Raw genomic sequence first — 144,179 nt, 5'->3', positions numbered from 1 at the left:
CTAAGATTACGATATATTGAGGAAGCAACGGGTAAATAGTCAGCAAATCTCATCAACAAACTACACCATCCAGAATCCTTTCTCGGAGGAAACGCCGTCTGAGCTAGAAATGGCAAGACAAGAATTCGAACGAGAAAAGCCCAAGATGTCTCAGGACCTTAGTGCCCTTCAAGAAGAAAACTATCAACTGAAGATTGAAGTTCAGGTTGAAAGGTCCAGGACTGAAAAAGTACAAAGAGAAGCCGAGATTGTGAGAAACGACTTAAGGGACCTTCATTTGGAAAATAATAAATTAAGAAACACTATAAAGAATAGCGGGTTGGGCAAGTCGACAGCAGAATGGAAGGAAGAAATTAGCAATATCAAGGGAGGAATGAAGTTTTGGAAGGGAAAAGCAAAGAAAGAGGAGGAAAAGGCTGCGCGCGCTGTGATAGAATTAAGAAGGAAGAACGCCGAGTATGAAATAGTGACTGCAAAATTGGCGAGTAGTCAGTCTGAACATCAAGAATTAAAAAGGAAAACACGAGATCTAGAAAATATGCTGCAATCTCGTCAACAACAATTAGATAACCTCTTGAAGGCTCTAGAAGAAAAGAGTGAGCAGTATGATAGGGACATTCACGCGTATGAAGGAACTCTCAAAGAAAAAGAAATACAACTTGACTTCTTGATCAATGAAATTCGTAAAGCGGCTATGCAAGTTGTTCAATTATCAGTTGAAGCCGAAGTTCTCAGTTGCCAATTCCCTCCGAGCCAAAGATCGAGCATATCAGAGTTTTTAGAGCAAGTGAAGAAACAAGGCAATGTGGCTAGGAAATTTGTGTAACTGTTGGAAAAATGAGAACTTTGTGTAATAGACTATGTTGATAAATGAAATGCCTAAATATGGGGCTATCTTGAAATCAACACCAATTTCTTGCATTTCATTCATAACTGACATTCATTTGACATTCATGCATTCATTCATGCATCAATTCATTCATTGCATATCCCATACTTGTTCGCTGAGGTTAAAACGTACAATTCGCAGTTGCAAGACTTCAAGACTGGAACCACGTCATCCGTATAAAACGCGCCGACAAGCTAGAGTAATGGAGAATGAATTCAATGAGAGAATTGAAAGGATGGAAAGGGCTCAAAAGGAATTACAAGAGCAACTGGCCAAATCGCAACAAGAGACGAGAGACCTAATGGTGAGATCTCGAGAGGAATCTCTCGAGCAAAGAGATCAGATGGCTAAAATGATGGAGATGATGACAACTTTGGTCAAAGGAAAAATGCAGAACCCCGATGTTATGGAACCTCAATCAAGAATTCACCATGATCAGGATCAACTCTATCCCCCGGGATTCACTCCACCGCCCGCATATACAATACAAAGAGGGTATACTCAAGAGGAACCCACTGGCTTGGAACATCGACTTAGGCCACCTGCTCCACCCACTAATTTGGGGCAAGGAATGTTAGCGTCGAACCCAGGGGCTAGTCCTGCTAATCCACTAGTTCCAGATCTGGATGACCCAGCAGAGGTAGCCAAGTTGAAATTGGATAACCATGACGCAAAATATAGGAGTCTAGAGGAAAGACTCAAAGCAATAGAAGGTATTGAAGTCTTCTCCGCACTAGGTGCCAAGGAACTCAGTTTGGTACCTGATCTAATTTTGCCTCCGAAGTTCAAAGTGCCTGATTTTGAGAAGTGTGATGGGACAAGGTGCCCAAAAGCACATCTCATTATGTTCTGTCGAAAAATGACCAATTATGTGAACGAGGATAAACTACTCATACATTGCTTTCAAGATAGTCTAACAGGGTCAGCTCTTCGGTGGTACAATCAACTTAGTAGAGAAAAGATTCGATCTTGGAAGGACTTGGCGTCAGCATTTTGCGAGCAGTACAAGCATGTATCGGATATGGCGCCAGACCGTATGACCTTGCAAATGATGGAGAAAAAGCCATCAGAGACTTTTAGACAGTATGCGCAGAGATGGAGAGACGTCTCAGCTCAAGTGGAACCCCCATTAACAAAAACGGAGATAACCATTCTTTTTATCAATACTTTAAAGGCGTCGTTTTATGACAAATTAGTGGGAAGTGCCACGAAAGAGTTTGCAGATATTGTAATATCTGGTGAACTCATAGAGAATGCCGTCAAGAGCGGTAGAATGGAAGGATCAGAAGGCTCAAGAAAAGCAGCACCCTTAAGGAAGAAAGAGCCAGAAGCCCACATGGTGGGAACTGGGAGTCGTTACATTCTCAATTCGTATCCTAACCAACCCCGACCTCGAAATTATCCACCCTCGAATTTCTATTATCCCTTTCAAACCCCTTACTACCAAGCACCACATCCGTCCTGCCCCGTATACGCCACGAACAACCAAAGACCCGTCACTACTTTCCCACAAAACACGGTACCCGCCCAAAGCCAACCCAGAAACGAACCAAGACCATGGAAGCATAATCCCGAGAGACCGCAATTTACCCCCATCCCTGTGTCGTATGGGGAATTGTACCCAAAAATTTTAGAAAAACAACTAATTTCTCCCCATTACATGGCACCCCTTAAACCTCCATACCCAAAGTGGTACGATCCAAACACTAGTTGTGCATACCACGCAGGGAACCAAGGGCACTCTACTGAGAACTGTCTCGCTTTCAAAAGGAGAGTTCAAGGACTCATTGACGCGGGTATCCTACGATTCGATAGTGCTAGTAACGCTACGGGGAACCCGTTCCCTAACCATACCGAAGGGAATGTGAGCACAGTGGGGAAAGAGGATGAATGGAAGGTCAGAAGATGTGTATCAGAAATAAGGACGCCTCTGCAGAAAATCTGGGAGGTATTGGTTAAGAAAGGATTGCTCTGTCACTCTGATAGAATTTTTGGAGAAGACGGTCAAAGTTTTTACAATTTTCATGGGATTGTTGGACATGGCATTCAGTCATGTGAGGACTTTAAAAGGTTACTTCACGACCGGATGGATAATAAGGAGATCAAGGTCCTTAACAAGAGTGAAGATGCCAACGAAAGAGAAGTATGCGTCTCTGATAGCCAATCATCAGGGCCCCCTTATAGTGCTGAGCGACCGTACGCGATGAGAGAGCCATTGAAACCACAGATGGTAATTGAAGTACCATCTCCTTTCCCGTATAAGGACAACAAAACAGTACCGTGGAGATATGATGTTAATATCGTTACACCGGTAGTTGAAAAGTCCAAAGCCATAACTGAAGATGTTGGGGAGGTAGGTCATTTTACTCGAAGTGGACGATGCTATTCTAAAAAAGTTGAACCGATAAAGAAAAGTAGCGACTCGAAGCAAAAAGAGAAAGCAGTGATTCACGAGGTCGAAGTCGAGCAAGAAATTCCACCCGTGCAAGAAACTAAAAAGCCTGTGAATGAGGAAGAAGCTCAAGAATTCTTGAAATTTATTAAGCACAACGAATATAGTGTGGTGGAACAATTGAGCAAGCAGCCAGCACGAATCTCAGTTCTATCTCTACTGTTAAATTCAGAGCCACACCGGAACGCTTTATTGAAGGTGTTAAATCAAGCTTACGTGGCCAACAACATATCTGTCGAAAAGCTTGATAGGTGGGTAAACAATCTGAATACGGACAACTTCATCTCTTTTAGTGATGATGAGATACCGCTAAATGGTAGAGGTTCGGTAAAAGCGCTACATATCACGACCCACTGCAAGGGCTACATAATACCGAACGTACTTATCGATAATGGGTCAGCGTTAAATGTTATGCCATTGGCTACGCTTTTCAGAGTACCGATGGATTTGTCCTACTTAAAACCCTGTCATTCCATGGTAAGGGCATTCGACGGGACGAAGCGCGAAGTCATGGGAAAGATCGAAATCCCTTTGGAAGTGGGCCCCTACATCTATGAGGTCGAATTCCAAGTCATGGACATTACACCCTCTTATAACTGCCTTTTGGGAAGACCTTGGATTCATTCTGCTGGAGCAGTCCCATCATCCCTCCATCAAAAGGTGAAATTCATCATGGATGGCTGTTTGGTCACAGTCGAGGGTGAAGAAGACATCGTCGCATCTATCTCTGCTGATGCGCCATACCTGGAAGTAAGCAAGGACGCAGTGAAATGTTCCTTTCGATCCCTTGAATTCATCAATGCCACTTTCGTCGCTGAGGGAAATAGAATTCTGATGCCAAAACTGTCGAGAAATACCAGAATGATTGTCAAGTTGACCGTAGGAAGGGGAGCTCGTGCGAGAAGAGGTTTAGGGAGACATCTGCAAAGAATAAGGAGGGCTTTAAAGCCAGTGCACCATAAGGCCCGATACGGTTTGGGGTTCCAGCCTGACATGCGCCAAAGAAGAAGACAGTGGAAGAAAGATCAAGAGAGAAGAATTGCAAGAACTTTGGGCCGAGAACCAGAATGGGAACCAATAGAGTACCCTCCTTTGTCAAAAACATTTACATCTGCGGGAATGATGTACCCTGGACAAGATGATCCACGAAACATGCTGGGATTAATTGAAAGAGATTTTCAGAATGTCAGTATAAATGTCATTGACAAAGAATCTGGTGCAAGTAAAGATGTCTCGAGGATACGCCCTTGCCCTCCTGGTTTCAAGTTGAACAATTGGATTGCTGAGGAGCTTCTTGTAGTTTATAAGCCTTCAGAGTAATGCTAAACATCAACCTTCTATTGTGTCCTTAGATATAATGGAATTCTTTTGTAGGAGCTTGCATTCGCTCTTTATCATTTAAGTGAATATCAATGAAGATGCATTTTGTCACGATTTTTCGCATTATCACTAATTTCATAATCATTTTCTCATTTCATAGCCTATCCTTACATTTGCCTCATTGCCATGACATAACATTTTGTTTGTTATTTCCAATACTTGGATGTCCCCCGATAGCTTCCTTTTCCATTCAACTTTCAGGTGCTCTGATATTGACGACATGAATAAGCCCGTTACGAATCTTGAAATTGATTTTGAGAAGGCTGTTTGCTTAGGAGAATTTGAAGCCGAAGAAAATGCTGAAGATTATGTCACGTCTCCTGAATTGTTAAGAATGGTGGAACAAGAGGATAAACAGGTTCTGCCTCATGAAGAATCTGTGGAAACAATAAATTTGGGCACTGAAGAGAGGAAACAAGAAGTGAAGATTGGGACTTCTATTTCAGAAAGTACCAGGCATAGTTTGATCACTTTACTCCGCGAATACAAAGATGTTTTCGCGTGGTCATACCAGGACATGCAAGGGCTAGATGAAGATTTAGTGGTCCATAAACTCCCATTAAAGCCAGAATGCAAGCCCATCCAGCAAAAATTAAGACGGATGAGGCCCGAAATACTATTGAAAATAAAAGAGGAAGTCAAGAAGCAATTTGACACTGGCTTCCTACAAGCCTCCAAATATCCAGAATGGGTGGCTAACATAGTCCCGGTACCAAAGAAAGATGGAAAAGTACGAATGTGCGTGGATTACCGTGACCTGAATCGAGCAAGCCCAAAAGATAATTTTCCCTTGCCACATATTGACACGTTGGTGGACAACACAGCAAAACATTCATTGTTTTCTTTCATGGATGGATTCTCGGGGTATAATCAGATCAAGATGGCCCCTGAGGATATGGAGAAAACTACCTTCATAACAATATGGGGAACGTTCTGCTACAAGGTGATGCCATTCGGGTTAAAGAATGCTGGGGCAACATATCAAAGGGCTATGGTGACATTATTCCATGACATGATGCATAAGGAAATAGAGGTCTACGTCGATGATATGATTGCTAAATCTCGAGGAGAAGAAGAGCATGTAATGAACCTCAAGAAGTTGTTCGAAAGGCTGAGAAAGTTTCAGCTAAAGCTTAATCCAGCCAAATGTACATTCGGGGCTACCTCGAGAAAGTTGTTAGGCTTCATTGTCAGTGAAAGAGGTATCGAAGTTGATCTAGATAAAATAAAAGCCATCCAAGAATTACCTCCCCCGCGCACACAAAAGGAAGTCAGGGGATTTTTAGGGAGGTTGAATTACATTGCTCGATTCATTGCTCAATTTACCAACCAATGCGACCCAATTTTTCGACTCCTTCGAAAACATAACCCGGGAGAATGGAACGAGGAGTGCCAAGTGGCCTTCGATAAGATAAAACGGTATCTGTCTAATCCTCCTGTGCTAGTACCACCGACCCCTGGAAAACCCTTAATTTTGTACCTGACCGTGTTTGAAAACTCAATGGGTTGCGTACTGGGGCAACATGATGAGTCAGGGAGAAAAGAAAAGGCGATCTACTACCTCAGCAAAAAGTTCACTGAATATGAGGCAAAATATTCGTCCGTTGAGAAATATTGTTGCGCTCTGGTTTGGGTAGCTCGGAGACTCAGACAATATATGTTGTATCACACGACATGGCTAATTTCAAAGCTGGACCCAATAAAATACATGATAGAATCACCGGCACTATCAGGAAGAATGGCACGATGGCAGCTCCTCCTTTCGGAATATGACATTGCTTATGTAAGTTAGAAGTCAATAAAAGGGAGCGCAATAGCTGACTTCTTAGCAACTCGAACGACGGAGGAATATGAGCCTTTAAGATTCGATTTCCCAGACGAAGACTTAATGTGCATCACAAAAATAGAATCCGAGTCATCAAAAGAGAAGTAATGGAAGATGTGCTTTGATGGTGCGTCAAATGCTTTAGGGCATGGAATTGGAGCAATCCTGGTATCACCAGACGGGAATCATTATCCGTTCACTGCAAGACTGAACTTCTTCTGTACCAATAATATCGCAGAATATGAGGCCTGTATCATGGGGCTTCGTGCAGCTATCGAACGAAACATCGAGATCTTGGAGGTGTACGGGGACTCAGCCTTAGTGATTTACCAAATCTGTGGAGAATGGGAAGTGAGGGACTCAAAATTGATTAAGTACATCGATTTAGTGGCTGGATTGATCAAGGAATTCAAAGAAATAAGTTTTCATTACTTCCCACGAGAAGAGAACCAACTGGCTGATGCCCTAGCCACTTTGGCTTCAATGTTCAAAGCAAGTAGAGAAGCAGAAATAATGCCCCTTAAAATGAGCATATACGAGGTCCCTGCACACTATTGTAGCATTGAGAAAGAAGTAGACGGACGGCTTTGGTTCCATGATATCTTAGAATATATCAAGAATCAAAGGTATCCCGAACAAGCGAATGAGAACGATAAAAGAACAATTAGAAGAATGGCAGCGGGATTTGTTCTTGATGGGGATATCCTGTATAAAAGAGGAAATGATCAGATGCTTTTGAGATGTGTGGATGATGTTGAAGCCAGAAAAATACTTGAAGAGGTCCATGAGGGAGTTTGCGGAACGCATGCCAATGGTTTCAATATGGCCAGAAAGATCATGAGACTCGGTTATTATTGGCTGACAATGGAAAATGACTGCATCAATTTTGCCAGAAAATGCCACAAATGTCAAATCTACGGCGATAAAATTCATGTAGCCCCTTCACCCCTTCATGTCATGACTTCTCCGTGGCCTTTTTCTATGCGGGGCATGGATGTCATAGGGCCAATTTCTCCAAAAGCTTCAAATGGACATCGATTCATTTTTGTGGTTATCGATTACTTCACAAAATGGATTGAAGCCGCTTCGTTTGTCAATGTGACGAAGACTGCAATGTGCAAGTTTTTGAAAAAGGAAATCATTTGCCGATATGGTTTGCCTGAAAGAATCATCTCAGATAATGCCACGAATCTGAACAATAAGATGATGAAAGAAGTGTGCGAGCAGTTCCAAATAAAGTATCATAATTCCTCACCCTATCGCCCAAAGATGAACGGGGCTGTTGAAGCAGCTAACAAGAACATTAAGAGGATCATTGGGAAAATGACTGAGACATATAAAGATTGGTACGAGAAACTTCCATTTGCTTTGTTTGCATATCGCACATCTGTGCGAACATCTACGGTAGCAACTCCTTTCTCTCTAGTCTATGGAATGGAAGCTGTGCTACCTATCGAGGTTGAGATCCCCTCTCTGCGAGTATTGATGGAATCAAAGTTAGAAGAAGCAGAATGGGTTCGAGCTCGATATGATCAATTGAACCTCATTGAAGAAAAACGTCTAAGGGCAATTTGTCATGGGCAAATGTACCAAAAGAGAATGATCGCAGCCCATGACAAGAAGGTAAGACCAAGAGAGTTCCATGAAGGAGAACTCGTTCTAAGAAATATTCTCCCAATACAAAAAGACCTGCGAGGAAAATGGGCACCAAATTGGGAAGGACCATACGTTGTAAAAAAAGGCATTCTCAGGAGGAGCTTTAATCCTTACCGAGATAGATGGGAAGGAGTTACCGAATCCGGTGAATTCAGATGTGGTGAACAAATATTATGCTTAAGATGAAAACCCGAAAAGGGCATCTTAAAAAAAAAGGATCAGGGCGAAAACCCGAAAAGGGCGTCTTGATTAGTACAAAAAGATTAAGATGAAAACCCGAGAGGGCGTCCTAATGAAACAAACCTGGCGGTCGAACGATAGGTCAAGTAGTAAGACTACAGTATTTGAAGCACTTCTGAAAGCTCGAAATTTTCTACGCAAGAAGCCATGCTCGAAAAGATTATTGATTGAGGAACGTGGAAGAGTTCATGTGTTGAATATCTAGAGTATTTGTATCCGTTGAATACGACCTTTTCTTTCTTTTTGACATTTCTACTCTCATTGGTTAACTTTCTTTGTTTGCCACATTTGAAATAAAGGAATATGAGATATCCTTTTTGTCCCTACCTGACCATTTTCATGCATCTAATTATGTATTTATTTAATGATAAATAGTGAAATGACATACTCTAAACAAAAGAAATGTCAAGCATTACCCGGATAAGAATTTGATAAGTGCAAGATCTTCAAAACAAGAACAAAGTTTAACTAAGGGCAAAAGGGTGATATCTGAGAAACGTCGATTACTCGTAAAGCTCGAAAACAGGTATGAGGCCTGAAGAGAAGGTCGAGAATCAAAGCGATGAACGCAGATCCTCAACAATCATGGCGAAAATGACATACGACCAATATGCTTAAGGAGCACTGCATAATCATGTAGGCATAAAGGCATTTAAGACAAACATGTGCATATCATGATGACATCATGCATGGCATATACAGGTAATCCAGTAAAGCAAGAAATCTTGAATGAGAGTCGCACTGAATCAAAGGAAAAGATACCCGAGTTCTACCAAAGGACTGGTTTTGGTATTTTGATGTTTAATATTCATGCTTTCCAAGGAAAATCAACTCATATTGCGAGAGATGAGTTGAGCCTCAAGACACGTTGAGGTATTTTTAATTTTTTTTTCAAAATCAACTCATATTGCGAGAAGTGAGTTGAGCCTCGGGGCACGTCGAGGTATTTTTAGTTTATGTTTTAAATTGACTCATATTGCGAGAGGTGAGTTAAGCCTTTTAATTTTTGTTTTTCAAAATCAACTCATATTGCTAGAGGTGAGTTGAGCCTCAGGACACGCTGGGGTAATTTCAATTTCTGTTGTTAAAAAAAATCAACTCATATTGCGAGAAATGAGTTGAGCCTCAGGACACGATGAGGTAATTTCAATTTCTGTTTGTCAAGAATCAACTCATATTGAGAGGTGGGTTGAACCTTTTAATTTCTACTTTTTCAAAATCAGCTCATATTGCAAGAGGTGAGTTGAGCCTCGGGGCACGCTGAGGTATTTTCAATTTTTGTGTTTTAATTTCAACTCATATTGCGAGAGGTGAGTTGAGCCTCAGGACACACGCCGAGGTATTTTCAATTAAGCCTTTTGATTTCTGTTTTTCAAAAAAAATCAACTCGTATTGCGAGAGGTGAGTTGAGCCTCAGGTCACACCGAGGTATTTTCCATTTCTGTTTTCATTATTATGTTTTTGAAAAAATCAACTCATATTGCGAGAGGTGAGTTGAGCTTCAGATTACACACTGTGGTATTTTTTTCAATTCATATTGCGAGAGGTGAGTTGAGCCTCAGGACACGATGAGGTAATTTCAATTTCTGTTTGTCAAGAATCAACTCATATTGAGAGGTGGGTTGAACCTTTTAATTTCTACTTTTTCAAAATCAGCTCATATTGCAAGAGGTGAGTTGAGCCTCGGGGCACGCTGAGGTATTTTCAATTTTTGTGTTTTAATTTCAACTCATATTGCGAGAGGTGAGTTGAGCCTCAGGACACACGCCGAGGTATTTACAATTTCTACTCTTCAAAATCTGTTTTTCAAAAAAATCAACTCATATTGCGAGAAGTGAGTTGAGCCTCGGGGCACACTGAGGTATTTTCGACTTTTGTGTTATCAACTCATATTGCGAGAGGTGAGTTAAGCCTTTTAATTTTTGTTTTTCAAAATCAACTCATATCGCTAGAGGTGAGTTGAGCCTCGGGGCACGCTGAGGTATTTTCAATTTTTGTGTTTTAATTTCAACTCATATTGCGAGAGGTGAGTTGAGCCTCGGGTCACATGCCGAGGTATTTTCAAAATCTGTTTGGCAAATTTTGTTTTCAAAAATCAACTCATATTGCCAGAGGTGGGTTGAACCTTTTAATTTCTACTTTTCAAAATCAACTCATATTGCGAGAGGTGAGTTGAGCTTCAGAACACGCTGAGGTAATTTCAATTTCTGTTGTCAAAAAAATCAACTCATATTGCGAAAAGTGAGTTGAGCCTTTGTTCACATGCTGAGATATTTTCAGTTTTTGTTTTTAATGTCTGTTTTTAAAGAGTCAATTCATATTGCGAGAAATGAGTTGAACTCAGGATCACATTTCGAGTAAGAATAAAGATTGAAGCTGATGAAAGACACCAGACTTGGTCTCCCTGAAGCTGCAGTGGAGCCGGTCAAAAGTTGCAAGTCTTGTCTCCCTGAGGTCGCAGTGGAACTGATCGAGGATATCAAATCTTGTCTCGCTAGAGTTACAGAAGAGAAGATCACGAATCTCATCTCAATGAAGTGATAAAAGAGCAGATTGAAGCTTAGATCTTATCTTTATGAAGCTACATGGAAGCAGATCAAAGCCACAAATCACATATCTTTGAAGTCACATTGGAGTAGATTTAAACTACAAGGCATATATCAGAAGATGCAGTGGACTGGAAGAAGATTATCTGAACTAGAAGAGCACCAATGAAGTCAAGACCCAGCAAGACCAGGCAAAATTGGCCTTTCTTTGTGTCTTTGCTCTATTCTCGTTACACGACAATGAGCAAAGAGGGGCAGCTGTACAGGCCAATTTTGGGCCACCCCAAAACCCAACTAACCTACCCTAACCTAAACAGCCCAATACCCATTAAGCCTAACTAATACATCAGCCAACTCAATTTCAAACCCCATTAAATCACTAACCCATTAAACCCCAAAACCCAACTAACCCACCCCAAAACCCAATAACTAAACCTACTCAAAACCCATACCCATCTCATCCTAAACAAGCCCAAACCAATACCAAATCCCTAGCCCAAGACCAGAATCGGGAAACCCTAGTCCCACTTGGCCTCTGACTCAGCAGCTGCCACTGATCGAGTCTCCCACTCAGCCCCCACACGAGCTACCAAACCACTTCCTCCTCTGCCCGAGACCAGGCACTGCCCATACTGTCTGACACTCCCATCACTTGCACCTCCACACCTGCGAATAAACAAAGGAAGACAGGAAAGGAACAGAGAAACATGCAAAGCAAAAGCAAAACAAGCAGAAAGTAGTGGAAGTAACATGTAATCGGCTATAAAGCCGAAAGAGAATGAATGTAATAAAGGGGGGCTGGCCTTTCTTTCTCTTTGTTGGCAGTTTTAAAAATCAAAAAACAAGAAAGATCATCAAAAAGTCCAGAATCAAAATAGCAGTCCATTAATCGTTTGAATTCAATAGCAACGTTCAAAGCATACAAGTCAATCGAATACCAAAATCAAAGAATCGGAAGCTAAGAAAAAAACTAAAGGTTATTTCTTTCTCCATTATTATTTCATTTTCGCTATAAAATCCATTTTAGTGCATATATACATATAAAAGTATAAAAATATAAAAAATAAAAAAAGAAATCAAATTTTTTACCTTTCCGGCCACCGCGGCGCCAGCGCCGGCGAGCTTCCGGTGACCCCCCTGGCCGGAGCTCTCCCCTTTCCCCCCTTCTCCTCTCTTCCTTCTCTCATCTCCTTTTTTTCCTTTCAGCTGCACAAATGAAAAAAAAAAGCAAAATTTTTAACTTATATAGGGGACCAAAACGGTGCGTTTTGGTCCCCCCAAGTAAATAAAACGACGTCGTTTTGGAAGCGGGTCGGGTCGACCCGACCCGCACCAGGGAGGATCCGCGTGTTTTTCTTTGGAAGGGCTAATTGCACTTCTAGCCCTTCCACTTTTCTGGGAGTTTACAATCAAGGTTTTTTTTTTAAATTGGCCCCATAACTTCGATTTTATTTTAATTTTAGTCTTTTTTCTTACCTTTTCTCATTTTTAATGATATTGTATTTATAATTACCTATTACTTTATTCTTATTTTATTTTTATATCATTATATTTTATCCACTTTTTATATTATTATTATATTATTTTTATTACTATGGTTTATCTTTACTTATATATACATATATATTTTTATGTACATATAGCCTTTATATAGTTTTTTGATTACTTCATTTTAATATTATCGTTATCTTATTTTATTTTTATAATGTTTGTGTTTATGTTATTATATATGCATACGTTATATGTGTGTTTAAGGCCATGCATTTTATAATTATGTTATGTATATAGTTTGCATATTGCCCCATATATATTTTTTAAAATTATCTTTTATGCTATTATAGATATATTTCTGGTACCATTATTATATATATTTATGTACATACTTATGTAATATGTGAACAGTTTTTTATTATATATTATATTATTATGATCGTCTCTAATACATATTACGTATATTTTATATATTACGTAGGTATTTTAATGTTAATAATATATACTTATACCATTTCATGTACATATTCTTATATTGTTGGTTATATTTTTTATACGGATTATTTCGTGTATGTATATGATTTTATTTAATTGTTAGTTTTGTATACTAAATTCCTACGTATATTTCTCATGTTATTTTATATATGTATTTTCGTTGTATATGTATGTATTATATAAATGTTTTAATCTTATGTGTTTTGCACATATGTTATGTATATAAGATTTTAACACTATATTTTATATATTATTATATATATTTTAATCTTATTTGTCATATTTTTCTTTTACACTATTATATACATGTTTCTAATATTATATTGTATATTCCTAATACTATTGTTTATATATCTATATATATATGTGTGTATGTATTTGTGTAGTGTACAAAATAGTTTTATTATTATTCTTATCATTTCTAAGGTATGCATATACTATATATGTTCTATGTATGTTGTATGGATTTTTAATATCGCTAAATATATATGTCATCTTACACACGCATTCTTAATATTATTATTATGTGTATACATTCATTATTTTAATTTCGTGTCCAATTCTATTATTACATTATACCTTCATCTTTTCTAATATTATTGTCACCTCGATTATTTGTTTCAATATATCCCTAGCTCTTTCATTTATTGATTTTTATTTCATATTATTTTACTTTGCATTATTTCGAAAATCGTATTCTTGTTTTGCTAATTAATTTCAATAATCAATGCAACATATCGATTTAACATTAAGTCATCGAGTTCATCGCTACGTTGGGTGAACGTCAATTGACTCGTGTTAAAGCGATATACCCTTCTCAAAAACCGGAATAAACTAAAATTTCTCGTTTTTTTTCGGATCATAACTAAACTTTACATTGAATTCGCATTTTTGAAAATTAAGACAACATGTGTTTATGAGATACCAATTTTTGGGCGTCGCGAGGGTGCTAATACCTTCCTCGCGCGTAACCGACTCCCAAACCCTAATTTTCCTCTGGCTTTTAACGTAGACCTAAATTCAGCCTTCTTTTTGTTTTAAAAAATTGAATCTAATAGGTGTCCGATCACACCTAGGAAAAGGATCGGTGGCGACTCCCTCTTTATTTTAAAATCAAACTTCAGTTTTCAAACTTTTTCACTAGATTGCCAAAATTAGCGACCCCAAACTAAAATTTTTACATCGCTACAGAGTTCAAACAGAGTTGGAGCGCCTTATCAAAATGGACCATGTTTGATGCATAATCACCTAACAAATGGAACGTGATCATCTTGGGTTTGAACCCTAGCAAGTGATCATCAGGTTGTGCATTGCGCTCGATCCAACAAGATGCTTTAGCTCTGTGTAGGAGACAAAATCTTAACTTGATTCGAGAAAATACTTATCCATTGAGAGGTCAATCTATTTCAGATGGACAATACTTCGAATACTTCTTTGAAAGAAGTCAGCCACCCTTTACGAAAATTACTAATTTAAGTATATTACCTAATGAAAAAAAGTTTAACTTGAGGATCAATTTTCCAATTCAGCCAAAAAAGAATCTCAAAACATGAATGAAGTGTTACTCGTGTTCTCATTAGAGGAACCGGTTCTAAAAGGAGGAACCTGCGATGAACCACCCTCTGCAACGAACTGTTCAGACCCATGTTCCATGTCCAGTCTAGGATTATTCCCCCCAAGTCTTGAAAACATGTACGCCTGGTTTTGATGTTGCGTTAATTGAAGCTGCTGTTGTTGTTGATATTGTAGCTGAAATCCGGCCGGAGGAACTGTAAGAGAACCGGGGTTAATAGCATTCGGTTGACGTATACCGAACCCGAAATCCGGTCCACCAAGGTGAACCGAGTCCGATGCAAAGCGTACTGCGCTCGGACCGCCGGTGAACTGTTGAACCATGGCTCGGAAATTCGTCGGGTCGGTGTTAAGCAAAGTCGTAGGGGTTCGCCTTGAAGCCCTTGATCGTTTCCGAGCTGGTTTCCCAACTCGGCCTTCAGGACTCAAATGACCACCGCTTGAAGTGGCTGTCACGGTGGTAACGACGGTGGCGTCGTAGCCTTGCTCGTCGAATGATTCTTGTTCTTGGTTGGAAAGATTTTGGTGGTAAAAATGAGACCAATCAGTGGGACTTGACATGGGGCAAAAAATAATGAGGAAATGGGTTTTTTTTTTGTGGGTGTGGGGTGGTTGAGAGAAGTGAAGGGGAAGAAGAGAGGGTGATATTTATGGTATTTATGGTGGTTTACACGGCGGTCAAAGGCGGAATATTAGGAAAAATCGTGGCCATTAAATTTATTGAGTTAGATACTTGAAAGCAACAGCATGTGGGGTATGGCGGAAAATGAAAAAGGGTGTTTGGCGGATTTGCGTGGGATTTGGAAGGAAGACATATATATGTGAAAGGTGTTGGAAAGTAATTTCGAGTTAGATTCGAAAAAAAACTGGATCTTAATTTTGTAATTCCCAAGCTTTTCATTCTTAATATATATTTTGATAAATTACATTCAAGATTACTAAATTATTAATAACTTTACATTTTAGTTACTCAACTTTAAAAAATTACAAAATCGTCATTGAACTATTTTAAAGTATTCATTTGAGTCGATAGGCTGATAAAATTGTTGTTGTATAGTATTCTCTATTCACACTATTTACACTAATTGAAAGCACTCTTTCCTCTTCTCTTTTTATAGTTTTTTTTATGAAATAACTTTTAATGGTACGAGTCTGTGAATCAAATCTAAATAATATTCTTCTCTAAGCTTCAACACTGATTATCAGATCAACTTGAATCTAAGATATGTTGTTGCATTTGTCAATGGGTATTAATATACTGTACCGATTAATCGTCGTTTGGAGCTCGTTACCTGCACTTTTTTAAAAAAACTTAACAGCCCAATAATTAGAATAAAAACTAATATAACAGTATCTAATATAAAATTAAAACTGTAAACCAAGATCTTTCATGTCAAATCATTAAGAATAAATAAATAATAAAACTAGATGCGGAAACGTACCTAAATCCATGAATTTCTTTAAGTTTTACCAAATCTGGGGATTTGACATTCCAAATTAGCACACAAGAAATTCAGAGAATATCTGCTCTCTCTTTCCTAATAATAGGATACTAGAAAAGATATCTTGTGTATAATTTAGGGACCATAACCCTAATATTTATAACATTGGCATATTAGTTCTAATCAAATTCTAATTAGCCCATCATTAATTAGAATTTGATTAGAATTCAATTACCAGAGTATCTACACATATTTGACCCATACTTTATTTAATAGTTAAAGCCCAATAAAATTTTAACCAAATTAGATCACTTTTAATTTGGGCTAACCTATCACGATAGTAAATAATAACATATAATGACCCTTATTATATATGTGATGTCCATATTTTCCAACAGTCTCCCACTTGGACCACATATATATACTAATTACTCTATAATTACATGTCATTATATAACCTTATGAGCTCAAAATTTTAATATCATATCCAAAAGGTATTCCAAACAATCTCGTCCATTAATTATGTTAACATAGAACCAAGGCGACTTTCGTTACATATATCGTAACTAAATCCATCCATGATTACATATATTAACACAACCAAATGACATAGATCAAGTATGAAAATTACATGCAATATGAAAATTACATGCAATATGATCTAAACATGTCTATTTCCAACTGGTCCTCCTTAGTGAGATCAAGCTTTACCAAAATCAGAGTGTGAATAAACCAAATAAACTTTATTTCTGCAGAAAATAAACTTAATATCTTTAAACTGAAATAACTGCAAATGTGTCTATAACATAAAAGCATTTAAAAATACAAACTCCCACTAAAACCAAATATCATTTAAAAGACATTACACCCATATGAGCAGTGCGCTCTTATAAAACCTTAGGTGTAGTTCCTTAATAAGCAGATCCGCAATCATGGAGTTCGTCCTAATATGCTTTATAAGCACCTAACCACTCTTAACTTTTACTTTAACAACCAGGAACTTAAAGTCTATGTGTTTTTACTTTGATGTGCTCCTGTTGCTATTGGAATAAAAGATTGCAATTTGTTTTCACAATAGACCTTTAACTGATTAGACCTCCGATATGTGAGCATGTAATCTTTTGTTCTCTGAAAATACATTATAACCCTCTTGGATACTATCCAATGGTCCAAACTAGGGTTGCTTAAAATATCTACCTAACATCCCAATAGTGTACACAATATTCCAATGTATACAAACCTGAACAAATATTAGACTTTCTACAACTAGAATGTAAAAAATCTAATGCATTTTTTTTGTAATCTCAAAATCATTCATAGGGCATTGATTGAGGCTATACTTATTATTGACAAGAAGTATGTCATTAACATATAAAACCAAATATAGAACCTTACTCCCACTAAACTTATGACATATACGATTATCAACAAAATTTATCTCTAAATTGAATGAGATAATCATTTGGTAAAATTTGTAATTATTGACGAGAAGTTTGCTTAAGCCCATAGATGAAGTTCTTTGCAAATCATTAACTTTGCATTATTAGACACAAAGCTTTCTAATTGTACCATATAAATGTATGATCAATGTTACCATTGAGAAACCATTAACTTAATATTCAACCATTTCTCCAGTGGGCCTTTTTAATGACATTCATTCTTGATGTTGTTGAGTTTGTTCTTCTGGATTCACTTTTTAATCAAGATAGGTATGAGAACCTAAACATCGTCAAAAGTGATAGTAGGAACTGAGTTGTAATCTAATTCCTCCTCAAAAACAATGTCTCTAACCTTATTTCTCCCTCCAAACTCAACATCCTCAAAATGTTGCAATTCTCGTCTCAAAAATATTCCTAATTGTTGGATCATAAAACTCATAACCCATAGATTACTCAAAATTTCCTTGACCATTATACTTTATAGACATTAAAGAAGTCAAAAGCGATGTCATATTAACCTTATTGTTTTTGGCGAATCGTTTCTCAATTTCATCAAGAAAACCTTGGCCTAAGTAATCTCTTCAGATCCTGTGCCCCTAAAGGCTTTTGGAATATTGTGCTTCATAATAATTGCATAATAATTAGACTTGTGCAATTTGAACGATCCCACCTCTCAAAATCCCCTTTAACATAGGGGTGCTTTCTGTAGTGAGAGGTGCGAGTAGTTTTTCCCTTAGTGCAAGGTCTATATTCATACAACCAAACACTATAAGTAAGTGCATTTTCCATTCATTGAAATTAGTCTTATTAAGCATGGGTATAGAATTTATATTAGCAGATATTGTGGCAGTAGAAGATGAATTAGCTGGATATAGAACAAAAATAAATAAAAATAAGCCCAAATCAATATTCATAAGTAAACAATAAATTCAAGATAATGGCTAATCCCATCTCAAGATACCAAACACAACATTAATATCAAGTTTTTGGACAGAAATATTAACAGTAAGCGGTACTCTTGTTATAGCAATCAAACATTGACAATAAATTATGTCAAACAATTAATTAATCTTTGGACTAACTTATTACTCACATAAAATACTTTATAATTATCGCACATTTATCACCACAGATGTCGTTGAAATTCTACCAAATAGTAACTTACCTTTAGGTCAATTAATTAACACATGAATCACAAAAACATATAATCATCTGGATATTTCAAATAAAGTAATCTACACGAAACAGGTCACTTTGGGCAGTATTTTGTTTCAACTAATCTATTTAAAATATTAGACATCCTTAATTAAAACCCAAAGCCAAAATTTGAATTTATTTGTTTCGAAATATTTCTTTTAATTTCATCTTTCAATCAAATTAAAAGATACTAGTATATATATGTATATATAATTATTCCAAAACAACATAGTGTGATGCTGGCAAATATACTAATAGTTGAATAAATCATAAACCATAAACAACTTCACATAAGACTTAAATTTTAAACCAAAATAATTTGAATAAAGGTAAACCTCATCTTAAGATATCAGACACTCCGTTAATATTTCATCTTTGGACAAAATATTAACTTGTAAGTGATATCTTGGTGTAGTAATCAAACATTGACAATAAGAACATGTCGAACAATAAATCTTCCTTTGGGCTGATTTATTACTTACATGTAAAATCGAAAAATCATCACATGTTTATAACCATAGTTGCACATGTAATATTATTAACTTTTATTTGGGCCGATCAATATCAACATAACTTAAGTTACATACACACAAACTTTTATATTTTAAAACAAAATAATTTATACAAAAAAATCACTTTGGTCACTTATTGCTTCAATTAAGTTATTTTAAAATATATATAAATATACCAATATTCAAATTTAAAATTTCCCCAATAGTCAAATGTCAAAACTATTTTTTTATTGCTTTATAGACTCCGAAATAACTCAAAATGAGGTTGTCTTGATAATGCAATAAAAAACCAAAAACCTTAAATTTTTGTCTTTTTCTTTTATTTTTTTTTTGTTCCAAAACCATATATATCAAAACCAAACAAAAATAATGTAATGGTTCAAAACTAAATAATTAACAAGCACATGTATTCATAATTTTGGCATGGATAAAAACACCAAAGAAATTCACGCAAATACATGTATTCATAATCAAATAGAAAAATTTATCCTGAATTTACCATGTAAATCCAAAGTTATATTTATGATTAAACAGATATTCACATGAATACTTTAAAAATATTTTCAAGCCAGTAAATCTGAAAAAAATAAAATCATAATAATTGGCATATCCCACAATTCATACAATAAACCATATCATCATAATTTAACCAAATATTTGGAACCATAAAATGCCAAAACCTAATATTGTAGAACTAAACTTAAAACTAAATATATATGTATTTATATCTTGGCAGCATAGATAATTGCAATTCATCGACTAATATTAATAACTTAAAAATAAGCAATTATGTCAAGAAAAGGAATCAAAATAGGCGACACAATTGGTAAATTTCAACAGCAAATATGATGCAAAACATTAAACATTAAAAATTAACTTATTTTGCACGAAAGCGCTCATAAAATTAAATATATAACCATAAAAAAATTAAATTCAATGATATCCATCAAAACTTAATTTCACCAATTAAACTATAAAAGATATCTTACTGAATAATGGTTATAAACATCTATTCACACAAACTATAATTATGCACTAATCCTCAAAATAATTGATATGCATATAATATATATGCACACAATTATAATAATATAAAAATAATATTGGCTTGCCTTATATATTTTATGTAAACTTAAATTTATATTCACGACTAAAGACATTATAATAAAACTTCTTTATACACACAAATACTTAAAAAAATCTATAACCACTAAATATAAAAAGAGTCCCAAATTACATAAAAATCTTTATATGCGCAATTACTTATGAAAATTCATAGCTACCATATTTTTTTAAAAAAATCCCAAATATTTTAATTTTAATTGGGTTCTATAAAGACTAAAACTTATATAAAATAATTATAGCGGAAACAAAAGTAATCATTCGTATATATGAATTAAATTCAATGGTAAATATAATTCATCATGAATAAAGATAAAAAATAATAATTTCATATATATTCAACCACAAACAGAAAATTTAAAACAAATAATGTGAGAAAAAAAAATTTGCCAACATTTATTTATTCGATTATCAAGTGAATTAACTCTCAAAACAAATTATACAACCCAACTGGAATTCTTTAATTGTAAAAAGTAGTAAGTCTGTAATTTTAATTTAATAATGACTTTAACTAAAACTTATAAAATAATTGTGTGAAAAGAAGATAAAGAAATCTCACAAATCAATTTTTATCAATTGATTATAAATAAATAAATAAACATTCATCTTTCGAATAGCATATGCAAATATTAAACTAAATTATATTTAGAAAACTTTAAAACTTTATTTAAAGAATCAAAGCCTAAAAATTTATCAAGAATCTCAAAGATAATATATAATTAAAATATCAAATCCATAAAAATAGTATATAAAATTAGAATTTTAAATAGTATCTAATATAAAATTAGAACAGTAAATCAGGATCTATCATGTCAAATTATCAAAAATAAATAAATAACAGAACTAGATGCAGAAGCATACCTGAATCCATAAATTTCTTTAAGTTTTATCGGATCTGGGGATTTGATCTTCCAAATTAGCACACAAGAAATTTAGAGAATATCTGCTCTCCTTTCCTAATGATGGGATACTAGAAAAGATATCTTGTGTATAATTTAGAGACCATAACTCTAATATTAATAACCTTGGCATATTAGTTCTAATCAAATTCTAATTAGCCCATCATTAATTAGAATTTGATTAGAATTCAATTACTAAAGTATCTACACATATTTGACCCATACTTTATTTAGTAATTAAAGCCCAATAAAATTTTAACCAAATTAGATTACTTTTAATTTGGGCTAACCTATAATGATAGTAAATAATAACATGTAATTACCCTTATTATATATGTAATGTCCATATTTTCCAACAGTTCAATCAAGTTTGAGATGAGTATCGAATTTTGAAATTCCAAGTCTAGCTCAAGCTCGAGCTATTAGTATTCAAGCTCAACTTGGCTCACTTACACCCCTAATACATAAATGGTTTATGGCTAGTTTGGCATTGTGGTTATGGCTGAAAAGTTGCTGTAAAAAATTACAGTGAAAAATTAAAATAATCATTTTAAACATGTTGTTAGAAACTAAAAGAATAATTTTATTTAGTGACATTTAAATAATTTAATATATATTTATACCTAAAATATACATTTTTTAAATAGTATAAATAATTATTATAAATTATTTGTAAAATTAATGATGCATAAAATATTTTAAAATTTTAAATATAATAATTATCATTTAAGCAAATTAATGTAATGATATTTATAAATAATTTAATATAATAATACATAAAATATAAAATTAAACTAAATCGACCACTTTAAACCCTTTATTAGATTCATTTATAAGTGATTTTCTGTCTTTTAAAAATATATATTTAAACTTTTTAATTAACCCAAAAATAAATGAAAATAATATGACAATATATAATTTTCAACTATACTTTTTTTTTACTTCAGTACCCGAATTTAGTAATTAGGTTTATTTTGGTTTCTAAACTTAGATCTCATCAAGATTTGAAGATGTGACAAGTGTTCTTAGAACATGATTGAATTGGTTAGTTGGATTAAAAATTGATCAATGTATTGATCCAAACAAAAGAGTTGAATTGATTGAATCGGAAACTGCTCGAAACCGGTAAAAATTAAAAACTAGGACATAAACCAGTAGTTGAACAGGCTGAACCAGTTTAATATTTTTAAATTTTTTATAAATTTATATTATTTATTTAACTATTATTTTTCTAGCAATTGAACCAATCAAACATATTAAATCTGAAATTAATAGTTTGATCAATTCAATCACTAGTCCAATTATTAGAATATTGTATACAACATTTAAATATTATACCATGTGACATAATCTTAGAGTGTCACATTATCAAATTTTTATATTTTCAAATCTAGCGACTAAGATAATTTTAGTTGTGAAATTTAAATACCAAATCTAAGTGAAGGGGCTAAAATTAAATCATCCCTTGATTTAAAGAAACATGCTAATGGCTTGTTTTGTAGTTGGTGGACGTTGATGACTTTAAAGTCATTCAAAGATTCCTTTTATTATGAGGAAACTCTCTACCACCTTCTCGGTTTTTTAAATAACAATATTAATTGGAAAAAAACTAAAAAAATAGAAAATATACATGATTTTATTAATTTGAGAAAAAAATTATATTCATAGTTTATATTATCATATATTAAGAGCATATTATATTAAAAAAAAGGCATATGTGAATATTTTAAAATTACTTGTGAAATAAAAATATATTTCATCTGTATACCAAATACTTACTCATTTAATAATAGTAGAAATAAATCAAAACTCACGAGTTTAAATTATCTTACCAAAACTAAATAAGATTCACGATGTAGCATCAAAATCTCTTTCTCTCTCTCTATATATATAATTGAGGGAGAATAATGGAATTGTTTATTATCAAATCTAAGCTCTCATGTCTATAACATAATATTATTGCTATTGGGTAAAGAGGTTTTTGGCCAAAATCTATATATTTGTAAACTTTATCGAATTTGAATTGCATAATATAAAATTAGATTATGTCACATGGATCGTTTTAAATATTTTATATAACTATGAAAACATATATAAATATCCTCGTGTTGTTCGTTAAGAAGGGTATTTTAGACTTTTTTCAATTAATATTTGATTGACTTACGATGTCAATTCAACCAAAAGCTTTATATTTAATTCAATTATAACACATCTACGATGTGGGTGAACAAGAATGTAACAAATTATGCTTTAGTTAAAATGATAATATTGATATTTTAAAAGTCATACTGTCTTAAATTTAAAACAAATCATTAATGCATGTTTCAAGTTTTTGTATAAAAAGAAAAAACCCGTAAACACAATCTCATTAATAGTTTTTTTAACCTTATAAAAGGAATCGAGTTTTTGGTAATTTTACAACTGTATTGAAATTTGATTGATAAGTAATATCAACTCAATTGAAAACTTAAACAATAGTATAAGGTTAATATATGCTCAAACTCAGGGTTGTAGCTAGGGGGGGCTGGCATGGGCTCCAGCCCTCCCTAAAATGTAAAATTATATTTTTGGCCCTTTAAATTTTTTAAAAATTTTAAATTAGTAAAGGTAAAATTTCATTTTGGCCCCTCTAAAATTATAAAAATTTGATTTAATCCTTTACAAATTATAAAGATATAAACTATAGAAAATTAAAATTTCATCCGCCCCTAAAAAAATTTTCTGACTTCGCCCCTACTCAAACTCCTTGTATTCTTTGCATATTTGAAATTTAATCCCTCTATTTTTATTTTCAGGGATTCATTCTTTTACTTTTCAATTTCAAAATTCAAGTCTAATTATTAACTCTATTTTTTTTATTAAATTAGCTGATATGACATTTTGATAAAAAAAAAGGAGAATACATTTAATAGGCATGTAATTGAAAAGATTGTGTTATAATAACTTGAATTTAGTATAAAAATTTTACGGCATTAACAATTGGATTTATATTTCTAAATTTAAAAAATAGATAAATTAATTTTTTGAAATAAAAAGAAAAAAATAAAATAAAATTTTAAATGTATGAGGAAGACATAGATGGTATAAACTATTACAGACAATGAAGTACTAAGAACAGAATTAAAACATCTTTAATTCCCAAATTTATCTTCGTTTCTTATCATTTTGAGGTTACAAATTTGGACAAGTTTTTATACACTTCTTAATGTCTAAGATTGGTCCACCCTTCCAAATATTTTAATTTATGTATTCTAATCTATTTGGATTTATCTTTTTTATAAGGGATAATATAGTTTTTGGTCATTGAATTTAGTAATTAGGTCCACTTTGACACTTAAGTTTTTTTTTGTTCACTTTAAAACTATCTTTGTCTGTGAACTTGGATTCCACCAATATTTAATGATGTAATCAGTATTCTTTGAACATAACTAGATTAGTTGGTCGGACTAGTATATTAGTCCAAATGAAGGAGTTGAATCAATTGAATATGAAACTGTTTAAAATCGGTAAAAATAAAAAATTGAGACAAAAAACAGTAATTGAATTGGTTTAATAATTTCTTTTAATTTTTATGAATTTGTAATTATTTATTTCATTATTGTTGGTCTAGTAATTGAACCAAACAAACCGATTAAATTAGAAACTAGTGATCTCACCAGTTAACTATTGGTCCGATTATTAGGACAATGTATATGACATTGTAATATTGTACCACATTAATATTTGAAAATTCATAATTTTTTAATTTTTAAATGATGTGGCGCAATTTTAAAGTGTCACATCATTAAATTTTTATAATTTTTAAGTCCAGTTTCAAAAACTAAATGAATTTATAGTTACTAAGGTTGGAGACAAAATATTATACCATCCCTAAATATAATTATATTAATTGAAAATCACAAAAACAGTACATTTAAATTATTATAAACAAAATTAATCGATATATATTATTCTAAATAAGATCTGCCTGTGATGAATTTTTTTTTTTAATATTTTCTTATCACATGATGAAAATTAAATCAAAATAAATCTAAACATAGATGGGATTATTTTTTTCATCAATCAAAATTTTAGATAATTAATTAGTTTAAGGATTAAAAATACAAAAGAATAATCAATATATCATTGTTTACCACGTTTTCAATTTCTTTTTCCTCTCCAACTTGCGATGATTGTGGGCATTAATTTTACTTTTATCAATTCTGTAATCTTGTTAGGTATATTGAAATACTAGGTTTTCGTACGGAAGAAAAGTTCATTTTATTATATGAAAAAAAAGTAAATTATATTCAAGGTCACTAAACTATTAGTAATATTTTTTTTAGTCACTCAACTTTAAAAGATTAGAAATAGTTATTGAATTATTTAAAGGTTTTCATTTAAGTTATTAAATTATTGGAAAGTTTTTATTTAAGTTACTAGGTTATTAAGTTTTTTTTTAAAGTCCAACTAGCGAACTCCAAGCGATGATTCAACAATTGGTATGGTAGATTAGTGCCCATCGACAAGTAGAAGAACATACTTTAGATTTAAGTCGATTTGACGGTTAATGTTGAAGATAAAAAATGAAAACTGTTTAGATTTTGGTTTGTAAATTCATAACATTCAGAGTTGTTTTATGAAAAAATTGAACTGTAGACAAGAAAGAGAATGAGAGTTTTCGATTGGTGTAAGCAGTAGCCCCGTAAAATATAAAATTGTTATTTAAGCCTTTAAATTTTTTTAAAAAAATTTGAATTAGTAAAGGTAAAATTATAATTTGGCTCCCTAAAATTATAAAAAATTTGATTAAATTCTTTAAAAATTATAAAAATATAGACTATAAAAAATTAAAATTTCATTCGGCCCCCCTAAAAAATTGTTCTTACTATGCCCTGAATAGAAAAGACTATATAACAACGATTTTAATAGTTCAATAACTTAAATGAAAACTTTCAAATAGTTCAATGACTATTTTATAACTTTTCTAAAGTTCAAAGACTAAAACATATACTTACTAATAATTTAACAATATTTACGTTTTAAGAACTTTAATTAATATTTAATAATAAAAAATACATTTTAATCCCATTTTTAAAGTTAAAAAAATTCACCACCAATTTACCTAATGAATGACGTCACTAAGGGCAAATATTATGAAAGCCTTTACGTCATCTAATTTAATTTCCTCTTAAAAAATGGGTTTTTGGTTTGAAAAAACTGAGCTTAAGAAAAGAAGCTAATCATGTAATTAAAGAATATAATAAAAAATTATTAGCAAAGATGGTAATTATTAATGAACCTAACCTTGTTTTGACTGCCATCATTTTAAAGAAGATAATAAAAAATATTAGCAACCAAGGGGCTAATTTTTAGGGTGGGTTTAGATAAGCGGTGCGTTTACCTATGGTTAGTGTAAAAATAGCGGTGGCGATGAAATTAGATACTGTAACAATACTATAGCGTGAGACAAAAAGTAACTTAAACACACTGCAGCGCACCGCACCCCACCGCCCATTCAAACCAACTATTATTCTTTTTAATAAGTAGTTAGGCAGTAAAAATATTATGAAAGTTTTTATATTAGGAGTTAGACTGAATTTTGTTTCAAGTATTCAAAAAATAGGTAAAGTAATCTTTATACATTATATCAAAGAGCAAAACGGTTCTTTGTGTTAAAAAATTCATCAAATTTTACTATTAAAAACTGACAAAATAATTAAACAGTGATACATGGTATGCTACATATACCTCGTGTTGATGTACAAGGACCAATTTTTAACAGTAGAAGTGGGTGAAGACTGTTTGATATAACAAATAATGACTAATTTGCTTATTTTTTAATAGAGAGAGCAAAATGTAATTTAACTAATAGTATATGGGTCTCTATTATAATTTGACCATAATTAAACTTGTATAAATTCAATCATATTATTTTCTGTGAAAAAAAAATCCAACTAAAGGCTAATTTAAAATTATCGTTAAAAAATATTTTTGAAAAGTGTTGAGCAGAAAGTGATTTCGAGGAGCTTGATTTACAAAATTTTTATGTGCTTAGTATTATTGTAAAAAAATTATTGTGAAAATTTAAAATTTTCATTTTAAAGATGATCTTACAAAGTAAAAAAATAAATTAATTTAAATAATAATTAATTTATTAATATTACAATATATAAAATATAAAATTTAAATAATTAATATAAATTATTTTTAAATTTTAATTTGAATATATAAATTATATTTTAAATATTAAGGCTACAATAAATATAACTCTAGTAAATTAATAAAATTTTCATAAGCGATGGAATAATTAACTCAATTGCAATGTATCCTGATTTTTCTGTGTTATTATTATTGTTATCGTTATTATCATTATTTCCACGATACTTTATTTTTATTTTGGTATTAATAAATAGGGTAAACTGTACCTATAATCATTTTTGTTTACTTTAAGTTACATTTTAATCACTTATGTTTGAAATATTACGTTTTAGTCATTTATGTTATTGTGTTGTAATATTTTGGTCATTGAACCGTTAATTGTTGTTAACGGTAAGTTAACGTGGCACGTTAAATCATCATTTCGAACAAAAATTTTAAGTTAAATTATACAATCGATCCTCATTTTTTTTGAGCAATTTAATTTTTTTCTTTTTCATGTTCTTTAAACTTTCCTTTTCTTTTTTCTTTTCATTCTCTTATGTTTCTCCCCCTATTTTCCTGCCTTCTTCATTTCTTTTAACATATCAATAAGTTGAATAGGCAGTGAAGAAAGAAGTAGGAAGTCGAAAGTCATCATTGCCTATAATCAAAACTCGTAAACCCATACATGGTTCTTTTTTCACTACCAATCCAACTTCTTGATATGTTAAAAGAAATGAAGAAAATAGGAAAACAAATGGGAAGCAGAAGAGAGTAGAAAATAAAGAAAAAAATAAGAAGAAAAGTTAAAAGAACTTAAAAAGAAAAAAAATTAAATTTAACCTAAAATTTCTGTTTGAAATGATAATTTACAGTCAGCTTACGTTACATTGTTAACAAAAATTAACAGCTCAATGACAAAAATGTTACAACATGATAACATAAGTGACTAAAACGTAACATTTCAAACATAAGTGACTAAAATGTAACTTGAGGTAAACAAAAGTGACCATTGAATATAGTTTACCCTAATAAATATTTAACTTATATTACAAAACATATGTAATAAAACAATTTATGATAATTTATTAATATTATTACTATAAAAAATTAAATTTTAAATGCATTTTAATTAATTAATATAAATTATTTATAAATTTTAATTTAAATATATAAATAATATTTATAATTTATAATAAATATAAATAGGGGACAAATTTATAATTTGAGACTCAAATTGAATTTCAAAACTCTAAAAACTATAATTCTTTAAATTTTTTTATTTGAATTAAAATCTCAATTCAAAAACACGATTTTGTTAGAAAAGCCATTCACCATTATTGTTAGCTTAAAATCGTAATTTAGAGTCGATTAAGTCTTAAATCGGTTGAGTCTTAAATCGGTTGGTATTAGTATTATTGTCAATATAGGAGGACGTAGGTTCGAGCATATTGAAACACGTTTAAGAGTGGAATGAGTTATGAATAAGGGTGAGCAAAACTCGATTCAATTTGAAAAAATTGAAAAGAATTTCAAATTTTGAGTTAATTGAATGGAGTTATTTGAGTTATTTAAATTATTCGAGTCAACTTGAATAACTCGATTCGAGTTTCAAGTTCAAGTTGAATTGAATTTCACAATTCGAATAATTTGAATAATAGATTGGTGTAAATACCCTTTTGGTTCCTTGTCAACTTTTGATAATAAGTAAGTTGGTCTATTTTTCAACAAAAAATACAAAAAATAAAAATCAAAATAATTTTCAAAAATCAATATATTTTAAAAAAATTCAAATTTTATATTTTAAAAAAATTATAAAAAATATATAAAAAGTTAAATTTTAAAAAAATTCTAAAATAATAATTTTGGGAACCTAATTAATTATTCAAATTTATCATACTCAATTATCTTATTATTATTATTATTATTTTGCTTTGAATTTTTTTTCAAATTTATGTGCTCTAACATGAAACTAGTCATACTGTGTCAATATTTTTATTTAACACGTTTAATTTTTTAAATTTAACTCTAGATATTTCACTTCATTCGACTCGACTCGAATTTCATTTCACTGACTCGATTTGAAAAAATTTCAAATTGAATTAGGATGATAAAGTAAGACTCGTGAACTTGATTAACTGAAATTTTTTTTACTCAATTTAATTAAACATTTACTCCTAATTATAAGTAGTTTTAAACATTATATCGAATCAGAAACTTTGACATAAGCTTTTAAAACTCAATATAAAATGAAGTTCAAGTAGTGGAAGATGAAACCTTGGACATGGTCCACTTTAACTTGGTACATGAATTGGTGAGTTGTATTAATTAAATTTGTTTGATTGGACTTTATTTTTGGTTGGATTTTAATTGGATTTAACAAACATTAATATTGGGTTTGGGCCATTCTAAATAAATATTATTTAGTTAAGGAAAAAACAAAAATTGTTCTATTCTAATATTTAGTTAAAAAGTGTAGATTATAATATTGGTATTTGTTGATGATGTGCACTTGAACAATTAATATTATCTGTAAGTGATACTTTTTAGGAATTTTTTTTTAAATTTTTAAACATCAAATAGTATAACTAAATGCATGTCATATAATATTTTATTTTTCATAATAAGAGGCCTGAAATGACCATTTAGTATTTAATAAGATAGGTTTCTACTTTATTTTCCAAACAATTTAATTTAATATAAATTCTCATTCATACATTTTAAGCAGGATATTAAACTTAAATTAATAGTTTTTTCTTATATTTATTTTATATTTATTTTTATTAAAAATTTAATTTAAGTAAGTTTTAATTCAAATCTTTTGGCTTCATCTCTGCACAAAACAACCTCAATTAGGAAAATATTTAAAATTTAAATAAATATTATTATAAAAGTGTTTTTATCTTTCAATATATTTATATAAATTTTATAAAAAAATTAACCCATAATAAATCTTAAAAAAAAAAAGCTTACACACATGGAGTAATCTTTATTATATTTACATTTACATATTCAAATTGGTATGTGATATTTACATTTATCTCATTTCTTTCTTTTTGGTGAAAAGAATAATCAATACAATATTAGATTAAATTACTAAAACTTAATGAATTCTCTGCAAACAACTGCAGACCTTCATTCTTGTTAAAAGTTAATTTAGTGATGTAATCAACTTTTGTATTCTTTTCTCGCAGAATATGTAATATTTTCTTTAGATCTATTTTCGATAATATTATTTGTCAAATTCGTCTAATAAGTGCAGAATTAAAAAACTTTGAGAAAGTTACCTGAACGGCTTGAATAACCTCCATGCTATCTGTTCGAATCGACTCTTTGTCTCAACTTCAGTTATGAAGAACCGTCAAATCATCTAGGATATCTCATGACTCAACATTAAAAACAAAACAAAGTATCAATCTCCTATTAAACCCAATTCCTCAACATTTATCCCATTTTCAACACTTGTTAAATAACATTAGTTCAAATTCTACTTCTTTTAAATAAAAATAAAAATTTGAAATAATGAAATATCAATATTAATACAATTAACACAAAAATTATAATGAATCAAGTAGCAATGTATGAACAAAAATATAAGCCAACAATAGCAAATATTAGTTGACTAGTCTAAACTTATTCTTTTTATTATTGATAATCATGGAAGGGACAGTTTGGTCTAAATGCATGCTTTATTTATATATTTTATTATTATTTTTGTGAATTAAAGGAATTTTGGTATATTCTTCTTTAGTACTTAATTAATGTATAATAATTATTAGGTGACCCAAATTTTAATTCTATATATATATAAGTTTAACAGCCTAAATTGATTTTATTTGGTGTGCTAATAAAATAACTTCTTTTGTGAAAGACTTTGTCATAGGCTAGGTTGTCACTTCTGTTTTATACATTTTCTTTAAATTACCAAATACAGAATATTATTAAATTTGTTAGTGGTACTTAAATTATATCCAATTTTTAAATCAGTTCTTTTTAATTGAATTTTAAAAGTATTGATATTGTATTAATTAATTTCTTAAAGTATTGGTATTGTATTAATTAATTTCTTTCATCAATTTAACATTAGTCTTATTTAGATTTAGCATAAAAGATATTTAAAAAACATGTTAATAAAATTTTTAAATACGTGTATACTTATTATACGGATAGTTTGGATTTAATTTATTTAAAAAATAAATCAGGCAATGACATTAAAGATTATAAGGGCATTCTTTTTGTATTTTTTAATACGTGTGATTCAAGATATATATATATATGATAGTTACGAATATGTTTTAAATATATTACATGCCAAAATCTGAGCTAACATTTAACATTCAAACCGATAAGTAGAATGATAAAATAATTTGATTAATGTAATAATGAAATTTTAAGAATTCAATTAAAATATTTTGAAATGTGAAGAGTATTTTAGAATTTAAACTATGGCAATTAACCTATAATATAATATAATATATATAAAGCAAAACTATATTTTCAATTAACAGAAAATTATATATTTCTTCAAAAAGGAGAGATAAATTTATATAAATGTAAGAATCAGTAAATACAATTATAATAAAAAATTAATTGGTACTGACCGGATTGATTGAATTAATTTCTTTTTAAATTTTTAATTAAACTTAATAAATTGTTTGTATCAATCAAATAAAAAATTGATGATGTAATTTTTTTTAAATATATATTTTTAATTTTGATTTAACCAATTCAAACAATCTAATTCTGAAAATAATTTCATAAATTACATATGATTTAATATATATAATTTCTATCTGAAAATGGAATATTTTTTAATTTTATTAAAATGGGGAAAAGTTAAGAAAAAAATTGATTTCGGTTTTATTACCCAAGTCTGCAGATTTTCTCTCCCCTTTCTTTTTGTATCAACGATTTTCTCTTTTGTCAATTTCTGCTTTTTTTTTATAAATTTTATTTTTCCAACAGTTTTTCACATTCTCTACTTTTTCTTCACTCTTGTTCTATCTCATGACCCTTTCTCCCTAAATGTTTTCCCTCTTATGGCTTTCATCTGATTTTCACATACTAACTTTGACTTCCCACTGCTAACACATTACTAACATTAATTTTATTTTTCTGGGTTTTTAATTTGGTGTTTGGGTTTCAAAGAGGGAAACCCATTTCTTTCTCTTTGCTTCTTCCAAAGCCTTTTTTTTAATGGGAGTTTGTCACTAGGTTATTTGTTTTTTGTAGTTAGGGTTTTCGGTTTTCTGGGTAGGTGTTAATTTTGCAGGGTATTTATGATGAGGAAGCATGGATGGCAATTACCTGCTCATACCTTTCAGGTAATGGGTCTTTTTTTTTTCGCTTTTTGATGCAAAAATATGCTTAAAATTTCTATTTGATCCATGTTTGCTCATTGGGTTTTTAGTTCTTAGCTGTTTGCTGCTGAATTTCATGTGGGTTGCTCTCGATTTAATTATTTTCATCCTATTTAGTGATGAAATTTAGTGTTGAAATATGCTTTTTTAAGTGTAATTATTGTTTCTTGCATGTTGAATTAGCATTGACTTTCTTCAACCTGATGGGTTAGCATAGCTCTTTGTACTGTGTAGTACTGTAATTTTGAACTAATAGACTGAGGAGGGTTCGATTTTTATGAATTCAAAGTCCATGTTTTTGTAGTTCAGTACGGTTCATTCAGTTTTAGTAATGTTCTAGTTATTAATTGTATGGATGAGGAAAGAATAAAACTATTCTCATTATTATTCAAACTGAAAATTCTGGATTCTACAGTTCTTGAATTAGAGGATAATGCTTAAGAAAAAGTAGAAGAAATGTTTCCTTTTTTTCTTCATACCTGAGAAGCCATCTGCATTGTTGAGTTCTGTTGCTAGCTAGAGTTGATTTTCGAAGAATATCCTCATGAAGAGTTGATCTGGTCGAGGGTAAAAAAAGGTTCGGTTTATTAGGAACATTAGTTTTTAAAGCTGGTTTTGGAACGACTAAAATGTGGTTGGGCCACCAAATGGTTCCAAACTTTTTCTTGCTTCTCGAAATCTGTCTCCATATAGGTAGAACTGCAATGGAGGCTCTTGTACTAGGAGTCAGATTGCATTTTTGCCCTCTCTACACAAAAAATGGGTAAATTAGTTCTTCTATGTTTGATCAAAGAGCAAATTGATCCTTCTATTAAAAGTTTCATCTATTTCTATTGTCAAAAATTGGTCCATGTAAGTCAGCATGAGGCACACGTTGCATGCCACGTGTCACTGTTTGGTTATTTTGTCAGCTATGCTAGTTTTTAACTGTACAAATGGATGAAAATTTTTAACAGAACAAACCAATTTGCCTTTTGATCTAACGTATGGTGACAAATTTGCCCATTTTTTGAGTCGAGGCAAAATGCAATCTGACTCCTAGTACAGGGGCCTCCATGGTACTTTACCTCTCTATATGTTAAATTGGTGAAGGGGGGCCATCTCTGAATTACGCATACTTCAATTTATGGAGTAAGAAACTTTAGGAGGGGAAGCTGTATACAGCACCTTGAGAATGACTGTTGGGGTATCTCCATTTTGAAAAGTTCTACATGTCTTGGTGGTTTATTGTGAACGTCATCTCTAAGCCTAATCTGAGAGGATAAGAATAAGGTTCAATCCATGTTTGATTCTCAAACTAATCCTACTTTCTGTCAGTTACTTTCAACTTTCACAACATGTTTATTAAACAAGTATCTGAGTTGGGTACACTTCAATAGTTTTATCCAATCACACTGATCAGAGTAAGAAGAAGACAAATTAAGGCACATGTTTGGTAAAACAAGTGTCACTATCCTAGAGGTTCAGAGGTAAACATGTTTTTTAGGTTTAAAATAGATAAATCTTGGAGGGAGGCTTCATTGGTATATAAAAAAAAAATCCCTTGGGGGTATTGAACTATTTGTCTGATTCTAATCCATAGGTCTGACCAGTACGGTACTCAATGATTAACAGTCTTCTAGGATGAAGTCATTCATTGGGTTTTGAGATGATCTTCATGCTTTAACTTCTTTAAAAATTCAAATCTATATGTATTAAATAATCTATGTCTTTTCATGTGTGTGTGTGATAACCTTTGTATTGCAATCACATGCAAATGGCACCTATAAATAACTCTTTCTGATTACTTTCATATAATTATATTTGCTTGAAGTTGATAACCTCTTTTTTTCTTGATAGGTTGTTGCAATTACTGTGTTCTGCTTGTTAGTGGTTGCATTTTATGCTTTCTTCGCTCCTTTCGTTGGAGGGCGCATTTGGGAATATGTTCTGGTTGGAAATTACTCACTGGTGGTATGTGAATTTCATTTGTTATATTTATATTAGGGCTACAAAAAATCCTTTATTTCTTATTTTTTTGCATGAAAGACCTATGCAGATTTCAATTTAGAAAACCTTTAATGCCTCTGCTTCCATGCTAAGATCTAAGTACAAATAATTTTTGGCAACAATAATTTTTGCTTTCAATCTGCATAAAGTAAACTACAACGGTAAAAGTACCATACAGGCCCCTGTAATAGGAATCAGATTGCATTTGCCCCCTCTACTAAAAAAATAAGCAAATTAGTCCTTGTACGTTAGATCAAAGAGCAAATCAATCCTTTCAATTAAAATTTTCATCCAGTTCTACTGTTAAAAACTGGTGTGACTGATGGAATAACAAGACAGTTACACATGGCACGTATCGTGTACCTCATGTTGATGTACAAAGACTAGTTTTTAACAGTGGAAATGGATGAAAATTTTAATAGAATGACCAATTTGCTCTCTGCTTTTAACATATGAGGACTAATTTGCTCATTTTTTGAGTAAAGGGAGCAAAATGCAATCCGACTCCTAGTACAAGGGCCTCCATGGTACTTTTACCAATCCACAACCATAACCATTGAGTCTTATGTCACTGCCATTGTTCTTTTGATTGCAATGCAGGCACTCCTAGTTTTTATACTTTATGTTCGATGTACTGCAATTAACCCTGCTGATCCTGGTATCATGTCAAAGTTTATTGGTGGATCAAACAAATTTGAAAAGCATGGGTTATCAGTGAAGGATTTACCTAGAAAATACGATGAGTTTGGCAGTGGACTGCATTCATCGCCATCAACAGTTTCTAGAAGTTCCAGGGCAGCACCGAACTCAAGTATGAAAGGTTCGGTGGGAGATCCTGGAACAATAGACGCTCCGACAGAGTATACAAGCAGGAAATCTTGTTGCATTGGAGGAATCTTTTGTGCTTTATTTGTCCATGAAGATTGTCGCAAGCAGGAAGCGGCTGCTGAGCAAGGCAGTGAAGACGCTTTGTATTGTACGTTGTGCAAGGCTGAGGTATTCTGGAACCTATTTGGCTACCCTTTTTATTATGTTATATCAGCTTTAATTTTCATCATTTTTAGTAATTTTATGTCCATGGTGTCCTTAACATTTCCTGCAATAAATTTGGAAACTTGCTTTTATTATCTTTGTTCTAATGCAATTACGAGGGTAGGGTAACATGCTTGATAAAATTATTGAGTCAGAATTAATGTTCCCGAGATCAAATAAAGGGAAAAATACACTACTTTTTCATTAGCATGTTCATAGTTTTTTTTGTCATAACTATTTTGAGTTTCCATCTCCAACACTTCAAGCTGCCTCAGTCATTTTCATGATAGATGATGTATACCTTGTCCGGCCTGCATCACCTCTAGTCCGCTATTTTTCTACTATGTTTTCTTCACTACTCCCTGGATTTTCATATGACATGCTTAGCACCAATCTTATCATCCCTTGCAAGTCCATGTGACTACTGGCTATGACTTATGTTTGCATCTGTCAATGCTACTGCCAGATGTGGTCTAAGGCAACAGTGAAAGTAATGCAGATTGAAGAAAATTGAACAACGTTAACCGAATATATGGATTCCAATAATTAAAACCAATGAAATTGTATGGGATCACTTGAATGTTATATACAAACATTTTGCTGATCAGGATTTGAAAGGTTGGCAGTACCTTAATATGGCGTATGGCTTTCTTTCTCACTTCTGAATGATCTCCACAATGCAGGTGCGCAAGTTTAGTAAACATTGTAGAAGCTGTGATAAATGTGTTGATGGTTTTGATCATCACTGCCGGGTAACTATTTTCATCTTGTTTCGTGTTCTTTAGTCATAATTGTTTGTGGAATATGCTGTTTATTTGTATGTGGAAATTAATCTCCATCTCATATGTGGCTGCAGTGGTTAAACAATTGTGTAGGACACAAAAATTATGTTACATTCATCTCTCTTATGGCCGTCAGTATTGTTTGGGTATGTTTTCTAGTTGGTTGTTTGTTATATAAAAATTGTACTTCCCAATTCATGATGATGCTTCTCTCCCTCAATCCCACCTCCCCTCTAAATCGTTCAGTTAGTTATGGAAGCCGGTGTCGGTATTGCTGTCCTGGTTCGTTGCTTTGTTAACAAGAAGGGCATGGAGACTGAGATTATTGATAGGCTTGGAAATGGTTTTTCTCGGGCTCCATTTGCAACAGTAGTGGTACATTCCCTTACTAAATGCTTTGAAGATGATGTGTAATTTGTGTTTTTGTAATTTTTGGATCCATTTCCAAAACTAACTGGATCCAAAAATTTTGTAGGCCGTATGTACTGCAGTTTCTGTCCTGGCTTGTGTACCTCTGGGTGAACTTTTCTTCTTCCACATTATTCTAATTAGAAAGGTTAGTTTCCTAGAAATGAAGCATTATTGTTCTTTTATGGTGAGCTAGTTTCTAGCTATAAGATGATGAAATTTGAAGATATTCACATTTATAGCTAGAATTGCTGTAATTTTGAGTTTTGTACATTTTGGTAACCAGATATACTGAATAAGGTAAATAGAGTTGTCATATGAGCAAGCACTAAGGCAATTTTTGTGGCAACCCTTTTGACATTTACATGGAATCAGGGCATTACAACCTATGAATATGTTGTGGCAATGAGAGCGATGAGTGAAGCGCCTGCTGGAGCATCCGTGGATGAGGAGCTGCCCAATGTGGTGTACTCTCCGTCTGGATCAGCTACAACCGGCATGAGTGGTGGAAGTTCGCTTGGCCTACAGTACAAGGGGGCATGGTGTACCCCTCCTAGAGTTTTTGTGGATTATCAGGTAATTAATCCTGCATGTTGCCTTTTGAATCTATGTTCTCCAGTTGATGCGTATTTTTTTAGTATAAAACAGGGTAAAAGTATTATGAAGGCCCTTGTACTAGGAGTGGGATTGTATTTTACCCTCTCCACTTAAAAAATGAGCAAAGTCGCTCCTGTACCTTAGATCAAATAGTAAATCGATCCTCCTATTAAAAATTTCATCCATTTCTACTGTTATAAACTGGCCCTTGTACGTTAGCATGAGGTACATGTGGCACATTGCGTGTTACTGTTTGGTTATTCTTTCAGTCATGCCAGTTTTTAACAGTAAAAATGGATGAAAATATTAACAAAAAGGATCTAATGTACATGGACTAAATTACTCATTTTTTTAGTAAAGGGGGCTAAATGCAATATGACACCTAGTACAAGGGTCTCTACGATATTTTTACCCATAAAATTGATGATTTTGTTTTTTGAGAATATAAAACTAATGATTTTAAACCTCTGTTGGACGTGGATACATCAGGATGAAGTTGTGCCTCATTTGGAGCCTGGAATGCTTCCTTCGACTGTTGACCCGGATGCAGCTGGTTTTGCAGAAAGAGAAAATAAGGGGCCTAAAAGGCCGGTTCGTATTAGTGCGTGGAAGCTGGCAAAGTTAGATTCTACTGATGCTATGAGAGCAGCAGCCAGAGCAAGAGCATCCTCATCTGTTCTACGGCCTGTTGATAATCGTCGTATGGGAGATCCTGAACATAGTTCCAGTGGCAACATGAGCATTAGAAGTAGTGTTAGCACAGATACGGGTTTAAATAAAGAGGTAAAGCATGACCAGCGATTATCGCCACTAGGAAACTCTTTTCCTCCGAGTCAAGGTAGCCGTGATGAGTACGAGACAGGAACTCAAAGCATAAGTAGCTTCAGCAGTCCAAGCCATATTCACGAGTCGGTCTCACTTAGCCCATTACCTCAAACTCAAGGTGGTCGTTTTAATATAGCTACCTCAGCTCCTGCCATTCCAGATCGTACCTTTATGTCTAATCCTTCATTTCCTGTTATCAACAATCCCATCAGACCTGGTCCGTCAGTTCCTGATGATAGGGTAATGCATAGGGGTGCAACCGTTGATCCATTGTTGCTTTCTGCTCCTGCTGCTTCTCTTCTTAGAGACGTCAAAAGGACTTCAGTTGTATGGGATCAAGACGCTGGTAGGTACGTATCAGTCCCCGTTTCTGCAACTGATGCTCGGAATAGATCGTCTATACAAACGGGTTTGCCAAATTCTAGTGGTGAAACTAGCATGCAGGGTAGAAGGGTTGGTTTTCCGCAGCAGGAGTTGTCTTTGCAAGCAAGGGGTCCAGCACAACAGGTAGAGAAGCTACTGTATACAGGAGACTCTATTTTCTTTGGCGGCCCACTTTCGAGTGTTCCTGTTAGGGATAGTTTGAGAAACGATAAGGGTTCTGGTTTGAGGGAAGCTCAAGAAAGAGTAGGTCTGAACTTGCCTCGAGAATCTAGATTCAAAAGGGACTCGGTCTCGAACCAACTTCCTGTATTTGTCCCTGGAGGCTTTGAAAACAATTCTGCTGCATCTGTTTCTGGTTTTAAGTAGATTTCAGTCCAACTACTAACGAAGTTTCTGCACATTTTTCCCCTTGAATCAAAGGGTAACAGAGATCGAAAAAGCCTCTCGTCTGAGATGCTTGTACACTGGAACCTTGCAATTTTGATATGTTGCTGACTAGATTATTGCATGGTTCAAGTTGTCTCTTCCCAAATGATCCGAAAAAGCTCGAGATTGTTTATTTCCAGTTGTTGGATTTTTGTATCGTCACTTGTAAGATAATTTTCAAGATTTATGGTTGATGGTTAGAAACATTTGTTGACATTACTGCTATTTATGATCATGCTTCAATCACAAGAAACAACATTGTCAATGGCAGCTCTCAAATTATACCCCCATGAAAGCATATTTTTCAAGGGAAACACATTGGGATTTTGTAATTTTTGTAATCAGTTGGGACCATTTGTGCAAAATCAAAAGATACAACTCATCTATTATCCTTCAAAATTTTTGCAACAAAGCAATTTTGTGTCCTGAACCTATCTGTACATAAGAACCAAAGTTAGAGATAAAAAATTGGATAACAATGGTAGGAGCCTGTAAAAATCTGGAAACTTCCCCCAAAAAATTAAATGATTACTCAATGGGGAGGAAAGGAATTTCAACCATTGCCTGATTTAATCTCTCAAAAGTTCATCACAGTCGAGCTGAGGTTGAGCAAAGGCTCCAATGCACTCGGAGCAAATTTTCGAGCAAAGAGATAACATACCGATGTTAGCTCATCGTTATACGAACAAAGCGTTCCGTTATTCCTTATGGATTGTATAAAACCTTCTGTGACATTAACTCCCTCATATTTTGCTGGATGAGGGCCTCCCATTGACCAATCGACCCAGGTTATGGTCCGATTTGCATTCAATGATCCGTGGAACATGTTCAGGTAAGTTGGAATGTAATGCTCATCAGGATAGCATGCAGGCTTACAATACTTCTTGAAAAGGTTGTAGTACTTGGCGTCTGAGACAATGTATGTTGCAACTGAACGTTGCATCTCGAACCATTGGGATCCTTTTCGCCATTGATAGAGCTTAATGTGAGGAAGCATCTTACGGTTGTACCGACCACGACCATAGCGGGTTGGATCATCGTATGATTCAACGAAACTGTAGGTAGAACCAATGAGATACTTGTAGACAGTTGGGAAGTTATAGACTGGGATGCAGCTCTCGGAAAGAAGAATAAATCGCTCGTTTGAGAAGTCGAGCAGTGCATTGGCTAGTAACCGCCTCTCTGCATCGGCAAGTAGAAAGGACCCCCATTCCACACGCTAAACAAAAGAAAATCGGCACATCAAATAAATAAATAGTTATATCCCTTTGATCAACCAAAAACATTACTTCCTAACAATAATACGGCAGCAAAAACAGTTGTTCAAGAAAAAAAACAGAGGCAGTTGAATAGAAACAAGTGGCCTAAGAAGATAACAAATACATGGTTAGAAAGCAATCATGTCATATGGTCATATGTCAGTGCAGGTAAGAACAGATAGTTATACCTTCCTTGACCTAGGAATAAAAAGTTACATTAGGATGATGGGTAAAAGTATCAAGGAGCCTTTGTACTAGGAGTTCGATAGCATTGTACCCTTTTACTAAAATATGAGCAAGTTAATCCATGTACATTAGATTAAAGAGTAAACTGCCATTTTTGCTGTTAAAAATTGGTATGGCTAACAGAATAACCAAACAGTTACAAGCAGCATACCTCATTTTGACAAATAGGGATTGATTAATAATAGAAATGGATGAAATTTTTAACAGGAGGACCAGTTAGCTTTTTTATTTAACGCACAAGTACTAATTAGCCCTTTTTTAAGGGGGCAAAATAAAATCCGACTCCAATACAAGGGCCTCTATGATACTTTTGCCCGATGTGATGCTACATGCTTTAACCAGTGGAATAAATACACTATGTTCATGTTTACATTGAGTTTTACTCCTTTGTTTCCCATCACCATGGCAGAAGAAATTAAGAAAGGGCATAAGCTTTGGCAATGAGAGGATGGAATAGGGATGAGATGAGAAAAAAAAAGAAAGAAGGGAAGAAAAGGAGAGTGAAGATTGACCAAAAAACATGAAAGGCCATGAAACACCAAGAAAATTAAGAATTAACGAAAATCGGCCAATTCAATTCGATAAGGTAGTCTCAAATGCCCAACATGGGAGGCCCTATGTCACCTTATATACAATTAGAAGAGGCTATTAAGTTCATCCCCTATATTATGTTTTGAAAGAATAAAAAGGATTTTTCTTGTTTCATGACAAAGGTTTAAAGATTTTGATAGACCTTACTAGGAAGTTTGAACATGACAGATCATGAAATATTTACAACAAACTCCAAAGGGATAAAAGTATCATGGAGACCCATGTATTAAGAGTCAAATTGCATTTTGCCCTCTTTACTTAAAAAATAGCTAAATCAATCCTTGTAAGTGAGATCAAAGAGAAAATGGGTTCTTTCAATTAAAAATTTCATTCATTTCTATTGTTAAAAATTGATATGGCTGACAAAATAACCAGACTGTTGCATTTGGCATATCACGTATACCTTACGCTGACATATAAGAACTAGTTTTTAACAGTAAAACTAGATGTAATTTTTAACAGAAAGACTAGCTTGCTCTTTGACCTTACGTACAGGAACTAATTTGCCCATTTTTTGAGTAGAAGGGGCAATATGCAATCTGACTCTCAATACAAGGGCCTCCATGGTACTTTTACCACTCCAAAGCATATTTCCGCATCCAAACTCTTAAACTAGCTCTAGAGGTTTATATTTGCAATAAACAAACAGGTTCAAGTACATCTGAAAATAAAATGGAAGTAAAACTTTTAAATTTTTTTACTTTGAAGATGTAGGAAAGGAATAACACTTGTGTATTTTAATAGTTTCTATAGAATAAAAAAAACGTTATGGAATATGTAGATAGCTTTATAATCCTTACAACATCTTCAGTCTTTATTATGCATGGCATTTAACCATTGTTTAAATCTCAACAACTCCCTAAAAAGCATCAAAATTCCATCTAAAATCCCAAGGAACACCTCTTACCAACAACAATAATTGAATCTCCTAGCCCCTCATGGTTCTCTAACAATATTGAGTTGCCTCTACCATGTAAATAGCATAATATTCCAAGTTTATTGGTGAAAGGAAGGAACACTCAACTTTGGGTATCAATTCATTGGTTTTTTTGTATGACCAAGGTAGCTTTTATGTCCATTTTACAGTCTAAGAAGACTAATCCTTTTAAGGTTCGTGATTATCCCTCACAATAATATCATTTCCCCTATCTCCATCAGTTTCCCTAAGTTTCAATGAAGAATAATTCATTAGGTCTTTTTATGACAAAGGTACCCTTCATGTAAGTTCTACGCTTCATGAAAACTAATTCTTTCAGAATTCTTGACTATCTTCCCAACAATGTAAGCTGCCTAAGTTTCCCTAAGTTCCAGTTAAGACTAATTCATTGGTCCTTCGATATTTAACAAAAAGACAATTTCCCTAAGTTTCAATCAAGCACACGGCTAGAGTTCTTCAATGTTTACCAACAAAACTCAAGAATCCATCAATCAAAACCATGATGCAGTAAAATGAACATAAAAATGAACTAGGGATGAAAATGAAAACTTTGAAAAAGTACCTGACTAGGGATCTGTCTTCCATAGAAAGGAGAGCTAGTAGAGACATTAAGGTAATAATCAGGACGTGTATGTAGATAAATAGAGAAAAAAATTTCATGGTCTTTAAAGAACCTCTCCCATAATGGCATGAAAGGCAAAGGACCTCTAGTAAGGAACATGAAAGCCACCTTTGGTACCCTTGGAAATGGGTATTCTTTTTTATAAGGCATCATTGAAGCTCTCCACAACAACTCACCATCTGATAATTTATGTGTTAAATTCATTGGATGAATAAAAGCATCCATTGAAAGGTAATCAATCTCTGGGCATGGGGCTTGAGTTTGATTGCAGTTGGCTTTGTTGCTCGATACTTGAAATGAAGTGACCGTCGAAGTTGAAAAAAGTTGTGCTTGAGAAGAGAAATAAGTATTTATATGAGCACTGGTGGCTAATCCGATGATGATTCCAGCGACGAAGACAACCAAAAATGACAGAACTTGAACTAGTTTAAGCAAACCAGTGTACTTCTCAGCATCTTCTTTATCTCCTCTACCTCTCGCCATGGTTTTCGATTTTTCACACAGGAATTTTCACAAACAGATTGGATCCCCCCAACTTTTTTTTTTCTTCAACCACCCAAATCAAAATTTTCAGAAAAAAAAAAAGAGATCACGACCAATTCGATAAAAACCCAAATACAATCACAAGCAAACAATGAATCAAATCAACTTAGATCCAAAAGCACATCATTTTCAACATGAAAAAAAATTTCAAAATTCTTGAAAAGGATGATTCCTTGTTAAGACCAGTAAAGAGGGAGATGAAAACGATGGTTTTCCTTTCTTTTTTTTCGCTTCTGATTTTGATTTTCTGGTGTTGATTGAAAGTAATTTGGGCTATTAATTAGCCCAAATCCAATTAAAATATATTAATTTTCATTATCGACAATGCCGTATAATTTTCATTAAGTTTGAAAGGGAAAGACTATGAGATTGACGAGTAAAAGGCCAAACAGAACATTGTTGTATGAACATTAAGTGGTCGTGTCCACTAATGTCCATAAAACATCGTTAATGGATTTGTCCTGGTCGATCAGCCCAAGAATCCCAGGAAAATAGTTTCCGAAAATGAAGGAACATCATTTTCTGTCATGGGATTCGATTTAGAAATTAAATTCGTGAAAGAAAATGAGATTCCCAGCATGATGTTTGTATCGGTTCGAATCGACCCGTTTAACTGAAAATTGGTCGAACAATTAGTCTGAAGAATAATATTAAATTGATTTAATTAAAAATTAATACAGACAGGTTGATCGAGTTAAAAAATTAATTAAATTATTTTTTTATATTTAATTTTTTAATTATTTTTAATTGAATTAATCAAATCAACGAATTGATGATTTGATTAATTCGACCATTGATCTTTATCTTAAAAACATTCATCTCATCACATTTAATTTAATTAATTCGTAGAAGAAATTTGATAATTTAAATTTTCATTAAAAAAACTTTTTTTTATCTTATTTGATTTATTAGAGGCGTTATTCATGTCCTAATTTCGTAAAAAAAAATGTTCTACTTTCTTAAATATATCATTTTCAGCTCATTTCTTTAAAATTAATGATGTTAAATAATAATATGTGACATGTCATATTTTTATTGGTAAATTTTTATTTTTGAGTAAATTAAGACAAAAATGATAGTTTAAATACCAAAGCGGAATAAAAAAACAGTAGGGTAAACTACACTTTAAGGTCACAAAATTGTAAATTTCTGTCTTGGTCGGTCAAATTCAAAAAGTTACGAAACAGTCATTAAATTATTTGATAATTTTTATTTAAGTCATTAAACTATTCAAAATTTTTTATTTAAATCACTGGTAGCACAAAATATAGAAAAAAAAATAAAAATTTCGTCAAATACAAATATCACATTAAAAAAAGTGTCAAAGTTAAGTATCAAATGATATATTAAACTTAAATATTATGAATATATTATAGATAAAAAAATTCAATTAAACTTCTGAGTCAAATTAAATATTAAAAAATTTAAACTCAATTAATTTGACAGCTCAAATTGTCTGAGTTCAAGTTAAATTTAACAATAATCAAATTAATTTTTTTTTCAAATCTAACTCAAATATTATTTCATTTGCCCTAACCACAACTTTTTTCCTTTAAATTGCTTGCTATGATATATAGCATTTAAGTGGGCTCTTTTTAATACCAGCCCATCCAATAAAAGGCTTAAACAAGGGGCTTTGGTACATAAATTTGTTTAATATATTACACATTAAATCGAACTTTTACATGAATTAATGTAGTAATTGCAAATTTATGAAATTTTACATTTTTTTCTACAGAATAAATTATTGTATTAAACTCTGATTTAAATTTTTAAAGGTAGAAATGAAAAAAAATAATAACAAAATAATTAGTTTGTTCTTTAATTTAATGTATAAGGACTAATTTATCATTTTTTTAAATAAAGGGAACAAAATGTAATTTGACTCTAGTCATCGAAGCCCTGAGAGTTGGATTGCATTTTACCCCTTTACTCAAAAAATAAAAAAAAAATTAGTTTCAACATGTTAGATCAAAGAGTAAATTGATCATTATATTAAAACTTTCATCAATTTTTATTGTTAAAAACTAAATTATATACATTAGTATGAGGTACACATGACACATCACTTGTTGCTGTCAAATTATTTCATCAATTTTTAACAATACAAATAAATATTTTTTATAAAAATTAATTTCCTTTATAATTTAACATATATATATTAATCTCGATATATTCTAAAATAATTCGATAATACTTTTACCTTTGATAACAAACTATACCGTCCTGTTCTTATCTCTACCGAACACATGAAATCACCCCCCAATCAATACATTATTGACATCAATGGCACATTTATGACCCTCTCTCTCTATAGGTACTTGCACTACAAAGAAGTTGACGTGACATGACTTTGAGTCTAAGCAAATGCCTATTTTATGGGTCAATTTTTTAGCCTATTTTGTTCACCCCACTAAGCAATTACCAATGAGAAAAGGTGGGGAAAAAGGAAGAAAATAAGTTAGAGGTCCAAAATGAAACTCGCTCGTTGTATTCAATACATTGCAAACTTAATTACTAAAATAATTGTGGATAATTGAACGGTTAAATTTTAATTTAATTGATATTTTTATTACTATAATAATTTAAAAAATATAAATTTAAATAAGTTTTTTTTTATTTTAGTAATTTAAAAGATCATAAATAGTAATAAAATTTGTCTAAAAAAAACTATTGGGTGAAATGCTGGGTTATAATAATATCAATATCCCCATTAATATTCTATAATAACCCATCTATTGCTTTGGTTGCACATCCTCATCATGAAGTTGATAGATATAAGCAATTTGAGGATTTTTATTGGTAAGCTTGTCCTCATTAACATTTAATTTTAGAATTTTATTTTATTTTATTTTCATGACCAATATGTCACATTAGTAGCTGTGGGATCAATTGATCTAAAAAAATTTAAATAAAAAAATAAAAATTTATAAAAATTAACCTTTCTTTCTATTAAAACTTAAAAAATCTCTATTTTTTTATTTTATTCATTACATTTATTACACATTGTCTATAGAACTTTACAAAATAGGTGATGGAGCTTTTAGGCTCTATAGATTAATGTCTAAAAAATTAATATTGTAATTTTGTTTGTGATATATTAAGATTTCTATGTAATATTAAGTTTTTGTTGATTGAATGAATTTTATATATTTATTTGATATATGATTGTTAATGTATTGATTAGGTAATAAAATTTAGAAGTTGGTTAATGTAATTTAGGCGGACTGGCACCACCAACACATTTAAAATGGAAAATTTTGCATTTAAACCCTTAAAAATTTTTAAAATTTTAAATTAGTAAAGGTGAATTTCACTTTAATCCCCTAAAAATGATAAAATTTTGATTTAATCTTTTAAAAATTATAAAAATATATGCTATTCAAATGGTGAAATTATATTTTTATTATCGTAAAAATTACAATTTAATTTCAGCCTTGTAAAAAAAATTTATAACTTTGTCCCTAAATATAAATACTATGTTCGTGTTTATTTTATACTTAAAATATTACATTCTTATGACATTAAAATATTTACATTATTTTCATTTTTGTGAATTTTATATGTTAGACTCCTGAAATTTTTATGTGTTTAAAGTTAGATTTATCAACTTACTAAATTAATATAACTTAATTATATATATATTTGTACATTCACTTTGTTTATATTATACATTAATTTATCAATGATTAATATATGAAGGGTTAACATCATGCACTAATTTATATGATATTTATAGACATTTTAATTTTTTAAAAATTTGACCTATAATATTTTTTTTTGACTTCACATAAATACAAAAAAACATACTAAATTTGATTAACATGAGTTATTAATTCATGAAATCTTGTATAAACATATATATTATTTTAATCATCACATATTAAAATATTTGAATATAGAGTAAATATATAATTGGTAAAAATACTATAGAGGTCCTTGTATTAAAAGTAATATTTCATTTTACCTTATCTTTAGTAAAAAGAATTTGACAAATTATCTAATGTATATTAGATTAAAGAGCAAATTGATCATTCTGTTAAAAATTAACCCCTGTCCACTAGAATGAGCTATACATGGCATGCTACATGTAGCTATTTGATTATTCGTCGGCCACGCCAAATTTTAACAATAGAAATGGATAAAAATTTTAACAGAAATGACTAGCTTATTTTTTTATCTAACATGCAATGACTAATTTGACTATTTCTTTAGTAAAGGGAGAAAAATCCAATCTGACTCCTAACACAGGGGCCTCTATGATACTTTTACCTATACAATTTGTTGTATGAGTTTGATTTTAACATTTAAATTGGTACATGAGTTTTTTTGTCCCAAATTGATACTTGAATTTGGAGTCAATGTTTAATCTAGTATACTGATCAATAGAAAACATATGACTCAATGAATATTTGGCACGTGTATTCTAATAAAAAAAACATAAGTATGATTGAGATAAAAAATTCAAGCTAAAAAAAATTTAAATATCAAATTAAATATTAAAGCCAAACTCAAATACTAAATAATATAATAACCCTAAAAATACAAATTATCGAAAATTAACCTTGTGGTCGGCCAATTTTGGGGAGTGGGTGGTTTGGAAAATTTCCAAGTCATTTAAAATTGAGTTGGCATTCGGCCGGCCATGACTTAGTCAAAAGTCAAACTATTTTGGCCCTCAATTGCAATTTGCAAATACAATTAAATAGCACAAATCTTTACTTTAATTCCTCTCATTTTAATTTTTAACCCCCTTGTTTTTCACTCTACTGAGTCAAAGTAAAATTCTTCATATAATTATTATTGTAAGAAAATTATAACTATAATCAAATATTATATTTTATTAAGAAATCATGAATCAAATCATATAGGCAACCAAATCAAATATATAATGGAATAAATTCAATATAAAATAATAATTTTGTCTCTCATCACATGATACATTTATTATAATAATTTCAAATAAATCCGATCTAGTATGACGGATTTGCTATTTGTCCAAAATATGAGAAAGATTGAATAAAAGTATGATGTTTGAAAAATGAGTTTAGACAGAAAAATTAAGTCTGTTTCAGAAATAGGTCAGACTTCAACATTCAATGATCATGCTCGTCCCAGCTCATTTTATACTTTTATAATACATTTTTATTTATTCTATATATTATGTAATTTACATCACATAAAATTAAATATATAATAATACAATACAATATAAACATTAAAAAACATGTTAAAATCTTAAATTTTAATAAAAGAAAAATCATCTAAAATATTAAATATCAAATAATACGGGTAGCTTAAAACGCACTTGGATTAGACATTTACAAATATAGGTAAATTTAAGCAAAACTTTGAGCTCATATTTCGAGTCGAGTCTGGAAAAACATAAAGTGCACTAATACCATATATAGGCACAACCTGAATTCAATCCAACCTAACCCACATGCACCTCTAAAGAGATGATAAATATTGTTTATGCCTTTAAGGACCGTTAAACCATTTATTAAATGATTTTATAAATAATTTAATTGTATATTTGATGTCTTAATTTAAATTATATAATAATTTTATAAATATTTTGAAATTTAATTCTAGAGTAATTGGTAGGAGTTGAAAGTCTGATTCATATATTTAATGAAAAAAAGTTTCTAAAAAATTGTATAATTAGAAGTCAAGATGTAAAGTGAACAAGTTGTATTGTCACACTTTAATAAATAATTCCAGCTGATAATTCAATGTATGGAATTCAAAAGCTGCCTACATTTGACTCTTAGGTTTGGTTTTTTCAACTATTATTTTTCTTCCTTTTTGGGTGCTAAAATAATTAGTCACTCTTTTTTTCAAAAATATTTGAGAAAAAAACTTCTAAAATATTAATTATTCTAAAAAATATAATTTACTTTACTGCCTTTTATAGATAAATTAATAGAAATTTTATTATTACTAAAAATTTGTGCTTCTAGTGTGTGAAAGAGAAGCATAGAATTAAAATTGGTAAAGTATTTAGAGGTTGTATGAATAAAAAAATTAATAAATTAGTTACTGTAGGTTAGATTAAAAAGTAAATTGATTATTTTTGTTAAAAAAATTATTTATTTATATTGTTAAAAATTAGTGTGATTGACAGAATAACTAAATAGTGACACGTGGCATACGATATGTATCTCATGCTGACATACAAGGACCAATTGTTAATAGTAAAAATGGATGAAATTTTTAATAGAATGATTAATTTGCTCTTTGATCTACGTATAAGGACTAATTTACCTATTTTTTTAATAAATAGATCAAAATGCAATCTAACTTCTAATATAAGAACTTTCATAATACTTTTACCGAAAAATAAGACATATATGATACCGTTTTGTTATTATTTCAAATTAATTTTTATTAAAATTTCATATTGAAATTTAATTACTTATCCTAATGAGTCATTGTGGCCCATCTTTATTTATATTATTAATTTTGATAATCATTAATATATAAAGCTGGGTAGGACAAATTTATAACTCAAAGATGACTCATATGACAAATTGCCGATGCTAAAGTCGGTGATTTGGTCCATTATTGCCAACTTAATAATAATTTTTAGATTAATTGTTCAATTTGATTAAATAAATTAATAAAAAAATTTATAAGAATAAATTTAAAAATTCGATTTAACTATCCAATTCAATTAATCTGTGTTGATTCATGAATCAACTAGTTTAATGTTTTTCTTTAAATTAATTCTTGATCTAATCAGTTTAACCGATCGATCCAGTTTAGTTTAAACATTTTTGCTTAAATCTCACCAAATAACAGTGTAAGAAAATATGAATAAAGAATAATATTGGAAACTTATTCTTGGTCGAGTTTTTTTTAATTAATATTATTTTTGTTGTAACAAATTAAAAGAAATAAGTTAAAATATGGTTAAATGTATAATTTCAGTGTAAAAGTAGGGAAGTGGTGCCTATAAAATATTGAAACAAGTTTGTTAAAAAGCTAAAATCATTTTTATTAAGATACATCTTTTATAAATGTTTCACCTCAAGATTTTTTTTTTAGGTCAAGTTTTAATTTTTTCATCAAGGATTGCAGACGGTTTTAAATTTTAATTATTTTCAATTGAGTGATACAAATTCATTTTTAAATAGAATGGATTGAAGAGGAAATTTTGAAAACTTAGGAAAATTTTTACTTTGTTTTTGGACACTTTGCTATTGTGTAGCTATGTTGGACTGATGGAGTAAAATTAAATTTAAAGTTGAGTCAAATTGCATCACTAATGAGAGGTAAAAGAAAACTTTCTAAATGTTATTTTTTCATTTCACGTGACTCAAACTTGAGACCTTACCTAAGAGGCATCAAGTATTTTATCGCTTTACCCAACATGCAAGATTTATTCAAAGGTTAGGCTAAATGTTCGAAATTTGGGTAGATTTGAACCAAAATATTAAATCTGAAAAAAAGATTTAGGTAAAAATATAAGCCTAAGGGTCAAATTCAAGCTAGACCTGATTATGGGCCGAGCCACCCGCCAAGCTCAAACACTTGCCTAAAAAGTGGGTGGATTTAAGCAAAAATATAAGCTCGAAAAATAGGCTTGGACAAAAAATAAGGCTTGTTTTCTACATAGGCCGAGCCTCGGGTAGGATTTTTTGGCTCGGCTAGGCTCTGATCAACCTAAACTTTCTTTTACTACTGCTTTGTTGTCATTTCGCTATTATATTGTTATTATTTTATTGTTTTTATTTGTAACTATTGTTTTATTGTTAATTTTACTATTAGTTTAGAGGTGTTTGCTTTGCTAGGTTGCAATTATCTTAGTGTTATTAATTATAAAGATTTTTTTAAAAATGTATTTTCAATTCATTAGGAAACATTTATTTTAATATTTTTAGTGCATTTGATGTATTATATTTTTTAATTTGTTTTTATACAAAAATAATCTAAAAAAATTTAATACGGGCAAGTCAGGTCGGACTTGAGTTTAATATTTTTAATTGGGGCCAGGGTTGGGCATAATTTTAGACCCATTATTCAAATCGACCCAAATCCGACTCGACTCATGATGAAGTCTAGTTCAAGCTCTTGACCATGTTTCAAGTTTATGGTATGTTATTTTATTTCATTTTATTTAATATATCATGTAATTCATACCATATAAAAGTCAAATGGTAATATAATTTTTGCTTTTGAACTTGACAACTAGATTCATTTTGGTCATTGAATTTAGATTTCGTCAAAATTTGATGATGTGACTAATGTTCTTAGAATATGACTAGATTGGTCAGTCAGACCAATTAGATTAAGAATCGACCATTATACTGGTTTGAACAAAAGAGTTGATTCATTTGAATAAAAAATTGTTCAAAATTGAAAACTTGGACAAAAATAAGTAGTTGAATAGGTTGAACCGATTTAATAGTTTTTTATTTTTATTTTTATGAATTTTTAATTATTTCTTTAATTATTTTTTGTCTAACAGTTGAACCGATCAAACTGATTGAATCGAGAACCAGTGGTCTCATCAGTTCAACTATCAGTCTAATTATCAAAACACAGTATGTGACACTCTAAGATTGCACTACATCATCACTTGAACATTTATATACATCTTTTTAATTTTTAAGTGATAATATAGTACAATATCAGAATGTTACGTTGCCGAACTTTTATAATTTTCAAATTTAGGGATTAAAATGAAACTAGTTGTTAAGTTCGGAGTGAATAAAAAATATAAGTACCAAAATGAATCTAGTTACAAGTCAAGGGCCAAATATTATATTATCCCAAAAGTGTTATAAATTGAATTAAGAAACATTGAAGCCGATCTAGGGATCGAAAAAGAAATTTTTTTTTTGAATATATTTTTTTGGGGGTATAAATTTAAAATAAATAATAAACAAAAAGGGGAAATGTCTTTATCATCCAATGAAAGAAAGAGTCAGTCATTCACCTTCGGTTACCCAAATAAAACATAGAAGGGCGGTTTGGTCGGTCATCAATGGCCGCCAAGTTGAGACAAAAAAGAAACACATCCCTTTTCTATGTTGTTCAATGACCAATCAAACCTTCTTTATGTCTTAAACCTCCTCAACACCACTCCTTTTTTTTTTTTCTAAATTCATGAGTTATAATATATTATCATTTTTTAAATTTTACATAAAAGATGTTATAATCAATAAGTAAAAAATATTATAATTTTTTGGGTTTTCAATTTAGATTCATAAAAAAATTAATAAGCCCTTGATAGGGGAAGCTAAATTTTTTTTTACAGCTAGAGATGAATTATAAATTTTAAATGTTAAAGTGTAAATTTATTATTATACTGATTTGTAATTTTTAAAGTTTTGAAGGGGCTACAAGGCCATCGCCTGCCCCTTGTCTACACTCCTGGACCTCAATCATGTTAGCAAAAGATACGATCCAAATCAAATATAGTTCGATTATTTATCAAATTTCGTTCTATAATGTTTGATTTGTTTATAATTAATTGTGTATTGGATTTTATTACACTTGTGATGATGTGAGTGAAAGAAAAATAAAAAAATATTTTTTTTTGAAAAATTTTTAATGATGAATATAAGTGGAGTGGTAATGAATTTATATTTTAATATTATTTAGTATTTGTTCAATCGTTGAATTTATAATATATAATCTTTTATGAAAGATAAAATTGTCATAATAATAATAATTATAATTTAAAATAAAAGTATTTCTGTGATCTCATAATTGAGTTGGCACAACTCAACCCAAATTTAATTTAAATAATAAAAAAATATTTTTAAGTTTACATTTAATTATAAAATATAAATAAAAATATCTTTTTTAATTTTTTAACAGAATGGACTTATTGGGTGGGTAAGCTTGCCCTTTTTTGGAACTAGGCTTGGGTCCTGACTCGATCCATGCACAACTCTACTGGCAACCCGACTTAAAATAGAAAAATATCAGTTTGATCCCTTTAAATTTTATAAAAATATAAGTTACTAAAAGTCAAATTACACTTTACTCCCTCAATATGATAAAATTTTAATTTAATATTTTAAAAATTATAAAGATATAAGCTAATACAATGATGAAATTGCATTTAAATTTTCATAAAAATACATAACTCAAATTCCTCCCCAAAAATAATTTTCGACTTCACCCTAGTTGAAAGGATTGCAATGTGATTTTTTCTAGCAAGTAAAATCACTAATACAAGTAATAAATAATACACGTTCAAATAACTACAATTATAATTAAGCATTATAAAACGCAACGGATTAAAAAATGAAATATCTTTCGAGTTGGAATAAATCTAAAGAGAGCCCAGGTGCGTAGATAAAAGGGTAGACAGTGGACTTGGCCCCTAAAAATATTCACGAATAATTAAGAGAAATAAATAAATAAATATTTTTTTGAACATAATAAATAAATATTTTTTTAAAGTTGTGAATGATTAACTTAACATTTAATATCAAATTATTTATCATCTCATTTGTGATTTAATCGAGTAAATTAGATCTTTTTTATTTACTTTCATACGAGTGTAGTATCACGATTTTTAATTTTTTATATAATTTTTAGAATTACCCATAGTCTCTTCGAACCATTAAATAAGAAAATAATGCATTTCAGCGCACTTGAACTTACGTCCTTTTACACTGACAATAATACCTATACCAACTACGCTTAGACTCATTCCACAATAAATTGGATGTTCTTAACACAAAAGAAAGTACAAACTAATAAATAATGAATTAATAATGGTGATATTTTTATTGGATTTTTTGAGATTTACTAGCACCACATTAGCTAATGGTATTATGTGCTGTGGTTCTCACCTTAAATGCACTAACATTATTTGCTTAATTCCAAGGTAATTAGATTTTTGTTAACAACTACAAAATCTAAAAAAAAATCAAGATAGTTATAATTATATCTTTTAAACTAATATTATATCTAAAAAATCAAGGTAATCATATTATTTTATCAAGATATAACATTATTCTGTTTTGTGATTGGATAATTATAATATGATAAAATAAATAATAGTTTAAAAGAAAATTTTAATAATTTAGAAAATAATTATAACATACTAAAGAAAAAAAAGTTAAATAAATTGGTTATATTTTATTTATTAGGAAAAAACCGTTTTTTAAGAAACAATACAAATAATACATGTTCAAACAATTCGCACTAGAATTTATCATTAAAAAATAAAACTGGGCTTGTAATCAAAATACTCGAACCTATCAATTAATATAGAGTGATTAAACTCGATGGTTGAATTGAATTATTTTAAATATTTTTTTGAATTTTTTAATAAATTATTTAATCAAACTGAATGAATTATTGAATTAACGAATCGGTGGTTTGACGAATTCGATCATCGGTTCGGTTCTAAAAACTTTAAACCAGAAAAAATTTAAATAAAAATTCTATGACATCAAATTATGTAAAAAATATTTAATTGAAAAAAATCAATATGGTATGAAAAGTAATTAAGAAGAAATCTATGGGCGATATATTATGTAAACGGCAGCGTTCCGACCCAGGTATTGTGGCATTGGCTGTTAAAAGTGTGGCCCACGTACGCTCTCACTTTATATACCAAAGATTCTCGCAAAATTTTCATCGAACGCCATCATTCTTCACCTTCTTTTTATTTCAGAAAAATAATTTCAAATTTTTTCAAAAAAAGAATTCGCCGTTTTTAGCAAATCGAAATTGAAGAATCACAGCAAAGCAAAGCAAATAAGGTAATTTTCTCAACAGGCAAGAAGATCAAATCTCTTTTTTAATCCTTCTTGCATATATATATATATCGATGCAGTATTACTTGTTACTGAATTTTTTGAATTTTGTGTTGTGGCTATGGAATTTATATGCGTTTCGAACTTTTTAGGTAGGTATTTTGGTTGATGATTTTTTTTCTATCAAAATAGCGACTGTTTTTAATCCTTCTTGTATGTATATATATATCGATATAGTATCACTTGTTATTGAGTTTTTTTGCTTTCGAATTTGGTGTTGTGGCTACGGAATTTATTTGCGTTTTGAACTCTTTTGATCGGTATTTGGTTGATTTTATTTTCTATTTACTTGCTGGATTCGAGAAAGTGGAAAGAAAATATCGAAATAGCGACTGTTTTTAATCCTGCTTGCATGTATATATATCTATATAGTATCACTTCTTACCGAGGTTTTTGAATTTTGTGTTGTGGCTATGGATTTTATCTGTGTTTTGAACTTTTTAGATCGGTATTTAGTTGATGATTTTATTTTCTCTCCACTGGATTTGAGAAAGTGGAAAGAAAAGATCGAAATAGTGACTGTTTTCATAGTTTCTTTTTGACTGTTAATTTTTTATCTTCACAAGATGATCGTCGTTGATCATTATCGCCGATTGCATCTATTTTGATCACTGTTTTTGTTTGCTGCTGTAATTTAATTAAATGAAATCTACAAATCGATGTTTAGTATAGTATTTTTATGTAAAATTATACACTGTTTTTTAGCTCCTTTTTTTCAGTGTGGCTTTGTTAGGTTAAAAGTCTTTTAGATCTCAAGGTATCTGTAACGTATAGAATTCCTCTTAGTTGTCCAATTTTTCTTTTTAATTTTTAATAAAAAATTAATAATATTAAAACTCCACTTATAAACAACTCCTTGTGTTGGTTGGTTGGTAGAAGATAAAAAAAACCCAAAAAGAAATAAAAGAAAGTCATTACTCTTTTAAAAATACATCTAATATTATTTTATTATATAATTTGATATTTTATATATTTTAAATTAGTTTGCTATTAGTTTAAAACTTAATCAAAGATATTGTAATTATACACTATAACGAAAATATCCTTAAACAGCATATCTTTCATAGAATAAAAAAAAATATGCAGAATAATATTCAAAGCTAAACCTTTATAGTTTTTAAGGTACTTCACTATTTATCGAAAACTTTATTTGTTATTTATATTTTTTTTATAAATATATTTATCATTAAATTCTGTTTTATCATAATTTAATTTTTAAAATATTAATGTTAAAATTTGAAACTTTACGAGCTTAGGTTATCATTAGTGATAATTAAGATTTACTAATTATCATCCAAAAATTGGAAAGGAGGCAATAGGCTGAATGATGAGAGAGGTTTTCCTAGAATTACAATTTTTTCTGTCTCGCCTTTATATAAAAAATATTTATTTTTCTAATTAAGGTAAAATTTTAGAAAATCTATTATTGATGTAAAATTTGATTTTATTGAGAAGTGGGAATTTAGATGGGGTCCCACAAAGTTATTTCATCTCACATGATTGGTACAATGAAAACAAAATCATCTGTCTATGCGTTGGAAAGTTACAAATGAATACAATAAAACAAAAATAAAAACGATTATTAGAAGACAAAGAGAAAGAAAAAAACCATTTTTACGTTAATTTTAGCCAGCTAGGATCTCGGGCCATTCAAATTCTTAATTGTCCTTTTAATCCATTTATATTTAGAAAAAAAAAATTTAATTGCTGATATTATTTTTCGAAGATTGAAATCCACCTTGCTAAAACTACAAACGACATGCATTTTATCTTTCAGCATGTAATTCACATAAAATGTCATGACTTAATTTGAATAACTGCTCTCTTAATTTTTTAGCCATTTGGTATTTGGTATTTGAGTTTGATATTTTCTTTACAATATAGTATTTTATTTATTTCAATATGTTATCTATATTTGGAAAATAAATACATTTTAGTACCTACAAGTAATAGCATTAATTTTTTAGTGTTTAATTTGGGTTTAGATGGTTGATTTGATGAAAGTTAATTGCTAATATTATTAGGTTTAAATTTTAATAATTTTGTTAATAAAATAAATCTAGTGTTAAATTTAAATTTGTTTATTTTTGTATTTAATTTGTCAAATGATTGATTTTTTCGGGTTTTAAGGTTGGTTTGATTAAAGTTAATTACTAATACTATTAATTAATTTATAATTAACCCTAAAATCTAAATTAAATACTAAATAGTTAATACGGTAATTTTTAATTACCAAAATGTATAAAATTTACCAAATTTCATTGGAACAAAAATTGTCAAAGCCAGATACTAAATACTGTATTTAGTTAATTTTCTTATGTCAATCACACATAAACACATTAAAATTTTAAACATGAATGAAATCCATATATCGCACTTGTGAGCTAATTCATGTTATTTGTGTTTATACAAGTCATGTTTATCACATTGTTTTATTGTTTATTAAACCAGACGTTAGTAACTTAACATCAGAGGGTACATATTTCCTAGAATAGAAGAATAGATTCTGAGAGTTTTATTTGTTTTCTCTTTCTTATGGGTAATGGGACTATTAGAACTATATTTGCTTCTAATATGATTTTATTCAAATTAACATGTCAATGAAACTCCGTCATTTCTAGATGATTAGATATATATTTTTTCAATTCTGAATTGTGAACTCCAATGATCACAGCGAACATGGAAGGAGACAACCTAGTAAGTAGTGAAATCCCAGTGACGAAAGCTGTTGAGGACACTGAAATTGTTGCCGATGCGGTTAAGGTATTTGCATATCTCTACTTTCTGCAATTTTTATCAGTTTTATCTATTGAATACCGTTTAATTGAAAGCAATTCAGTCACTGTATTACACTCTTGAGTGTTTGAGGTTCACAATTAGTTTATAATAATGGTGAAAAATTACAGGCCTCGAATGGAGACTTGCCGCTAGTAGAAAAGGAAGAAACCACCCTGGATGGAGAATTCATTAAAGTAGAGAAGGAAGCAGTAGAGATGAAAGATGGTTCTAATCCGGCTAATCCTGCTTCTAACCAAGACAATGAATCGACCATCGAAAGAAGCTTGAGCAATCCTGGTAGAGAACTACTTGAAGCTCAAGAAAAGACGAAAGAACTCGAGCTTGAATTGGAAAGAGTGGTTGGAGCGTTAAAGCTTTCTGAATCAGAAAACTGCAAATTGAAGGATGAAGTTGTGCTTGCTAAGGAGAAGTTGGATGAAGTGGGGAAAAAGTATGAAGAACTCGATCTCGATCATAAGAAATTGCAAGAACAGATCATTGAAGCTGAGCAGAGATACAGTTTACAGTTAAGCAATTTGCAAGAGGCTTTGCAAGCTCAAGAGACGAAACAGAAGGAACTCACTGAAGTAAAAGTAGCATTTGATGGTCTCAATATTGAGATCGAAAACTCGAGAAAGAGGATGCAAGAGTTGGAGCAAGATCTGCAGAGTTCCATTGAAGAGGCTCGGAAGTTTGAAGAACTGCACAAACAAAGTGGTTCACATGCTGAGTCTGAGACACAGAGGGCTTTGGAGTTTGAGAAATTGCTTGAAACTGCGAAACTTAGTGCAAAAGAAATGGAAGATCAGATGGCTTCATTGCGGGAAGAAGTCAAGGGACTCTACGAGAAAGTTGCTGAAAACCAGAAAGTCGAGGCAGCACTTCAAAGCACAACAGCTGAACTTTCTGCTGCTCAAGAGGAGTTGGCGCTTTCGAAATCACTAGTATCAGACTTGGAACAAAGACTTAGCTCAAAGGAAGCTCTTATAAATGAGCTGACTGAAGAGTTGGAACAGAAAAAAGCTTCAGAATCCAAGGCAATGGAAGATATCTCAATTCTTGAAATTACTTTTGCTGCAACTAAAGAAGATCTTCAAGCTAAGGTTTCCGAGTTGGAAGATATCAAGTTGAAACTGGAAGAGGAAGTTAAAGCAAGGGAATTGGTTGAAGCCACACTGAAGGATCAAGAAGTCAGTGTTTCGATTGCACAAGAAGAATTAAGTAAAGTTCTAAATGAAAAAGAAGCTTTGGAAACAGCCATTGCAGATCTTAACAGTAATGCAGCCTTGTCGAAGGAGTTGTGCAACGAACTTGAAGAAAAATTGAAGCTTTCAGATGAGAATTTCAGTAAAACCAATTCTCTATTGTCCCAGGCTTTGTCTAATAATGAAGAGCTTGAACAGAAACTGAAATCTCTTGAAGAGCTACATAATGAATCCGGAGCTGCTGCAGCAACTGCTACTCAAAAGAATCTTGAACTGGAGGATATACTTCAGGCTTCAAATGAACCTGCAGAAGATGCAAAATCGAAACTGAGGGAGCTTGAGGCACGTTTTATAGCAGCCGAGCAAAGGAATGTGGAGCTTGAACAACACTTGAATTTGGTAGAGTTAAAAGGCTTTGAATCCGAGAAAGAACTGAAGGAATCTTCAGAGAAAATATCTGAACTTACCAACAAGTTGGGGGAGGCCATCGAAGAAAAGAATCACCTGAACAATCAAATGCAGGAATATCAGGAGAAGATAAATCAGCTCGAATCAGCTCTAAATCAGTCAACAACACAGAACTTGGAGCTCGCGGAAGAGTTGAAGGTTGCTTTAGAGAGAAGTGCTCACCATGAGGACAGAGCTAATATGAGTCATCAACGCAGCCTTGAACTAGAGGATCTGTTCCAGACATCTCATTCCAAATTAGAGGGTGCTGACAAAAAGGTCAACGAGTTGGAGTTGCTACTTGAAGCAGAGAAGTACAGGATTCAGGAACTCGAGGAACAGTTAAGCAATTTAGAAAAGAAATGTGGAGATGCAGAAGGCGAGTCTGTTAAGTACTCTGATAAGGTATCTGAAATCGCTTCTGAACTTGAGGCATTCCAAGCTAGAACATCGAGCCTTGAAATTGCACTACAAATGGCCAATGAGAAGGAAAAGGAATTGACAGAGTGCTTAAATTTGGCAACAGATGAGAAGAAAAAGCTAGAAGAGACATTGCAAAGCTCCAATGAAAAGCTTGCTGAAGCCGAAAATCTGGTGGAAATCTTGAGAAATGATTTAAATCTGACACAACAGAAACGGGAAAGCATTGAGAATGATCTTACGGCTGTTGGTTTGAGAGAAAGTGAGGTTACGGAAAAGCTCAAATCTGCTGAAGAGCAACTAGAGGAACACGTAAGAGTATTAGAGGAAGCTAAGGCAAGAAACTCGGAGCTTGAGTCATTGCATGAAACTTTAACAAGGGATTCAGAGCTTAAACTGCAAGAAATAATGGAAAATTTCACCAGCAAGGATTCTGAAACAAAATCCCTGTTCGAGAAATTGAAAACATTTGAAGATCAGATAAAGGTGTATGAAGAACAAGTTGCTCAAGCAGCTGGACAGTCTGCGTCTTTAAAAGAAGAATTGGATCAGAGCCTACTGAAGCTGGCTTCTTTAGAACGCACAAATGAACAACTCAAGAGCGAGATATCGGAGTTCAAAAATAAAGCTCTTCAGTCTTCCTCAGAGAATGAACTTTTAGTTCAGACAAACATTCAGTTGAAGGGCAGAATTGATGAGCTTCAAGAATTGCTTAATTCAGCTCTTTCTGAGAAGGAATCAACTGCTCAAGAGATTGCTTCTCATATGAGCACGATTAAAGAATTATCTGACCAGCATACAAAGGCCTCAGAACTTCGAGCAGAAGCCGAATCACGAATTGTGGAAGCAGAAGCTCAATTACACGAAGCTATTGAGAAATACTCGAAGAAAGAATCAGAATCCAACGATCTGATTGAAAAGTTGAATGCGCTTGAAGTCCAAATTAAAACATACGAAGAACAAGCTCATGAAGCATCCACAATTGCTGTATCTCGACAAGTAGAGGTTGAAGAGACTCTTTCCAAATTAAAGCAGCTTGAAAGCTTTGTCGAGGAACTGCAAACCAAGTCGGCACACTTTGAAAAGGAGAGTGGAGGACTTGCTGAGGCAAATTTTAAGCTTACTCAGGAACTAGCCGAATACGAGTCAAAACTCGGTGATTTGGAAGGCAAATTGACCGCATCCTTGACCGAGAAGGATGAAACAGCTGAACAACTTCACATTTCGAAGAAAGCTATCGAAGATTTAACACAGAAGATTACTTCTGAAGGGCAGAGTTTACAATCTCAGGTTTGTTGAAAATTAGTATAATGGTTTTTTCTATTTCGAGTTCGATCTATAAAATTGGTTTCTTATTCTTTTTAATGTTACAGATTTCTTCACTAATGGAGGAGAATAATTTGCTCAACGAAACACATCAGAACACAAAGAAAGAACTTCAATCTGTAATATCACAGCTTGAAGAACAATTGAAAAACGTAAAAGAAAATGAAGAATCTCTAAAATCAGAGATTAACAATCTCAAGGCCAAGATTACGGAGAGTTCCTTACTGCAAACTCGTATCAAAGAACTTGAAGAACAGTTGGTGACAGTTGAAGCTCAATTGAAAGAAGAGGTGCACTATAGTCTGTTAATAAAGAAGGATACCGACCGTTGACATGTTTTCTAATAATTCGGTTTCTTGCTCATAGGTTGAAAGTGTTAAGACAGCCGCCTCTGTAAGAGAAGCTGAATTAACTTCAAAATTAGAGGATCATGCACAAAAGTTTAGTGATAGAGATGTTATCAATGAACAAGTGGTTCAACTTCAACGAGATTTACAACTTGCTCAAACAATGATCGCTCAACAGGTTAGACATTTATTAAAAAGAATAGACATTTTTTTTCGATCATTTTGCCGTATGATGAATTGATGATAACACCAAGTTCCGACACCAACTTTTGTCAAACAGAAGGATGCAGATTCTCAGAAAGAGATGGATCGAGAAGCAACTTTAAAATATTCCATCGAAGAGCTCGAAGCCAAAAACAAAGAATCATTACACCTCAAGAAACAAGTCAAAGAGTTGGAAGATAAATTGCAAGAAGCTGAAGCTAAAATGAAGGTCAGTTCATATTCAAGATCATTTTCGCTACATTTTCTTGAGAAAGTTTTAAGTTGCTTACAGCCAAATCATGTGTTGCAGGTTGCGAGCAGTGCAGCTGAATCGAAGGATAGTGTAGAGGTGAATTCCAGAGATATTGACGGATTAACATTTTCAACACCAACAAAACGAAGGAGTAAGAAAAAGTCGGAAGCCGCTTCCGTACAAGTTGCTTCCTCTTCTTCATCAGCTACCCATACTGAGGCTTCTCCTTTGACGAACTTAAAGTTCGTTCTCGGAGTAGCCCTTGTGTCAGCGATCATTGGTGTTATTCTTGGAAAGCGTTATTAGTTTAGGGTTTTTTCCCCTTCCTTTTTGTGTTTGATTTTACTACATTGCTGATTTTTGTTTTCTTTGCATTTTCCTTCTTTAAGTTATGAAGCAGAATAGAAAAGCTTTATTGCTCGGGTTTTGAGGTTCGGTTGGGGAACTTGTTTTCATTCTTTCCCTTGCCCGCTTTGTCAGAAACAGTCAGTTTTATGCATATCGATATTTAAGTTTGTATTCTGTAAAATTGAATCGGATTGATCATGTTTCTGGTTTATATCTCCTATCAAAACTCTATAAACCGTAACTATGTCGGCTCTTCATTTTCCCTAAAGTATCCGAAACCTATGTCCATCTCATGGACAGAGGTATGCAGTATGATTCTCCAAATATAGGGAAAGAAGTAAAAAACATCAAACACTCACCTCTCGAGTCTGACTAAGATCAAAACCTATCATTTTCTCAGGGAAGAAACTTACGAAGCATTCTTAAAGAAACTTCATGTAACCGATCAACAATCCTTAAATGCAAATTAAAGCTATAATTGCAACCGGAAGCAAGAAATTTTAGCCCGGGCTTAGTACAACATTCTGGTTGGTTAATATTCAAATCCCTAATTTTCGCAGCGCCTCTGAAAGGAAAAATTGACCCAACCTAAACAAATTGCACAAACGACTATTCTCATGTGAAGTTCGTATTAAGACTTCGAAACTTGCTTAATAATTATTGCAACAGGTAACCATTCGAAGGAGCAACCGTAAATTACAACCACATTTTTCTACAAAGAGCTATCTCTGACACTGTACAGCTTTGCTCCTCGGTCCGTATGCAAAAACGGAAAACTAGACTTTAAAGCAGTAGCTTCAACTTTACGGGAGAAAATTTTCCTAAATCCATACTATTTATTCCGATTTCCGAGCACTCGAGCAAAATTTTCCTTTTTCTCAATTTCTCCTCAACTAGCTATGACATAATTGGCAACAACCACTAATTCTTCTATGGAAAAAGCATTTTAACTACGAAGTTCACGTGACGGAGGAAATAATAATCAGCGATCTAAAGTAGGTGAGAATTGAACCGGTTTTGATGCACCATAGCATTGTCTTCATATCTCCTCCTTGACCCCCTTCAATCCATTGAAAATATCTAAATCCATAAACCCTGCACATGGACCACGTGTATGAGTTTACTTCATCCCCGAAAACTTCTATATACTAGGAAATATAACACAGAAAACTATACTTACTTGTACTCAAGAAGTCTTCGGCTTCATCACCTGGGGGTGTTAAAGTTGTTCTGTTACCAACAGGGGATCAAGTGACTTCCAATCTGAACTCTCATGATTGTCGGAATCATTATCCAATCTTCAGAATCTGCTTAAAAAGAACCCTGCAAAAGAAATTAGTGGAAACTCAAAATTTTATCACGACCCTGTTACTGTGAACTTCCTAAAGATTAAAGTCAGGTTTGGTGTTTTGACTTACATTTGTCTCAGATATAAGTTGTATTGAACAAAGACGAGATCGCTAAGCCTTCGACGCTCGAGAAAATTTCTTGTATTGTGTATTTCTTCGATGGAGATCTTGTTTGGTTTATACCCAATTGAACTGCAAGTTTGACTGAGAATGCGGATGGCCAAACGTTGCAAATTCGGGCAACCTCCACCGTATATAGACCACCATTCACCTAATAATATGATGAATATGACAGACAATGCGATAAGATCACCGTTGCAACTTAGATACGTATCTCTCTCCTACACTTTTAATCATCAATTCCGAAGTAAAAAATATATAATAATTCGAAAAACGGCAGATTAGTTTTCTTATAAAGCATATCGTAAATCTATGAAAATCATACTGTAACTTTCTTCAGGATGAAAAGATAACAGATGAAAACTAAGGAGTAGTTCCTAAAGTTCGTTAAAAGTATCATGGAGGCCCCTGTACTAGAAGTCAAATTGCATTTTGCCCCTTTTACAAAGAAAAGGAGGGCAAATTAGTCCATGAACGTTAAATTAAAGAGTAAATCAGGCCTTTTTGTTAAAAATTCATCCATTTGTACTGTTAACAGTAGAAATAGATGGAATTTTAACAGAACGACCAGTTTGCTCTTTGATCTAATATACAGAGACTAATTTGCCAAATTTTTTAGTAGAGGAGGCAAAATACAATCCAACTCCTAGTACAGGGGTCTCCATGGTACATTTACCCCTAAAGTTCTAAATAAGCACGAAATAGCAATATGGAAGTTCCGATCTATGTAAGGATACTTACCGGGAAGTAAATTATCTCGGGCTCTGACTGCCATTGGCCTTCCTAGATCTCCCATAGCATTCTTGTATAAATTTATTTCTCTAACAACTTGGTCCTGGATGTTCGTATCAGGAACTAACCTCTCTATGCTATCAAATACGGCTGATAGGATATCATTGTGTATATGTTCCTTGGTATTGTAGAAAAATTTTGGGTTAAGGAAGAAACCCGCAGCGTAAAGAGGGAGATGCCGTTGTTGTTCCCATCTGTTATCTATAATATTCCAATAGACCATATAATCATCTTGCTTGACAAGTTCTTTCTTAATCGTTTCTTTTGCTCTGTAAATCCCGGCATAAACATATCCCATTGCGGATCTTTTCTTGCTACCAACTATTTCTAGGACTCGTAAGAGGGGATACGTTATATGAGCAATCAACACACATGAATTCCAAAACGACCTATTGTTAACAATATCCGACATTGCTTGACCCCCGGGTTCCTTTGCATACGGACACTCGAGCCAATCCTGAGAATTAACCATAGCTTGTAAATTTAGCTTGAGATCAGCCATTCTTCTCAACGTTGAAAAGTTCGTAGCAAAACAAGTAAGTGCCGGTTCCACAATGTCATTCCCAGAAGTAAATTTTCTCATCGTATTCAAAACCGAACTCTGATTGTAGATGAATTTTGTCAGAGATTTAGCTTGTTCGATTGTTTCGTTTATCCACTCGAGGTTACTGAAATCTTGAAGCATCAAATCGACACAATGTGCTAAACAAGGAGCCCAATAAAGAGAAGGAAATGACTCCATCAACCTTTTCCCGGTAAAAAGGTATGGCTCTTCACAATTAGTGATTACTTGCACAACATTCTCAGATCCTACTTCTTCAATCACCTGTTTAAGCAATTCAAACAAATAATCCGCGGAATAAATAGCATGTGATGCATCCACGGATTTCATAAACACAGTTGCTTGAGGACAATAAACCAAAAAACTTAACAAAACTCTCCCGTTTTTCGTTCTACATTGCTCAACTATAATCGAACACCCTGTCTTCCCCCACATTGCTTTATTCCTATCGATATCATCCTTTACTTCCTCAATTACATTCTTCAATATCCATCCCCGAAGATCATGACAAGACGGCGGTACAACCCCAGATCCTCCAGAAGCAATAGCATCAATCATTGGTTGGAAACAAACCGAGTTCACCGCATCCAAATTAACCCCAATATCATACAAGAATCTCCCTATGGCCATATGAATTGGATTCTCTCCCCCATTTGGAACCAATGCAAGATCGGTTTTCAGACAAGGACGGTTACTTTCAATCAAATTCCGATCCCGACCCCGACCTCGTTTCCTACCTCTACCAACTTTACTAACCACATTAGAATCACCTTCCAAAGTGTTCAAAACCGAAATCGGTTTAATCCCAAAGTTCATATCATCATGAGAACCCAAATTTTCGACCTCACCACCGATATTCAGATTACTACTACTACTACCACAAGCTAGTAATTTCGGAATCAATTTTTGTTTCTTATCTTGTTTAACTAAAATCCCATTCAAACTTTCTTGCATAATGGACCTAACCCCTTGAGGAACTTGTTCACAAATTGGTCCCTGACCTTTTCGACCTGCTAAATGTTCTTTAAACCTATGAATCCCACCCCCTTTAAACAATTTCCCACAATACATACATTTAATTTGTATTCTTTCACCATTTTTAAACACTTCACAATGGTTCCAAGCAGGATCTTGTTTTTGCCTTGTAATTGATATAGGAACCAAATTCAACTCCATTCAAAAAAACCCTTTTTACAGCATTAAGAAAACATATACCCTTCACTCAAAACAGTAAAATTTAGCTGAAATTATAAGAACTTACTTGATTCTTTCTCTGGGTTTTTGGTGGTTCATCTGATTATATGAACCAATTGAACCGGTTGTTTGAACCCAAATTAGTTTTGAAGGGGTTTGAGGTTGAGGTTTCAATGGAAGATTTTAACAGCTTTGTTTGTTCCGAAAGGGATTTTTATTTTTTGGATTAACAAAAAAAGATTAAAGCTTTTTTGGGTATAATTGGATTAGATGTTAATGGCGATTGGTCGGAGTCAGACCGGGTAATTTGGTCTGGCCATCGCCAACGCCAACAAAGAAAACTTTTTTTTTTTAAATTGGGAAAATAAGGTTTTATTTTTTTAAATTAAGGAAATAAGTTAAAATGGAAGTTTTATTTTCTTTTTTCTATCAATTATTACTTAAATTGTGTTTAATTATAAATACTTTTAAAAAATATTTTACCTAGTATATTTAAAAAGAGGGTAAACTGCTCTCAAGGTCACCAAACTATTTAATAAATTAACATTTTGGTCATTCAACTTTAAAAAGCTACAAAATGATCATTAAACTATTTAAAAGTTTCCATTTAAGTCAGTAAACTATTCAAATAAAGAAAATAGGATAGGACTAAATTGAAACGCGCTGCAAAAGTAGAAGGACCGATTGCGCAAATATCCCCTCAAGAGAAAACACGCGAATCCTAAGGGCAGATCGGGTCGAGGCGCAGGTCGACCAAAAACGATATCGTTTTGATGCTTGAGGAAACTGGCCAAAAGAGGGTCGTTTTGGCACCCTATAAAAGCCCATAATCCCTCAAAAAATTCATTCCAACCTCATTCCAAAAAAAAAAAAACCTCTTCTCTCTCAAAAATTCCCAAGCCGACCATCGAGCGCCGCCGTAGCTCCATCGCGGCCACCAACTGTCAGCGATGGCGACCGCGACCGTCGTCCACAGTGGTCGGAGTTCACCGAAAAAGGCCATTTTGACCATTTTCCTCCCTCGTCCCTGGTTTGAGACGAAAACGCCCAAAAGGCCAAAAAATCAAAGGAAACCCCTCGATTTCGCTTTCTCCGATTGCAACAAAGGTAAAATTTTCTTATTTCGAAAATATATGAATATATATTTGCTATATTGAAAACAAATGTGCAATATGACAATATACCTTAGAGAACTAAAAAAGTTTACTTTCAATATGTTGTTTTGATTTCTTTGTGTGTTTCTCTCTACTATTATATTCAAAATAACTATCCAAAAAAAATACATAGAGTTTTCTGTGGCTTTATAGCTGATTTCAATACAATATTTCATATTTTTGGTATTGTTTACAGTCTTTTCTACCGTTGATTTTGTAGGTAGCGGTTGGGCAGTGGAGGAGTGGTGGTGACAAAGGCCAGGGACTAAGGGCGACACTAGGGTTTTAAGGTTTTGGGCCTTTTAGGGGTTTTATTTTTATTTTTAGGCCGTTTGGACCTTGTAATTTGGACTTTTATTTGTTTTATTATTTTTTGTTTTTGGTTTTTGGTTGTCTAATTTGAGCTTAGGCAAATTTGGCCTGCTACAATCATGATCAATGTTTGCTAAGATTATGGTTGAGACTTCTGTAGAGATTAAAATTTGTTTCCCAAAATTATTCTGGTATTTAAGATTGAATGCGTAGAATATGAGATATTATGTAATGTTGTGATAAGGAAAATAAATATGCGTTACTCTTTTTCCTTTAACCGATGTTTTGTCTCACTGAGTTTTTATCTTAGTAAAAATAGACATCAAATGAGGAGTTTTATAAATATTTTATCATTAAATGAATGACCATCAAAATCAATATAAATTTGATATATATTGAGACTCTAATATTTGTTAAAAGTAGAATTTTATTTTATTTATTCCTTTTTTATGTCTATACATGTAAATTTTGGACATTGAAGTTCATTTCCTTCTTCAATTTTTCTTTCTTTTATTATTATGACAACATTATAACCCCATTTGTGAAAATTTTTATTTTTCAATTAGTATATAGAATAATTATCAATAATAACAATAATAAAATGAGATGAAAAATAAAGCCAGTTAAAATTTCCAATACATTCATAATAACAACAATAATTTATTTTATTCTTTCTTTTTACGTTTTCCTTCATAGTTTTTAACTCTTTTTTTTTTTTTTTTACACATGATGTATTATCATGCGAAGAACTTCAACACCTCTTCAATAAGATTTCAATTTTGAAACTTAGGTAAAAAAGTTAATGTGGTGTAAAAGTCTAATACTGATTATAATTTTCACATAAAAGTCTTAGATTAAGAGAAGAAAATGTATTACATAATAATTTAAGTAAAAATATTATGAAAATTTTATATTAATAATTATATTTTATTTTATTTCTTTTATTTAAAAAAATAAATTAATTTTTATGCACTAATTCAAATAATAAATTAATCATTTCGACTGCCCTAGACTCTGGACTGGCAACTACCCGTAGTCGCATCCTCCTCCCATTTCCGACGACCCAACCTCTATCTTCACCCCATTTACGTCCGCCTTCTCCCCCTCCTCCATTTTACACCAAATATTTCTCTTACTTGTTCAGCCATTGGTACATTGTTTTCACAGCCCGTGTCGATTCGATTTCTCAAACCAACAATGGCATGTTCTCTCGAGGCGTTGGTGACTAATTTTATCTTCACTTAGTTTCATGAGACTACATGAGTTTCGTGGAAAGAACCGTAATCATAATGCAGCTCACTAACAAATCAATTAACAATTAAAATATATATACAAACATTAAAACTAACTTCTAACATTATATTATTTAATTCTCCATCTTCCATAGATCTATGAAACAAAAAACTTGAAATCAATAAAACACTCAGAAAATTATATGAATTTGCAACAGAAACGAGAAAAATCAATAAGAAACCCAGAAAATATCTCATTGCACAACAGACTCAAAATTCAAATCCAAAATGTTAAAGAAACTACATAAAAAGCTTTAACACCATTAGAATAAATCATTCAAAACCTAAGTTTAGTAAAGAACCACCTGTTCTTCCCCGTCTTGAACCTCTCCTGAAACCTCTCTTTAGTGGCCTTACAAGCCGCCACTTTCTTGTCCTTGGTCTGGAGAGCATCGGCGGTGACCACGTCTTTCAAATCCACGTCGAGGGTGTAGCGCGTGGGCATCAGGTGCTGGTAATTCACTAGCTTGACGAAGCATTTCACACGCGATTTCTTCGCCGTTTTCTTGGCCGAGTCCTTGCGGATGACTTTGCTCGGGTACTTCTTTGTCCCGGCGACCAAACAATGGCCGTAAGGGCGGTCGCGTGTGCCTTCGTCGAAGGATCTAACGATCACGGCTTTGCGGCCGGCGTATCGGCCTTGGAGGACGATCACGGCCTTGTTCGGTTTTAGAAACTTCACCATTGCGACGACAGCGGCGGCAATGGATGTGATTGTCGAAAATGATAAACTTGAAATTGAAGTGTATATATAATAGTACGAGTGACTGAAAACCCTAGCGCTTTATTGATGAATATTAGTGGGTTTCTTTTATGAATAAATTTGGGCCTTATTTGGATTTTGGACCTTTGCCCAAAATTTTAAAGCTAAATTACTATTTAGGTCTTAACCTAATAACTCCAAAATTGGGGCGTAAACTGTTTTTTTAGTAGCATACCTATTTATGAATGTGAAATAATAATAATAATAAATCTTTAAAGGGAGATTGTATCTTACCTGTTTTACTTCAAAAATAATACATTAATTCTTGTATGTTGGATAAAAGAATAAATTAATTTTTTTATTAAAAATTTCATCTATTCTTATAGTTAAAAATCCGAATATAGCTGACAGAATGACTACGCGTAACTTAATGTTAATATTAAAAAATTTATTTTTTAATAATAAAAATGGAGGTAATTTTTAACAGAATGATCATTTTATTTTTTGATCTAATGTTCAAAAGTTAATTTATTCACTTTTAAGTAAAGGGAGTAAAATGTAATAGGCCTACTTCTTGTTATGATACATTTACTTCTTTTTTTACATATTGTTGTATCTCTAAAGAAACAATCGATAAAAGAACCATTGACCCGTAAAATTCCATACTTGGAAGTAGGGAAAATAACATGTGTTAGACCGGTGTCATCTCCATAAGAAGAAAATGTGTTGCATGTAAGAGTTTAAATGAACGATGCTTAAGCAAACAAAGCTTTTTTCATGTTTGTTTGTGTATTTTTTTTAAATTATTTATGTTTGATATGTGTTCGTTAAAAATTTCAATATCATGTTTTAAATTCGGTTTGTTTATTATTTAATATGTTTAAACTCAATTTATTTAACATTTGCAAACATGCTAAACATACATGTTCATAATCAATAAAAAAATAGCTATTTTCATAAAAAAAAATATTATCTTTAAATAAACAAATCTATAAACGATAGAAATTTATATTTTTTGAAAACTAGTTGGAATGTATTCTTATTAATTAATACGTTTTTGGTTCACACGACTTGCTAGTGTTTGTAACTAATTAGATAGGTGATTTTAGTTTATTATTAAAAATCTTAAGTTTTTATTGAATAATGGGAAGTTTCAAATTTCAAGATTTGTTTAAAATATTTAATAACTTGATTTATAATAATGAGGTTCATTTTTTATTTGTTATTTTATGTATCTCTTTATTATTTGCCAGCGCAGGTGTTAAATCTTACACAATTTCCTCTTCATGTATGGTTACTTGATGACATAGAGAGACCCACTCTTATTTTAACTCTTATAAATGTTGTCACTATGGTAGCTGGGAGAATTTTTCTTGTAGCCCACCTTCTCCTTCTTTTTATAGTTACATATACATTATGAATCTTATATCTTTGATAGATATAATAACATACCCCTTGCTCAAAAAGATGTTAAGAGGGTTTAGCCTATTCTACAATTATTCCAACTTAATTATATAATATTAATTCTAGATATGAGATCTTATCGAACCATTTTATTTTATTTCATTACTTATACTTATTTAAAAATATTATTAATTTTAGCAAAGGGAATCGAACCGATTACACTTTTATTCAAACGCATTCATTTAATAAATAAATCATGAATATTAGATAGAGATATTAATATATTATGTATCACTAGTAATGGATAAGATTATATGATTTTGATTCTAATTAAAAATAAATAAATTTAAAAAAAAACATTCTATAATATTTTTAATTCCATTTTAATCGATTTTTTAAATAATTTTAATATATGATCAAATCACATTTACTCTTATTGATATAAGAGTTAGAACTAAACATAGTCCTCCTTAATTCACGCACTCAAATTCACGTCTCCTTGTATTGAAGGCAATATTCATACCAATCAAATTGCCAATTGGTATTTTAAATACTACATTAAAAAAAGCACACTAAATTTTTTTTAATATTTTAGATAGACACAAAAAATGTTTTATTGGATTCTATGCCTTCAATTATATGATAATGGAAGATACTTCCGGAAATAAATATAGACGTGGAAAACAATAATGCTTAATTGAAAAGAAGTGTGACAAAACAACCACCATAGAAAAAATAATGATACAATAATATAAATTTATTCAAAACATAAATACATGGGTAGATTAACCTAAAAAAGTCATCATCGTCCCCAGTTATACAATCAAATCTGAATCTGTAAAAATCAATAAAAAGAAACCCATAATTTCTATAAAACAATGGAAACTAATATATGAACTCCAATGGAAAGAACAAAAATAAAAGCTTCAAAAGCATGCATCCAGAAGGCAACAACAGCAAAGGGCAGCACAACTGCAATTCAAACGATTCAATTTCATCAGTATATATATAAATATATAAAAGAAAAAGAAGATTTCATTGTGTATATATGTATGTATGTATGTATGTATAGGTATTAGGTAGTACTTACCATCCTTTCCAGAATCCATCACCTCTGGACTTGGTTTCGACAGCAGCCGGATTTTGCTGACTGTACTCGTCTTTGCTCATCGGGTAACCGGCCGGCGGTGCAGTCACGTAGGGTCCTGGCGCCGTGGAGGGTGGTGGTGGTGGGTATGCAGCTGTTTGATCATTAAACAAGTACTAAACCACATTAATATTTCTGGGTTTTTCATGTAAGCTATATAAGAAAGGAAAGATTGAAGAAGAGAACCGACCTGCTGATGATTGATTGAAGTGTTGCTGGTTGTGATTCATGGCTGGAAATTTAAGCTGAAACAAGGAGACTTATATATTATGTTCCGAAAGGAAGGAGATGATTGAGTAAAGTGTAAAAGAATGAATGATGAAGATGAAGATGAAGGGGTTTGATGGATATATATAGAGAGAGAAAGGGGAATAGGGAATGGCGGTTTCTTAGAAACCCAACTTTCCTATCTCTTTCTGAATACCGGTTGGCGGCCTGCACCGCGTGGCAGGTGGAGCCTAAGACCTGGATATATACATATATAAAATAATAATTCTATTTTTTAAAATGTAAACTCTTTATTTATTAAATTATAAAATTCAAGTATAATTGTAACACTATTTAATTTATTTTATCAAATTCAAGTTTATTAAGAGCTAGTTTAGTATTTTCTTTTTGAAAAATATTGTAGAAAAGTAATTTGTAGAAGTGCTGTATTTAGTATTATTGGTAAAAAGTATTTTTGAGAAATAAAATGTTCATTTTAAACATGCCATTATTAATAACAAATATGTATTTAAATAATATTTAAATTAATTAATATTATAATATTTTAGTAAGAATATAAAAATAATTTATTATAACTTATTGTTAATGTTTTAATATATGAAATATAAATTTTAAATATTTTTATACAATAAATATCAATTATTTATAAAATTTAGTTAGAATATATAAATTATATTTTAAATAATTAAATATTAACGCACTTATATTATTTAAAAATATTTTTATTTTTAATTAATAATTTTAACACATTTATAATTAAGCACCAAGAAAAAAAATAGAAAGTACCATATTATTAAAGATGTGAAAAAGTAATTAAGCTTTAGTAGAGGAAAAATTAAAAACTAGAAAAGTAATTAACTTTTCTTTTTTTGCTTTTGAAAAGCCAGAAGTTTCAGCAAAAAATGACTTATTTAATGTAATTTTTCTTGAAAAAGTGTTTCTTTTTAAGCATTTAAATGAAATCTTATTATTATTTTAAAATGTTAGGTTTCAAGTAAATACAAAATTAAGCAACATCAAATCGGATTTATTAATATATTATTTACGAAATATCAAACTCTTTGTCACTTAATCGGATAAAATATTATTTACGAATATATTAATATATTATATTTAAAAAAATTAATTTATTATTAGAGTAAACATATCAATAATATGGTTTTGACATATAATATATTATATTATATTTTTAATTAATTTTATGTATATATAATTATTCAAAATTAATGGAGTAGGAAAATATTAAGTCATGTTCTTGAAAATTTCAAAGTTTTATATATATTTTTTCTACGCATTAATTAATTTAGTGGACTCGACAAAAAGAAAAAATAAAGTGGTGACATGCTATCTCCGCGTATGAGACCTAACTTTGCTGTCGTGTTGCTTCCAGTCATTTTTTTTTATTAACTAAATATCTTTGTAATTTTATATTTTAATTTTGTTTTTTAAAATATTAATATTTTAATTATTTTTTTCCCACCGAGGAGTAACAATTTTTTGGATAAATATATTAACTTAAAAGAGGAACGTCCGTAAAATGCTTTTTTTTGGTAAAAAAAAATTCAGTCCCTGAACTTGATATATTTCTCTCTTTGATCCTTTAACTTTTGTTTTTTTGTCTACATACTGGGACTAATGTAGATGAAGATTTAGTTTATGGACCAAAATGAAAAAAATACTAAAGTTAAGGACTAAATATTGTTTTATTTTATTTTATTTGTATAACGCGTGACGGAAAGGGAAAGGAGAATGAGGAAAAGAATCAGTTGGTCAAAGATACGTGTCCAACCCGTTCATATGTTCAATATATATATTAAAACTTCACATCTATATTATCCTCACGCATATTACTTACTTCATTAGGAAATTTTTAATATTTATGTTTTGTGAGATATATATGTAATATATCATATATAAAGTTCCATACCTATCTGTTCTTAGAATTTTTGGGCACGTGTACTTGCTCAACAGAGAGACGTCTGAGGATAGAATATACGTATATATAAAGAAATATTTATTTATTTATATTATTAGGGTAAATTATGGTAATTGAACTTAACAACTTTTAAAATCAAAATAATAATAATTTAAGCCCTCACATAGTGTAATTTAAAGTTTTGTTTTTGTAATATTAAAGATTAATTTAAAAAAATTATTATATTGGATTTTTAAGAATCTCTATTTTTTATGTATGCACAATCCAATTTTCCTGATAATTTCTGTTTAGTTTTTTTAAAATAAATGGGTCACCAAAAAAAAAAGTAAAATTGTTGAGAGATAATTTTTTTATAATTGAGACTAAATTAACATAGCGTAAAAAAGTTAAAAAGTTAAAATTGTTATTATAGAAGCTAATAGCATAAAAATGTTAAAAGTTAAAAGTTGTTATTATGGAAGCTAATAGGTACGTGAAAGAAATCAAATTCCAAAATAAACAAATAAGCGGCAGCAGAATCAAAGGAACATTTTCAGTATATTTAAACAACAAATTTTCAACTATTACAAGATTCTGTTTTGCTCAAAGAAGAAGCCCTTTGCTCCCTCAGTTCCCAACAAATAGAATTTTAAAAAGATTGCATCACCATTCATCATACATCAATCTCCTTCACAAACTAACATAATGAAATGAAACAGTATATATTATATATATAAACATAAAACTAAAAAAAAAAAGAAAAAGAAGCTTCCAATTCCATTTCCAAGATCCTGTACATATTCTTCTTCTAAACCCCACTAAAGCTTTCCCAACTTTGGCATTTTAAATGTTTCAATCAACATAGCAACCATTATAATAATCATAAAAAAGCTTCAACTTTTCATTCATTCACTCACCACCAATTCCCCCCTTTGCCATTGCCATTCTTGGATTCTCCCTCCTTGAAATTCCTTCTTCTTTTTAAGAAAATGATAAAAAAATTTAAAAAAAGGGGTGTCATTTAAACAAGAACCCAAAGTGTAAAAGACCTCTAAAACCTTTTTTTCTTTTAGGTTAGCCCATTACTGATTCGGAGTTTATTTGGCTATTACTTCCGGCAGGCGAGTTGGATCCGTTATCCGGGACAGAACGTTGTGAGAAGTCCATTAAAAGCTTTCTTTGAACTTCATTGGTGTGAGGGAGACTAGCACGTAAGAGCTCGCAAGGCATTTCACGTCTTATAGCTTCTGAACCAATTACTTCTGTGGTTGGTAGAGACTGGTTGTGCATCGATTGTATTATCGACTCGTATTTGGTGACGCAGTATTTGGTGAGGAGAGTGAAGAATTCATCAAACGATGCTCTCCAGAATGCGTAATGAGGCATTGGGAAATTTCCGGATGGATGAGTTAAGACTTGAGTGGCTCTTTCGAGAACGGATTTTAGAATAACTGAAGCACCATCACCAGCAGGGCTTCCGAGGGGCCTGAACGGTGGTTGTTCTGAAGAACAAACAACAGCAACAAGGCAAGCACTAAGTGAACGGATATCCATGTTGTTGATAGATAGGGAAACGGTCTTTGCAAGGTCGGTAGTTGTTTCAGCTGCTTCGGGATCGGAAGAAAGACCGCCAAACAAGAATCTCAAGTGACGGAAAATGGCCATGCATACTATTCGAATAAGCTCACTTCCAGGGATGAGAAGTTTAAGGTACCTGGTGATAAGTTTACAACCCTTTGGAAGAGACACGATCCTTAGGAACACAATGTCATCTTTGGGAGAACAGGTAACCGCATGTCCGCCTTTGCTAAGAGGATCAACGAGCTGAAGCGATTGTGCTAGACTTTCAAGCAGGATCTGCCGCCTCCGTCTAAGTTGAGCTCCACCGTCTTGGGGCTGACTAGATTGTAAGAGCCTGTCAATATCATCAACATCGAAAAGAAGGCCTAGAGAATCTTCAATGGTGATCCTAGCTGCAAGCATCGGTTCCTGTTCTAGAGGCTTCTCGGTTTTCTGTTCAGAACCTCCATCAACTAATGGAGGATCAATTTCAAGCAAAGGACGAGGTTTACGAATGGTAGGGATGGGGACTTTCCCAAGTGCATCAACATGAACATGCAAATGCTGCTCTCCACTACTGTTACGAGATCGAGAATGTGATTCTTTCAAGTGAGACGGGCAAAAAAGATGTTTAGCCCTGGATCCCGATGATCTTTTGGCAAGACAGGCTTGGTGGTAATAATCATCTACGTAAGGATCGTTACTGTGCGTCGCAGCATGTTGCATCTTAAGAATACTCTCTATTTCTTCAGCGGTCATATGCTTGGATCGGAATTGTACCAACCCACTCTCGTTTTTCTGGCTACTGGTATCAGAACTTTGCTGAGAAAACCGCATGCTCTGCCTGTTTCTTGATGATTTTGTCCGTTGTTCCCTATGATCAGCCGTTCCAAGCATCATTTTATGCGAAGAAGGATGAGGATTATACAGCTGAGATTGTAACGCAGTCAAATGTGCCAAAGATGGTTGAATCGAATGGTGCAGCCTGTGTTGTTGCGGTGACATTAACTGTGGGGATATCAAGCCATTTTGATGAGGTATTTGATGTTGCAACATATGATGCAAAAGACCAGCATGATCTCCATGTAATAAACCGGAATTGTTAACCCAATGATTTTGCGATCTGCTACTAAAAGATAGGCCTGGAGATGTTAACTGAGACATATTACCACCGTAATGCAACCCATGAGATAAACCAGCCAAACGGAGACTAGAGTTAGTCAATGGAGAGAAGGGGGACTGAGATCCACTGGTAAGAGCTGGGATTTTTAGGTGAGGAGGTAAAGACTGCTCACATCTGTTACCAGGAGGTGGGAAAGATGTGAAGGTTGATTTAGATCCAACGATCGGCTCACTAGAAAAGTGATGTGGCTGTGGTTGCTGCTGGGGATATGTGGAAGTTCTATACAAAGGTTTTGGTTCCAGGACAGGAGGAGCTGTAGAAAGATGTGGTTGCGAGGACCATCCCTTGCCTTCTTGAACATCTTCTACATCGAACACATGCTGATCCATCCAATTTAGGTAGTCTCCATCTTGAGACCAATCAGCAGCAGATGAACCTGGAAGAATTTGTTCACAACTGTAACATAAGCTACTAAAAAGTATAAAGAAGCACCATTGAAAGAAAAATCCTACAAATTCATTACTCAACTAAAGATGAGAACTTTATGTTGAAAAAAAAAGGAACTTGAATAAGAATACCAAACTCAAGTTGATCTTTTAGTTTAACAGCCTTCACATAGAAAGATAAAGAATTGTTTGTGCGTGTGTATATAAACATATAGATATAGTGTGTATATAATAACAAACATTCACTTAATTCACCATGAAACTGTGTCTGGATAACAAGAATATAAGTCAGTTGGTTAACGTACCTGGCAGGTCCCTATATTATAGGGACAAACTATACCATTAAAAAGAATCTAATAGGTCCAAACTGTAACAGAGTTAACATTTACTGTATAAAAAAATTTAGAAAATTTTTTTTTCAAATGCAGTTCAATTCCAAACAAAGGATTTCATTTACAAAACCATAAAGACTTAAAAATATTAACTCTGTCAAACAGTAAATGTTAATTCTATTCCAATTTGACCTTATTTGATTCTTTTTAATAGTACAGGGACTAAATTGATCCATTTAATAGTAAAAAGACTAATTTGATTAAATCCCTACAATAAAGGACCTATCAAGTACATTCACTGTCAGTTTATCTATAGATGGGGTAAGTACAAAATTTCAATTTAGTTCATGTTACTAAGTTATGATGGTGAGGAATGCTTGTTCTGGGGATTTTCAAGCAGAAAAATGGAACGAAATTATTACCCTGTTCATTCATTAGTAGCAATACAAAATTATAACTACAATATGTGGCATACAATAAGGCTTAGTTCTACTCACTTTCCCTTGAAAAAGATCCCGATCGATCACCAATAACTCCTGGATTTCTTGGTCCAGCAACAACCCTATTCAACTGTAGAAGGAAGAGAAATACATTAAAATGCTACGAACATGAAGGGCAATGGTAAAAGTATCATGAAATTCCCTATATTAAGAGTCAGATTGTATTTTGCCCCCTGTACTCAAAATTTGAGCAAATTAGTCCACGTAAGTTAGATCAAAGAGCAAACAGGACTTTTCTGTTAAAAAATTTCATCTATTTCTGCTGTTAAAAACTGATCTAGTTGATGGAATAACCAGACTGTTACCAGTGGTGTGCTACATGAGACCAGTTTTAACAGTAAAAATGGATGGGATTTTTAATAGAAGGACCGTTTGCTATTTGATCTAATGTGCGGGGACCAATTTGCCCTTTTTTTGAATGAAGGGGGCAAAATCCAATCCAACTCCTAGTAAAAGGGCCTTCATGGTACTTTTACCAAAGCACAATACACGAATAAAAACAAAAAATTGTAGCAAGAGAACAAAAGAAAGTAAACAAATATGTGAGTATGGAGAATTATGAAATTTCATGAATGCTAAGTTAGATGGATTGAGGGACTGACCTTTGCAAAAGTACTAGCCAGATCATCCATGTCAGACAATGATCCTAAACCCACAACCTGAAAATGAATAACAGGAAAATTAGAACTGAAAATAGTCATATTTCACAATCCAGAAATATCGAAAGTCGAAACAAGATTTGAGTTTAATAGATGACGGACTATTGCAAATAATGAAATCAATATGCATAAGCGCAGAAATTAATGGCATAAATTTCTTCAAAACATGAACAAAATGAAACAGAAAGATAATATTAACTGCTTCATCATCCAAAACAATATATATATATAAAGCTTTAGTTTATGAGCACATCTTTCTTTCTTCGGATATCTCTTGTTAAAAATTAAAGGAACTATTTCTTTTATCACATAGTACCCTTAATTTTGAATTCCAACATAAAGTAATGTGTATATGAAGTTGTATTCGTCGAAAATAGATATCAAGAGTAGGATCTTTTCATGCATGTTAACATCCTCAGAATGATAACACCTTTACAAAAGGGGAACTTCAAATGGATAGAATATTGTCAAAAGTACTATGGAGGCCCCTGTACTAGGGATCTAATTGCATTTTGCCCCCTCTACAAAAAAACAAAAAAAAGGGCAAATTAATCCTTTTATGTTAGTTCAAAGAGCAAATTGGTCCTGTTGAAAATTTCATCCATTTCTACTATTAAAAACTGGTCCTTGTACGTCAGCATAAAATTTGTCCATTTTTTATACTACAAATGGATAAATTTTTTAACAAAAACGACTAATATGCTCCTTAAACTAATATATAGAGACTAATTTGACCCTTTTTTTGAGTAGACGGAACAAAATGTAATCTGACTTCTAGTATAGGGGCCTCCATGATACTTTTACCATAGAATATCAATTCACCTCCAAACCAAAAAAAACCTCCATTCGAGCAAAAGTATTTGGAACATAAGCCAATTGCGAAAGTGTAAACTGTCTTACAACATTACATAAGTACACTAATCAAACTTCTTATTAAACTTTGTAAACTTCAAATTCGAAAATAACCAGGGAATAGAACACAATTAAAGTTCAAAATGTGTTCAACAACATAGACTAAAACACAAGAGATAAGTACAAAATTGAAGGCCAACCAACTCGACGAAGATGTTTAAGGCCTAATCAAACTCCAATGTAAATAACAATTTAAGGTCATAACATAGGACTTTTCATATCATGGAATGAAAAAGTAGCAGCATCTAGAAAGCAATGCGGAAGTAACAGTAAATATGCCATAGAGGCCCCTTTAAAAGGAATTAGATTGCATTTTGCCCCTTATTCAAAAAAATGATAGGTTAGATATAAAAACAATTTGATCTTTTTGTTAAAAATTCCATCCATTTTTACTGTTAAAACTGGTCTCTGTACGATGTACATGTGGCAATTATATCTAGTTATTCTGTCAGACATGCAAAGGACTAAACTGCTAGAAAGACTAATTTGCTCGCTTTTTGAGTAGGGGGCAAAATGCAATCTGACTGGAGGGCTGCACAATGTGTAACCAAAGGAATAAAATCTCACCTCTCCTCTATCAAACAAATGGTACTCATCATCTTCAGTGGATGCAAACACAGGAGAATCCTCTTCAGCATCTTCTAAACCCCCCAAGTCCACTTCTTCCACAGCATTTTGACCAAAAAATTCGTACTGGGATGCATCAAAAAGAGCATTATCTGCAAAAAATAAAACCATAAAAGAATAGCGATTAAACAATATAAGCCGATGAATTGATACAATACATCTCAACAAACCATCAAATAAACAAAACCCTACAATTAAACTAAAAAAACCGAAATTTTTGATTTTTTTTTAAAGAAAGGTAAATCAGTAATCTAGCAAAGACAGTAAAGCTATAACGTTTGGTAGCTGAGAAACAAAAAAGTATAGATCCAAACTTTTCATGGAAATTAATTTTCTTTCGCATCATAAAAACAAAAACAAAATTGAAAAAAATAAAAAAAAAAAACTGAGGAAGCTTGAGAGAAGCTGCTGGGAAGTTTACCATCGGATCTCTCCATATTTACATAAAAAAAAACTAAAAAAGAAAACCCTAAATACAGCAGCAGCAGCAACAGAAGAAGAAGAAGAAATATGAAATTTTATAATTTGGGGGAATTTTTGTTTTGAATTAAGATGGAGACATGAAGGGGGAGAGTGGCAAGTGATGTAAATAAAGGAGGATTAAGAGGGTTTTTTTTTATTTAAGGAAGGGAAAATAGAAGGAAAAAAATGAAGAAAAGAAAGAAAGAAAAATCTCTCTCAGTCTCTGAGAGAGAGACGGAGGAGATGAAAGAGAAAAACTGGAAATTAATAAAAAGGAGGGTTTGGTTTCTTCTTTCTTTTTTTCTTTTGGTTTTTGGTTTCCTTTATTAAAACAAATATTAAATAAAAATTTATAGTATTTTTTTGGCTAATTATATTTATAATTTATATGTTTATATAAATCATAATAAATAAATAATATTATATGTATTTAGCCAATAAGGTCTAAGAGATCTTTTTAATATTTACTAATATACTCATAAATAAGAAATATATAAACAAATACAATGTAAAATCAAATTGGTACTATTTATAATAGATGAAGAGTTGAAAAGAATTGGGTAAAATTTGTCCATGGTATTCATACACATATTGAGACCCAATGACCCATAAAATAAATCATGCTAGATTGTTTCGAGATTTATTTCAACTTAAATCTCACTACGTGTAAACTCTTTTAAGTTACTACGGTCTAGTTTTAGATATATTTTGGTATTTGGTGGTGCTTAGTGTTATCAAAACTGGACTAAAACAATGATTAAACCAATTAGATCAAGTATTAATCGGTATATGGTTCGAACAAAAGAATTTAATTGTCTTTTAAGTGAATCGCTTGAAACTGATAAAAAAATTGAACAAACATGTTGGTTGAAACCAATAAATTAGTTTTATTAAAAATTTTAATGACTTTTAACATTTTATGATTTTTTTAATCCAATCGATTTAACTATTCATCTTATTTTTAAAATGATGCTTGATAATATTTAATTTTAATTATAGTGAATTTGAATGTATATTATTTATAATTATAATTTTACTTATAAATATACATTGTATATTTAAAATATTAATGCATGTATATCGTATTTATATAATTTTTATGTTAATATTCATGTTTTTATAATTCTTTCAAATCTATAAAATATTAATAGTGTTTTTATTTAATTTTAATTCTAAAATTTAGATATTTTAAAATTTTAAAAAATAAAGAATTAAAATAATTGGTAGCTTGAGTGAGATGAATTGCGTTTTGTGTTTTCGTACACTGATTGACACGTGTTGACACTGAGAAAATGACTGATTCAGATTGCTACATTCAACAAACAAACAAAATAAATATATACGAAAACAAAATAAATTACAAAAAAGAAAAGTTATATTCTTTTTCTCTTTTGTCTCTCTTCACTAGTTTTTTTTTAATTATTACAGAGAATATTCTAAATTATTAAAATATAGAATTTTAATTGAAAAAAATTGGATGTAAGGAATACATATTGGAATTTCAAGATGTTTAAGATTTATATTTTAATAAAAGAAAATTAAATTGAATAAATGATGCTTTTGCAACAAATTTTTTATTATTATTATAAAAAATCAGTAAATTTAAATTGTTTTTTATACATTAGAAAACGTTAGGCATGGACCAAATTTAATTTTTAATGAAATTTATTATTGTACTTATATCATAGGGGTACGTAAAAAGAAAAGAAAAGAAATTTTATTTGGGTTTAAACAAATATCGTAAACTTGTTTATAAAGTAACTATAAAGTCAAAACATGCCTAATCTAATTGATTACCAAATGGCTTATCTTTATGTTTAAGTTTCATTACATTTGCTGCCAAAAATTTAAAAAGTGTTAATTACATCATTTTCCTTTTCATTATTTTAACACAAATTTTAGATTTTATTTAGACGAAAAAAATTAATTCAAAGATTAAAAATCTAATAACATTAATATTACATAATTTCATTAAAAATTTTAAAACATTCTTTTTAATAATATAAACATGAAAGCTACCGCATCATTATCGTTAAAATTAATAATCCAATCAATTCATTATGCCTTTTATTTATGCTAAAAATACCCGTAAACCCTACACACAATTTTTCATAATTAGTTAGCAATAAAAGGAGAATTTTAGTAACAATATCCGAAAATTACTTTCAAAATTATTATGTATAATAATTTAACTTTCATTTTAATGTTTGAAAATGATAAAGAGCTCTTTTATTATTACAAATGATAAAATTAACTAATGTGACAACAACATTAAAGTAACAATGAAGATAAGTAGACATTCAAGACTTTCGTCTTTATCCTATCATCCAAATATTAATAAAATATTGAGACCAAATTGACTTATCATCAAATTAATTACTCTGATAACTAAAACATCTTATTGGTTTATTTAACTTTCTTATCAAAGATTTCCATCTTCACTTTTCCCACCTTTCATGCCAAACTAGTACTAGCAAACTACTTGAGTTCGACTTGAAAGAGACTTGAACTCGATTTAGTAATTATTCAGCTAAACTTTAGCTTGTGCTATCGATTCTGCCAAATTTAAACTTAGTAATACTTGACTCGAACAACTCACAAGCTTTATTGAGCTTTTCATTTTTAATATTATTAAATTACATTATTGCCCTTAATATATATTATTAACCTTAAGCTTAATTATAGAGCCGAGCTCAAGCTTGAATATGAAAATTGATAAACAAGCTTAATCAAGCTCGAGCTCGAGTAATTCAATTATACCTCCTACCAAGCTCAAACATAAAAGTAGATATTCAATCGAGCTCGAACCAAGTATCGAACTTCAAATTTTGAGTTCAGCTTGAGCTTTAACTTGCCAATATTCAAGCTCAGGTCGGCTTAGTTACACCCCTAGGACTTGGTATACACATCTATTTAAGCTAAGTTATCCATACTCCTAGGTGAATATCAAATATACCAATATGTCATCAATCGAACCATGAGTAGAGTTAATAAAAGATTTGTTATCAAGTCTTCAGGTCAAACTAGTCCTGGGTTCAATCCCTACCTCTACCTCTTCCCCTTATCAAATATATATTTACACAAACAACACTGTATCTCCAACAAATGTATATTCGAACTTTTTAAAGTTTTCCGAATCATACACGTCCAAATAAATGTAAGATGAAAACTTGGGTTAACATCAACTCTTAAGTTGTAAGGAAACAAAATTTTGGTTCAAAACAGAATATGCTGATTGCATAAATCTATATAATTAATCAAAGAACTGATTATGTTTTGTAATAATCCAAACTAACAAGAAAATCTCAGGGGAAATTAAGTCTTATATATAAAAAATATCCAAATGAGGAATAAAACCTGAGAGTATGTTTAAGAGAGGAATGCATATCATCTTCTTGCAAGCTATGTCGTAGTTGTTCTTTTCTTTCGCATTGTCCAGAATGCAGCATGGTAATGGTTCTGCAAAGAGTATCATAATCAGGAAGTTAAAATTTTAGGACACAACATTTAACTGTACAAATAGCATTATCTGTGATGGCGGCTAAGCGCAACAATTGGGTATGATGTTTTTTGGTGTCTTTGATTGATGTTATAATGAACAGGCTAATGACATGTAAGAATAGGCAAATGGGCATGGATGAACTATTTGATTAGCAAAACCAAGGTAACATGGTTCTTGATGTCTTTGATTGACATATATAATCAACCGGCGAAGTACATGCGAATCATGGGCAAACAGACAGTGATGAACAGTTTGATTATGAACATAATATGGAATCACCAAAGGAAGAAGAGCACCATTTCCATTTAGATATAATAAGATAGAATGTGACACCTGGAATGAGAATTAGTGGAGAAGGTTAAAACACTTACTTGCATCATGGATCGAGGATTTGTAGTATACGTTGTTTCAATGGTCTGTTCTTTCTGCAGTCATGAATATGACGGTATGATTGAATACATGGCTTGGCCAAAAATTAAAGGGAAAAAAAATTATGGGACATATAAGAACAAAAAGGGTGTACAAAATATTACCTCTAACTCGAATCCGTAGTGAAAAGCAATCTTCTTTACATCTTCCAAACTCAACTCAATTGACATATCCTAAAGTGCAGATAAAGGGAGAAAAAGGTAAGGGAGGGAGATAGAATAGTAAGGGGCACAGTAGCAAAAACTGGACATCTGTCTTTACAAGCTAATTGAGCTTGACTCGGGAAAACACGAACTCCACTTAAGTTGAGCTTGATTTCTCAAGGGAGCCAAGCTGAGCTTGATTTCTCAAGGGAGCCAAGTTTGAGTATCCTAATTCATGGCTTAAGTTGCCTAACTCCTAACTTGAGTTGCTCGTGAGCCTAATCGAGTTTTTTATTTATTATTTTAATACATCTTTTTATTATTTTTATTTAGTTAAGAAAATTTTCAATTTGAGCTCATATTCATGCAAAAATAATCAAGTTTGAGACCGAGCATGAGAATCAAGCTCTTTTTTCACTAGGTAAACAAACCTATTGAACAAGCTCAAGTAGTTTGGTTTTTATCTGAAATCGAGCCTTTTTGAGTCAAGCTTGAGACCGAGCTTCTTACTGCTTAGGCTTCACTCAATTGCACCCCTTAGATGAGTGGAGCAAAACATTAAGATCAGCCAATAAAATTGCTTTGGCATAGAAGTGCTCAGAATACAACTTACGTCTTCCTGCCCGTACATGTCTGCAAAGTGATACAATAGAGGTCCGAAGTTTATCCAAACCTGCCATCCAACCAATTGTTTAATCATTACACCAACTCAAAGAAATGTTAAAGGCAAAATGAATAAATCAGTGTTAAGGGTAACTCACACCACCCTCCTTCAAAATTCTTGATATGATTTCAATGTACTCAATGATGTTGTGCGCCGTGTCAATAAAGAAACAAGTCACAACAGCATCCCAGACTCCTGTAGACAGCATACATACGCTCCATAAGGTTTTACAATCCGATATACATATGCGGTACAGCTAATATGCACATAAGTACATCCATATATATGTATGTGCCAACAACTTAAAAACTGCACTCCTATTGTGGAATGTAGCCAACCCACAAGAACCTCCCCCATTGAAGGATTAGTGCCATTATTGGATAAGTAACAACAAGAAGATAGATTGCAAACCTAAAGGGTCATTTTCAGCCACAAAGCGGCTGGTACTCTGCTACCATTTCAATCAGTTTTAAGGAAAGTAGTCCTACCACACCTAGGCCTTAAAGGTATGTGTTCTACTTTATATGTACTACTATTCTAGTTAGTGTAATTAATAAATAAGGAGCATATGGTATAACATTCATAGTCAATAGACAAAAATTACAATATACATGGAATAAGAAGCGCCAGTAACTTTACCAATCTGGCTGGAATCGTTATAGACTTCAACAAAATCCCCACCACACATAGAAAATCCTTCAGTAATCCCTGCACTGCCAGCAACCAGAAAAGCCAATGGCAACTTAGCAATGAAATTCACATAAATATTATGAAACAAAGAACCTCAATGGAATTGACATAAGTTTTATAAGCAGAAAGACAAAGATTTGTCCATTAAGTTTTTCGTAGGCTGATAGGTTCTAAACAATAAACTAAGCCTTTGATATTCATAGACTCTATTATATAAGATCATTACCACTGGGAGTTTCATAAAGAAAAAAAAACTAAAAAAAAATTAATAATGGACCATCAAGGCAAAATGCTTCTCCTAAGCTCTGGAGTTGACTTGGAAGGTATATTGCAAGGAACAGGTTCAAGAAAAGTAAATTACATAAAACTGTAAAGCATTTATAGGGAAACCACAGAAGTAAACAATGGCTTAATACCTCGCTGGATGAATATCTGGTATTGAAACAGGACGATGTTGATCATTGTCTGAAAGTGAATTGCAATTGCTGTGGATCCAAGGATATATTGTCCATTGTCCAGTTGTTTCAGTACTGGAAATGAAATAGAACAAATAAATTTTATGGCTCTTGGGATTTGGGAAAAGGAATAGGATAGACTTAGCAGAACACGCATCTTTACAAAGGGATTCTAGTTTGCATAAATGTACTAGAGGTAAAGTTCTTACTGATTAAGAATAAAACTTGAACATATCATCATGTAGTACGAAAATTCATTTCCTTGACTTATGAAACCTGTTACATGAGATGAGAAATCTCAAAAGAACAATGATAGCCTCCGTCAAGTCAAAGAAGTAACGGTTTGACATAAAATACATACCAAGGCATGAAATCTCTAGGGCTAGCCGCCCAAGTCCAGCACCAGGAACTAAACATGCAGGAGGGCTGCACAACAAAATATATGGTTTTACTACAATAGTAAAACAAAACAGTTACATACCACAACATAACAAAATACAGTTACAAAAAATATGGTTTTCTTATCAGTCATATTAAGATTCGTATACAAGCAGGAAGCTCAAGGTCTATCTGGATTCTAATCCCAAAATTACCGCAATATGAGTGGTTTGCTACTCTTGAAAAAAATGCATTTTCTAACCAAATTGAAAAATAATGCTATCATCCCAATCATTAGACAAGTGAAAAGAAAATTCAGTATATATAAGGACAAAGTCCAAAGTAACACATTAAAGATCCGTACCTCTCTTTGGAGCGATTAGGAAATTGGGCATCAAGTTCTTCAAGAATGGGCTTATAGCACTGATTTCGTTCTTTTTCTCCCTGCAATAAAGTAATAGTTCCACGTTTATCAAAAGAACTTCTACAAGTTTTTCCTGAAACCATCCATGGTGACTCGAAACTTGAGAACCATTTAAAATAAAATATAAAAAAGTAATACCTCTGCTGCCCAGTCTCTTACAATATTTCTTATTATGCAACGCACCTGAAGAAATAAAAGAAATAAACATGAATTACAACACTTTTTTTTTGCAAGTTTAAACAATGAAACATATTTCATGCTAAAAATTCCAAACCAAAATTCTAACTAAGACAGCAAAAAGTAAATTAGGACAAGTCTATATTATTATAAGACCTTCGTGCAATACTTAAAGAGATAAAACTAATGGATATACTTAGGACTAACAATTTAATTCAACACTAACACTTAACAGCAAGAGCATGAACACCAACAAACCTTATCAACATCAACCAATGGAACATTTAACTGCAATGATGGATCCAGCCAGTCATGTGGAGATGAAAATGCCTGAATTTAAAAACAGATAGGCAGAGATAATTAGAAAAGAACGGCAAACAGAAAATAGATTGAATATCACGCTTCAAAAAATTAGACAATGATGACAAAAGTGCACAGATAACTTGCTTCAGAATCTGCCAATACAAGAATGAAAGGAAAAAGCGTTTTAAAAAAGAAAAAAAAAACTTTTCATAAGACTCTTCAATGAGGGGCCCCATGCAGCCCTAATCATTTCTAATATACCCAGCCTCAAGATGTCTGCAAATAGTAGTTAAGAAATTCTATTAACTTCTCTCTAGAAAGGGAAACTTCCTATCAATGATCTCCAAAGTTGTGTCTGTATAAACACTTGTATGCATCACATGAATGCATTTTGATCAAACAGACAGCAACTATTCCAAACAAGAACCAGAGTTTACACACACATCTTACAACACAAGATCAAATAAGAAGAAAAAGGAGGGGAAGGGATGAGGGACACAGATAGAAAAACATAAAGTTCCCTACTCCTAAATATCATAGAAATATGTAACTATAAGAATTAGGGAAAGCAATTATTTTTCTCTTGGTTTGGGGTAATGGGGAAACCACTCTTTGAATGGGAAATTATTAACCCAGAAGTTGAGCCAAATGCTTGGTTGCAGAAAGAAATCATGATAGATCAGAAGATGCAACACCTAATTAACTAAGAACTTGTTGAATCTTTAAGCACCTTTTTACAAATAGAAGAACTAAATTTTCATGTAGCCAACATCCAACATCTCATTTGTCTTGGCGAAAGATAAAAACAGCATGTAAAGAATAAAATGTATTACATTCCCATTAGAATCAGCGACATCGTTGCTGCAACATTCAGCTATCTCATTGTTATTTTCCACTTCTCCAGCACCGCTTCCAAAGATAGGCTCATGTTGCTGTTCGCTTTTCACCTCCTGCAGCTATCTACAAAAGTCAAATTTCTAAATGAAAAGAAATAAATCAAGAACCAATCAAATGGTGGAGTTTTGATATTTATTATACAAATTAAATATATTTCACAAAAAACTGGTGAGTGGGCACCTCTGTTGTTGGATTGCTCATTATGTTGCTTTTTTCCTGAGGACAAGCTTCAGCATGGTTAGAACAACACATTCTTCCGCTGGTTGATGCAGACTGACAAGAGGAAGCATTTCTCTCCTCAGAATGGCAATGCCCATGTTCAAAGTTTTCTAGGTGTGGATCCTTGCAACCATCCACATCCTGGCTCATATCTAAAGGAGGTTCAAATGCCTGTCAAACAGATTTTAATAATTATAGCCTTTCGAGTATATTATCTTCCAACACAAACTAGTGGAGAAACAGAAATGTACTCTGACACACCTGAAGCATGGTAAATATGAAATACGAATTCAAAGAAATACACCTGCACCAAGAAATGTGAGAAATTATAATTTGTTAAGATGTCAAAACCATATTTTAGTTGAGATACACAACACAACAGTTTTCTTTTCCTTGAAAGGTTTAATTAGGAATATAGTCAATGCACTTGTACAAATTGTTTAAAAGAAGCAAATCTAGTCTGTGTACTTTAACAAAAGTTTCAGTTAGGTCAAAAATAAGTTTCAAATTAAGATTTAGGACCTGTTCGGGAACCAGAAATTAAACCACAAATAAAAGCAAGGAAATAGAAATTTACCTTCTTAGATTTTGGAACTTAGAAGGATAGTGGGGCAACAAAGCCTAAAAAAAAAAACAAATTGAGACATAATAAAGCAAGGATAATAAAGGTAACCATTTAAGAGCAGAACAATTTGGCACAAAAAGTTCCTATCACACTGAAGATCTTGCAGCAAAGAAGAATATTTAAATGACTGCATCCTTGTAGATAAGGCCAGTACATTTCCAAGCAACATTACATATAAAGTATGATGAAGTAAATAGCAAAACACCCTATCGGAATACTGAGAAAGAAAATAGACATAACTGGACAAGAATCTCAATTTCCAGTTTTCTTTCGTTGGGTTAAAAAAATACCCTTTGCTTCCACCCTTCCTAACAGCAGCAACTAAGACAACAGCTAAGTCCAATTTGCTTCATAGCAATAGGTAGGCACATTTTCTTTCTAAAAGCATGTAATTAGTCTCAGTTATGGTTAGATAGAATGTTACACCAAGCTATCTCAAGCACTTTTCTCAGGTTCTGAAGTCTGAATCAGGGAGGCACATTTATAAAATGTCTCGGAATGGAAAATTCTTGCATCCATCTTTATAGTTGCCTAACTGTGAAGCACACCAGAAAAAGATTTATTAATGTCAAGTTCAATAAAATTCCCTCACTGTTTTGCTTTAGATTTGAAGGTAACCTAATAACTAAAAAGACCCATTCCTGGTATTGAGCATATATTTTTAAAAAAACCAAAATTTCGGTTCCTCCTTTTCTCTAAACTAACACCATAATGAACATGGTCTTGAGCATGTTATAGTGATAAAAGACCATAGCCAACTGTGTACAAATTTCCTGAGATCAGTTGCAGGCAAAAGTAACTTTTTAGAGATTAGTCAAGCAAGAGAGAGCACCTTGTGAGCAGGCGGAAGCTTCTTAAATGATTTTTCATATCTTCTGACATCCTCTTCAGCAGCCTCTGGATAACTGCATAAATTTTCCATGCAAGAAAGGGGAAATATCATTGACAATTGAAACAGGGTTGGCACTTGGTATGGAAAGTTAGAAACTGTCTATTGCTAGAGATAATTGCTAAGTTAGCACTATATTGAATAACCGAACCCTTTTCCTCATTTAAGGTCAGATCATTCCTTTTAATACTTGCTTTAGCTACAGAAACAAAATGGAACGAAGTGCATTTGAAATATAAAAGCACATACTATTTTTGCAAAAGTAAAAGCTCTTTGTCAGTAGAAATTAGCATGACTTGTTGCTTTTCATTTTAACCACTGCTACTCTACGTATTGGCAGTTCACAGCATTCCTTAGTTTTATACGAAACAATTATATCTAAGTATAACATTTCAGTCATGTTTAATCATATATTTTCTGTTTTTTTGAAGCAACAACAAGAAAATAACAAATAGCTAGTAGCAAGCAAAATCAACAACCAAAGAGAGACTAAACTAAGCATAGTATTCACAACCAAAAGCACATTTAAAATAATTGACGGCAGACTACAACCAAGTAACAACAACAGAATTTGTACATAAAATATGATAACTAGAAATCTAATACTATTTTCGACAGGGCGGAAAAATCAATAACAGCATATGTAATATTTTTAACTCAAAAATATTAACTCAAACATTAAATTAGAACGTTTTCTTTCTATTTTTTCCCTCTCTTTCCTTCCTGCCAAACAGAGTGTAAATATGCATACAAATGTAATAAAAAAACATGAAATTAGAAGAAGAAAATTACTTCAAGCACGATAATCAACAATATTTTATACTTCACTTCAAACTCTTTAAAGTACCGAAAATTAGTCCCCATTAGCTTAACCTTCAAATTTAAAACTTAATTTTAAGTTTAGACATCGCAGTATACTATATTCAACTTCAATGGAACTGCAGCCGAAATTAATTTTATTTATAAAAAAAAAACTAAAAAATCATCGTTTCTCATTATACCTTTTCCTTTAAAAAAATGAATCTACTCAAACTGATTCAAAAATCATGCGAGACTACAGAGAAAACTCATAATAATAGAAACAATAAATTCAAAAAAAAAGAGACAAAAATCGAAGGAAAAAAAAAGATACTTGAGATAAGCACTGATAATACGGCGAAGGGATTTGACTTCAAGTGCTTCTTCAAGCTTCCTTTGACGACGTCGTTCTTCGTCTTCTTCAATCTCCATTGCCCTCTTTCTTTTTTCCCTTTCGCTGCTTCTTTTTCTCACTGATCGCCAATAAAAAAAATGAATTTTAATTTTTTTTTAAATGTTGCTTTTGATAATAAAGCCCTAATGTGCACAGTGTAGTAGTGTAAGCGTACGACTGTTTTACTGTGAAAATAAAGTCAAAAGTGAATTTTTTTTCCCCTTTTAGCCTAGATAAGATATTTGTTTTAATTTTGCTCTTTTTTTTTTGAAAAATTTACCTTTTTATAGTACCTCTCTAATTTCTCTTAAATATTTAGCAAATCCATTTTTGTCAAGGGTGATTTGTTTTATTGAAAATAGTTTTCCAAAAATAAATTTTGAAAAATAATTTATCTTTTAAAAAAGTTAATATTTTTTTGGAGTTTAAATAAATTTATATAAAATATTTTTTTACTATTTGGTATATTTTTCAAAAATATTTTTAAAAGGTTATTTTTAATAAAACAAACATACTGAAATTTTCTTATATTTTCATTATTTAATTAAATTTATTTTATATATAAATTTATATTTTACGTAATTATTTATAAAACAAATATAACATAAATATATTTTTATTTAAATATATTTATTATAAAATATTATAGTGCAAATTTCTTTTAACAATTGATATTTATTTTTTAATATGAAAATATTATGTAATAATCATTGTGGTATAAAAACTTAATAATAAATAATGTTGAAAAAATATGGAGATCACATATATAATAAGTATAATTATATATTATTATTTACTATAATAAAATATTAGTTCAAATTAAAAGTGATCTAATTTGGTTAAAGTTTATTGGACTTTAGTTATTAGTCTCCAAATTACACATATAGATAACTTTTTTAATATGTCACCTTTAGAAAAGAGAGTCATTTTGATTTTGAAGATCAAAATCGTAAGGTTTGTAGATTTTAAGAAATTGATGGATTCAAATACACTTCCGCATCTAATTTAATTCTTGATTTATTATTGATGATTTGACATGACAGATCATGGTTTATGGTTTGTTAAGATTTATATCATATATTATTTTCGATTCTAACAAATAATATTTAACTAAAACTTAATTTAAATTACAAGCATTATTTAAACAAATGCTCATATTTATAGAATTAAAATGTTCACATTTTTATACTAGGTTAAAATATTTATAAGTCTTTGTACTTTTCATAAATTTGAAATTTAGTCCATGTACAATTATTTTTTAGTTAGTCCTACTTTTTAAATATAAAAATTCAAGTTCAATTGTTTTCATTATTAAAAAAAATTGTTAAATTCGTGTTCATTGTAAGTCATTTTTTATATTACATGAATACCAAATATTTTTTATTTAAAAATGTGACATCAAAAAAATCGATAATAAAAATTAATAATGTTAACAATTGGACTTGATTTTTAAATCTGAAAAGTAAAGGGACTAAATTCCAAATTTGTGAAGAGTACATAGACTTATGGCATATTTTAACCTTTATATTACAAAATATTTATTATTGATATATTTGTAATTGTAATAAATATTTATTATTAAAATATTAATATTGAAATATTTTTTAATATTATATGAAAATTATTATTTTTAAAAAATATTATTAAAATAAAATTAAATATCAAATAATTTATTAAAATAATAATTTATTATATGATTAGATATAGATAATTAAATATGTATGTTTAGTGATATTGAAAATTATAATATTTTATTAAATTTAAATATTTTTAAAAATAAAAATTTATTATTAATATAATAATATTAAAATGGTAAGTCATTTTATAGAAAAAAAGATTTATTTTCTATTCGCTAAGTTGTTTTTCATAAAACAAACAAAGGAAAATATAAAAAATATTTTTTGGAAACTATTTTCAATAAAACAAACGAAGCCTTAATTTTAAAACTGAGCAATTACAGATAATTAATCTAAGATTATTTATGTTTTCTTTTATTTGTACATAAATTTAATTGATATAATAATAAATTAAGTCTTTAATATTTATATATTTGATCAAATTGGTTTTGAGTATAAAAAAATTATTTGAAAAAATATATATATTTTAAAAAATCTACAAAATTCAAAAAGTATATAAAAAAAACAACTTTTGCTTCAAGTACATATAACTAAGCAGAATGGATTAACTTTGAGGACTAAAAATATTATTATATCAATTAAAATTATGTAAAAAATGATGAAAAGTATTAGTGTTGTGATTAATTATTTTTAGATGCTCACTTATGTAATTATAAGAGATTAAATTATTCTAATTTTATTTAAAAAGACCTATTTGCTTAATATCAAAATTGAGAGAAATTAGAAAATTTTTTTATGTTTTTAATATCATCATGAGCAGACAAAATTATACTCCGTATTGAATTGCTTTTACGTTATAACTACTCCACCACATGGTTGTAATTGTATAGACCCGATTTGGGATTGAATTGCATATGTATATATCAAAACCATAAAATTTTGACTAAATTCGAACTCGAGCCTAATCAAATCTCATTTTACAGAGCCAACTCTGTCAAAACTATTTTTCTTTCATTCACAATTAATGTGTTTAATCAATTGTATATAATTTTAATTCAAAAAGTTGGATGACCAAAAATGAAAAAAATCAAATAATTAAGTGATCATTTTGTTACTTTTCATAATTAGATGGAAAAAAAATACTAATAATTGGGTCACTACCTGATAAACACACTAATATACATAATTCTTGTGTTCAAGTTTGTTCATTTCTGAATTAATCCATGCTTAATTGGTGTTTTTCATGATTTAATATTGTCAGTGATGCAATTGGTCAAAAACGAGCAAAAAGGGACCAAATTGAAAGACAAATCGTTGAGTTGGGGCCAAATCATAAAGATGGGAAGGCCAAGGATTTAACATCAATTTTGACTTTGTAAAAATCTAAAAATAGAAGATATTATTTTGTTTTATTTAGTTTTATTATTATTATTTTTTATTATTATTTTTATTATTTTAGAATAGGCTATTTTTAGTAACCGTGTTTATATAAATAGGACTTTTAGTTTCCTAGAAAAATCATCCTTTAATTTGTATTCCTTATTCTACTTGGAATAGAATTACACTCTCTCTTGTATTTCACTTTTCAATTTGGAGTTGGAATATCATTTATTTTCTCTTCAATTTGATGTTGCATTTTGTAGCTTTGTCTCCAATTTTTTTTTTTTTTCTACAATTGGGTCAATTGCTCTCCAATACCCCTTTCCTTTCCAAAATTCCATCATCCTTCACACAAAGCTAAAACACAATCCACAACCTTCTAGCATGATTAAATTCATGCCACACTAAACCCCTTTTAACTTTAAGCCTGTGTTAACCCCGTCAAAAACCCGTGAGTTGCAAACCCAAACTGTTTAACTCTCAATTTTCGATATTTATTATTTCTCCGGATTAAGAGTATGATTTCGTCAACTCACAAAGTCAAGTCAATACTAAGTCAAAAAGGACGTCGTTTAAGTTAGTGTGGCTAGACGTACAGTTGGAATTCTAAAAGGATCGATTGTCTAATTGGTTTTCCGTGAACACATTGGCGTGCCAAATGGGGATTGCTGTTTGGTTCCGTCAATGGAAGTAGTAACCGAATGTAAATGTCCCAACATTTGAGGGCATTGGTTCGAGCTAGGCTCTTCTAGAACGCAAAGCTGCCGGAGTTCTAAATTACAAACGTTTCGTAGGTTGTTCGATCGGTAATGGTTAGTTATAGGACGTTCCATAACTAATTTACATAAGGAAGAGTTGGTGTCCGAGACATCCTTGGTAGCTATAACTAGCTTATTGGAAAAGAGGAGTTCACTTAATTTCAAGGATCAGGTCAAAGACGTAAAAACCCGTGCTTAAGGCTAAGCTAAGTTTAATTGATTTTTCTTCAGATTACTTCGTTGTTGTTTTTTTTTATTTCATCTTTTACTTTTTACGTTTTTTTTGTGTTTATTTCAGGTTTCATATTTTATCCCCCTAAACATCGCGGGCACGACAACTGCCCATACATAAATCTAGTCAAGAGATAAACAATTTTTAGTAAACCCAATCTCTGTGGAATCGATCCTACTCCCTATACTGCTTTAATTTGCAAATTAAGTGTAAGTTTATATTGGTGGAATCGACAGCCATCACTACCAAACTAGTGTACATTAAAAAAACATCTGTCAATGCATTAACAATCAGAAGAGTCAAATTGTTCAAAAGCTTATGTGTTCAACTGTTTCTAACAAAAAAACCTCTTTATCCATTTACAACACAATGCTTTAACAATCATATATCTTACAACAACAACAACAAAAAAGAACCAAACATCTATCTTGTTTCTACAACACTCATGTATCACCTATATATATAATGTTTCAAATGATGTCAAACTATGGTGATTAATTAAAAACAGGGTCATTTAAATCTGTAATACACTGATTAGTTCAGTTAATGGCGACTGCTGTACATCGCAAAAACTCCCATCCCCTTTTTCATCCTTAGAGCTAGGCCAGCAGAGAAACATGGTGTTTTTTAGTTGATTAGAATAAATATGTGCTTAATTTGGACTTGTTCTTGACACCTGCAATATAGAAGTAAAACCCAGTATTGGGTTTGTCATTGTTCATTTGAACATCATAGATTTCAACCATAACCTATGCGAGTATTTAGAATTTTGAGTGATTAAATAATGAATACTCTCGAAAATTCACCGATCCATAGCTGCATATTATGCTGGCATATTTAGAAGTTAACAGCAAATGACAACAGATTTTCGATACCTGCTTTTCCAAACTTGTTGAGGTAGGCCAGTACTGATGATGATGCCTTCCTGCCGGTCCATAACTAATAAAAGTTATTGCTCTTGGCTGCACTTGCCTATTACTTGTAGACGGGGCTGGTAGCTCTCTCATGAACCATAGTCCAAAAGCGAAGGGGACTGATGATCCTGCCGGTTGAGGTTAAACATTAACTCGATACATTTTACAGAAACTATCTCGTTAAATATTTAATTTAAAATGTAAACTGTTTACTATATCAAAAATCGTAAATATAAACCTGATCTTCGAACACTAATAAATACCTAAAACATGGTGCAAAATAAGAAGAATCGGTGCTTTTATGCCATTAATCTTCTCTGGATTCCAATGATGAAAAAGCTGCAAACAGAAAGAAAAATATTAGTTCTATAAGAAAGACCACATGCCTAATTCGTGAAAACAGAAAGAAATCTTAACAAAGTAAACTGCACTCAAGGTTACAAAACTATTAGTAAATTTATGTTTAGTCACTCTATTTCAAAAATTACAAAATGATTACTAAAAGTTTTCATTTAAATCACTAAACTATTTAAAACTTTTCATTTAAGTCACAGAGCTATTAAGTTTTTTTTTTTTGAGTGACCAAAATGTAAACTTACTAAAAATTTAATGATCTTGGGTGTAATTTACCCAATCTTAGCATCATGTCGAGGTCTTAAGATATCAAGTACTTACAAGAACATCTGTGAAAAGAGCTATTAAAGAACTCGATGTGAAACACAAGACCGAGACAACTACTAAACCAACCACCTGCAAAATGCGACAAGCTTCTAGTATTTATCGAAATTACTTTACCCCCAAGTTTCTAATGACGTGTTTTTAGCATGCTTAAGGGATAAGAAATCAAGAATACCAAAAAGAAGGCTAAATGAAGAACAGGTAGCAATTGCAAACCTTTCGCATTTCAGATGAAGCTTTCTCGGACCGAACTCTCCTCAATTTAGAAAATAGAAGGAAACCTGAAAAACAATAAACGAAAAATATTCAAGATAAATACAAAAAGACTTGTTTAGGAAAAGTTTGATGCAACTGTTAAAGATCTTGTCTCAATACTCTTTGTTAGGTAATTTCAATATAACTTGACTAGCTCTATGTTACTCACACTCAAGTGTGAATATTGAATACCAATTTATGTCCGACATAGATATGATTACTTTTTCAAAGTTTTTCTGTGTATTTAGAGAGTCCATAAAGGGTCATATCCTTAAACTCATATCGGAATATGTGTTAATCTGTGTGCTTTAAGAAAAACAAAGAATCAATATGAACTCCAAGGAAAAAGTTCTTAAAACCATTAACCAATGCAATATTATCCATATCCAAGGGGGAAAAATAACAAACGCTGAAAAGCTCGAGTCCATACATATCATTAGGATAAAAAAAAAAGGAAGTCATTTCTCACCATAGCAACCGAGAGCTACACCCATTAGAAGCACCAACGTGGCAAGAAAATCTATATACACCTGCGCAAGAATTGCTGTTACGGACCGATAACTAATAATCACATTGAAAATATAAAAGGTTATATTCTCCTAACTATATAATTTAGTTCCAATGGATTGTAACAATTAGAAGATTTGGCATTCACAATTTCAATCTTATGCATTCACCACTTGCTATTTTGCTCTGATACCATCTAGAAATAGTTTTATTAAAATGTGTCATAAATCCCTATTCTTTCTAAAATTAGAATTTGGTCCTCATACTTTTATTTTTAAAAATTCAATCTTTCTACTTTTTAGATTTCAAAATTTAAATCCAATTATTAACACCTAAATTCGAGTTTATTACAACGTTATTCTTTTAGTTACATGGATACAAAGTGAGTATTTTTTTTATTTCAAAATGTCATACCAATAAATTTAACGAAAAACTATTAACAGTGCTAGCAATTAGACTTGAATTTTGAAATTTAAAAAATAAAGAGACTAAATTCCTGACAATAAAAGTATAGAAATTAAATTCTAAATTTGGAAAAAGAACAAAGACTTATGACATATTTTAACCTTTATATCATAATCACGATATAATAATTAAGGAGTAATATGATCCATACCCGAGCAAATACTAAAGAATCACTAGGATTCTTCTGTTCAATCCGGATTATTGCAGCAAAGGCAATTATTAAAAGGACATTGAGCACAATGACCTGGTGGAAGAAGGAAAATAAAAATAAACCTACCGACCATAAGATTGGATTGTAAATAGAACTTATTTGTACTCATACCACAATAACGAATTTTTGTCTGCTACCAACTCGAATACCTTGGAACGAGCAACATTTCCGACGAATATCAATGTTTGACAAGCCTACCTTGGTCTTCGAAGTTTCCAACAAAGGCTTGCGACTACTATTTTCTTCATCACCATCCTCTTCATCATTTGCCTGATGGCAAAGGTCGGCCCTATAAAATCATTGCCCATAAAAGCGTACATGTACCTTTCAAATTACACTACACTATTTCCTGGCTAAACGCCTCATATCTAAACAGCAATTACTAGCACATCCTTCAAAAACTTTCAAAGATCATCATGATATTTTTCAAATTCTTCATGCAAAATCAACGGTAAAAGTACGATGGAGACTCTTCTACTAGAAGTCAAATTGTATTTTGCCCCTTTTACTCAAAAAATAAGCAAATTAACCCCTATATGTTATATCAAAAGCAAACTGGTTCTTTTGTTAAACTATTAAATATTGGCCTCTATATATCAGTACGAGGTACACGTGGCACACCATGTGTTACTATTTGGTTATTCCGTCAACCACGCCAGATTTTAACAGTACAAAGGGATAAAAATTTTAACAAAAAGGATCAATGTGCTTGTTCATCTAACATATAGAGGGGTAAAATGCAATTTGACTCCTAGTACAATGGCCACTTTGGTACTTTTACCCAAAATCAACATGAGAGCATATTAAAAAAAATCATTAAGACATGGTCCGACTTACCAGAAAGATAGTAGAAGAAGAAATGCAGCCAAAAACAGAATCTTGGGCAAGGCTGCAGTAACGTTTTCACCATTAAACCATGGGAAGATCTCGTTAAAACAGCTATAGAAACAAGTACTAAAGGTAAATATAAATTGTTGTTCAGTTGAGAGAAACGTACCCATTAGAACAAAGCCACACACATTAGACCAGCAAAGCCACCTTTTGCATGTGGCAACAACCATGCACAAAAAATAAATGAAATAACCTGTCAGAAGACAAGAAAATCCAAAGATAATTATCTGATGCAGAAAAAAAAAAACATTTAGACACGACTGCATGTTATAGTTTTGTAAATTCAGAACCAAGGAAACCGGATTGGAATTTCTTTAGATCACAATGAAGGTAACAAATCTTTCAATGTTCCACATGAAACTATAGGATAAAGTCCCTTTCCCGGGATCAAAAAGATCGAAACAGAACAATTTTGAAAGGCCGACACACTGAGACACTTGAAAACAAGAAGACATAAAGGGGATCTTGGAGCTTGGAACTCGAGAAATTGTTAGGTTGGCCAACATAGATTAGCTCTTCTTGATGAATCCTGGTTGGAATGAATAATTGGCATTGCAAAATATGCTAGTACGAATTAAGAAATAAACGTATTCATAATAATCATCCCGTAAGTTCATGTTCTCCGTCTTAGAAGAGCTCCTATATATATCATTTCATAGGTCGATTCTTGTTCAAGGAAAAGTCGCACGTTATATCATGGCTTCAAAACTATGAATGCGATATCATTTCCAAAACACTAGATATAAATTACAATTAGATCCATGCCTCTCGACATCTTTTGTCTTACTCTTACCACAATTAGAAGAGCCGATCATGAGATGAAGAACCTGCAATTAGCATTTTGTTCCATCAGTATAGTTTCATTGAGACAAAAAAGAATAATAGCATCAAGTTCCTTTTCAAAAAAAATTTTCACAGTTTATCAATTTACATGAAATCGTAAACATAGCTATAAGTGAATTTCGTGCTTTTATACAACAATCTTAAGTGAAAAGATGTGAAAGTTGAGCCATACAATATGTAAGAAACAACTTGATACAAATGAGCTATGTTACTCGGGCTCAAGTGCGAGCATTAGATACAAGTAAGCATTGTTAAGTACTATGACATAGCATACATATATCACATCTGCACTCTTACATAAGAGTTCCTCCTATGTACACTCAGAAGTGGGAACCCGAAGTTTATTAAGCCGAGGTGAGCAAACTAAGAACCACATGAACAAGTACACATAGAACAGCCATATAAACTTACTTTTTGACGTGTCCACCCAACTCGTTGATTCCGTAGGTGAATCCTACAAAGCTGGTTAAACAAAGGTTACAAATACATGTCAAAACATTTCTGATACATATAATTAAGAAAAACAAACTCGAAATATGAATTTGTAATGCTTTTTAAGCTATGCAAGGAAATTAAATCAAGTTAATTATATATGTATCCAACACGGTTGCTTCAAGGAAAACGAAGAATCGAAGCAGCAGCTAAAGGTTTATATCGGCTCACTTCTTTTTTTCTTCTTTTCTTCTTTTCTTTTTTTACATTTTAACAAATAGAAAAGATTCATTCAAACCCGAGATTTAAGAAAAAATCAACACAAAGAAGAGCCAAAAGGTTAAAGTTCCTAGGAGATCCCTGCATTATAAGGACTATATCAAATTAGTCCCTCTATTATTAAATGGATCAATTTAGTCCCTATACTATTAAAAAGAATCAAATAAGTCCAAATTGCAACAGAGATAATATTTACTGTATTAAAATTTTCTTGAAAATTCTTTTTTTTTTCAATTGCAGTTCAATTCCAAACAAAATATTTCATTTAAAAAACATAAAAACTTTTTAAAAAATCAGCCCAGTTAAATAGTAAATGTTAAGTCTATTCCAATTTGGCCTTATTTGATTTTTTTTAATAGTATAGGGACTAAATTGATTCATTTAATAATAGAGGGACTAATTTGATACAGTCACTATAATACAGGGATCTTTCACCAGGGCCAAAATCATCACTAATTATTACAAAACTTTGAAAAGGCATAAAATTTTCAACAGTATATATTAGGACAGAATCGGCCATTCAATTGATTGATTTGGTTCTAAAGCTAAAACGTACTGAAAAACTAAAATCTTAAAGCAATGCCTATATGCAATTCAATAAGTTTCTATGATTTTTTTATTTCCAACATTTTCTCGGGAAGCAAACAAAAACCCAGATTTCCCAATCAAAAAAATTACAAAATCTCCCATTAAATACAGAAATCAAACCCCATATTCACTAATTACCATAAAAAAAAAAGCCAAGTGCATTAACAGAACATAAACAATTAAAAAAGAAGAAGCAGAAAACAAACCTGGAAAAAGGCAATAAATGCTAGAACAACATCAAGGCAAATCAAAGCAATATTTACAAAGAGAAGATTGAAAGGGTAACACTTAATCATTGCTTAGATTACACAAAGAAATGAATTCCTTTTTTTCCCTTCTTTCTTTGTTTTCTTTGAACCCCAAAAGGAAAAGAAGTTGGAAAAACAAAGGAGGGGAAGATATGTAGGAAACTGAATCCCAAAAATAACTCTTTTTTAATATCAGATTTCACTATTTCAGAGCCTCAAAAAAACCACACACACACACAGAGTGGAAGACAAAAGGGAGAAAGACACAGGCTTTGAGGTTTTTATTTGGTTTTTTTTTTTTGGGGGGGGGGAAGGTTGGATCCTGAAGATTGTGTTGAATTAAAGTGGTAGCAATAAATACGGTGATAATTAGATGTACGGTCATATTAGGACAGGATTTATATGTATATACTGTCTGGTCGGATATTCGGTTCTTTGACTGTGTTTGATTCGCTAGTATAATTATGGTTAAATTTTGCTATTAGTTCTTGTATTATGCTTAAATTTTAGATTTAGTTTTTATATTTTAATTTGATCAAATTTAATCATTATATTTTTTTTGAATTTTAAATTTTCAGTCATAACTTAAATAGTAGCAGGAAAATTCAGTTAGTTACATCTGACCATTTCGAACATTAAAATCAAACTTAAATACCAAAATGAATAATAAAATTGAATTTAGGTACCAAATAATATTAAGATTATAAATGTTGTACATGGTTAGGGGGTAGCTAGGGGAGCTGACAGGGGCTTGGCCTCCCTAAAATAATTTTTTTTTATTTAGGTCTTTTAAATTTTTAAAAATTTTTAAATTAGTAAAGGTAAAATTAGACTTTAACCCCTTAAAAAATGATTAAAAATTTTATTAATTTAATTATTTAAAATTTATAAAGATATAGTCTATTAAAATAGTAAAATTATATTTTTACTATTGTCAAAATTATAATTTAATTTTGACCCTAATTTTTTTTTCCTAACCTCGCCCTTGTACATGATATACTTGAATATTTAGTAAATTTAAATTTCAATAGTTAAAATGTATATTCAATTTGTATAGTTATTGTTGCAGCAATTTGGAATTCTTTTATATGTTTTTTTAAATGATAAATTATAATCAAAGTTATTAAATTATTATTAAGTTTAAGTTTTAGACACTCAACTTTAAAAAGTTACAAAATCATCACTAAACAATTCGAAAGTTTTCATTTAAATCATTGAAGTATTTCAAAGTTTTTATTTAAGTTATTAAACTGTTAAGTTTTTTAAAAAAGTCTGACTAGAAAGCTTTAAGCAAGGATTTGATAATCAGTATAGTGGATTAATACCCATCAACGAGTAGAAAAACATACATTAGATCCAAGTTTATCAGACAATTAGTGTTGGAGATTAGAGAAGAAAGTTATTTGAATTTTAATTTGTTTCATGAAAAAAAATGATCTGTAGAAGAAAATGTGAATGAGAGCTTTCGATTAGTGTAGATGATATGAATAGAGAGGGCCAATATAGTAGCAATTTTAATAGCCCAATGACTTAGATTAAAACTTTCGAATAGTTCAATAACTATTTTGTAATTTTTTGAAGTTGGATGACTAAAACATAAACTTATTAATAGTTTAATAACATTTAGTAAAGTTTATCTAAGAAATAATAATATAAAAATATTGGGGTTCGTAGGTCAAACTTCACAATTACATATATATTAATTAGACATAATGATTTTTTTTGCCTTCCAACTTTACAATAAAAATCATTTTAGCTTTTCATTTAATTTTTCACCTCATTTAATATTAAAATTGTATTATTTGTCAAATTATCTCAAAATAGATGGAAAAGTTAACATTTGTCAATGTTATTGACGTGGCATGCACGTGCGTGACAACATTAGCAATTAATTATTTTTTATAAATTTTAAAATATTAACTTTTTTAATTTTTAATTTTTTAGATTTAAAATAATTTTTTGAATTTTAAAAAAGTTATTAATTGTCACGTGGCATCCATGTGACAATTCACGTCAGCACAGTTAACAAATTTCAACTTTTCTATCTATTTTGGGATAATTTGACAAATATTACAAGTTTAAATGTTGGAAGAATGAAAAACTAAATAGAGGATTAAAATATTTTTTTGAAAAATTAGAGGATCAAAAAAGTTATTATACCCGTTAATTATTAAGTAAAAAATCAACCATCATTAAAAAAAATCAAAATGCTTCAACATAAAGTAATAAAAAAGGATTTGAGGTGTGATTTAAGTTGGACGCGGCGGGCATGAAAATACAAAATTAAAGCCACGTTTCATTTTCAGAATCAAATTAATTAAATAATTATAAAGTGATAGGGATTGTATAATTTAATTTGCTTCCATCTATTTTTAACTATTACTTTTTTTAAAAAAAATTAAAAATTCCTATTTGCTTTACTTTCCATTTTTAATTGGGTTAAATCATTATTTTAGATCTGAACTTAGTATTAATTCTTATATTAGAGTTTAATTATTTTTTGTCCAAATTAATCTTGAATTTGGTCGTTGTTCTTATATTGGGACCTGAACTAGGCAATTGCTTCACATCTTGAACTTGATAATTGTTCTCACATTAAGGTTTGGACTTTAAGATTTTCAAAGAAACATTAGGACTAACTTGGATAAAAAAAGTTTAGATCCTAACGTGGAAACAATTACTAAGTTCAGGAACTAACTTTGACAAAAAAATGTCCAAGGGACTAACTTGAATCAAAAACAAAATTTTAAACCCTAATATAAAAATAATTGCTAATTTCATACCTCAAATAATAATTTACTCCTTTTTAATTTTACTATAACAAGGAAAGATTTTTAAGGGGCAAGGCGTAAGATTTTGCTGCAACAAAATAACAACTAATTGAGGTTACAAGACTTCAATATCTCAAATTTGATTCTCACTTTATTTAAATTATTTTAATTTCGTTTTAGAGATATTTCGATTATTAATTCAACTGTATTATATAATATTTTATTTTAGCTATAGTTGATTTGCACATGTATTATTTATAATTGTAATTTAAAAAAAAAAGACAGCTAATTAATTGCCAAAATATAGTATACAAGCAGGTGCTTGTCTCTGATCTTGGTCAACTGATCTACTGATTATAAAATATTTAATTTCGGGATAAGTTAATTAAATTCAGAGTTGAATATATGTTGCCCTATTTTAAAAAAAAAATTCATTTTACAATTTACAGGTATTAAAAAAAATTTGTATAAAAAAAACTTGGATGAAATAAAAATATATATATTATTTTCATACTTTTTGCTGCATTGAATTGTAATTTGTGAATTTTCAAACCTGATGTAATTTTTAATTAAATTTGGGTAATGAATTTATTTATCAACTTTCAATAAAATAAAAATAAAAATATATTTTAAATTTATAAAATAAAAATATTAATTTATTTTAAATATGAATTTTAAATGCTTTTTTGAATATTATCTCCAGTATTTTGACATGAGTGATTAAATTGATATTTAAAAAGATAAATTTTTATAACATGGGAGATTTTTCATTATCGATAATCGAACTAAAAGAAATCTTAATATATAAGGTAGCTTCAAATATATATAAAAAAGTTTTATTCACAATTTAACTCTTAAATTATACATATTTTTTCATTTTAGTACATATTTTTATCTAATTCAATATTTAGATTATCATTTTTCTCACAATTTATGACATCGTACATCACATATAATGTTTTTATTGGATGATATTAAAATTTTTAAGATAGATAAGGACAAATAATTTAAGTATCAAAATGAATTTAAAAAATGTAAATACCAAAATGAAAAAAACGTTAAAAAGTAAAAACCATGTATGAAGCCTTAAAAAACATTAATATTTCTATTAAAGAAATTAAAAATCCTCATGTTTATTATTATGCAAGGTTTTGATAGGCGTCCATCACAAGATTTTAAAAAATCCCATCTAATTTTTTTGTGACAGATAATAATGTTATCTTTAAAAAATTTACAGAAAAATGTTTCTTGTTAGAAGTGCTTTTTTGACTTGTTATGTTCAACTTTTTCCAACATTTTAAAATTATATTTCATATCCAGTGGTAGAATTTCCTATAAGTTGAAAATACTTTGGGTAAAGGTTTCCACATTTCAAGCAAATTGTTTTATAATTAGACTTGCGTAAGGAGGCTTGTTGACGCTAAAAATCTGAAATTAAAAAATTGACCCAAAAAAGTAAATTAGTTCAAGTAAGTCATGTCGTTTTAATTTGGATAATGAGTACTTATTTTTTCTGTATAGTGTTTTCATTTTAAACATGTGAAACAAATTATTTGGGCAAAGATGAGTAGACGAATTAGAGCCATTATTTATTACGATGGTTAAATTTGTGACACCGATATTGGGTTCATTTTTGTATCAGCCCAATCTATAGAATTGGATTTCAATCGGAGCATAAAATTGAATGAGCTTCGATTAAGAATTAGAAGGAAAGTGTCGACTTTAAGCCGGAGAAGAATTACGAGCTTAAAATATAAATATCTTGTAACACCCCTAACCCGTATCCGCTGCCAGAACAGGGTTTCGGAGCGTTACTACCATTTGCAGATCATTTAAAAAATTTTAAATACTTACCGATTCAATGCATCATATAAAATAAATATATTACCATTCAATCAACGGTTTGGCACTTGTATAAGCATCAAACAGCAACATTGTTAGTATACTTGCACATATCTCATATAAATTCAACATTGATATATCTATTTTCTCGACATGTCGCACTTGAGTTTAATAATAGTCTCAATTACATAATTTCCTTGTATCAACATATCAAAGATAATCATATATGTACATGTCATGAAACATATCATGCTCTTACCGTTTCTTCACAAGCATATATCATTCATTTCATTATATCAATATTTTATGCTTCATCATTTCCATATATTTTATGTATATTTATTCTGGTAATAGCTTATATCAAACTTAACATAAATTATATTCCATGTACTTATACTTATTTCGTTTATCCATTTTCATAATTATTTCATACAACGCTTTTGTACATATATTTCCATATGACCAGTTCTTGTAAACATTTCACACAACCATTTCATATAACCATTCGTCATCTGATACATTTTACCTGAATATCAATTGTTCAACAGATGTTATAACGTCTCCCATCCACGGTCTTATTTATCTTTGACGTGATGCCATAGTGTCTTTCAACTATGGTCTTACTCATTTTCTGTCATGTTGCCATGGCATCTTTCAACCATGGTCTTACACATCTCATATCAGGTTGCCATGGTATCTTTCAACCATGGTCTTACACATCTCATATTAGGTTGCCATGGTATCTTTCAACCATGGTCTTACACATTTCATATCAGGTTGCCATGGTATCTTTCAACCATGGTCTTACACACAGGTTGCCATGGTATCTTTCAACCACGGTCTTACACATTTCATATCAGGTTGCCATGGTATCTTTCAACCATGGTCTTACACACTTCATATCAGGTTGCCATGGTATCTTTCAACCATGGTCTTACACACAGGTTGCCATGGTATCTTTCAACCATGGTCTTACACATTTCAAATCAGAGAGCACACTCTCGCAAACCTCATCCTTACAGTGGGATTACCAGTCCAGGCTAAATCCCCTGTAATATAAACTCATAGAGTATTGTCAGGATTACCAGTCCAAGCTAAATCCCTTGCAACGACAATTACTCTAATGAGCTTGGATCTGAATTACCAATCTAGGCTAAATTCAGACCCTAATTCGGATTACCCGTCCGGGCTAAATCCTTTTTACACATATTCTTCGGGAGGGCTATATCAGGATAGGATCACCCGTCCGGGCTAGATCCTTTTTACCATCAATTCCTTTTCAGAGATCCATCGAATTTTCCTTTTATTCAACCGGGATTTCTTCTCATTTATCAAATTTATCAATGTTTCATAAATTTTCATACAATGAACATTCAAATCATATTCACATAAATAACATACAATCTCAAGCATTTAAGAATATAATTCAAGTTACACGAACTTACCTCATTGCTTGTTTGTGTTTATAATTTCATTAATCTGATATCTTTTCTTTTCCACGATCAAGTCTCATATTTGAGTCGTCCAGATCTTTATAAATAAATTTGATCATCATTTTCATTCATTTCATATTCTAATGCATTTAATTAATGCTCTAGGCAAAATTACCATTTTGCCCTTAAACTTTTAATTAATGAGGATTTCATCCTTAGTATCAGGAAAATAAAATTCTTGCAATTTAATCCTTATTTCCAGCTATTATTCTCATATATGTTGATAACAATCCATGAATTCTATAAAATATCAGAATTTTTCATAATTTCAACACTTTTCAATTTAATCCCTAAAACATGTTTTCCCCCGATCTTGAACTAAATTAATAATTTCATTCAATTTTGTAATTTAAATGATAAAATAATCCATTTCATGCAATTTGGTCATTTCTGACATGTTTACAAAATTGCCCATAAAGTTTTACTTTTATTCAATTTAGTCCCTGAGCCTAAAATATGCAAATTAGCCATGCTAGATGAATATTCATACATATTTTTCCTCCTCCTCTCCATTCCACATCCTTAATGTAGATAACACACTTGTAAGTAACATTATCCATAATTTTTATTATTTACTTTTATGAATATTCAAGTTGTCTATCTGCATCATAGTCACTAAATTATTTATATATGGATCTATAGAACTCAAAATTAATATCCGATAATTTTCCCTGAATCTAGACTCATATATATTCTTCCCATAAAAATTTCAGAATTTTTGGTTTAGCCAATAAGTACAATTTATTCTTTAAAGTTACCCCTGTTCTGCTGTCTGACAGTTCTAACCCCTTTTCACCAAAAATTAATTATCTCCTCATACAGGATTCAAATGATGTTTTTGTTTGTTTCTCTTAAAAATAGACTCATTAAGGATTTTAGAAATATAAATTTAAGCCCCTAATTATTTTTATTCAATTTTTTATGAATTTTCAAAGTCAGAACAGGGGAACCCAAATTCATTCTGACCTTGTCTCACAAAATTCATTATATCTCAAAATTTACAAATCCATTGCTTACACTATTTCTTCTATGAGAAACTATACTCAATAATATTTAATTCCATATTTTTTTCATCTTCTAATTCGATTTCTACAATTTATGGTGATTTTTAAAATTTAGTCTACTGTTGCTGTCCAAACTGTTTTTGTGCAAGCTATTAATTACCATGTTATAACACCCTTATTTTCTTTTTCTACACCATTTCTCATCACTTTCTCTTATTTTCTCTTCACTAACATATCAAAAACATAGGACCTTATGTAAGAAAACTCTACTATAACATTATTTCCATGCTTTGTCAATAATAACAAACTTAAAAACATATTGAAATCTTGATATACTTACCTTGTTCTATTGATACTAATCTTTAACTTGATTTTCTCTCTCCTCCAGCTTCTATTTCTTGAATCCAACTTGATATTCTAACTCCCCATGCTCTCTTTAACATTTTTGTCTCTTGGTAGCTATGGAAATTCATTTGATTTTTGGGTGAAAATGGTGAATTTTTGGTAAAAGGACCAAATTGTAAAGAAAGCAAAACTTTCTTTCTTCCTCTCTTTCTCTCACGTTAGTGCATTGGAAAATATGGATGAGAATTTCTCATCTTTCTTTCTTTGTATACTAATAAAATAATAATAAATATCTTATTAAAGTATTAATAAAATAATATTTATCTAATTAAATAATTATAAAATATCAAAATATCTCTAGCATCATTATTACTTTCTAGATTTCTCTCTCTTCCAATTGACCATTTTGCCCTTCATTATCTTTTAAAATTCCATCATTGAGTCATCATTTAATTTGGTAAAATTGTAATTTAGTCCCTCATAGTTCTTCATCTATTCAATTTGGTCCTAATTCATCCATTTTCCTTAGTTTCTAGATCATTCCACTCTTAAATTATTTACACTATTGGTCCTTCAACTTTTCATATTTACACTTTAACCCCTCAAATTATGAATATTTACTCTTGTGCAACAAAACTTTTATCACTTTTACAATTTAGTCCTTTCTTGAATTAATATATCATAATATACTTCTCAATATTGACATAACTCAAAATTTCCCTTTTTGTCACTTTATTTCCTTATTTTACTATATCAAGGATAATATATTACTGTAAAAATTTTCAGGGTATTACATATCTAATGTCACTGAACCCTATTAAATATTATATATTTGAGGTCAAATGTGACATGGATGTTTAGGTGATGCTTGATAGGCATTGCTCTAATGGAAATGTTATACTAAAGTTATATGCCTACTTTGTCGATGTCGAGGAAAATGGTTCGAGTTCGAAATAGAGCAAATCAGGAACAAGAAGCAAAAAATCCAACCACACAGTTATGTAGTGGGTTTACAGCGTTGTTACAAAGCTCCTATCGAGAAATGTCGGAATCATCAATAGGAAAACATTCTTTGGTTTTAGCCTTAGATTTCAATTTTAGCATACAACCAAAGTTAGTTGGTAACTTGAACTTAGAGACCCAAACACGACATTCTATGAGTGCTTTCGATTTCAACTTCCCAATGTCGATGTTCTATGTTGGAAACACTTATGCGGGTATGCCATCAAGTTACACTGGTGGCCAATCCCAAATAATTTTGGTTTTAATGTAGGGTTCACAAGAATGATTGATGTACTCCTTACAACCTACACTGACGAAGGGACATCCAACCCTTGACATGTAACTGAGGTTGATAAGGAAGAGGAAGCTGAAAATGAATAAGAAGTTGGGAACGAAGAGGGAGAGGTAGCTGAGAACCAAGAGGGAGTTGAAAACGATGATGATCCAATTCGGGAGTACGGATCGGATGGTTTGGGAATTGCATTATTTTATGAACCAGAGGTTGTTCCTACTGAACCAAAAATGAGTAGTTTTGACATAAAGGTCTGGACAATACTAGAGGAACCCATTTAGATTTTATGACATATGGAGCTATACCCCTCATGCTGAATGTAGACCTTAATGTTGAAGATGAGTTAGAATTTTCAGAACTTTCTCATAAAAGACTGGACCATGCGAGTTCCTCTACAAGTTTTGATAATTTACAAGTTGGAATAGAGATTTCCTTCAAAGATGCCTTATTTTTGTAGTGAAGCAGTATAGCATAAAGCATGGGGTAAACTTCCATGTTATAAAATCTCGAACCGAAAAATATGAGGCCACGTGCGCAATGCATGATAGCAAATGCCCATGAAAAATCATGGCATCTGTGAGAAAGAAGATAGGGTTATGGACAATAAAGAAATATAACGCTACACATGCTTATGTTGTTGTAGGTACGTCATAGAATCATTTAAAATTGGATTTTGACCTGATCTTTAACATTGTCTTACGTATTTTGAAATACTTGTGTTGTTGCCGGTATGTCATAGGATCATCCAAAATTGGATTCTAACATCTCTAACATTATCTTACTTATGGTGAAAGCGAGCCCTAGGATTTTGGTGTCGATTTTGATTGCTAATATTCGTAATCAGTATGACCACACTATGTCGTACTACATGGCATGGGTCGCATAATTGAAGGTTATGAAAAAGATGCATAACAGGTGAGGTAAATCGTATAATGATTTGTGGCAATAGTGCAAGGTATTGAATCAGTACGTACCAGGTATCATCATTGATCTACAAATAGAACCTGCATATCATGGCAATTGAATAGTTAAGAGAAAATAAATTTCCGTTTTTTTAGACATTCAATCCATACGTTGAAGCATTCTGGTATTGTAAGCCATTAGTCCAAATTAACGGAACACTAATTTATGAGAGGTATTAACACCAATTTGTTGTTGGCTATTGCGCAGGATGGTAAACGAAAAATCATGCTAATAGTTTTTACAATTGTTGAAAAAGAAACCATTGGTGCTTGAGATTTTTTCTTGACTAAACTGAGAAAGCATGTTGTGTCGCAACTTGATATATGCATCATTTCTGATAGGGCACTAAGAATATAGACTACAATTGATCGACGTAGAAGCCTATGGGATCGTGCACACCATAGGTATTGTATACATCAAATCGTGTCTAATTACATGAGTCAATTGTTAAGGATACTGAGTGACGACATGTTCTTAACATGTGTACATAGTAAATATTATTTTCTATATCATTCTTTAATATATAAATTGTTTACATTGATAGACATACTATTTATTTTATTTGACATGGTATGAGCTCGTCCAACATCAATTTTAGGAAATGTTGGAGAACTTGTGAGCTATAAACTTGTACGGTGCGAATTACCTTGATGGAATACCCAATAAACAATTGACTCAATCATATAATGGAGGTTTACAATATGGACACATGACAATGAACCTAGCGGAATGCATAAATTTCGTATTGAAAGGGACGTGTCATTTGTCGATAACTTCGATGGTCAACTAAAATATATTTCCACTTATCAACCTTGTTTCCAAAGAGAGCGGAAAAATATATTGGACAGATAAAGGGTGACCATATTTGGTGCGATGAAGTGATGAAAAATATTACAGAAAATATAAAAAGAGCAAACTTTATATCTATAGTGTGTCACTCTTGTCCAAATCAAATATTTCGGATTATGAAGATCCATATATCTGACGAAGGTATTATTGAGGGATCGTATCGTGTATACCTGAGATAAATGACTTGCGACTATAGGAGATTTCAAGCACTTCGTATTCCATGCGCACATACAGTTGTTGCATTTGCCTCGACACATCTGGATTACATAAGCTATGTTGATGATGTTGGATCTGATGCTCTAAGTGTAGTATTTTCGTCTAAGTACACTTGTAATTTTTTCAAACAGATCGATTAATAAAACAATTCATGGATTATATTAATACTTTGTATATTGTCATCGCGTTGTTTTTGCATGTAAAACAAAGTAGAAGCAAATATTAACTCACTAATTGCCCAATGTTTAACTAATACTAAGCGATATTACATGGTTGGATTGTAATACAGAAAGACAAATTATATTAGTAGATGAACCTAAACATGTCCTTGGTTTAATCGAAAATATGCAAACCGATTGAAAGACTAATATGCCATCTATCAAGTCCAATTAAGGAGATGCATTGTATTGGGCATCAGAACAAATGACTCTCACAATATAGAGACATAAATGTGACTGATAGTATATTCGGACTGGACCCAATAAGAATAGATCCTAAATCCGTTTATAGATTTATTTACTTGTAATGTTTATAGTGTGACATACCTAAATCCTGTGTGGATGAAGAATTATGTATGCGTGACTCGTATATTTTGATGTAAGTAAAAACCTGAGTTCAAATAGATAAAGAACCGAAAGCTGGTGTGTTAGGTATACCACTTATGCAGTATGTAGCGTTATTCACAATAGTGGAATTCATAGCCCGATACGTGGGTAAATGATATCCTCTCATTGGCATTACATGGTTGGTAAAAAGTAAACATGATCACGAGTCATTTGTCTTTGTGATGAATAACTTGATTACTATTTGATAGTAATTGACTTTTCGTGAAGGAAGATGTAATGGTTATCATGAGATAAAATATAATTATATTAGGAGAACGAATATTATCCCAAAGAGATTAAGGATACCCTATAAGGGTAACATACTTATGACAAAGGTCATTGGATTAGCATTGATCAAGTTGCTTTTGTAATAGTATGTTGTTGATGAGAGCTCAGTTACGATACTATAGTGGAATGACTTCATGATTAAATTAGTTTATAATTAATAGGCGAAAATTTAAAACTTAATTATAAATAACTTATGCCTCAATTGCATATGTACAATTGGTCCCTTTGCTAGCTCGTTGAAACCGGAAATGAATTGCATGTTAAATCAAATGAACAAAAATGAATAGAAATGGTGAAAATGGAGAAATTAGAAAAATTTGGAAATGATTATGATTTTCTCCAAAATGATTATGACTTTTTCCAAAATGAAAATGAAAATGAAAATGAAAATGAAAATGAAAATGGAGAAATGAAATCTTTCGGAAATGAATGTGGTTTTCTTCAAAATGAAAAAGAAAAAGAAAAAGACCTGGAAATGAATTTATGTTTTCTAAATTAAATAAAGTTTAAAAATGAAAAAAAAATCATTTGATCATAGTGAATCGTTGAATCTAGAAATATCAAATATATTTTCTCATAGATTATTTTACGGTAAAGTCATCATGCTTTTAACGAAATTAGAATTGAGTTGAGAAGATTATTTAATTGGAGAAATATTGAGATGTTTATTTTGGAAATAATAAAACAAATATCGGGTTGGATCACATTATAAAGTACTGGTTTAAATGTCTAGGAAGTAGTTGTAATTGGACCCAATATGGGAGAGGCTGAAAAGCCCCTCATTTTAATGAGGGGGACGACAAACCCTAGTATTATTAACTAGGGTTGTTGCCCCTTATACTCCTAGATAGACTAAGAGTTTATTTTTATAGTTGAAAGAAATTTCTACAATTCAACAAGGGTTCTACCTCCTCTTCCTATAAATAGATGGCACCGATAGGGCTATTTACACAACTTTAATATATTGTTACTCTGCCAAAAAATAAAGAGAATTTATTCTCAACTATTAAATCTATTTTCGGAATAACAATTCTGCCAGATTTTATTTGAGAAGTGATTTTTCATTTTCACACTTAAACAAAGAAAACTATTTCTAGTTCCATATATTGATATGAACTGTTTGAGCACACACTTTAAGTAGTTCGTGGTACGAGAATAGCAAAGAAGACCATCTAGTTGAAAGCTGAGAATAACAAGGATCCGTCTCTCCAAAAAATACATGTGCGAATTCAATTTAGGGTTTATTATTATAAATATCACAAATCGGCACCGCCACCAACCCTTAATTTATTTACAGTGTCTAAAACTAATTAGTAGGATTAATATAATTTTTAACCGTTAATTTTGGCAATTAAACCTATTTTGGTATTTGTATTTTTTTTTGTTTATATGATATCTAAGCTTAATATTTTTGTCTATTTTAGTAATTTGAACTTATATTTTGTAAAAGTGTGATAACATGGTTCTTTGATATCCTGCCATGTTATTACTTTGAAGTTAAAAAAATTATAATAGTTTTAATTTTTAGATTATATATATTATTTTTAGATGATGGCATGGCATTATCTTAAAGTGTGCCATATTATATCGATTTTTCACTTTACTTTTTGATATGCTTTCTTTTGTAATAAGTTTTCAAAGTAACTTCTTTTTAATTTTAATTTTGTGATTATTTTAAATAACTTTTTGATTATTTTAATATTGTGATTTAAATAAATTTAATTTAATTTTTTTTGAATAATTTAATTTGATATTTCAATATTTTGAGCTACAGATTATTTGATTTGATTTCTTTATTAATTTATTAAATGTTGAAGTTAAATCGAAATAGTGATTCAATATTAAAGTGGACATAGTTGTCAAGTTCAAATACCAAAGTGAGTTAGAAGAAAAATTACAATAATTAAAATGTAGGAATGTTCAAATAGTAGGTTCGGTTGATACTCGAACCGAACTACTATTAATCAAATTACTCGAAAATTTGAAATCCGTAACCATTGACCAATTAAATTTTTTTAAAATTAACCGAATTTAATTAATAAAAGAAATTCACGGTGGTGTAACTAAAAAATGAGCTTGAGCTAAAGAGGATGACTAAATTAAAAAAAAAATTCAAGTGACCAAAGCAGGAACCCATTAAAACTTGAGTGACTATATGATAAATGTACCCAAAGTTCAAATGATTTTATCATATGATAATTGTTGTGAAAAAAAATGGTGCTTAAAAACCGTTAATTGAACTTTGTTCAAAGATTCGTTATTTATTTTATTATTATTATTGTTACTTATCTTATGGATTTAGATACCTGAAAATAGAACTTACCATAAATATATTATAATCTTTAAATGCAAACTACAAACTTCCGAATATACATTGAACTGCTAAAATTATAAATGAAAAATCTTGGTAAAAAATTAACTTTTTCCTTTTCCTTTTTTATATTGAATAAAATTTCATTCTAAAAAAATCATTATTAATTTAAAATTTGAGTATGTAACAATAATTAATTACATTATCAATGTTTTTCGTCAATTTTACATAATTTAAATTGATATATAAATTTAACCTTTAAAATTTGCACGTTTATGTATTTGTATATATTTCAATTTTTTAAAACATTCTTCTTGAACTTTTGAATTTTTAAAATTTTTATATATTTTTTCGAATAATTTTTTTATAGAATTAATATTAAATTGATGGAATATGTAACTATTAAGGGCTTAATTTGTTATTATATCAATCAAAATTATGCACAATTGACAAAACACATTAACTATGGTGATTCGTTGTCTTTAATTGTTCACTTTTGAAATTTATATAGTTTAAATTACTCCGATCATTTTAGAGGGACCAATTTACTTAATATTGAAATTGAGAGGGAATGGAGAGGTGTTTTACCAAACAAAATTTACATGATAATAAAGCTTTGGTCAGTGGTAATAATAATTGGTATAATAGTAACTTTTAACCTTCCAAGTTAACATTTTCTGTCTCTCTATATGTATTTGAAGCTATTGTTGTTTTTTAAACATATTCCTTTTGAACTTTTTAAATTTTATAAGTTTTATACATTTTTTTTCATATTTTTTTAATCAAGATCAAATTGACAAAATATGTAAACATTAAGAGTTTAATTGTTATTATATTAATCAAAATTACGTACAATTGATGAAAATTTATTCACTTTCGAAATTACCAAGGATTAGATTGTCCTGAATTTTTAGAGGGATGAATTTGCTTAATATTGAAATTGAGAGGGATTAGAGAACAAAAATTTGACATAACAATAAAGGTTCGGTCATCGGTCGTGTTTGGTAAGAAAGGAATTCTTATTATGGAACAAATCTGGTTTTTGTTAATAAAAACATCATTTTCAGCATCTTTTCTTCATGTCCTATGACTAGGCTCTTGTCCGTTACCTGCAGACATTTATATACAGCTATGGTTACATGATTTTCATGAAACAATAACAATGGGGAAGAAGAAGGTAACTCAGCCGGCAACGGCATCTTTAAAAACACCCAAGAACGAGAAGCAACTTCACCGGCTGGAAAAATTTTTAAGGCCTAAGGTTTACATTACAGACAGCTCGAGTTTCAAGCAGCTTGTTCAAGAGCTAACTGGATATCAGACCCGAACTACCAATATACCTCCTGAAGAAGTTGAAAAGGTCCCAAACATGGAAAATATCGAAATAGCTTCCACTGCTATGGATTCGTCGTTCTGTATGTTCGATTCATTTGAGCAAGGATTTCAGCCAGAAGTAATAAACCAGGAAAGTGCCCTGATGGAGGTGGCTGATCCGGACATGTCGATGTTTAATCATGTGCCTTTATCGACAAGCCAACTACAGACAAACTGGATAGCTTACCAGAATCTCGAGTCATGGCTTTTTGATGCCAATGATCACGAGTCGTCATGGCATACAGGTTGCTCCCTGATTGAACCGGAGACCGGCCTATTCGACTACATTGATTGCTGCATGTATAATCAAATGTGAATAACAATGAAAGCACATAGAAAATGAATATCAAATGTGAATAACAATGAAAGCACATAGAAAATGAATATATCTATATATTTCCAGGAAATGGGGTATACATTTGTTGATATCAATGAGCAAGAGAAACCAGTAAAGCCGACATATCGAAAAACATGCACACATATTATTGTAAAAAGACCAGAAACAATCTATAAAAACCAAATCATTTGCCTTTTGTTCTTTATCTCTGCCTTTTCGTGACTTGCGAAGCCGGGAGGCTGTATAAGGACTTCAATTGCCTGCTTATCAATTTGCTCTTATTTATAGCAAGCTGAAGATCCAAGTCATCCGACCACCATTGCTCTAAACCGTGAGCTTCGAGAAACTTTTGTTTCCCTTTCGACATCACAAACAACTTCGCCGCAACTTGACCGTTTGTAGGACTGGTGTTCTCTTTGTTCGCCTCATTTTCCTCTGTTGTTCCTTCGGGATCAGTATAGTGGCAACAGATATAATCACTATTGTTTACATATAAATGAGGCACCCATTGTTTCAATCCCATAGAAGCTTTATCCCCATATATATTGCCTAACCAACTCTTTAAAGAGTTATCTTTGATCTCTTCATCACAGTCAGCTTGAGGTTCACTACTCGAAGGAAGCATCGATTTAAGTCTTTTCCAAGCAAAACCTGCTTTTTCTCCGATATTTCTTAAGCTCATAGCTATTGAAATTGAGGGCGGGTTAAACAAATGAGCATCGACGAATATCCCTTCTTTAGCTAATGCTTTTCCCACTTGTAAAGCAAAACCAGCTCCCAAAGAATGACCTGCAATACATACATTGCTACTACCGTACCTTTCAGCAACTGTTCTTAATGCTTCCAATGCACCTTTAAATCGAACAGAACCTTTCAAGCTTTCCCAAGCGAGAAACCGAAGATCATCCTCAATATCTCGTCTAATAGTTGGACCTTTGAGTAAAGTTCCACGAAGTACTAAAACGGCTTTCGGTGCTCCACTAGGCCTAATGAGCACAAAATCAGCCAAGGCTGCCGATTGATCCCATTCTAATACTGCTCCAAATATCGATCCGTCCCTTTCGTCGGTCAAAGTTTGTGTCAACTTGTACTTGAAAGTCATCCACCATTTCGGTGCAAGAGCGGTTTCGACAGTTCTATTCTCTTGCCTGTCCAATTCAAGCAAATAAACTGCTTGTATGAAACAAGCAATTACCGATCTCTTATAGTTTGTATCTTTCCTGCAAATTATGAATCATATTCATTAACATAACAAAGAGATTATACAAAATTATGCCTTTTTTAGAACTAGATATATGGTACATACATATACATATCATGGTTTCATTCAAGGACAGCTCGGATTTGTGCTCGATCGAACATAAAATAGTTCCTTCTTCAACAGGGGCAAAGGGAGGGAGGGCAGGAAGCCCCCTAAAATGGCAATTTGCTTCTTTAGACTCAAAATTTTATAAAATCTTAAATTAATATATAATAAAATTATAGTTTAGCTCCAAAAAGTGCTAGAATTTCAATTTAGTCCTTTTAAACGCCATAAAAATATAAGCTAATACAAGTACGAAATTGCATTTCAAGTCTCATAAAAAAATAAAAAAAAATAACTTGATCTCGGCCCGCACCTGTTGTTCAATAATCAACTAGATCTCAAAATTTCAAAGCAACCCCTTTTCATAGCTTTGAGATGTTAATTAAAAATTAAAAATTCAAAACCCTAAAACTTTGCATCTAAATCTAGGTACTGCAATAATGTAATTGAGATCGTTATTTAGTTTTCCCTAATCACTCAGATTAGTATCATAAAGGCTCAATTTTCACCAAGTACTGCTTCCCTTCAGAAAATCATTAAAAATTTGAGAAAAAAATCACAAAGATTAGGATCAAAAAAGGAAATGGGTATCTTAAAATCAAGCATTTAAAACACAATTTATTTACCAAAATTGCATGTTAGCAAAAAATAATTAAAACTACACATTAGAACACAAGAACCTTGTTGACTTACCAAAAACAAAAAATGAAAAGAAAAAGCACAGATTTAGATAATAATAAAAAGGAAATGGGTAATCTTAAATCAAGCAAATAAACTTCATTAAATCAACCAAAAATGAAAAAATCGTTGAAATTACTTACCAACTAGAATTGATAAGGTCTCTCCAATTAGGCTTAGCTACGTTACGAGGACCAGATACATGAAATGCATATGGATGTGCTTCTTCTTCTTCTTTTTCATTTTCATTTTCTTCTTTTTGTTCTTTTTCTTCCACCACCACCGCCATGGCTCCTCCTTTTTCCTCCAAAGCTACCACCACCACCTCCTCTACTCCACGCTTCGCCATTAATATATATAAAAAAAAGCTTTCCAAAACAATATAAACCAAAAGATATATATTGCTTCTTCTTGAAATTAGCTTGATTTCTTTTGCATAGAACAAGAAAAGAGAAAGCTTAAACGATGGGTTTTTTTTCTGGGAGGGTTTCTTTCTTTGGTTGTGTGAAGTGTTTTTGCTTGAAAGATGAGGCTTATAATAATTAATTTTTAAATTTAAAAGAAAAAAGAGAGAAGAATTTTGAGTAATTTGAAACGCCTGGATTTGTAGAAAGATCTATAACGGTCATATTTCTTTCGTGATGTCGGTTTTCTTTTGAAATTACCGTAATGCCCTTTTCGTTCATTTTGGATTACAGTTGGATAATGATTTAATTAATGTAAAGCTCATAATCCTCTAACTTAATTCAGCCGAGGTGAGTTAAATTCAGTTCGGTTGAATAACTATATTCAAAATTGGGTGTCCAATGGATGAGTTGGATCGGAATTAAAGTATCAGTTCAAAATAAGGAATTGGATTAATTTTTATTTATTTATATTATGAATGTTCAATTTATGATATATGTTTGGGGGTTTGTAATTGTATTTTTTAATAATATTATCTCTAAAGTTTGAACTTATGTTCTCCCTAGATTTATCCATGGGTCGGGCCATTCGGTCTGACTTGAAGGTTCGTTCGAAAAGTGAGAGGATTTGGGTAAAAATATAAGCCCAAAAAATGAGCTTGAATAAAAAAATAAGGCTTGTTTAGAAAACGAGCTAGGCCTCGGGTAAGATTTTTTTGGTCCAGGTCGGCCTGAATATGCAAAGAAAAAACTATTTTTTATTGTTTTGTTGTTATTTTCTTGTGTGTTTCTTTTTACCATTTTGCTACCATTTCACTATTATGTTGCTACTATTTTATTGTTATAGCCTGAATATTTTATAACTCTTATTTTATTATAAATTTTATTATTATTTTAAAGACATTTGCTTATTAAGTTACACATTTTAGTATTATTTAAGTGTACATATTATCTTTTAATTTACTTTTAATTTGCCCGGAAATATTTATTTTAATATTTTTAATATTTTTGATATATTATATATATATAAAATTATATAAAAAATTATATAAAAAATTAATACAGGCGGACCAAGCCGGGCCCGAGTTTTTGTATTTTTAACAGGGCCAGGCTTAGATAAAATTTTAAGCACATTTTTCGGGCTGGGCCTAGGCCTAAGATTTTGTCCAAACCCGGCCTGAATCCGACCCAGCACATAAACACATCTAATTCTCCTCTTAAAAGTGTAATATACCTTACAATTGAATAATTAAGAAGTAATTTAAAAAAATATATAATTATAAATATAAGTATAAATAATTCATATCAGAATAATTATCATTATATTTCGAATAAATCTAACAAATCACATAATATTATTAATCAATGTATATTTTAAAAAAATGTTTTTATAGCTTCAATTGAATAATGTAAATAATCCAGCATTACCTTAATGTTTATTTCTTTCTACTTTGTAAAATAATGTGCTTTTAGCTATTTACAAAGTTGGTTGAAAATAGAGATATAGATTATTATTTTTAAGATCTAATTTACCCCCCAATCTTTCTATTTTCTAATTTTTAAAATTTAAATTTTTTCACTTTTAATTCCATAAATTCAGTTTCTTCACTTATTTGATTTAACAATTAAAATCGATTTGATAATTTTATTACTAAAAATTTTATTAAAGTTGAATGTGTTATCAATTAGACATCAATTTTTAAATTAAAAATTATCAAATTTAACAAAAATTACATATTTAAATTTTAATGAAAATCCATTAACAAATTTATCAACTTTAATTTTCAAATAAAATAAGTAGAAAAATTAAATTATCGAAAATGAAAAATAGAGACTAAATTTTAAAATTTTCAAGTATTGCAGGGATTAGAGACAAAATTAAACCTATTATTAACTACTTGTGCGGTTGTGCCACCACGCATAGGAGGGGGGGATAGCCACCACGCATCACGTAAGGGCCTCTCATATGAACATGTGGAGGACATCACTCTCCAGCAAAACCAAAACTTGAAAGCTCAGGCAACTCAAAGCAAAATTCAGTCTTTAGTCTCAACATTAACAAAAAATTAAAATGAAATCCCTGCTTCAGAGCTTGATCGGTTGACCCCCAAAACCATCAATATATAAAAGAAAAACTTTGGTTATGGCTTTGTATTTCATGGCTACTTCACTTAATCCAAAATCCTGTTCAAATTCTAATGTTATTGTTGTTTCTCCATTGCTTTACTCAAAATCCAAACACCCTTTCAAGCTCATCTCTTCTTCTTCTTCTTCTTGCGGTAAAACTTTTGCTCAATCTGAAGGAAAAGAAGGGGGAGTTAAAGAGGAAGACCCTCCTGCTTTCTCTGGTATCAGTTTACTTCTTTAAACTCTTTAGCTTTAGTTGAAAAGGTCCTTGTTTTTCGGTTTATTTTTGCTGGGGTTTGATTGGATTTACATAATATGTGATTGGGAGAAACCAGGTTTTGTTAATGTTTGGTTTAATGGGTTTGCTATTTAGAACTTGATTCAACTTGGGTCTCTTTTGCCTAAGCATATGAAGGTTCCTTTTCATATATATATATTGAACTGTAAAGCATATATACCCTTTTCTCCCTTGTCAAAGCAGTCATGTCTTGATTGAATTTCTAGGTTGTTATACTATGGTAGAAAGAAAACTAAATTGATGGATAGATTTTTGGTTTTGTGCTTGAAATCCTATATATATGTTACAATACAGAATATGGGGGTGGCATGTAATCGCTATTTACACAGTAAGGGGTGCGGGAAGTCGTTAAGATGAGGACGGGTCACACGTTAGAAGGTAGTAGAGACACTAGGAATGGTGGTTTCTAACGGTCTCATAAGTTTAGAGGGTTTTTTTTCTGGAGAAATTCTACAAAGTTTTCGTAGGCCTCTTCTAGGGGTGAAGTCATTCCACAAAGTTCTGGTTGGCCTCCTCTAGGGGTGAAGTCAAAAAAAATTTCTGCTAGTAAAATTAAGTTTTATATTTTTATGAAAGTTAGAATGTAATTTTATGATTTTAATAATTTGGATTTTAATAATTTTTAAAGGATTAATCCTCTTTGAATTGGTAGCATGGCGTCTATAGAAGAATAAGAACTTACTTATCTTCCAAGGTTTTGTATGAAGCTTAACAAAGACTATTAAAATATCAGTTTGTTGGGCAAAACAGTTTCATGCTACTTACGCATGGGATTCATCCAAAGAATCAATTGTGGAGTCTTAATGATAGTTAATTAGGAGAAACATTAGGCTAAGTTAGTATAGTATTATAATTTTTTTTAGTTTAGTTAGGCTTTTCACAAAAAAAGAAAAGAAAATAAATGATTAAATCAAAATTTTATCAATTTTAAGTTATGTACTAAATTAAAGTCTTATAAAATTTAGAAGGTTAAAATGAAATTTTACATTTTAAGAGGCTAGGGCCCTTGCCAATCCCTTTGATGCCACACCTAGCCTTCTTGAGCTCTCCTATTCTTTATAATGGAGAGTGTTTATTGTTCTTGTGATGGAGAAAGCTTTTATAGAGGAGGAGCTTTGACATGGGTTCTAACGCATAGGGTGTAAGGGAGAGCATTCGTTTTTTTTATTAAATCAATTTAATCGATCATATTCTATAAAAACCGACTTGATCGAATTAAAGCTTAAGCACCGACATTCGGTTCATTTGGTAAACAACTTTAGTTATTGGTCTTGAATAATATAAAATTTAAATTTTAAATATATTTTAAATAATTAAAAGAAAATATTAAATTAAGTTGGTTTTTTTTTTTTACCAGTGGGTTTGAAAATATAAAAACAGATAACTGGCCAAAATAGGCATCCAAACCGAACCATATCTGAAAAAACTGCACAAACTGCCCAAACCAAAATTGGCTAAGCCGATTGAGTTGTTTAATTAAACTAAAATTGCTCTCTCATTGTAGGATGGCTGTAGAGGTACAGGTGCTTTATTAATATGTGACGAGGTGACTGGATACTAGGTACGAGAATGAGTATAACAGTATATCCTTTCTTCTTGTGATGAAAAGAGCTTTTATAGTAGAAGAGCTTTAGCATAGGTCCTACTGAAATGATGTAGGGTGACTATAGAGGTACAGGAGCTACTACTTCATTAGTATGTGTGACGAGGTGACTTGATAGTAGCGCGTGGGAATGGATAATATTGAACATAAAGTTATCGCCTTGAATAGCTATATGTTTGCTCTCCATGCCTCGTACTTCTTTACTATTTGTCATGGCATCAGCTCATGGTGTTGATACTATTAAACATCTATTGACATTCAATAAATCATTAGATCGCTGATTTCATGTATCGACATTTTTTGTTAAGGTTCATTGTCTTCCACACGCACGCAGCTCGATCTTTTGGACCAGCTAAGTTCAACGAGCTCCACTGCCGACGGTACGTCGATCTTATCCCTCGTAAATGCAACTTGCAAGGCCTAGATTGAACAACAGTACGATTTATGAGGTTGTGACTGATTTGTTTCTTTTACGACCAGGGTATGAGAGTGATGGTAGGTCTGGGAAACTCACTATTCGTGAGCAGCTCGTGCGGTTAGTCGGTGATAGAGACGATGACTTTACTACTCCATTGGGTAAAAACTTGAAGAAGGTTAGTCCAAAGTTTTTAACCATCTCACAGAAGAGAAATATCAGGAGACAGGCATATTTGAATGAAGTTTCTCAGAGAAACGATTCGGTTTTCTTTGCAACGATCGGAGCATTCGTACTTGTTCCGCCGCTTATAATATTAGGGATTGCTATATTAACAGGTTATGTCCAGCTTTTTCCTTGATATACATACACATTCTCAAAGTAAATAGAAATATCGAGGTTAGACCGACGAACTTATGTTCAGCTTGTTGTTGCCGTTTCTTTTCGTTTTCGTTATTGCATGATCGGTTTACTCCCGAAATTGAGTCCTGCTTGTTGGTTCCGTTGTTAAGAGCTTATTCACAATTTGTAGTTATTCCTACATGGATGAGTATGACATGAAACGAGCATCTCATTTAACACATCCATAGTTCTCCTAGGCTTAGAATCATATATGCTTGCAAATTCTTTGAAACGGAGAGGGATTACGGGAACATCGACCGAAGTAGGAATGCTTGCAGATGAAACAGAGGGGGATTACTGGAACATCGACATGTTAATAACTTAAGTGAAGATAGGCTGTCTCAACGGTATATACGAAGATGCCGGAATCTTTTGCTGCTAATACAAGTTCATGTTGCATATATTCAATTCTATGGTACTGAAAATGACTTAAAAATACCTCCAAAATGGAAGTACCAAGTTTAATTTTCCACTCCAAAACTTAACTATGATCAAAGTATTAATAGGAAAATCAAAATGATTAAATTCTGCTGTTAGTCTCTGTACTCTATGTAAGTTGTAGATTTAGTTCCTATACTTTAATTTGATCAATTTCAATATCTAAAACTTTTTGAATTTGTCAAATTTAGTCTATGTACTTTTTGAATTTTAAAATTTTAGTCCTGAATGAACGGTAGCAGTTAAATATGTTTGGTTAAATTCTACAATTAGCATAGTAAAGTTGCAAATTTAATCCATATTGTCCAATTAAATCATTTTTAATCGCTATATTTTCTAAATTTAGAAATCCTGTTTTTTATGTAAACGACACATTGTTGAATTCATTAACTAGTTTTATGAGTAATCTGTAGAAATAACAAATTGTGCATCAAACTTTGAAAATGGTAAAACTTAATAATATAATAGCTACCTTAATCTTGACCAAATTAAAGCAAAAGGACTAAACCCACAATTTATGCATTTTATATGCCAATCAAATCTTGCATGTCAATCCAATCTGATTGAAAATTCCTGCTAGTGGAGAAATATATGATTTTTTTTCTCTAATATTTCCTTTTGCAGAAAATACTGCCTTAATGCATAAGAGTATTATATACTTCTCATGACCATAGCATAACCTGAAAGTTCACTATAAGAATATTTTGTTTATTTTAGGTTTTTTCATAAGTTTTGAAATCATAGCAGATGAGATTTTCAAAAGCATCATAAGAAACTTTTAGAGTGATTTATGGATAGTGGATGACCCTATTTTATGGTTTTTGAAACTGTTGCCATCTTTTTGCTTTGTTCAAACAGTTGAACATGTTTTTGTTCTAACACCAACAAAAGATTGATCCAATATTTGAACATTTTTTTTCCTAACACCAACAAAAAATGAAACGTGTTAGTAAATTTAAGTCACTTTGTAACCCTTTTTTGTTTCTTCAATAATGCTCACTTGTCGGTTCCTTTTTCATTACCAATTGAACTGTGTTCTTCACTAGGTCTCACTGGTACACCTTGGTTTTGTATATGCACCCATTTGTCTTGAAACAAGTAAATCAACACAATCACAGTGATCTCAACTGTAAAAGCTATGGTCCAAAGCTTTGTACTCTTTGATGTCTTGTCATAATATGCTCCCAATCCAGTGTATATGCTGATTACACCTAAAACACACACTGTAGTTCCCAGTAACCAGTGTGCAAAAAACCAGACAGTTCTTCCCTTACATCCCCTGCAAAGAGAAAAAGTCTTTTACGTGTTATAAAAAAACCTAGTAACCCGATTACCGTTTTACCATGTAAGTCCCTCTATTAAAAGTTGAATTGTATTTTGCCTCCTCTACTTAAGAAATAGATAAATTAGTCATTGTGCATTAGATCAAAGAACAAATTGATCATTCTGTTAAAAATTTCATCCACTTTTGCTGTTGAAAATTAGTTATTTCGTCAACCACGCCAGTTTTTAATAGTATAGAGACTAATTTACTCATTATTTGAGTAGAGAGAGAAAAATCTAATCTGACTCTAGTATAAAAGCCTCCAAAATATTTTTACCTATTCATTCGAATATGGGGTTGGGGTTCGGGTTTACCTCCATGGACGTAAAACTCCAGTTAAGGCTTGTAACCATATGATGCCATATAAAGCTACACCTAATCTTTGATGATGATTGTTGAAGGAATTGTTGAAGTTTTTTATTGACATAATTGCTCCTGTTGTAGCAAGAAGTACTGAAAGTATCTGCCATACATGAAAATAAAAATGTTGGATATTTGTATCCGACATAATTAAAAAACGAGTCTTGGTATCAAAATCCGGATAATATAAATATAATGTGAAGATAGCTTGTTTTTTTAGCTTCTGATCTGTGATTATATCAATGCAAAAACCCCACATAATGAAAGATCTAAGACTTCTTATTTGTATAAAACCATTGGACTTTTCTTGCTTCTCAAGAATGCATGATAATCCTCAATGTTATTTTATTGTCCAACGGAGAAAGAGTTTTGGCTTAAGTTGATTCATGTAATTACTTTAAAACATGATATCATATTTAACGAATTTGTGAATCGATTTCTTTTGTCCAATGCTATAATTTTTCATGTAGAGATAACATTAGGAAAGTGAAAGAAAAATAAAGATATAATGTCAAAATTTTTTGTCCATTTCACCTTTGTTTTTTTTTTGAGTTAAATTTAATTATTAACCTTTCAAAAAGAGTTTACGGTCCATTTGTTTACATATAAAAAATTTTACGAAAAATATTTTCTGCATTTTCCTGTGTTTGTTTCATAAAAAATAGTTTGGTCAACGGAAAATGACTTATAGGTCATTTTCCGAAAAAGAGCTCATCTATAAATAGTTTTATTTTTCTTTATAAAAATTAACTGGAATCAAGTTTAATATTATTATATTGATAATAAATTTTATTTTTATTTTTAAAAATATTTAAAATATCATATTTTTCAATATTATTAAACATACATATTTAATTATTTATATTTCCTCATATAATAAATTATTAATATGATTTATTATTTTAATAATAAATTTTAAAAATAATAATTTTAAATAATATTATTCACATATTATTGAAAATATTCAATATTAATATTTTAATAATAAATATTTATTACAATTATAAATATATTAATAATAAATGTTTTGTAGTAAAAGGTTAAAATATGTCATAAGTCTATGTACACTTCACAGATTTATAATTTAGTCTTTGTATTTTTATTTTCAAGAATTTAGTCCGTTTACTTTTCAAATTTAAAAATCAAATCCAATTGTTGACATCGTTAATTTTTTTGTCAATTTTGTTGATGTCACATTTTTAAATAAAAAATACTCACTTAGCTAGTAGCCATGTAATTAAAAAATGACCTTGTAATGAATCTGAATTTAACATAATATTTTTAATATATGCAAAAACAATGTAAAATATAAAATTATAGATAAAAATAAATTCAATTAAAAATGAAAAAATAAGAAAATCTCAAATGCATGTTTGTTTAATTGAAAACAACTTTTATGAAATATTTTAAAGAAATCTACCAAACAACATAAAATATTTTATACAAATTCATCCAACCAGAAAATAATAGCTTTTCCAGAAATATAAATCATTTTCTAGAAATCATTTTCCGGAAGTCATTTTCAGTGAAAGAAACGGAGCCTTAATTGCTATTTTTTTCAACAAAACTCATACGACAGTCCACATGTAGTTCATGCTAATATAACACTATTTGTTTAAAAAAATAGCATGTAATACATATGGATTATCATGTTGGCTGTCATGTTTAAAATTTAATATTTTAGTCAACATTTTCGTTAAAAAATAACAATTCAACTCTTTTTGAAAGATTAATTGTCAAATTTGAATTATTTTAAAGGGTTGAGGGTCAACTTTAGTTAAAAAAAATGAATAAAGGTCAAATTGACAAAAAAAGAAGTAAACATTGAGGGTTAAATTTGACATTATGCCAAAAATAAATTATAATCTATATAGGGTATGTAGTTTTTGGTTAAACTATGCTTTAGGCCCCTGTACTCTTCATATATTTGTAATTTAGTTTTTTTACTTTTATTTTAAGAAATTTAATCCCTCTACTTTTCTAATTTAACAATACAAGTCAAATTATTAACACCGTTAAAATTTTTTAGTTAAATTTAGCCTCGTTACAACATCATTTTTCATACTTCATGGCTATCAATTGAGTATTTGTTTAATCTGAAATGACACACCAAAAAATTTAATAGAATATATTTAACGGTATCAATTATTAGACCTAAATTTTAAAAATTAAAAAGTAAGAGACTAAATTCTAAATCTATAGAGAGTAGAGGAATTTTTCGGTAAAGAGATGAACTTGCCTGTGAAACTGCGTGAACATAGAAAAGAATTTGAAGCTTTCTTCCACATTCTTCTCCATTTGACATTCTAATAGCAAGTATCCCAATAGGCATTAAAAACCCCATTGATGCCCAAAGGAGGAATCCATGCAGTGTAATCTCAAACATCAGTTTATGACTGATCACCTGTTTGGAAAAACAAAACACAGATCTGTAATGAAAAAACAATGTAATAAAACTCCATCAAAGGACATGAATCCAATACCTTTTTAATGTTGTCATTGTTGTCTTCATCAATTGAGCTTACAAGTGATGGGACGAGTAGTATGAACATGGTGAAAGAAACCAGTTTCCCTGCAAGAACTTGCATTGTTCTTCAAGCGAAAAGCTAAAAGAAAAACACAGATGAGGTATGGTGGTGTGTTAGAAGAAAAAACAGCAATAACAAGTGTTGGCAATGGTGTAATTATAAGATGACAGGCTTATAAAGCTTAGACCAGAGACCAGCATACTCAAATGCATGGTACTCAACTCTTCTTTTTTCACTGAGAATTATCAATAACTTTTTTTGCTTTTCTTTTTCCAATATATAAGCACCCCATTTCAAAAGAAAAAGGTCCTTTTCGAAATGAATAAGATTTTACATATTCTTTGTGGAATAAATTTCAAAAGCTGATTCTTCAGTATTCCTTTAACTTCAAAACATTCACATACATACAAATATACAGGTGAATGTATCTAAGAAGTAACGTCCACAACTATTAAATTAATCAATTTAGTCTTTATACTATTTAAAAAATATTATGTACTCTTTGTAAACGAAACCTTTTATTTAGAATTGAACTGCAATTGAAAAAAAGATTCAAGATATTTTTTATAAAGTAAATGTTCATTTTTGTTACAATTTAAACTTGTTTAATTCTTTTTAATAATATAAGAGTTAAATTGATTCATTTAATAATATAGGATTTAAGGTTTAGAGGATTAATTTGATATAATCCCTATAATTCAGGAACTTTCTAAATACTTTTAACCCTATATATAAGGATCCCATTTCAAAAGAAAAACACCTTTTAGAAATGAACATGATTTTACATATTCTTTTTGGAATAATAATAAAAAAAGCTGATGTTTAGCTTTCTCAATAGAATTCCTTTTAGTTGAAAAGATTCACGTGTATATATATATATATATGTTAAAAAGTACATTTTACTGAATTAAATAATTATTTTTTTCTATTTTTCAATTGTAATTTAATTTCAAATAAAAAAATTATTTATAGAACTATAAAAAATTTAAAAATATTAACTCCGGTATAAGTAAGTAAATGATATTTTAAAAAGAAGTAAAATTAACTCTATTTCAATTTAATTTATTTGATTGTTTGGAATTATGAATTAAATCAATTTATTTAATACTAAAAGAACTAATTTGATGAGATCCGAGGAATTCTGGTATACATTCACCTATATATATTATGTTGTTGTATCTATTGTTGCATGGAGGTGGATGGTTTGAGGCAAAAAAAGTTGTGATTGGTTTGAGCCAAAGAAAGAAAGTGGTGGGGGGAATTGAATGGATTGCAACTTCAACCATGTGGGGTTCCTTTTTATTTTCTTCTAGACTAGCTTTTTGGGCGGTTGTTGTTGCAGACGGTGGAATATAAGGGTTAATATAACATTTTAGTCCCTAAATTTTGCACTTTTTCTCTACTTGGTCCCAGATATTTTTACATTGGTCCCAAAACTTGATAAGTTTTACAATTTTGATCCCTAAATTTGAATTCCATTAAGATGTTATGATGTGGAAGTTTGAGATTATGTCATACCATCATCTGAAATTTTAGAAATTTGATATAAAATATAAAAAAATAAAAAAAATATATAAATTTTGTATTTTAAATAAAGAGTTGGTGATAATATGGTATAATCTTAGAATGCCACATTATTATTCCTTTAAAAAAATCTAAATTCAGAGACCAAATTGAGAAAAAACTATCAAGTTCCAAGATTAATGTAGAGTAAAAGAAAAGTTCAAGAACTAATTGGAAAATATTTTTAAGTTTAAGGACTAAATATTATATTATCGGAATCAAAAGGGGAAAATGGGATGTCAGTATAAAGTGGAAATTGGCAGCCTACACTAACCATTATCAAACACTATTTTCTGCTTCCCACTACTTTAAATGGACCGTATAGTTTAATACCAAATACATTACACTGTTATACCAACTCCCAATAGTATATATGATAGGCTTAAACATTTAATCCAACGGGGTAACATTGACTATAAGAGATGATAAACCATTGTGTCAAATCTCATTGGTTAGACAAAGGCAATAGTTGTTAATTATCATTACCATAAATTCAGCCAACTTGTGTTAGAAAACATTAGACCATATTGCATAATGTAATGAGGGAAATTGGGTTTGTTTTGTTTCCATTGATGCTTACAAATTCCAAAAGCAAATTTGTGTTGTATATATATATATATATTGGGAGACAAGTTGAGGAAGACAGCTTAGGTTATAGCAGGCTTTTTTGGTTTGTGGGAAAGCTTTGAGCTATGGTGCAAAAGCTGCATGTGGATTGTGGTCCTATTCACCTCATCAAATACTGCTCTCTATGGCCCATTCCTTTATTATTACGGATAAATCGATGTTTAATCCCTGAATTTGATAATTTTTTTTATTGGGTCCTTAAACTTTTTTGTTCACACTAATCCCAGAATCTTTGTAACTTTTCTCAATTTTAGGTTATCATGTGACAGAATCTTTATTGTATAAAATAATTTGGTTGGATCTGAAATCGAAATTTTGTAAAGGTAAGGTATTTCGAGGAAACTATCTTAAGAATAGTTATTTTCCCTCCATGTACAAAGGGATCAAGAAATACTATTCCCAAGATACAATGCCTTTACTCGAATAGAATAATTCATATTGCAAATTGTTTTAAATCGAATGGGATCTAGAGATACACAAAAAAGAAAGAATATAATTTTAATGGTCTTAAAACTCAATTCCATCATATCAATTCTCATTTTTTGTGCCTATATATAAAGTACCAAGAGATACTTATGTGCCTCTTTAAAAGGACACAATCTTTTCTATAAAAAAAATTACGAATAATTATATACATAGACACACTTCTCCTCAATTACCTTCTTTCTTTCCTTTTCACTATATACATACATATATATAAAACTTTAGTAGAATATATTTTATTTGAAAAATACTTTATATAATATATTATATATAAGTACCATGCATTATACATTAAAGGATCTAAGTTCAAAAACCAAAATTAAGAAAGAAAAAAAACTACCAAATTATGAGATTAATGTGGATGAAATAAAGATGAATGATGAAAGAGGACAAAATTGGTAAGTTCATAAATTAAAATATTACTTTTTCCTTATTATTGTTTCTATTTTCTTGGTAATCTAACGAATGTTTGAATTCCCTCGCAACTCTATTGCAGTCTACAAATATACGTGTTTCATATAATTGTATACATTTTCTTACTTGTTCTCTAATTTTTTTTCACATTAGTCCTAAATATTTTATAACTTTTCTTCAGTTTAGTCCTTAAATTTTTCTCAATTTTAGGTGATAGTATAATGCAATCTTAGGGTGTCATATTATCATACCTTAAAGGAATCTAAGTTTAGAAATTAAATTGAGAAATTTACCTAATTCCAAAATTAATGTTTACCAAATAAACATTTAAGAACTAAAGTGAAAAATTATTAAATTGAGAGACTAAATATTGCATTATTCATTATTATTATTTTTATTTTTTTCGTAATCTAATGAATGTTTGAATTCCCTCACAACTTTTATTGCATTGTACAAATATATATGTTTGATATGATATTATATATAAATATATATATATAAAAGTTTTTTCTTAAATTTTTTTAATATATTATCGGAGAGTCATTGAATTTCCTTCAATTTCGAAAAAGTTTACAAATATAATCACAAATATAAATATAATTGTAAATAATATATATTTTAATAATTAGAATTAGAATAAAATTAATACAAAGTTCAACCATAATCATATTGAGAATTAAAATATATCAAGATTTGTATTAGAATAAATTTGAATAAAATCATACATAGTGTGAATTAAATCTAAAATAAATTTGGAATAGAACTCATGTATAATATCTACATATGGTGAGACTTGAACTTAGAAGATCAATTCCACACGAGTTAAAATATACTATATTATGGGGTAAAATATACTAGTAGTTAGTCAACTATTAGTAAATTTCTTTTTTAGCCATTCAACTATGAAATGTTACAAAATGATCACCTAACTTTTTTGGTCACCCAACTATGAAATGTTACAAAATGGTCACTCAACTATTTAATTTTTTTCTCTCTTTTTTTTTGTCACCCAACTATCTTGAATTTTTGGGTGTTTCTATTTATCCGTTAGTCAGCTATGACCAAAAAAATAATAATAATAATTTGGTGACTACTAATATAATTTACCTTATATTATAACTAGTATTGAATTGGTTTTACGAATTGTCCTCCTAATGATTTTGTTGCTATTTACTTACCCAAAGATCTTAATCTTTGCTTCCTCTTTTTATCAAGAGAAAAATTATGAAAAAAAACACATAAAAATAAAAAAATACAAAGAAAAAGGACTAGTTGTTAATAGTATTGCAAAAATCTACATATAATGAGTTTGCTTTTTATCATAACTTTGGATCTATCTTTTGTTTTCAAAAAGGAAAAAAAAAGAAAAGAAAAGAAAAAGCAATTGGCATGACATACAACCATTGGCTTCATTGTTTTTGTATTATTATCATTATATTTTTTTAATCATTTTTAGAATATGTGTTGCTAAAAAAAATTGAAAATTTTTTATTTTTATATTTATAGGTTCTAATCATTTTTTTTGACATAATGTCTAGAATTATTCATAGTTTCTCCCCAACCCATAAATAGGAGGATAATGCGTTTCAACGCACTTAAACCCACATCCTCCTACACTAACAACAATAGTTATACCAATTAAATTAAGATTCAATTGGCCTTTTTCAAACTATTTATATATTATTAATGTATTATTTTAATTTTATTGAATTATTGATTTAATGTTTAAAATTCAAAGTTTAATCTATTTGAATAATTTTTTTTTACAAATTTATCTTTTAAAAAAACTCAAAATTTTTCAGCTCTCTTAAAGGATTTTGATATGGAACTATTAAGTTAATGATGAAGGAAAAGAATTGTCATCAACATATGATTAATTTTTAACTTGTTTCTTTGATTAATTATGGTAACAAAGACTTGAAGTGGTGATTGTAAGTCATAACTATATCTTAATTGAAATTGATTATGAGTAGTTTATGCATGGTTGGCTTGATTGAAGGAAAATTAAGCCCAACCTAGGTACAATTAATGTAGGGATAATATATTATTTAATATTTGAGTTCAGTTTTAATGTTCAATTTTGTATTTAATTTTTTTTTGTCTCAATTTGGTACTTGAGTTTGGTTTTAATGTTCACTTTGGTATTTAGGTTTTTTCAATTTGATACTTGAGTTTTTTTGTCCCAATTAAGTAGCAAAGTTTGGCTTAAATCAGGGGTGAAGCTAGAAAATTTGGAGGGGGAAGCAAAATTAAGTTGCATATTTTTATAAGAGCTAAAATGTAATATTACTATTTTAATAGCTTATATCTTTATAATTTTTTAAAACATGGAGAGGAATTAAGTTGTATATTAATTATAAAAGCTAAAATGTAAATTTACTATTTTAATAATTTATATCTTTATAATGTTTTAAAGGATCAAATAAAAATTTATGATTTTTGCTTCAATGTTCAATTTGTTATCAGAGTTTTTTTTCTCAATCAAGCCATTTAGTTTGAGTACAAAATTAAACATTGAAAGCAAACTTAGATATCAAATTGTAAAAAATAAAAATAAAGAAAAGAAAAAATAAACTTGGATAACAAATTAAAAATTAAAACCAATAGCAGTTGCCAAGGACGTTTGAAAGTTCTTTGTGCGAGAAGAATATCGGGCCTAGTTTTTCTCAAGAAACCTCTTGGAGTGGACAAATGTGAACTTGGGGAATTGTGAGTGGATAGAGAGGAACGGGGTTCCTTGACCTACTCTTTTTGGTCTCCTAGTATGATGCATATGGAAGAATAAAAACCTTTTTATTTTTCAAGGCATATCGTAAAGCTATATAAAAATTATCAAGACATCCGTTTGTTGAGCGACACAATACAACATTACACATCGATGGGATCAAAGTAAAGTGCAAATTTTGATTATGGATAGTTTCTATGGATGGGATCAAAAGTAGAGTGCAAATTTTGATTATAGATAGTTCCTAAGGAGTTATTGGAATAATAGGGCAGCTACATGATAGTGTTAGGAAATTAGGTTAGTTAGGTTTTATTCACACACACAAAAAAAAAAACTCAAACTTAAATATGAAATGGTATATTAACTCATTAATCTATTGAATTTTGTGTCCATCATAACAATTTATAGCTCTCACATGTGACTCAACAACATGGCTCTTTTTGTCCAACCCATAATCATCAACTTTAAAGAACAAAAATATCATGACCCATTTTTGCAAAATATATTTAGATGAACAGTAAACTTAAAATTAATGAAAATAATAATATGCTGTAAATGAATAGAAAATTCGATTAATAATTTATAAAATATTTAATTAACGAGTTTATAATTGAATTTTGATAATAAAATCGAAAAAAAAATTTCCATTATTTATAATGATTTCTTAAATATCTTTGGTTGACAAATTGTGTTTGAAGCATAATCAAGTGCATGTATGGTTTAGGGTTTTTCATTTGATTGAACTTACTAACCATCATATTACTTTTCCTAAAGAATGTGTTGATTTGATGTATTATCATTTTACATTCATTAACGAGTTGGAAAGTAGATATAAAAGCCAATATAGTTGAAACATTCGTTTAAATGATTTAATTATATAATTTTATAAGTTAATTTTAAAATAAACCCGAAGAGATTTGAATAGATTAAAACATCAATCTATTAAAAATATTTTTTTTAACTGAAATTTCATTTTAATACTTGAAAAGACTTCAATATAATTTAAAAATTATATACTAATTTAAAAAATCATAATTATAATCCATATTAAATAGATTTAAAATGTGAATCTTAATTCGGTTGATATTATTATTGCAACAAAATGAAAAAAGTGAGTTCAAACATATTTAAATGTGTCATATTGTCTGTTTTAGGAATTGAATGGCTTATATTGTATAATAAAAATCTTAAAATAGCTAAAGTGGGCTATCCTTAGGGTAAGGCTTTTGAACCCAAAATGCCAAGCCCAAGGTTTTGGGCTTGTAAAACTGAAGTGAATTTTTTTCATTTTTGGGCTCTTGTTGGATTTTTTGTTTTGACTTGAAACTCTCGTATTCGATATCTTCAGATATTAGTATGATAAGAGATCTTCTAAACAAATGGAAAAACTTTAAGATTATCTTATTTGATACATGTTTATATTTGAAACTTTTTTTAAAAAAAATTGAAGGGTAATTGAACTGTTTAAATGATCATTTCGATTAATATTTAATCAAACTATTATTAATCTAATTAATGAAAATATTAAAACTCTTAATCATTATCGAACCGATATTTTTTTTAAATTTATTAACCAAACTGAATTTAGTACATGTTTATTTTTCTTTTAGTTCAAACAAATTTAAATGTTTGTTTTTTTAGTTCAAAGAAGTATAAAAAAGAAAAAAAAATTCACACAATAACAACACTACATTAAAAATATTACATTAAAAACATAATAGCTTAGTGCTTTTGTTAACATTTTATTTTATTTTTATAATATTTTTTGGCCAATTATATTACCAGCCATAAGTCCATTTCATTTATATATTGGGATTATATATATTATATTTAACTTATAGATGTATAATGTATATTTTTAATTTTATTTAATAGATTAATTTAATTAATTATTCAATTTTGAATTAAATTATCTGATAATTAAAATTTTATAATATACTAATTTCAATTGAATTAATTTCGGTGACTAATCAATTAATTGAATTAATTTAATTTTACCTATTAATTTAATTTTAACTAAATCATGCACACCTCTACTTAAACTAATTTGATGCTGGTTGGAAAATAAAATTTATTTTTTAATCTTTTTTATTTCCAAATCGATCTCAAGTTGGTCGTGTTATCCGTACTCCCAAAATTGGACGAGTGTGTGATACAAATACATATCATATTTATATATTTTTTTAAATTATTTTGTATGATTAAAGATTATTTTATTATCATTTAAATATGTGTATAGACAACATTGAGGACCCTAATCTTTTACTTTTTAACATTTGAATTATTCTATTTGAGACAATAATGCAAAATTATTTTGCTAAGAACAAATTATTAGTACTAAAGATAGGTATAATGACTTTTTTTGGCCCTCCAATTTTACAAGAAAGTCATTCTAGCCCTTAATTTAATTATTTGTCTCTTTTAGCCTTTAAACTTGTACTTTTTTTGTCAAATTACCTCAAAATGGATAAAAAAAATTAATATTTGTTAACTTTGTTGACATAGCATACACATGGTTTGCCACGTGGGTGAAATGTCAACATTTAATTATTTTTTTAAATTTAAAAAATATTAAAAATATTTTTTTTATAAATTTTTAAATAATTTAAATAATTTTTAATTTTTAAAAATAAATTAAATGCCGATGTGTCATCCACATGTATGTCATGTAACACCCTTTACTCAAGGGAACTTGAGCAAATAATGTTACATTGAACATTGAACATACATTTACGATTTCAAACACTTTTAAATTGATCTTTTAACTGTGAATTCAATATCTTTTTACACTTTTAAGAACATAATTAGACTATTAATAAAGGTTAATTTTAATCAAAGGCTTGCAATCAAGCTTTCTTCTTCATCTTCTACTCTTTGGCTATCTCTTTGCCTTTGTCCTCAACTTGTTGATAACTTCTTTTCTCTTTTTCTTCGTTTCCATATCAAAGCATTCAAGATTTACTTATCAAATTATAATCAAATAACATATTTATATTCTTTAAACAAAACTAACATGAAATTCATGAAAAACTTATTTTACTTAACTTCTTATGATCAAACCCTAATTCTTATTTTCTCTCTCCTCCAAGACAACTATGGATGTACTTTTCATGAAACTAAAATAGTTATTGTCTTTCTCTATTAATTTCACTAAATTTCATATAAAAAAAATTGGAGGAATTAAGTTTGGAAGGCTTAGAAATAGTGGAAAAGACTAAAATGAAAGAAATGAAAAGTTTGTATTTTTCTTCTCTATGGTAGACGGTTCTAGTATGATGAAGATAATTTTTTCTCTGTTTTTTTTCATCTTGTATTTTACCTACTTAACAATTAACCAAAAATAAAATGATTCTGAATTATTCTAACCAATCAATATTTTCCGCAATTTAATTCTTAATCATTAGTCATACCATAATTATATAATTTAAATATTAACCATTTAGTCTCTCAACTTTCTCTACAATACCATTCATGAGTCATACTTCCTTTTGCTAAAATTTCACCTATAATCTCTCCTCCTTTTTCCTTCAATTCAATCTAAACATTCTATCTCCTAATTTTCTCACTTTTACCCCAATACTTTTCACTCTCTTACAATTTAGTCAATATCCCGAATTATTTCTCACAACATACGGGCCTTTTTAATTACCTTCAATATCTATGTCACCCTCTACTAACACTGGTAATTTCTATTTTATAACATTCTCAAATTCTAACATATTTACTCTCAATTTAACACTATTCCTAGTTCAGGAGTATTGAGGATGTTACATGCCATATCAATAAAGTAAAATAAATGTTAAAATTTTCATCAATTTTGGAGTAATTTAAAAAAAAAAGTTTAAAGGCTAAATAAGGTAAAAATTAAATGGAGAGCTAAAATGACTTTTTTTTTATAAAGTTAGAGGGCCAAATAAGTTATTATACCTTAAAGATAAGAGGCACAGTGCATTTTTAAGGAGAGAATTTTAAGTTAAAACTTTCGAGATGGCATTATTAGAAAGTGCATCTATGAACCCAAAATAATTAATCTTCATGGACTATAAAATGGACAAAAAAGATATCTTAGTTCTAGAAAATAGGGAAAAAAATAAAAAGTGAAAATGGTGAGAGAGTTTTATTTTAGTTTTATAGGTGGGAAATATGTTAGAAACATTCCAAAATTATAAGCAATCAATTTACTATGTATAAAATAAAAAAGATTATGGGACACCTTGAAAATGGAAAATTATTGCTTTAATCCCTTAAAAATTTATGAAATCTTAAGTTAATATACGGTAAAATTATAGTTTACTTTCTAAAAAAAAATGTTAAAATTTTGATTTACTCCTTTTAAAAACCATAAAGATATAAGCCAATACAAGAGTAAAGTTGTATTTTAACTCATAAAAATATATAAATTAATCTTAACTTCCCCAAAAGAGAATTTTTTTTGGCTTCACTCTTCACCCAAGATGTGGGTAAAAATATTATGTAACAAATTTATAAAATGTTAAAATAAAAATAAAAATAAAATGTGGTTTTAGTTGAAATAATATATTGAATTTATAAAGATAATGAGGTCACATTAAAATAATAATAATGAAGTCTAAGTTCATATTTTATTATACAAATATATTTTTCTATATAAAAATATAAAAAGGATAATAATGACCTTAAAATAATATTAAAGTAAATAAAAATAAAGAATTTTTAGTAATTTCAGCTCACATAGTAAATAACACAATCTTAAAAAAACACTTAAAATAAGTATATATATATACACATAACATGCAGGATATGATTACATGAAATAAACATTATAAATGAAAGATACCTTACCATGTTAGAAACTTCCCCAAAAAGTGTAAGCGGTCGATTTACTATGTTCGGAGACTCTCAAATTATATATATATATAAAATATCTGTACAATTAATACAACTAATATTTTTACGATTCTATTGTCATAATATTAAATTAATTTGATGAAAAATTGAAAATTTTTAAGTTTGAATTTGTTTCATTGAAAATAATTTTAAAAAAATATTTTTTACATTTTCTTGTGCTTATTTCATGAAAAACAGTTTGATCAACGAGTAAAAGAATTCTTTTATGATGATTTTAATTTTATATAAAAATTAACTTAAGTCAAACTAAATATTATTATAGTAATAATAAATTTTTAAAATAATAATTTTAAAAAATATTCTTCATATATTATTGAAAAAAATTCAATATTAATATTTTAATAATAAATTTTTATTACAATTATAAATATATGAATAATAAATTTTTTGTAGTATAAATGTTAAAATATGTCATAAGCCTATGTACTCTTCACAATTTTAAAATTTAGTCCCTGTACTTTGATTTTCAATAATTTAGTACCTCTACTTTTCAAATTTGAAAATCAAGTTCAATTGTTAACATTATTAAATTTTTTTGTCAATTTTTTTGATGTCACATTTTTAAATAAAAAATATTCGGTATTCATGTAACTAAAAAATGATGTTATAACGAACATGAATTTAACAAAATATTTTTAATAATGCTAACAGTTGAACTTGAATTTTGATATCTAAAATGTAGGACTAACTCAAAAATAAAAGTACATGGATTAAATTTTGAATTTACGAATAGTAGAAGGACTTATGACATATTTTAACCTAGTATAAAAATATGAATATTTCAATTATATAAATTTGAGTATTTGTTTAAATAATGCTTAGCTTCATTTATCCCTTACAACTCTAATGTGTCAATATGTACCATCATATATGCAATATATGTAATTTAAATTAAGTTTTAATTAAGCATTATTTATTATTAAGTTTATATATGGCATTGATTATTATAAAATAAATTTAGATTGTTAAAAGTAAATTGCACTATAATATTTTATAACAAATACATGTAAATAAAAAGTACATTTATGTTGTATTTGTTGTACAAAGAACAATGCAAAATATAATTTTATAGATACAAAATAAACTTAATTAAACAATAAAAAAATAAGAAAATATCAAATGTATGTTTATTTAATTAAAAACAACTTTTATGAAATATTTTCAATAAATTTGCCAAACAACAGAAAATATTTTACACATATTCATCAAAACAACAGAAAATATTAGCTTTTCCAAAAAAGTAAATCATTTTTCGGAAACTATTTTTGGTAAAACAAACAGAGCTTAAGTATTTGCTTCATGTAAAAAGCTTTAAACCGTTTAATAAATATTAATATATAATTAGTTTAGATCGATACAATATATATATATTGATTAATTTAATTACATGAAATAACCATTATATATATACATGATAAATGACATGCAAGATTTGATTACATGAAATAAACATTATAAATGAAAAAAGAAACTTAAAATGGTATATAAAACATGATATGATACCAACAAAAGTTATACAAAGAAGACAAATAGATACGAGTGTTTCAAAATATATTTAATATTAATCATTAACATCAAACCTTATACACATAAAATGCTTTTAACATGATTATGGGCTTATAATAGAACACAAATTTTCGAATATTAAAAAAATTCAGTAAATGTCCAAATGATTTTTGAGTTTAAATTTTGAATCTTATTTTTTTCTTTTATTATTTTCTTAAAAAGCAAATATGATTTAGCATGTTTGAATATTGACCCTTGACCCTTTACACAGCCACCACCAAAAATTCCAAGTGGGGGAGGAATGTGCCTAATGCCCTTTCCCACAAGGCGAGGAAGGGCATCTAAAAGGTTGTTGTTCTTAGGTTAAAATATGTTATATGTTATTTTTATTTTTTAAATTTTACAATTCAAGTTCAATTGTTAATACGATTATTAAATATAGGATTATTACAACTTCATATTTTTAGTTATACCACTATTAAGTGAATTTTTTTATTTTTAAACGTCACGCCAATAAATTTAATTAAAAAAGTAACGGTGTTAACAATTGGATCTAAATTTTAAAATTTAAAAAGTATAGAGGTTAAATTTTTAAAAATAAAATAAAGAGACTAAATTCTAAATCTGTAAAGAGTATAAAACCTATGCCATATTTTAATCTTATTATTATTAAGTAGTACCCGTTTGGTTTAGTTTCAAAAAGTTATGCTTAATGTGTAGTATTATGAAATTTAATAAATCTGCAATCGAATTGATTTGTATCAAATTTCACCAAATTTGATAACTTCTGTTAGATTTTTAGATTTAAAAAATTATAGTATCTTGAATTTTCTTTCACTAATTTTTAAATAATATATTTACTTTTTATATTATAAAAAAATTTACTCAATTCAAATAATTATTTTTATAATTTTATAATTTGATAATAAAATTACAACAAATATATTTGATTATCAGTAGACTATAACATATGGATGAAAAAAAAAATTATATAAAAATATATTTATTTAAATTTTATAAAATAAAATTAAATTAGCTTTAATTGAAATGATATTTGAAGTTTTTAAAAATTATAATTTTTAAGTTCAAAATATCAATTAGGTTTTCATTTATAATTTTTATAAAAATATAAGGAATAATGTCAAATTTAATCCTTAATGTTTACAGTTTTTGTCAACTTGGCTCTTATTCTTTTCTTTTAGTTAAATTTGATATTTAACTTTTTTTTTTAAAATAGGTAAATTTGACCATCAGTCTTTCAAAAAGAGTTAATTTGTTTTTTTTAACGAAAATATAATTGAAACATTTAATTTTTAAACATGACAACCGGTTTGATAATCTACATCTACTCTTCATATTTTTTTAAAATTTGATTTTCTTTAATATTTTTATAAATGTTAAATTATTTGTTGGCGTGATATTTAGGACAAATAGTGTCATGTCAATATGAAGTACACGTGAACTGTCATACAATTTGCCACACCAATATCCTTAAAGAATTAATGTTTTAGTTAGCATTTCTGTTAAAAAATTAATTTAACTTTTTTTGAAAGATTAATAGCTAAATTTTGCTAATAAAAAAAAGAATAAGAGTCATATTGGCAAAAGATATAAACGTTAAAGACAAAAGTTGACATTATGCCAAAATATAAAAAGGCAAAAACATCCTCTAATATATATAAATATATATGTATATATATAGGGTAATTATTCGGTCTTGTAGGGAAGACTATCCGATATTTTTTTTATCTTTACATATAATTAAAATAAAAATGACTATTAATATAATAATTTTTTTTTCAAAATTGTGTATCCTTTAATAAACTAATTATGAGTCTCATTCGAATTTAGCAGAAAACAAAAATTTAGTATTCTCTCCCTTCGAGCTTGACCAATAACCAATTTATGGAAAAAAACCAAAATATCAATTTAGACCCGCTTGTAAAATTCTTTTATTCCATTCACA

The 144,179-nt window shown here is 30.4% G+C and overlaps 14 protein-coding genes and 1 long non-coding RNA gene across 25 annotated transcripts; 5 read left to right on the top strand and 10 right to left on the bottom strand.

Annotated features, from left to right (window-relative positions):
- Positions 1 to 14,516: 14,516 nt before the first annotated feature.
- On the bottom strand, positions 14,517 to 15,107 carry LOC121232361 (VQ motif-containing protein 22). Its single transcript, XM_041118171.1, has one exon. The coding sequence runs from the start codon at positions 15,105 to 15,107 to the stop codon at positions 14,517 to 14,519; it is 591 nt and encodes a 196-aa protein (XP_040974105.1).
- A 16,997-nt stretch (positions 15,108 to 32,104) lies between these two features.
- Positions 32,105 to 39,345, top strand: LOC107945940 (probable protein S-acyltransferase 19). The gene is made up of 9 exons (XM_016880108.2): positions 32,105 to 32,601; positions 34,477 to 34,590; positions 35,227 to 35,622; positions 36,342 to 36,410; positions 36,515 to 36,586; positions 36,687 to 36,815; positions 36,916 to 36,996; positions 37,224 to 37,424; positions 37,935 to 39,345. The coding sequence occupies exons 1-9, from the start codon at positions 32,557 to 32,559 to the stop codon at positions 39,018 to 39,020; spliced, it is 2,193 nt and encodes a 730-aa protein (XP_016735597.1). The 5' UTR covers positions 32,105 to 32,556; the 3' UTR covers positions 39,021 to 39,345.
- Positions 39,346 to 39,451: 106 nt separating this feature from the next.
- LOC107920501 (glycosyltransferase BC10) lies at positions 39,452 to 43,659 on the bottom strand. Its single transcript, XM_016850243.2, has 2 exons — positions 42,676 to 43,659; positions 39,452 to 40,299 (listed from the first exon to the last, which is right to left on the bottom strand). The coding sequence occupies exons 1-2, from the start codon at positions 43,216 to 43,218 to the stop codon at positions 39,658 to 39,660; spliced, it is 1,185 nt and encodes a 394-aa protein (XP_016705732.1). The 5' UTR covers positions 43,219 to 43,659; the 3' UTR covers positions 39,452 to 39,657.
- Positions 43,660 to 54,861: 11,202 nt separating this feature from the next.
- Positions 54,862 to 62,606, top strand: LOC107919752 (putative leucine-rich repeat-containing protein DDB_G0290503). 2 transcript variants are annotated; one of them, XM_016849130.2, is made up of 7 exons: positions 54,862 to 55,013; positions 57,742 to 57,830; positions 57,974 to 61,207; positions 61,291 to 61,533; positions 61,610 to 61,768; positions 61,871 to 62,023; positions 62,105 to 62,606. In XM_016849130.2, the coding sequence occupies exons 2-7, from the start codon at positions 57,747 to 57,749 to the stop codon at positions 62,351 to 62,353; spliced, it is 4,122 nt and encodes a 1,373-aa protein (XP_016704619.2). In that variant the 5' UTR covers positions 54,862 to 55,013; positions 57,742 to 57,746; the 3' UTR covers positions 62,354 to 62,606. The 2 variants fall into 2 exon arrangements, with proteins under 2 accessions (XP_016704619.2, XP_040973529.1); XM_041117595.1 differs by having other exon boundaries at positions 54,877 to 55,029.
- Positions 62,607 to 62,850: 244 nt separating this feature from the next.
- Positions 62,851 to 66,790, bottom strand: LOC121232129 (uncharacterized). The gene is made up of 3 exons (XM_041117596.1): positions 64,606 to 66,790; positions 63,576 to 64,015; positions 62,851 to 63,490 (listed from the first exon to the last, which is right to left on the bottom strand). The coding sequence occupies exons 1-2, from the start codon at positions 66,392 to 66,394 to the stop codon at positions 63,810 to 63,812; spliced, it is 1,995 nt and encodes a 664-aa protein (XP_040973530.1). The 5' UTR covers positions 66,395 to 66,790; the 3' UTR covers positions 62,851 to 63,490; positions 63,576 to 63,809.
- A 463-nt stretch (positions 66,791 to 67,253) lies between these two features.
- Positions 67,254 to 68,155, top strand: LOC107918699 (uncharacterized). Its single transcript, XR_001690205.2, has 2 exons — positions 67,254 to 67,519; positions 67,787 to 68,155. It is a non-coding gene; the product is annotated as an uncharacterized lncRNA (long non-coding RNA).
- Positions 68,156 to 69,344: 1,189 nt separating this feature from the next.
- On the bottom strand, positions 69,345 to 69,954 carry LOC121232128 (60S ribosomal protein L27-3). The gene has a single exon (XM_041117594.1). It carries the CDS (start codon positions 69,853 to 69,855, stop codon positions 69,448 to 69,450), a length of 408 nt encoding a protein of 135 aa, XP_040973528.1. The 5' UTR covers positions 69,856 to 69,954; the 3' UTR covers positions 69,345 to 69,447.
- A 2,052-nt stretch (positions 69,955 to 72,006) lies between these two features.
- Positions 72,007 to 72,875, bottom strand: LOC107918520 (cysteine-rich and transmembrane domain-containing protein WIH1). The gene is made up of 3 exons (XM_016848092.2): positions 72,615 to 72,875; positions 72,368 to 72,518; positions 72,007 to 72,249 (listed from the first exon to the last, which is right to left on the bottom strand). The coding sequence occupies exons 1-3, from the start codon at positions 72,652 to 72,654 to the stop codon at positions 72,204 to 72,206; spliced, it is 237 nt and encodes a 78-aa protein (XP_016703581.1). The 5' UTR covers positions 72,655 to 72,875; the 3' UTR covers positions 72,007 to 72,203.
- Positions 72,876 to 75,106: 2,231 nt separating this feature from the next.
- LOC121202900 (protein PAT1 homolog 1) lies at positions 75,107 to 81,687 on the bottom strand. Of its 2 annotated transcripts, none has more exons than XM_041117593.1 (5): positions 81,148 to 81,687; positions 80,667 to 80,818; positions 79,131 to 79,187; positions 78,526 to 78,598; positions 75,107 to 77,686 (listed from the first exon to the last, which is right to left on the bottom strand). In XM_041117593.1, exons 1-5 carry the CDS (start codon positions 81,161 to 81,163, stop codon positions 75,642 to 75,644), a joined length of 2,343 nt encoding a protein of 780 aa, XP_040973527.1. In that variant the 5' UTR covers positions 81,164 to 81,687; the 3' UTR covers positions 75,107 to 75,641. The 2 variants fall into 2 exon arrangements, with proteins under 2 accessions (XP_040973527.1, XP_040973526.1); XM_041117592.1 differs by having other exon boundaries at positions 81,112 to 81,492.
- A 2,596-nt stretch (positions 81,688 to 84,283) lies between these two features.
- LOC121232127 (carnosine N-methyltransferase) lies at positions 84,284 to 92,298 on the bottom strand. Of its 4 annotated transcripts, none has more exons than XM_041117588.1 (18): positions 92,116 to 92,298; positions 90,927 to 90,999; positions 90,047 to 90,090; positions 89,731 to 89,773; positions 89,431 to 89,640; positions 89,187 to 89,309; positions 88,309 to 88,380; positions 88,012 to 88,056; positions 87,814 to 87,893; positions 87,433 to 87,497; positions 87,281 to 87,347; positions 87,033 to 87,146; positions 86,566 to 86,639; positions 86,024 to 86,121; positions 85,876 to 85,935; positions 85,224 to 85,292; positions 85,062 to 85,115; positions 84,284 to 84,647 (listed from the first exon to the last, which is right to left on the bottom strand). In XM_041117588.1, the coding sequence occupies exons 1-18, from the start codon at positions 92,211 to 92,213 to the stop codon at positions 84,591 to 84,593; spliced, it is 1,446 nt and encodes a 481-aa protein (XP_040973522.1). In that variant the 5' UTR covers positions 92,214 to 92,298; the 3' UTR covers positions 84,284 to 84,590. The 4 variants fall into 4 exon arrangements, with proteins under 4 accessions (XP_040973522.1, XP_040973523.1, XP_040973524.1 ...); XM_041117589.1 differs by having other exon boundaries at positions 89,187 to 89,303; XM_041117590.1 differs by lacking the exons at positions 89,731 to 89,773; positions 90,047 to 90,090.
- A 4,084-nt stretch (positions 92,299 to 96,382) lies between these two features.
- LOC107920685 (tobamovirus multiplication protein 1) lies at positions 96,383 to 102,801 on the bottom strand. Of its 5 annotated transcripts, none has more exons than XM_016850499.2 (13): positions 102,392 to 102,759; positions 101,298 to 101,348; positions 100,837 to 100,870; positions 100,150 to 100,236; positions 99,990 to 100,041; positions 99,264 to 99,441; positions 99,093 to 99,185; positions 98,439 to 98,499; positions 97,931 to 97,995; positions 97,712 to 97,786; positions 97,300 to 97,375; positions 96,998 to 97,164; positions 96,383 to 96,798 (listed from the first exon to the last, which is right to left on the bottom strand). In XM_016850499.2, the coding sequence occupies exons 1-13, from the start codon at positions 102,479 to 102,481 to the stop codon at positions 96,775 to 96,777; spliced, it is 1,053 nt and encodes a 350-aa protein (XP_016705988.1). In that variant the 5' UTR covers positions 102,482 to 102,759; the 3' UTR covers positions 96,383 to 96,774. The 5 variants fall into 5 exon arrangements, with proteins under 5 accessions (XP_016705988.1, XP_016705990.1, XP_016705989.1 ...); XM_016850501.2 differs by having other exon boundaries at positions 99,351 to 99,441; positions 102,392 to 102,757; XM_016850500.2 differs by lacking the exon at positions 97,712 to 97,786 and having other exon boundaries at positions 102,392 to 102,801.
- A 14,775-nt stretch (positions 102,802 to 117,576) lies between these two features.
- Positions 117,577 to 118,104, top strand: LOC107919173 (uncharacterized). Its single transcript, XM_016848690.2, has one exon. The coding sequence runs from the start codon at positions 117,577 to 117,579 to the stop codon at positions 118,102 to 118,104; it is 528 nt and encodes a 175-aa protein (XP_016704179.1).
- LOC107920794 (GDSL esterase/lipase At4g10955) lies at positions 117,635 to 120,685 on the bottom strand. 2 transcript variants are annotated; one of them, XM_016850649.2, is made up of 3 exons: positions 120,253 to 120,683; positions 118,318 to 119,345; positions 117,635 to 118,082 (listed from the first exon to the last, which is right to left on the bottom strand). In XM_016850649.2, exons 1-2 carry the CDS (start codon positions 120,456 to 120,458, stop codon positions 118,328 to 118,330), a joined length of 1,224 nt encoding a protein of 407 aa, XP_016706138.2. In that variant the 5' UTR covers positions 120,459 to 120,683; the 3' UTR covers positions 117,635 to 118,082; positions 118,318 to 118,327. The 2 variants fall into 2 exon arrangements, with proteins under 2 accessions (XP_016706138.2, XP_016706137.2); XM_016850648.2 differs by lacking the exon at positions 117,635 to 118,082 and having other exon boundaries at positions 118,164 to 119,345; positions 120,253 to 120,685.
- Positions 120,686 to 122,431: 1,746 nt separating this feature from the next.
- Positions 122,432 to 125,537, top strand: LOC107918745 (uncharacterized). Its single transcript, XM_016848328.2, has 3 exons — positions 122,432 to 122,861; positions 124,850 to 124,921; positions 125,022 to 125,537. Exons 1-3 carry the CDS (start codon positions 122,657 to 122,659, stop codon positions 125,315 to 125,317), a joined length of 573 nt encoding a protein of 190 aa, XP_016703817.1. The 5' UTR covers positions 122,432 to 122,656; the 3' UTR covers positions 125,318 to 125,537.
- Positions 125,538 to 126,580: 1,043 nt separating this feature from the next.
- LOC121232126 (cytochrome b561 domain-containing protein At2g30890) lies at positions 126,581 to 130,380 on the bottom strand. The gene is made up of 4 exons (XM_041117586.1): positions 129,964 to 130,380; positions 129,720 to 129,884; positions 127,435 to 127,583; positions 126,581 to 127,075 (listed from the first exon to the last, which is right to left on the bottom strand). The coding sequence occupies exons 1-4, from the start codon at positions 130,066 to 130,068 to the stop codon at positions 126,793 to 126,795; spliced, it is 702 nt and encodes a 233-aa protein (XP_040973520.1). The 5' UTR covers positions 130,069 to 130,380; the 3' UTR covers positions 126,581 to 126,792.
- Between the last annotated feature and the right edge of the window lie 13,799 nt (positions 130,381 to 144,179).

Source organism: Gossypium hirsutum, chromosome A07 (genome assembly GCF_007990345.1).
Source record: "Gossypium hirsutum isolate 1008001.06 chromosome A07, Gossypium_hirsutum_v2.1, whole genome shotgun sequence".
Classification (NCBI taxonomy): Eukaryota; Viridiplantae; Streptophyta; class Magnoliopsida; order Malvales; family Malvaceae; genus Gossypium; species Gossypium hirsutum.
Note: the sequence above shows the minus strand (reverse complement) of the source record. Positions and strands in the feature narration are given on the sequence as shown.

Excerpts from the sequence above, each read along its gene's own strand:
- LOC121232361 (XM_041118171.1), bottom strand. The coding sequence starts at position 15,107 with ATGTCAAGTCCCACTGATTGGTCTCATTTTTACCACCAAAATCTTTCC.
- LOC107945940 (XM_016880108.2), top strand. The coding sequence starts at position 32,557 with ATGATGAGGAAGCATGGATGGCAATTACCTGCTCATACCTTTCAG. Across the intron at positions 32,602-34,476 it reads TACCTGCTCATACCTTTCAG|GTTGTTGCAATTACTGTGTT; the intron begins GTAATGGGTCTT and ends TTTTCTTGATAG. Across the intron at positions 36,587-36,686 it reads TGGCCGTCAGTATTGTTTGG|TTAGTTATGGAAGCCGGTGT; the intron begins GTATGTTTTCTA and ends TAAATCGTTCAG.
- LOC107920501 (XM_016850243.2), bottom strand. The coding sequence starts at position 43,218 with ATGGCGAGAGGTAGAGGAGATAAAGAAGATGCTGAGAAGTACACTGGT. Across the intron at positions 40,300-42,675 it reads GAAGACAGATCCCTAGTCAG|CGTGTGGAATGGGGGTCCTT; the intron begins GTACTTTTTCAA and ends TCTTTTGTTTAG.
- LOC107919752 (XM_016849130.2), top strand. The coding sequence starts at position 57,747 with ATGGAAGGAGACAACCTAGTAAGTAGTGAAATCCCAGTGACGAAAGCT. Across the intron at positions 61,769-61,870 it reads AAACAATGATCGCTCAACAG|AAGGATGCAGATTCTCAGAA; the intron begins GTTAGACATTTA and ends TTTGTCAAACAG. Across the intron at positions 62,024-62,104 it reads AAGCTGAAGCTAAAATGAAG|GTTGCGAGCAGTGCAGCTGA; the intron begins GTCAGTTCATAT and ends CATGTGTTGCAG.
- LOC121232129 (XM_041117596.1), bottom strand. The coding sequence starts at position 66,394 with ATGGAGTTGAATTTGGTTCCTATATCAATTACAAGGCAAAAACAAGAT. Across the intron at positions 64,016-64,605 it reads CCGAGATAATTTACTTCCCG|GTGAATGGTGGTCTATATAC; the intron begins GTAAGTATCCTT and ends TCATATTATTAG.
- LOC121232128 (XM_041117594.1), bottom strand. The coding sequence starts at position 69,855 with ATGGTGAAGTTTCTAAAACCGAACAAGGCCGTGATCGTCCTCCAAGGC.
- LOC107918520 (XM_016848092.2), bottom strand. The coding sequence starts at position 72,654 with ATGAATCACAACCAGCAACACTTCAATCAATCATCAGCAG. Across the intron at positions 72,519-72,614 it reads CTTCAATCAATCATCAGCAG|CTGCATACCCACCACCACCA; the intron begins GTCGGTTCTCTT and ends ATGATCAAACAG. Across the intron at positions 72,250-72,367 it reads GATGGATTCTGGAAAGGATG|TTGTGCTGCCCTTTGCTGTT; the intron begins GTAAGTACTACC and ends TTTGAATTGCAG.
- LOC121202900 (XM_041117592.1), bottom strand. The coding sequence starts at position 81,163 with ATGGAGAGATCCGATGGTAAACTTCCCAGCAGCTTCTCTCAAGCTTCC. Across the intron at positions 80,819-81,111 it reads CTTCTCTCAAGCTTCCTCAG|ATAATGCTCTTTTTGATGCA; the intron begins TTTTTTTTTTTT and ends TATTTTTTGCAG. Across the intron at positions 79,188-80,666 it reads ATTTGTTTGATAGAGGAGAG|GTTGTGGGTTTAGGATCATT; the intron begins GTGAGATTTTAT and ends ATTCATTTTCAG.
- LOC121232127 (XM_041117588.1), bottom strand. The coding sequence starts at position 92,213 with ATGGAGATTGAAGAAGACGAAGAACGACGTCGTCAAAGGAAGCTTGAA. Across the intron at positions 88,381-89,186 it reads TCGCTGATTCTAATGGGAAT|GCATTTTCATCTCCACATGA; the intron begins GTAATACATTTT and ends TTTTAAATTCAG. Across the intron at positions 87,894-88,011 it reads TAAGAGACTGGGCAGCAGAG|GGAGAAAAAGAACGAAATCA; the intron begins GTATTACTTTTT and ends ACTTTATTGCAG.
- LOC107920685 (XM_016850499.2), bottom strand. The coding sequence starts at position 102,481 with ATGATTAAGTGTTACCCTTTCAATCTTCTCTTTGTAAATATTGCTTTG. Across the intron at positions 97,996-98,438 it reads TGTAGCTCTCGGTTGCTATG|GTTTCCTTCTATTTTCTAAA; the intron begins GTGAGAAATGAC and ends ATTGTTTTTCAG. Across the intron at positions 97,165-97,299 it reads TATTTTGCACCATGTTTTAG|GATCATCAGTCCCCTTCGCT; the intron begins GTATTTATTAGT and ends CTCAACCGGCAG.
- LOC107919173 (XM_016848690.2), top strand. The coding sequence starts at position 117,577 with ATGGGGAAGAAGAAGGTAACTCAGCCGGCAACGGCATCTTTAAAAACA.
- LOC107920794 (XM_016850648.2), bottom strand. The coding sequence starts at position 120,458 with ATGGCGAAGCGTGGAGTAGAGGAGGTGGTGGTGGTAGCTTTGGAGGAA. Across the intron at positions 119,346-120,252 it reads GACCTTATCAATTCTAGTTG|GAAAGATACAAACTATAAGA; the intron begins GTAAGTAATTTC and ends CATAATTTGCAG.
- LOC107918745 (XM_016848328.2), top strand. The coding sequence starts at position 122,657 with ATGGCTTTGTATTTCATGGCTACTTCACTTAATCCAAAATCCTGTTCA. Across the intron at positions 122,862-124,849 it reads AGACCCTCCTGCTTTCTCTG|GTTCATTGTCTTCCACACGC; the intron begins GTATCAGTTTAC and ends TTTTTTGTTAAG. Across the intron at positions 124,922-125,021 it reads AACGAGCTCCACTGCCGACG|GGTATGAGAGTGATGGTAGG; the intron begins GTACGTCGATCT and ends TTTTACGACCAG.
- LOC121232126 (XM_041117586.1), bottom strand. The coding sequence starts at position 130,068 with ATGCAAGTTCTTGCAGGGAAACTGGTTTCTTTCACCATGTTCATACTA. Across the intron at positions 129,885-129,963 it reads ACAATGACAACATTAAAAAG|GTGATCAGTCATAAACTGAT; the intron begins GTATTGGATTCA and ends TTTTCCAAACAG. Across the intron at positions 127,076-127,434 it reads GGAGTTTTACGTCCATGGAG|GGGATGTAAGGGAAGAACTG; the intron begins GTAAACCCGAAC and ends TTCTCTTTGCAG.